Source organism: Primulina tabacum, chromosome 17 (genome assembly GCF_025594145.1).
Source record: "Primulina tabacum isolate GXHZ01 chromosome 17, ASM2559414v2, whole genome shotgun sequence".
NCBI classification, from domain to species: Eukaryota; Viridiplantae; Streptophyta; class Magnoliopsida; order Lamiales; family Gesneriaceae; genus Primulina; species Primulina tabacum.
The window spans coordinates 5,568,189-5,712,367 of NC_134566.1; the positions used below are offsets into that span (position 1 = coordinate 5,568,189).

The window sequence follows — 144,179 nt, forward strand, 5'->3', positions numbered from 1 at the left end:
GAAGAGAATTTTGAGGAAAAAAATATTCCTACCAAGGCTCGTCCTTGTTTTTATGAATTCTGAATATTTAGAATTATGTAAAAATGAAATTCATTCTTTATTAGAAAAAGTTTATAACACCTTCTCCATCTCCTTGGTCGTGTACTACTTTCTATGTTAATAAACATTATGAGCAGGAAAGAGGAGTTCCTCGTTTATTAATAAATTATAAACCTCTTAATAAGGTTTTAAAATAGATTAGGCATCAAATTCCTGATAAAAAAAAATTATTAGATAGACTTGTCAGTGCTATTATATTTTCAAAATTTGATTTAAAATCAGAATTTTGGCAGATTAAAATAAAAGAATTTCATAGATATAAAACTGCTTTTAATATTCCAATATGATATTATGGATGGACAGTAATGTCATTTGCATTAAAAAATGTCCCTTCGGAATTTCAACAAATTATAAATGATATTTTTTTAGTCCTATAGTAATTTTATAATTGTTTATATTTATGATATTCTAGTATTTTCAAATGATATTAAAATACATTTTAAACATTTAGATATGTTTAAAAATATTGTTATTCAAAATGACGTTGTTATATCAAAATCCAAAATGATTTTGTTTCAAACTAATATTAGATTTATTGGTCATATGATTAAAAAAAGAAATATTATTCCTATTCAAAGAAGCATTGAATTTGGTTCAAAATTTCTTGATATTATAAATGATAAAACTCAATTACAAAGATTTTTAGGAAGTTTTAATATATTTTTCTTTATATTAAAAATCTTACTGAGGATTTTGTTATCTTATATGATAGATTAAAGAAAAATCTGCTATCTTAGTCTAATAAAAATACAGAAGCTGTTAAAAATATTAAATAATAAGTTAAAAATCTCCCTTGTCTTATGCTAGCAAATCCCCAATAGGATAAAATTGTTGAAACTGATGCTTCTGATATAGGTTTTAAATGAATTTTAAAACAAATAGATTCCACAACAAAGCAAAAACATCCCATTATATTTTATTCTGGGAAATGGAATAATACCCAAAAAAATTACTCTATAGTAGCAAAAGAAATATTAGCTATTGTTAGATGTATTTTAAAACTTCAAGATGATTTATATAATCAAATGTTTATTATAAAAACTGATTGCAAATCTGTAAAATCTATGTTTCGGAAAGATTTTAAAAATAATGTTTCTAAGCAAATGTTTGCAAGATGACATCTCATTTAGCTCCTTTTGATTTTGATATTATTTATAAGAAATGTGAAGATAATCACTTACCATATTTCTTAATCCGAGAATATTTATTTTAATGATCTTATTTACTGATATGAGTTCTCGAGGAAGAGAAGATTCATCTTATAGAGGAAAAGGTGGTAGGGAAAAACCCCATAATATTATTGCTCAACAAGGAAATAGAGGTTTATAGCCCAAAATATTTCTAGTTCATCAGCCAGTAATACTGAGCAAAATGATTCGTTATACAATGAACTTCAAGAATTCTTGAAACAGAGACATAATACAAATTCTCGGTCTCAAGCATCATATGCTAATATCATTAAAAACGATGAAGGTGATTCGGGTCTATATATAGAGACTAAATATCGAGATTTAATTTTTCTTATAGAAGAAAAATATATCCAATGGAAAAAAACTCAATGGACTATCATGGAAAGATATTTAACCAATACATCATATGTATATAGTTCATATAAACAAAGAGGATTTTATGAAAATCTTCTATTATCAACTAAAAGTGCTGAAATAACACACTTTTACAGTAACACTCAACCGAAAGAAAGTTATAACTTCTCAAAATTTATTACAAAAATATTATATATATTTAAGAATGTATTATATCTCCACTAGTTGAAAAAGTGTTTTATTCCCAAAGTCATCAAATGAATTTTAAATTTAATTTTTGGGACTTGAGAGTTTTAATAAAACTCTATTCTATGAAAACGAAAAAAAAACATACATGATTTTAAAAAATCTGTGAAAATGTTTTTTGTTACCTAGTTCCTAATTGATTTTTAACATGGTGGAAAATATTTGCTCTATCAGCAAAAATTTTGCAAAAAGATTTCATAAAACCAATGATTACTTGGTTAAATATTTATCCAAGTATTAAAAAATCATTTTCAGAATATTGGATTGATGGAAAGACTTTATGTCTATTCTTTATGGAATTTGGTATTCCATGGATATGAAGATGGCAACATGAATTTGGTTATACTAATGAAAACATTCCATGCTTATGGAGGTTTAGTTCCACAAAATTTTGGGACAAATGATTAAGGCGTGACCCTGACACAGGAAAACCCTATGGTTTCGAAACCCTTCAACATATGAAAGAAAATATTTCTTTATATCAGAAAGATTTTAATAAACAACAAGAATAAGAACAAGATTCGATGAGTTCGTTCAAGATTCTTACTCAAAAATATTCTGATATTTATTCCAAATAAAAACTGATTGAAGTCTATATTAAAGAGATGAAGAAAGATCTTTATAAGAATATTGGAGGTTCAGACTCCAAATCAGATAAATCTATGGCTTCTAAATCAAGAGAAAATCAATTCATCCCTCTAAAATTGCATTAAATGGATGAATTGATTTTCGCTTGATTCAGAAGCCATAGATTTATCCGATTTAGAGTCTGACCCTCCAATTTTCTTATAAAGATCTTTCTTCATCTCTTCAATGTAGACTTCAATCATTTTTTCTTCATAATAGATATCAGAATATTTCTGAGTAAGAATTTTCAACGGACTCATCGAATCTTATTCTTTTTCTTATTATTTATTTAAATCTTTCTGATATAAAGAAATATTTTCTTTCATATGTTGAAGGGTTTCAAAACCATAGGGCTTTCCTATGTCAGGGTCATCACTTAATAATTTGTCCCAAAATTTTGTGGAACTAACCTTCCATAAGCAGGGAATACCTTCATCAGTATAACGAAATTCAGGTTGTCCTCTCCATATCCATGGAATACCAAATTCCATTAAGTCTTTCCATCGATCCAATGTTCTGAAAATGATTTTTTAATACTTTGATAAACATTTAACCAAGTAATCATTGGTTTTATGAAAACTTTGGCAAAATTTTTGTTCATGGACCGAATATTTTCCAACACGTTAAAAACAAATTACGAACTGGGTAATGGAAAACATTTTCACATATTTTAAAAAACCATGTATGTTTTCGTTTTCATAAAATAGAGTTTTATTAAAACTCTCAATATAATCCAAAAATTAAATTAACATTAATTTGATGATTTTGGGAATAAAATTATTTTTCTACTAATTGAGATATACCCCATTCTTCAATAGATATAATCTTTTTTATAATATATTTTGAGAAGTTATAACTTCCTTTTCCGTTGAGTATTAATATAAAAGTTAGTTATTTCAACACTTATGGTTTAAGGTCTAGAAAATTCGAATGCAATCTAAGATTTTACTAAAATACGTATTTGATTATATTTAATGCATGTTTATTGAATGATTTGTGAGTTTGTTCATGTTTCATTTAAAATTTCATACATTAGGGCTTTAAGTTACATTTCGCACTCGAAGAGGAACGGAGACAGGGGATATCCAGGTAAAATGTTTTCATTAAATAATTATTTTTAATTATTTAATATATAGTGTATTTAAGTGTAAATAATTATTTAATATATGGTGTATTTAAGTGTGATTTTTGAAAATAGGCCTTGGTTGGGTATTTTTACTCGTCGAGTCATATTTTTAACCGATATGAAAATTTCAGTGAGTTGGAAGACTTTTTGAGGGTTCGAGCAATATTTTCAAAAACAAATTAAAACGAAATATTTTTCGAGAGTGTTTATGAGCTTGACGGGTTTATTTTATTGTTTCATGGGCCTAAAACCATTTTTTACTCCTTTAATTATTATAAAGGTCCCATTAGTGTATTATATTTTAACCTAATTTCTACATAAAAACCCTAAACCTAATCTAAACACTCGGCTGTCCCCTCCCTCACTTCAACAGCCTCCAATTCGAAATTTCTCCAGCAGCAGCCATCAAATTCTTCAAGGTTTTCAAGAAAAATCCTTTTCCGTCTCTCCGGTGTTCGTCCTACGCGTAGACCTTCAAGTTTTCTAGCGTTTAAATGAAAAGGCGCGCCATCAATATTGTTTTGCTCATCATTCACGCTACTTATTGCTGATGTGTGTGTTTTTGCATGAGAAATTATTTAATCAAGCATGTGGTATCATTTTTGTAATGGTTGACACAAAATATGCACATTTTTGGGTTGTAACTCATAGTTTTGTTGCTACTTTTGCAAGGGGCTGCCGAATGGTGGTGTTAGGGGACTTCTTAGGACGAGTGTGAAGGGGACAAGGTGGTGGAGTCGAGTCGTGGTTGGTTTGGATGAGGGACGATCGGTTTGGTTTGAGATGGCTAGGGTTTCCTTGGCAAGGCCGAGCCTTGTGCGTGCTTGGGGTTGTCGACGTGGTTAGGGTTGGTCCAGTGGAGGTCCTAAGTGGTCGGTATGGTCCTAGGGTGAATATCTAGACTCGAGTCTTGATGGTTTGGGGCTTGGGCCGAGGGGTTAACACCTAATAGCCAAATAGGGTTTGAAGTGGTGTACATGCATAAACTCTAGCAGCTCTCTAGGTGTTACCGAGGGCTTCATATGGTCTGAAATTTGGTGTTCAAGATTTATTTAGGTGTCTTTTAGTCATGGTTTAAGTTTTGAAAAGTTTGGCTGAGTTTCGGGCCCCGGTCTTAGTTTTAAAATGAATTGTATAATTTATGAAATATGCTCGAGTTTTCGTCTAATAAACGATTATAAATATATTTTGAGGTGTTTTAAGGAGTTTCGTTGGCTTCGGGTCGAAATTTTGAGTTCCAGGGGTAAAATGGTCAATCAGGGTTTCTAGGGGAAAAATGGTCATTTTGCACACAAGTCGAGTTAGCAGTCATGGCAGCGACCTAATTACAAAACTTCACATTTTTAATGTATATGTTATCATGATCATGATTTTTTATGTAAATATTAAAAAAAACGTTGCATGCTTAATTTTAAGGAAATTTATGTACATGCATGATTTTTATAAGTGGTAAATATGATGACATGTTTTGAAGGATGATAGTTGGTTGTGACTAATACGAATACGAATACGATGAAATGTAAGGCCAAGGCTCAGTGGATGGGTAATACTGTCGCTGATGTCCCCGCCACCGGATACCATGGTTATTCGTAGATGGATCCATCGAATAAGGTTGATACGATAGAGCTGATACGAAAGTCACAACTAATTAACTGAATTCAAATAAAGAAAACGAACACGTATATGATGATATGTTGAGGCATGTTTTGACACATTATGCTTTATTACGATATGTTTAAGCTCAAGCTTTTAAGATCATGAAACGTATGTTGATTACAGTACTTTTCATTGTTGCATGTTATGTATATGTACTAGTTATAACATTTATGATGTGTTGAGTCTTCAAACTCACTAGGTGTGAATGATGCAGATGAGCATATCGATGAGGAGACTGGAGGCGCCGAAGACTGAGTAGGCAGGGCTGGATGTGCGCACTCTAACCCTCAGAACTTATTTTTCCACGCATCATGTTTATGAGTTAGGAGAGATCAAGGATATTTTCAAACTCTGTCAATTTTATATGTTGATGGTTGTCATGATTTTGTATGTTTGACTTCTGAAGCACGATGCTCGACCGTCTAGGGTTTTATGTTTTGGAATGTTTTTAACTGCAATACTTTTACCAGTATTGGAATCCTCCTAATTTAAAAATGTGGGGTTTACAGCAGTTATTGCATGCATGCTTGTAAATTTATATCTCGAGATTTGGTTTTCTTTAAAAAAAATTAGTAGACGTTTCAGTTGGTATCAGAGCAAGGGTCTTCTATAGGGTTGTGCCACCACCAGCTTCTACAGCTCAGTCTTCAAGCCTCAAGTATGTAAGTTTAAATTTTTTAAATGTATTAATGCTATCACATGCGTGCTTACATGATACATGTTTTTCAGCGATTTACAGTATGTGTTTAGCTGTTTACACAATTTAATGATTATATATAACGCCCTGAAAATTTAAGGTCCACGCAAACCACATGCGCAAGTTATTAATTCCTTTGTGTTTCAATTAATTGTTTCAATTGCATAAATTAATTATGTTGTGCATATTTGCATGTTTAAAATATACTTTTCTGCATGGTTGCATTAAAATGTATTTTTAAAAGTTATTCGAGTTGCGATCGAAGAACGGAGACCGAGGGCTGAAAATGGAAAATGTTATTATTAAATAATTAATTATTTAAATTAAGGGTGATGATTTTTCTTATTTTTGAAAATATGGGGTTTAGAGGTGATTTTATACGCCTGGACGTAAATTTTATCGGTGTTGGATTTTTCAACAAAAATACGAACGTTTTGGCAACCCGACTAATAAATTCACAAACTTTTTTAAACAGAATTATTTTTAATATTTTAATTGAACTCTAATTAAACATTAATGGGCCTAATTAACCTACTTAATGGGCCTAAGCTTAATTAATAGCTTAATTAACTATAAAATACCCAAAAACTCTCCCCATTAACACCATAACCTACGCCACTTTTCAGAATTCAGCCTACAATTCACTCCCAAATACACGACACACACATCACAATTTGATAGAAAATATTCGAAAGTTTCAAGGAAGAATTCAAGCCAAGGTTGTCGTCGCCGTTCTTCGCAATCGTCAACGAGAATTCGTACGTTAAATACGCAAAGGCACGCCATAAATCCTTTTTTTCTCATCTTTCACACCATATTATGTTTTTGGTACATGATTGCATGAAAAACATGATACACTTTTCATATTTTTGTTTTTATGACTATACATGCACAGAACAAGAGTTTTTCTTTTTTAAAACTCCTCCTATTGATGCATAAAGGGGCTATCATGGTAGGGAAACTTGAAAGGATGTTTTTCCACATGTTTAAGAGTCCATAGATGCATGTTGGAGGGGCTGGACAGTAGGGGTGCAAGGTTGAACAAAAATTGCATGTTTTTGGGCACTAGGGTTTCGGTTAGGGAACTTAGGGGCTTGCGGCTCTTTGATGTTGATGGGGCACGACCTGGGGACACTAGAGGGTTGCGTTAGTATCCTAGAGAGACTGCACGATGCTGGTTAAAAGGGCTAGGCAATCGGGTGATGAGGGAGGGCCGTGCATGGCTTGAAGGGTCGCGACGGTATGGTTTCGGCTTCTAGGATTGGGAGGCTCGGTCCAGCATGTTCCATAGGGGTTATTCAGGGTCCTAGGAGGGTAAAATAAGGTCTGGACATGTGGCTAAGGGGCGGGAGTCGAGGTTAGTTTAGGATCAAACCAAATATGGGCTAAGGTTTGTGCAGAAATTTTCAGTAGGTATCATAGGCTGTCCAGGGGATTTAATTGGCTTGTATTGGATTGAAAATAGTTTATTTAGGTGTTATTAAGCTTTGGTTCAAATTGGGTAAAGTTCGATTAAGTTTCGGGTTCATACGAGTCAAAATGAGATGTACGTCTAAGTTTTAAAAACGATTTGGTAAATTAGTCGAGGGCATAAGTTTACGTCTAAGAAATATTTATAGGTGTATTTTAAGGTCATATGTTAAGTTTGAAATGATTTGGGATGTCGTTTCGATGTCTAAAAATAAATACGAAAAATTATGCTTCTAGGAGTAAAACAGTCATTTTACACCTAAAAATTTGTAAACGTCATGGCAGTGCCCTAAATGCTGTTTCACATGCTATTATGATTATTTTGAATGTTTAAGGAATTTTTTTTGTTAAAGGTTCATGGAATTTTACGATTCATTTATGGAATTTACGACGAAACGATAAAGTTAAAAAGAATATGTTGCATTCTTGTTTTTAAATGGAAAAAGATATTAAATGCATGATTTTTATGAAGTGATGAAGAGGTAAAAACGTTGAAGGAAGTGAAGTAATTGTGACTATTGAGGATATGAGGATTTGAGGTAAGAATGAGAATATCGTGAGGGAAAAGACCCCATAGGGAGCCCATTTATGGGAAAAGGCCCAGTGGGAGCCCGACGATCGTATTTCCATTCGATGAGGATAGACCAAGGCTCAGTGGACGAGAAATCGTCGCTGGTGTCCCCGCCGCCCAGTACTGTGGTTACATGTAGATGGATCAATCGACTTTTTGAGGATGAGGAAAATCACAATTAACGATCTGAATTCAATAAAAAAGAAATGTTTATGATCATGATAAAAGGATACATGTTATGAATGAGGAAAAGGAAAATGTTGAGGTTTAAAGTATGCATGTTCATATGAATATGTTGAGGGCGATGTGGAAATGTTTACGAAAATGTTATGCATGTTCATATGAATATGTTGAGGGCGATGTGAAAATGTTTACGAAAATGTTATTGTTTAAGTTTATGCATCTTCATGAAAACGATATTATAAGTACAATTATTTTTACGATCCATGTGATCTGTATATGTATTACTTGTTATCAAGATTATGGTGTGTTGAGTCTTTTGAGTCACTAGGTGTGATTGATGCAGGTTATAATTGTAGAGGCCCGAAATTCGTATTTGAAAAATTGCGGAAAAATTTAAAATTTTCTTTTAAAATAAGTAATATGCCTCATTCATAAATTAAACTGATAAAAGGTTTAATGTTCAACATAGCAGCGGAAGTAAATGTCTGTTTTGAAACAACAAATTTAAAATAAGCAATCGCGATAAAAATGTTTGATCAAAAAAATGGTAAATAAACTGATAAATGAGGTCCTCGGGTTCCTACTACTGCGGACCCAAGCTAGCTCATTGGTCCCCGCTCTCGGTCCCGACCTCATCAGTACCTACAACAATCAAGTCTATTGAGTCTAAAGACTCAGCATGCATATATCGTAGATAACAAATAAATATATCATAAAATTTCATACCGTGTAAAGATATCATGTCGTAAAGCATAACGTGAAAATATCTTGTCATGAGTAATTATAAATACGTGCATAACTGAACTGAAAATCGTAAGTGAAATGTTTGCTCGATAGAGCCCTGTCATGAAATAGCATATAATAATTTTCTGTTGAGAATATGTTCTACGCAAGTGGCCCATAACGTGAAATGAACCGTCTGATCCGACTAAACCACAGTATACTGGGCGGTAGAGATCTACCAATACATGAACATGAACCGGTCAGTGACCACCGGATGAAGTGATAATCCCATGATAAGCTGCAATCCCATGAACGTGAAGTGGCCACAAGCAATATCGCATATATATCAAAAATGAACATTTATATTTTTATGCACGTAATATAATTAAATGTCCTGTATTATTTTACCGAAAGGGTTAGATCGTTCCCAGGCTTGTTGCGACCTAATTCTAGCATGAAAAATATGCGAATGATTTAACTTGACCAAAACTTCGTAATTGAATCCAAAAACGAGACAATTACGCCCAATGACTTAGTATTTAATCATGACTCCGTGCCAACCCGAACCAACACCGAACCATCATTTAGTCATGATTAAAATACACCTAAAATGATGACATAATGCTCTTATAATTACAGTACTCGAAATTTGTGGAATGGAGGCCAAAAACATGAAACGCTCTTTCGAGAGTCATTTTGGCACATTGCACCGTAAATTCTCGTACGACCTCTAAACTTAACCGAATCACAAACGGCCAAAAATATGACCTTTCTAACTCGATGAGACACTGTCCAGTCCAAGGACATAGGATAAAAGCCAACCAAGAACTCAAACGAGCCTCTGAACCGGAGCACCAACTTGCTGTCAAAAATACAGCAGCAGCGTTTACGCTTGCATGCTTCGTTTTCGAGACTATCGGCCATTGGGGCTTGAACCACCGACTAGAGCCTCTTACCAACATCCTAAGATATGGTTTGAACCATGGCTAAGGGCCCTAGGCTAGCCACAATCCAAACAACACCAGAACAACCCGAGAACGCATATGCACGCGTGGGGTGTTGCAATTGTTCTTGCTGTCATGGACCATTCCAGTGGCCATTTGATTGACCATGGCATGATCTAGATATCAAGAGGTATGGTTTGAACCATGGCTAAGGGCCAGAAGCCAAACAAGATCCACACCAGACCACAAAACCGAACACACACTTACACAGAAAATTCAGAAAACAGAACCGTGGATCACATGCATTGTTTTGTTTTAAAAACGGGGGGGGGGGGGGACCTTGAACCAAGCCATGAAAGGGCATCTTGGTAACGTTCTATACATGCCAAGGAGAGGTTCAGACCATGGATATAGCCCCTAGGGCAGCCGAGATCAGAACACACGCCATAGCCACGCAAGATTCAAAGTTTGAGACTCGAAATGGCAGCCGGGACAGTTGCTGTCGAAACGTGCTGCTGGGGGCGAAAGGGTTCAAACCAATGGACCAAACTCTTCCTAACACGCCCTAGGACATGACCATAAGCAACCTTGGGAGCCTAGGATCGAGCCAACCTGTATATCAACCAAAATGAATACCAACGTGAAGCATGAAGTGAAACCAAAAATCTGTACAGAAATTTGAAAGTGTTGCTGCCTTGTATAGGTTTTTTTTGGTGATTAAAATCATGCACATGTGATGTAAAAATTTCAGTATATGACTTTATTGAGGAGTAAATAGAAACATATACATGCCTGGATTTGTTTTGAAAGAAAAACAAATGAAAACAACAACGCGGCGCGGCGGAGACGGAGTATTCTTCACTTTCTTGTTTCTACTCGATTTTCTCTCTTGTTTTCTCAAGGCTCTCTCACGATTTCTCTACTGAAAAAGGCTCTGAAATTTCAAAAATGGAGAGAAGAAAGTGTATAGGAAATGAACGAAAGGTTGCAAGATAAAAGGGAGAAATGAATCTTTCTATCTTGTGAGATAAGGAAAGATTTGATACCAAAAGATTTTTGAAGGAAAATAAAGGGTGCACTTGGTCGAATTTTTGGTCTAGGAACAAGGGAGAAAATTGCTTAATTATTTATTTGTTGGTGATTTAAAAGTGGGGGAAATTATCTACCTAGAAAAGATTAAGGAAAGATATCAAGGAAATGAGTTGTCAAACAAATTTTAAGTCTAGAAGGGAGGGGCCGATTTTATTAGATAATTGGGGTGAGAATATTAAATTCTAGGAATGTTTTCTTAAAATAAATTATGCATGGCTTATACGTAGTCTGATTTACGGGTTCTACAACTCTCCCCCCCTTAAAAGAAATTTCTTCCTCGAAATTAAAACTTACCGAATAACTTGGGATAACGACTCCTCATCTCTGGCTCAGACTCCCACGTAGCTTCCTTCTCTAAATGATTAAGCCATTTGACTTTCACTCGCTTAACCAGCTTGTTCCGAAGCTTCTTCTCCTGTCTGTCTAAGATTTGCACCGGTCTCTCTTCATAAGACAGGTTCAGAGTAAGCTGCAATGGTTCAAAATCTAGGACATGCGAAGGATTCGCCATATACTTCCTCAGCATAGAGACGTGGAACACATTGTGTACACAGGTCAGATTCGGTGAAAGAGCAACACGATAAGCTAATGTCCCAACCCTGTCGAGGATCTCAAATGGTACAATGAATCTCGGACTGAGCTTTCCTTTTTTTCCGAACCGCATGACACCTTTCATAGTTGCTACCTTCACGAAAACATGGTCGCCCACGGAAAACTCTAAATCTCTCCTCCTCTGATCCGCATAACTCTTTTGTCGACTCCGAGCAGTCCTCATCCTATCACGGATCTTGACTACCACATCGGCAGCTTGCTGAATAATCTCCGGACCCAATTCTGCTCTTTCCCCTATTTCATCCCAATGAATAGGAGATCTACACTTACGACCATACAGTGCTACGTACGGAGCCATAACTATAGACGACTGAAAGCTGTTGTTATAGATGAAACCAATGACAAATTCGACTCCCAACTTCCAGAGAAATCCATAACACAAGCACAGAGAAGATCCTCCAAAATCTGAATAACGCGCTCTGACTGCCCATCTGTCTAAGGGTGGAAAGATGTGCTAAACAACAACTTCATACCCATAGTCGAATGCAAACTCTTCCAAAATGAGGAAGTGAATATGGGGTCTCTGTCAGATACGATAGAAACTGGAATACCATGAAGTCGGACTATCTGTCGGATATACAACTCTGCATACTGAATCATGGTGAAAGTCGTCTTAATAGGCAAGAAGTGCGCTGATTTGGTAAGACGATCAACGATCACCCAGATAGCATTTGATCCTCTGACTGATTTCGGAAAACCGGTCACGAAGTCCATGGTAACATTCTCCCACTTCCACTCGAGAATAGGAAGAGGCTTGAGCATACCTGCTGGTCTCTGGTGCTCCACTTTCACAAGCTGACATGTCAGACACTCGGATACAAAACGTCTGATATCCTTCTTCATTCCCGGCCACCAATACAACAATTGCAGATCTTTGTACATCTTTGTACTCCCACGATGAATAGAGTACGGCGACATGTGGTCCTCTAATAAAATATCTGCTCGAATAGAATCACTGCTAGGAACCCACATTCTGTCTCGGTATCTCACAATACCGTCGCTGACTGTATACAAAACACTGCCCTTGGCCTCATCTCTCTGCTTCCACTTTGCCAACTGCTGACTGCCCACTGAGAATACGGTCTAGAAGAGAAGACTAAATCGTCAAAGTAGATAGACGGGGAACTCTACCTCGAGGATAAGTCTCTAGATCAAACCTCTGTATCACAGACTGAAGAGGTCTCGAAATCGCTAAATGAGCCATCACTGCGACTTTCCTGCTCAATGCGTCTGCAACTACATTAGCTTTACCCGGGTGGTAGCTAATGTCACAGTCATATTCCTTCACTAGCTCCAACCAACGCCTCTGACGCATATTCAGCTCTTTCTGCGTAAAGAAGTACTTGAGGCTCTTATGGTCGGTAAAGATCTGGCACTTCTCCCCATACAAATAATGCCTCCAAATCTTCAAGCCAAATACTACGGCTGCCAACTCTAGATCATGGGTAAGGTAATTCTTCTCATGGATTTTCAACTGTCGAGAAACATATGCGATCACCTTCCCATGCTGCATCAACACTGCGCCTAAACCGAGCTTCGAAGTATCGGTATACAAAACAAAGTCTCCGGGCCCTGGTGGCATGGACAAAACTGACGCTGATATAAGAGCTTGCTTCAAAGTATCGAAGCTCTTCTGACACTCATCGCTCCACACAAATTTCGCATTTTTCTTCGTCAACGACGTGAGTGGAACTGCGATAGAGGAGAATCCCTGAATAAACTTCCGATAATATCCTGCTAGGCCAAGGAAACTACGGATCTCTGATGATTTCTGCGGCACAACCCAATCTCTGACTGCTGCAACTTTCGCTGGGTCTACCTCAATACCGCTGCTAGAAATGATGTGGCCTAAGAACGCCACCTTCTCTAACCAGAAATCGCACTTACTGAACGTGGCGAATAACTTATGCTTTTGCAGGGTCTGCAAAACTGTGGTCAGATGTCTGCGGTGCTCCTCGTGATCCTTTGAGTAGACGAGGATGTCGTCTATTAATACTATCACGAACTAATCAAGATACGGCTGAAATACGCGATTCATGAGATCCATGAAGATCGCTGGCGCATTCGTCAGACCGAACGGCATCACAAGGAACTCGAAGTGGCCATAACGAGTCCTAAAAGCAGTCTTGGAAACATCGGCATCTTTCACCCTCAACTGGTGATAACCGGAACGCAGATAAATCTTTGAGAAAACTGAAGCTCCCTGCAACTGATCAAATAAATCTTCAATCCTCAGAAGTGGGTATTTGTTCTTCACTGTAACCCTCTTCAACTCCCAGTAGTCAATGCAAAGCCTCATCGTACCATCCTTCTTCTTCACAAATAAGACTGGCGCGCCCCATGGTGAAAAACTCGGGCGAATGAACTCCTTGTCAAGAAGTTCCTGAATCTGCTTCTTGAGTTCTGCCATCTCTGTCGGTGCTAGTCGGTACGGTGCTTTTGAGATCAGTACCGTGCCTGGCATAAGCTCAATCGAAAACTCCACCTCTCTCTTGGGTGGCATACCGGAGATGTCCTCAGGAAAAACTTCTAGAAAATCTCTAACAATGGGAACATCGGAGGCTGACTGATTGGGTGCCTTGGGAACGGATACAAAAGTCTCTAAAAACGCCCGACACCCTCGACGCATGAGCTTCCTAGCCTGGACACAAGGTATAATGCGCGGTAAAGTAAAGTACCTGTCTGGTTCGAATAAGAACTGCGCCATCCCATGCGGTCGGACTAGAACAGATCTCCGCTGGAAGTCAATCAAAACTCTATTCCGCAATAGCCAGTCCATCCCTAGAATGATGTCAAACTCTGGCATCAGCAGTACGATAAGATCTGCATAAACAAGATTGCCATGAAGCTCGAGGTCTATGTCTCGGATCACATTGGTAGCTGTCATCTCCTCTCCAGAAGGCAAAACTACTGAATACGCCACATCTAACCCAACGGTCTTGACATTGAGGAAGTTAGCAAAGACCTCCGAAATAAACGAGTGAGTAGCCCCTGAATCTATCAAGGCTTTCGTAGCGGAACCAGATATAAAAATTCTCCCTGAAAGATTGGAACGTCAAGCTGAACCCAATAATCACTAGAACTAATTTAATAGACATGCAAAGGCCAGAGTTCATCTAAAATAAATTCTCGAAAATAACACTGATTAGAGCATGCAATCCTATCATCAATTCTATGTTCAAAATCTTAATCCAGATTCCCAAAACAATGAAGTTCAAATATTAACTTAAAGCTTTAAGATAGCTGTCATGAGCATGGTGTCTGGGTTTGTCTCCGCTGCATGGAGAGCAAAAACTCTGCCTTGGGTAGGCAGACTCCCCTGTGGGCACTGCTACAGCAAGTGATCTGGACTACCACACTTGTAACACTTCCCGGAACCATACATACACCCTCCAGCATGGCGGCGTGTGCACTTAGGACAGACTGGGTGATCAAAAGTCCTCATGACTGCGCGTCCCCGCTGCTGCTGCTGTCCTCTATTTCTGGGTGGGCCATGGAATGGCCTCTTATTCTGTGGCTGCTGCTGAGGAGGAGGGTGGTGTGGCACTTGGACTGGTCGCTTGCCCTGTCGATCACTCTCAATGTCAATCTGATCTTGCTCTGCAGCAAGAGCTCTGAAAACAGAGACTTCAAAGGTAGTAGGGCTAGCCACCCTAACATCGCGGCGCAAGATCGGCCGTAAACCGTCTAGAAAGTGCCTCAGCTTGGCACCCGCATCATTCGCAATCAGGGGCACAAAATGGCAGCCCCTCTCAAACTTACGGATGAACTCCGTAACAGTCAGCTCTCCCTGCCTCAGGGTCATGAACTCCCTGGTCAATCTAGAATGCACTTCGTTATTAAAATATTTGGAGTAAAATACCTCTGTGAAGCGCGTCCATCTCAGCGTAGCCAAGTTCAAAGCTACTGATGCTCCTTCCCACCATAAGCGGGCATCTCCTCCAAATAGATATGTCGCACAACGAACTCTGTCCGCATCCCCAAGCTCCATAAACTCAAAGATAACTTCGAGGGACTTGATCCAGCCCTCGACAATCATAGGATCGGAAGTCCCGGAGAACTCCTTCGGCCTCATCTTCATGAAACGCTCATAGGTAGCCTCGGGCCCTGTCGGCCTGGCTGTCACAGCGTTGTTCCCCGCAAACTGTGCGAAGAACTGAGTCATCTCAGCTAACATATGGGCATTCATGTCCGGTGGAGGTGGAGGTGGTAAATCTCTCTCCTGCCTCTGATTCTCACCGTCCTCCTGGCGAGGCTCATCCTCTCTCGTGCGCTCAAGAATGCATCTAGGAGGCATAATGTTCCATACATAACACATACGTAACTAACATACATAATCTCTATTATTTCTTTAAATTTAAATAAATACCGCAAAATCATAATCTTGACATAAATCATTTCATGGAAACATGCTGTAAAAATATTTCATGCTTTAAAAGAAATGCGTAAACGTAAAACTTACAGACCGAAGACGTGACTTTGTGAGCTTCTCGGGTCAGTAGTAGTACAACCCTTTACAAGAACATAGGCTCTGATACCAGCTGTAGAGGCCCGAAATTCATATTTGAAAAATTGCGGAAAAATTTAAAATTTTCTTTTAAAATAAGTAATATGCCTCATTCATAAATTAAACTAATAAAAGGTTTAATGTTCAACATAGCAGCGGAAGTAAATGTCTGTTTTGAAACAACAAATTTAAAATAAGCAATCGCGATAAAAATGTTTGATCATAAAATTGGTAAATAAACTGATAAATGAGGTCCTCGGGTTCCTACTACTGCCGACCCAAGCTAGCTCATTGGTCCCCGCTCTCGGTCCCGACCTCATCAGTACCTACAACAATCAAGTCTAGTGAGTCTAAAGACTCAGCATGCATATATCGTAGATAACAAGTAAATATATCATAAAATTTCATGCCGTGTAAAGATATCATGTCGTAAAGCATAACGTGAAAATATCTTGTCATGAGTAATTATAAATACATGCATAACTGAACTAAAAATCGTAAGTGAAATGTTTGCTCGATAGAGCCCTGTCATGAAATAGCATATAATAATTTTCTGTTGAGAATATGTTCTACGCAAGTGGCCCATAACATGAAATGAACCGTCTGATCCGACTAAACCACAGTATACTGGGCGGTAGAGATCTACCAATACATGAACATGAACCGGTCAGTGACCACCGGATGAAGTGATAATCCCATGATAAGCTGCAATCCCATGAACGTGAAGTGGCCACAAACAATATCGCATATATATAAAAAATGAACATTTTATATTTTTATGCACGTAATATAATTAAATGTCCTGTATTATTTTACCGAAAGGGTTAGATCGTTCCCAGGCTTGTTGCGACCTAATTCTAGCATGAAAAATATGTGAATGATTTAACTTGACCAAAACTTCGTAATTGAATCCAAAAACGAGACAATTACGCCCAATGACTTAGTATTTAATCATGACTCCGTGCCAACCCGAACCAACACCGAACCAACACCGAACCATCATTTAGTCATGATTAAAATACACCTAAAATGATGACATAATGCTCTTATAATTACAGTACTCGAAATTTGTGGAATGGAGGCCAAAAACATGAAACGCACTTTCGAGAGTCATTTTGGCACATTGCACCGTAAATTCTCGTACGACCTCTAAACTTAACCGAATCACAAACGGCCAAAAACATGACCTTTATAACTTGATGATACACTGTCCAGTTCAAGGACATAGGATAAAAGCAAACCAAGAACTCAAACAAGCCTCTGAACCGGAGCACCAACTTGCTGTAAAAAATACAGCAGCAGCGTTTACGCTCGCATGCTTCATTTTCTAGACTATCGGCCATTGGGGCTTGAACCACCAACCAGAGCCTCTTACCAACATCCTAAGGTATGGTTTGAACCGTGGCAAAGGGCCCTAGGCCAGCCACAATCCAAACAACACCAGAACAACCGAGCCATGAAAGGGCATCTTGGTCACGTCCTAGACATGCCAAGGAGAGGTTCAGACCATGGCTAGAGCCCCTAGGGCAGCCGAGATCAGACCACACGCCTTAGCCACGCTAGATTCAAAGTTTGAGACTCGAAATGGCCGTCGGGACAGTTGCTGTCGAAATGTGCTGCTGGGGGCGAAAGGGTTCAAACCAACGGACCAAACTCTTCCTAACATGCCCTAGGACATGACCATAAGCAGCCTTGGGAGCCTAGGATCGAGCCAACCAGTAAATCAACCAAAACGAATACCAACGTGAAGCATGAAGTGAAATCGAAAATCTGTACAGAAATTCGAAAGTGTTGCTGCCTTGTATCGGTTTTTTTTGGTGATTAAAATCATGCACATGTGATGTAAAAATTTCAGTATATGACTTGATTGAGAAGTAAATAGAAACATATACATGCCTGAATTTGTTTTGAAAGAAAACAAATGAATACAACAACGCGGCGCGGCGGAGACAGAGTGTTCTTCACTTTCTTATTTCTACTCGATTTTCTCTCTTGTTTTCTCAAGGCTCTCTCACGATTTCTCTACTTAAAAAGGCTCTGAAATTTCAAAAATGGAGAGAAGAAAGTGTCTAGGAAATGAAGGAAAGGTTGCAAGATAAAAGGGAGAAATGAATCTTTCTATCTTTCTAATTTGTGAGATAAGGAAAGATTTGATATCAAAAGATTTTTGAAGGAAAATAAAGGGTGCACTTGGTCGAAATTTTGGTATAGGAACAAGGGAGAAAATTGCTTAATTATTTATTTGTTGGTGATTTAAAAGTGGGGGAAATTATCTACCTAGAAAAGATTAAGAAAAGATATCAAGGAAATGAGTTGTCAAACAAATTTTAAGTCTAGAAGGGAGGGGCCGATTTTATTAGATAATTGGGGTGAGAATATTGCTTAATTATTAATTATTGAAGATTTAAAGTTGAAGGAATTATCTATGCGAAGAAGGGATAAAGAAAGATATCCAAAATTGTGAGTTGACAAATTTAAATCCTACAAAGTGAAATGGACGAAAATTGTAGGGTAATGGGAAGGAAAATATTGCTTACATAATGTATTTTAAATTTTTAGTGTTTTATCTACCCTTTAAATATTTTAGTGAATTAATAAATTAATTATGGAATAACATTATCTTGCATGCATGGCTAAATCTTTAAATTACTTAAATAATTCCTTAAACCTTCTTTTACATTAAATTAACTTATTATTTATCTTAAATAAATTCTAGGAATGTTTTTTTAATATTAAATTTTATCTCAAAACTCCAACTCCAGTCTGGCCTCACTTATTTAACTGAAACGATAAAACCATACTTATGCGATTAAAAATAAATAATCATGACTAACTTTAAAGTGCTTTAAATAATAAAGAAATCATTTTTAATTTAAATACTAGAAATTATGCATGGCTTATACGTAGTCTGATTTACGGGTTCTACAACTCTCCCCCCTTAAAAGAAATTTCGTCCTTGAAATTAAAACTTACCGAATAACTCGGGATAACGACTCCTCATCTCTGGCTCAGACTCCCACGTAGCTTCCTCCTCTGAATGATTAAGCCATTTGACTTTCACTCGCTTAATCATCTTGTTCCGAAACTTCTTCTCCTGTCTGTCTAAGATCTGCACTGGTCTCTCTTCATAAAACAGGTTCAGAGTAAGCTGCAATGGTTCAAAATCCAGGACATGCGAATGATTCGCTATATACTTCCTCAGCATAGAGATGTGGAACACATTGTGTACACCGGCCAAATTCGGCGGAAGAGCAACACGATAAGCTAACGTCCCAACCCTGTCGAGGATCTCAAATGATCCAATGAATCTTGGACTGAGCTTTCCTTTTTTCCGAACCGCATGACACCTTTCATAGTTGCTACCTTCACGAAAACATGGTCGCCCACGGCAAACTCTAAATCTCTCCTCCTCTGATCCGCATAACTCTTCTGTCGACTATGAGCAGTCCTCATCCTATCACGGATCTTGGCTACTACATCGGCAGCCTGCTGAATAATCTCCGGACCCAATTCTGCTCTTCCCCCTATTTCATCCCAATGAATAGGAGATCTACACTTACGACCATACAGTGCTTCGTACGGAGCCATACCTATAGATGATTGAAAGCTGTTGTCATAGGTGAACTCTACCAATGACAAATTCGACTCCCAACTTCCAGAGAAATCCATAACACAAGCACGGAGAAGATCCTCAAAAATCTGAATAACTCGCTCTGACTGCCCATCTGTCTGAGGGTGGAAAGCTGTGCTAAACAACAACTTCGTACCCATAGTCGAATGCAAACTCTTCCAAAATGTGGAAGTGAATCTGGGGTCTCTGTCAGATACGATAGAAACAGGAATACCATGAAGTCGGACTATCTCCAGGATATACAACTCTGCATACTGAATCATGGTAAAAGTCGTCTTAATAGGCAAGAAGTGCGCTGATTTGGTAAGACGATCAACGATCACCCAGATAGCATTTGATCCTCTGACTGACTTCGGAAAACCGGTCACGAAGTCCATGGTAACATTCTCCCACTTTCACTCGGGAATAGGAAGAGGCTTGAGCATACCTGCTGGTTTCTGGTGCTCCGCTTTCACAAGCTGACTTGTCAGACACTCGGATACAAAACGTCTGATATCCTTCTTCATTCCTGGCCACCAATACAACAACTGCAGATCTTTGTACATCTTCGTACTCCCAGGGTGAATAGAGTACGGCGACATGTGGGCCTCTGATAAAATATCTGCTCGAATAGAACCACTGCTAGGAACCCACATTCAGTCTCGGTATCTCACAATACCGTCGCTGACTGTATACAAGACACTGCCCTTGGTCTCATCTCTCTGCTTCCACTTTGCCAACTTCTCATCTGGAGACTGTCCACTGCGAATACGGTCTAGAAGAGAAGACTGAATCGTCAAAGTAGATAGATGGGGAACTCAACCTCGAGGATAAGTCTCTAGATCAAACCTCTGTATCACAGAATGAAAAGGTCTTGAAATCTCTAAATGAGCCATCACTGCGACTTCCCTGCTCAATGCGTCTTCAACTACATTAGCTTTACCCAGGTGGTAGCTAATGTCACAGTCATAGTCCTTCACTAGCTCCAACCAACGCCTCTGACGCATATTCAGCTCTTTCTGTGTAAAGAATTACTTGAGGCTCTTATGATCGGTAAAGATCTGGCACTTCTCCCCATACAAATAATGCCTCCAAATCTTCAAGGCAAATACTACGGCTGCCAACTCTAGATCATGGGTAGGCTAATTCTTCTCATGGATTTTCAACTGTCGAGAAGCATATGCGATCACCTTCCCATGCTGCATCAACACTGCGCCTAAACCGAGCTTCTAAGCATCGGTATATAAAACAAAGTCTCCGGGCCCTGATGGCATGGCCAAAACTGGCGCTGATATAAGAGTTTGCTTCAAAGTATCGAATCTCTTCTGACACTCATTGCTCCAAACAAATTTCGCATTCTTCTTCGTCAACGACGTGAGTGGAACTACGATAGAGGAGAATCCCTGAATAAACTTCTGATAATATCCTTCTAGGCCAAGGAAACTACGGATCTCTGATGATTTCTGCGGCACAACCCAATCTCTGACTGCTGCAACTTTCGCTGGGTCTACATCAATACCGCTGCTAGAAACGATGTGGCCTAAGAACGCCACCTTCTCTAACCAGAACTCGCACTTACTGAACTTGCCGATTAACTTATGCTTTTGCAGGGTCTGCAAAACTGTGGTCAGATGTCTGCGGTGCTCCTCGTAATCCTTTGAGTAGACGAGGATGTCGTCTATGAATACTATCACGAACTGATCAAGATACGGCTGAAATACGCGATTCATGAGATCCATGAAAATCGTTGGCGCATTCGTCAGACCGAACAGCATCACAAGGAACTCGAAGAGGCCATAACGAGTCCTAAAAGCAGTCTAGGAAACATCGGCATCTTTCACCCTCAACTGGTGATAACCGAAACACAGATCAATCTTTGAGAAAACTAAAGCTCCCTGCAACTGATCAAATAAATCTTCAATCCTCGGAAGTGGGTATTTGTTCTTCACTGTAACCCTGTTCAACTCCCGGTAGTCAATGCAAAGCCTCATCGTACCATCCTTCTTCTTCACAAATAAGACCGGCGCGCCCCATGGTGAAAAACTCGGGCGAATGAACTCCTTGTCAAGAAGTTCCTGAATTTGCTTCTTGAGTTCTGCCATCTCTGTCGGTGCTAGTCGGTACGGTGCTTTTGAGATCGGTACCGTACCTGGCATAAGCTCAATCGAAAACTCCACCTCTCTCTCGGGTGGCATACCAGAGACGTCCTCAGGAAAAACGTCTAGAAAATCTCTAACAATGGGAACATCGGAGGCTGACTGATTGGGTGCCTTGGGAACGGATACAAAAGTCGCTAAAAACGCCCGACACCCTCTACGCATGAGCTTCCTAGCCTGGACACAAGGTATAATGCGCGGTAAAGTAAAGTACCTGTCTGGTTCGAATAAGAACTGTGCCATCCCAGGCGGTCGGACTAGAACAGATCTCTGCTGGAAGTCAATCAAAACTCTTTTCCGCAATAGCCAGTCTATCCCTAGAATGATGTCAAACTCTGGCATCGGCAGTACGATAAGATCCGCATAAACAAGATTGCCATGAAGCTCGAGGTCTATGTCTCGGATCACATTGGTAGTTGTCATCTCCTCTCCAGAAGGCAAAACTACTGAATACGCCACATCTAACCCAACGGTCTTGACCTTGAGGAAGTTAGCAAAGACCTCCGAAATAAACGAGTCAGTAGCCCCTGAATCTATCAAGGCTTTCGTAGCGGAACCAGATATAAAAATTCTCCCGGAAAGATTGGAACGTCAAGCTGAACCCAGTAATCACTAGAACTAACTTAATAGACATGCAAAGGCCAGAGTTCATCTAAACTAAATTCTCGAAAATAACACTGATTAGAACATGCAATCCTATCATCAATTCTATGTTCAAAATCTTAATCCAGATTCCCAAAACAATGAAGTTCAAATATTAACTTAAAGCTTTAAGATACCTGTCATGAGCATGCTGTCTAGGTTTGTCTCCACTGCATGGAGAGCAAAAACTCTGCCTTGGGTAGGCAGACTCCCCTGTGGGCACTGCTGCAGCAAGTGATCTGGATTACTACACTTGTAACACTTCCCGGAACCATACATACACGCTCCAGCATGGCGGCGTGTGCACTTATGACAGACTGGGTGATCAAAAGTCCTCAGGACTGCGCGTCCCCGATGCTGCTGCTGTCCTCTGTTTCTGGGTGGGCCATGGAAAGGCCTCTTATTCTGTGGCTGCTGCTGAGGAGGAGGGCGGTGTGGCACTTGGACTGGTTGCTTGCCCTGTCGATCCCTCTCAATGTCAATCTGATCTTGCTCTGCAGCAAGAGCTCTGGAAACAACGACTTCAAAGGTAGTAGGGCCAGCCACCCTAACATCGCGGCGGAAGATCGGCCGTAAACCGTCTAGAAAGTGCCTCAGCTTGGCACCCGCATCATTCGCAATCAGGGGCACAAAATGGCAGCCCCTCTCAAACTTACGGATGAACTCCGTAACAGTCAGCTCTCCCTGCCTCAGGGTCATGAACTCCCTGGTCAATCTAGAATGCACTTCGTTATTAAAATATTTGGAGTAAAATACCTCTGTGAAGCGCGTCCATCTCAGCGTAGCCAAGTTCAAAGCTACTGATGCTCCTTCCCACCATAAGCGGGCATCTCCTCCAAATAGATATGTCGCACAACGAACTCTGTCCGCATCCCCAAGCTCCATAAACTCAAAGATAACTTCGAGGGACTTGATCCAGCCCTCGACAATCATAGGATGGGAAGTCCCGGAGAACTCCTTCGGCCTCATCTTCATGAAGCGCTCATAGGTAGCCTCGGACCCTATCGGCCTAGCTTTCACAGCGTTGTTCTCTGCAAACTGTGCGAAGAACTGAGTCATCTCAGCTAACATATGGGCATTCATGTCCGGTGGAGGTGGAGGTGGTAAATCTCTCTCCTGCCTCTGATTCTCACCGTTCTCCTGGCGAGGCTCATCCTCTCTCGTGCGCTCAAGAATGCGTCTAGGAGGCATACTGTTCCATACATAACCCATACGTAACTAACATGCATAATCTCTATTATTTCTTTAAATTTAAATAAATACTGCAAAATCATAATCTTGACATAAATCATTTCATGGAAACATGCTCAAAAAATATTTCATGCTTTAAAAGAAATGCGTAAACGTAAAACTTACAGACCGAAGACGTGACTTTGTGAGCTTCTCGAGGTCAGTAGTAGTACAACCCTTTTCAAGAACATAGGCTCTGATACCAGCTGTAGAGGCCCGAAATTCGTATTTGAAAAATTGCGAAAAAATTTAAAATTTTCTTTTAAAATAAGTAATATGCCTCATTCATAATTAAACTGATAAAAGGTTTAATGTTCAACATAGCAGCGGAAGTAAATGTCTGTTTTGAAACAACAAATTTAAAATAAGCAATCGCGATAAAAATGTTTGATCATAAAATGGTAAATAAACTGATAAATGAGGTCCTCGGGTTCCTACTACTGCCGACCCAAGCTAGCTCACTGATCCCTGCCCTCGGTCCCGACCTCATCAGTACCTACAACAATCAAGTCTAGTGAGTCTAAAGACTCAGCATGCATATTGATCGAGCAAAACATGCACTGTGGAATCCTCAACAAAAATATGGTTTTATTTGCTCAAAATTTAATCACAAGTGCACGATGTCAAGTAATAGTATAATGTACGTGAGTACGAGTATCGTTCCACTAGAGACTGTATTTGACAATTATTATTTTCAGTTATTAAATATTTAGCAATGAAAATTTGAATGATTGTTTTATTGCTACTATAATCAAATAAACATGCAAATAAAATGATTCAAGTATTGATTAATGAAATATAATGTCTAAAATGGTTGAGTAAAATTCAATAAGAAATGAATTTGTTGGGAATTTCGGTTCACCTACCCCTCGTTAATAAATTAATTCGTTCGATATTGATTATATGCTTCCGACAGGATTTCCTATTCAATTGAACACAATCTCTCGAGCTATGCCAAACTAATTCTGCTCAATGAAGTAATTAAATGTCTTTAATTATTTATTAAGAGTGAATTTCATGTCGATTTATGAAATCCCCTAGTTTTCGACCCTCAGGACTATGACTATTGGCGCGTATCCAATTTCATATATCTATGCAAATTTTAGATCCACGGATTATACTACTCGTTCCTATCACAAGTTATTCTCTCGAACTCACTCGCAATATAAATACGTTGTTAAAGTTAGCTACGCTCTAACAACACGATAAACACAATAGTATAATCAAGAATAAATCAGAAATCGAGGTGTAAATTAATTATATCAAAGTTTTGGGGTAGGATCCCCTTAAATCCCAACAAATAATAAAATTAGCTACTAGAATTCATAGTAAAACTAAACAAAACAAAGTTTAAAGAAGAGAAACTCGATCAGAAATACTAGGCGTGACGAAAATATCAAAGACGACGCCCGAAAATCTTCAAATCTTCAACGTCTGGCGCGAAAAAATCTCCAAAGCTTTTTTGGCGGCTCTTAAATTATGTCTCAGTCCTCAAAAACGTCCTCCTCTTATCCTCTCCTTCTCCCAACTAAGGTAAGGAATCGGCAAATATATTTTTCCAAAAATAGGTGGCGCTCGGGCGGTAGAATATTACCGCTCGAGCGCCAAATCTTCTTTAATCTTGCTTGGGATGTGCAGCAGTCGCGCTCGGGCGGTAGAATATTACAGCCCGAGCGCCGAGTCTTCGGTAAGTTGGCTCTTCGGAAGATAGATCCCGCGCCCGGGCGGTAGAAAATTACCGCCCGAGCGCCACATGTTCTGGACATCACCTTTGGCATTCAACTCTCGCGCCCGGGCGGTAGTTTTCTACCGCTCGGGCGCCATCTTTTCTGCTCATTTTCTTCTTCGATTACATACTTCGCTCCAATTTCGGTTCTCCGATCGTTTTACCTGCAAATTTGTCACGCACAAGTAAGAAACGATCAAATGCATATGCTTACTCTAAAACGAACAAAAAATGTAAATGAAATGGACGCATGCACAATGCAAACACACGCAAACTAATGCATTAAAACACGTAAAAACTACGTCTATCAACCCCCTCATACTAACCTTTTGCTTGCCCTCAAGCAAAATAGGTTACAGACTACAACTCAACATGCAACAAACACAAAGTGAAGAGTATTAAAATAACTAAACTGATGGTGAAGTAGCAAACTGACATCTCCTGCCTCAGTGGGTTTATGAACCACATCCACTTAGTCAAAACACACATCCATTAATATCCCCTTCAAAACATCGCACAACATTTGTATTTTTCCAAAAGGTGTGGCCGTGTGTGCTGTGGATTTTCTAGCTTGTGTTTCAGACAGTTTTATTCGCAAATCATGTGGGTCGCCGAATCAACAAGTCAACGCAAATTTCTCTCTCCTGAGTTCTGTTTCTACTCGGGACCAACCAGTAAACACATAAAGCGGTAGAGTTTCATGGTAGAACAACAAAATTTAGGGAGTCAATAGCCATAAGTGTTAAGTGGTTCAGAAAGATGGGGAGTACGTAGATCATTTTCATTATGCATTTGTCAGAAATTTTCTCTGACATTTTTCAACGCCTTACATCTCCATCTTTTTAGCCTTGGGATAGGATTTCATCCCTTTTTGGCTCCCCCTCACCTTACATCCCCTTTTTTTATTCCATTTTTTTTTTGCGCATAGTTTTCTAATGCGTACTCCCTAGGCTTTGGATATAGGGTATGTTTATTTATCTGTCATAGTGATGAATTTTTAGGTCTTATGCACGATTGGGATTAAGGATGTTTGAGGGATATTTTTGATTTTCTACTTGAGTTCATGCTACTGGTTAGTCATTCATTTCAACAGGTAATCATTCAAGTTCTACTCGCATCTTATGTTTCTCCAATTCCTCTCACAGATTATTTTGAATTTAACTGTCATTGACACCACTACAAAATCCACTATATGTGCATATATATAAAAAATTTCAATTCACCGAGGGATTCATAACGAGTGATAAGACTAAGCAACATGCAGTTCATGTAGCCCAAAATCATCATTGGCTACCAATTTACTTGTTTCACCATCAACTGACTCACATGCAAGACACATACTAACCGACCCCTGCATACTAAGTGTGTGCAATGTCCCCATTGCACCAAAGACGAAAACACATAAATGCAAACATTAATGCAGACGCAGAAACAAATGCAAAATAAATGCCCAAATGAAACAACAATTAGAAATAAAACATAAAGCAGTATAAAATGGAAATGCAAAGAAGGGGAAACAGTGAACTCCCCTGATCAAGGTTCCTCCTTGTCGTGCTCCGGTGGTGGCACTCCGGCTGCATCCCCCTGCTGAAGATAGTCAAACTGAAATTGTAAAACTCAACAAAAGTACAAGAAAGAAAATTAAAACGAGTAGAGAGGGAAAGAAATTAGTTCTCAATTTATAGTCGAGAGCTAGATTGCAGGTTCCCCTCAGTTCTGATTGTTTTGGAATCGAGTGACTCCAATTTGTCGTTCCCTATGCCACCTAAATATTTCTTCAGTCGTTGAGCATTGACTGTGAATGGCTCATTTTTTCCATCTCTCACAGTTATGTCTCCCGAGGGGAACACCTTGGTGATCATGTAAGGCCCCGTCCACCTTGACTTGAGCTCGCCAGGAAACAGGCGCAGCTTGGAGTTGTATAGCAGCACCGCTTCACCTTCTTTGAATTCTCTCGACGTGATGCGCTTGTCAGGTGCTAGCTTTGTACGCTCTAAGTACACGTACTTCAGGTGTGGAGGCCGTGGTTTTAGTTCACGTGTTGGCGGTTCCTCAATGCTTGACTTCTGAGGGGTCAAATCTCTTCGATCCCCCGTGTCCTCCAATTTCATCCTTTCTGGCTTCTTCCATTGATGGTTGGCATTACAGTACGCCACTCTTGCAGATTTTTCTTCATCAAGTTCATCCTCCTTCAATTCAGTGGTGAGCGTGGCTTCCATTGGGTCCTTCATAGCATCCTGCACAAATTGACATACAAGTGAATCCGATGAATCAACTATAAAACAATCATTAGTGTGCAGTGTGTGCTTAAGAGCGTTAAAAACATTAAAAGTGATTTCTTCCTTTCCCACTTTCAATCTCAACTTCCCTTCTTGCACTTCAATCACGGCCTTGCCAGTTGCAAGAAACGGTCTCCCTAAAATCAAAGGCATCTCCCTATCCTCTTCCATGTCAAGCACCACAAAATCTGTAGAAAATAAACTTTCCCACTTTTACTAACACATCTTTTTTGACTCCTCGTGGATGTTTGACGGATCCATCAGCTAGTTGCAAGGACATCTGTGTCGGTTTAGGTTCCCTCAATCCAAGTTTCCTGAATACAGATAAATGCATAAGATTAATGCTCGCACCAAGATCACATAAAGCTTTAGGAAAAACAACATCACCAATCATGCAAGGGATAGAAAAACTCCCTGGATCCTTTAGCTTTGGTGGGATCTGGTTTTGTACCAATGCAGAGCAATTCTCAGTCAATTTCACCGTCCTGTGATCCTCCAACTTCCTCTTATTAGCTAAGATGTATTTAAGAAATTTAGCATAACTCGGCATTTGCATCAGAGCATCAGGAAAAGGAATATTAATGTGAAATTTTTTGAATATCTCTAAAAACTTACCGAATCGCGCATCCAATTTCCCCTTTTTTAATGCTGCAGGGAAAGGTGGGGGAATTGCAATTGTAGATTGTTGGTGTATTAATGTGCATTCCCCTCGAATTGGACAGTGTTCTGGATCATTTGAATTATGGCTGGCTTGATCTCAAATTGATTTGCCCTGACAGTTGGTCGCACTATGCTTGGACGTGCTCCATCAAGTGACGGTTGCGCATACTCAAGCATGGGTATGCGCCTTGGCTCTTCGACCCTTAGATCTTCATGATGCTCCTACTCACGCTCGTTCCTGTTCATTATGTCGTTCAGCCTCTGCTGTTGTCGTCTCCAGCGTAATGTTATTTCAATCTCGGGATCGAATATCTCTAGTTCAGACTCTAGAGACCTTGGCATGCACAAGAGAGATACCTGCGAAGAAATCGAAGGTGCCAAACAAAGTAAAATAGAGAATGCTAAAGTAAATAATTAAAAATAAAATTGTAGATTAATAGTCCCCGGCAACGGCGCCAAAAACTTGATCGAGCAAAACTTGCACTGTGGAATCCTCAACAAAAATATGGTTTTATTTGCTCAAAAATTAATCGCAAGTGCACGATGTCAAGTAATAGTATAATGTACGTGAGTACGAGTATCGTTCTATTAGAGACTGTATTTGACAATTATTATTTTAAGTTATTAAATCTTTAGCAACGAAAATTTGAATGATTGTTTTATTGCTACTATAATCAAAAAAACATGCAAATAAAATGATTCAAGTATTGATTAATGAAATATAATGTCTAAAATGGTTGAGTAAAATTCAATAAGAAATGAATTTGTTGGGAATTTCGGTTCACCTACCCCTCGTTAATAAATTAATTCGTTCGATATTGATTATATGCTTCCGACAGGATTTCCTATTCAATTGAACACAATCTCTCGAGCTATGCCAAACTAATTCTGCTCAATGAAGTAATTAAATGTCTTTAATTATTTATTAAGAGTGAATTTCATGTCGATTTATGAAATCCCCTAGTTTTCGACCCTCAGGACTATGACTATCGGCGCGTATCCAATTTCATATATCTATGCAAATTTTAGATCCACGGATTATACTACTCGTTCCTATCACAAGTTATTCTCTCGAACTCACTCGCAATATAAATACGTTGTTAAAGTTAGCTACGCTCTAACAACACGATAAACACAATAGTATAATCAAGAATAAATCAAAAATCGAGGTGTAAATTAATTATATCAAAATTTTGGGGTAGGATCCCCTTAAATCCCAAAAAATAATAAAATTAGCTACTAGAATTCATAGTAAAACTAAACAAAACAAAGTTTAAAGAATAGAAACTCGATCAGAAATACTAGGCGTGACGAAAATCGCAAAGACGACGCTCGAAAATATTCAAATCTTCAACGTCTGGCGCGACAAAATCTCCAAAGCTTTTTTGGCGGCTCTTAAATTATGTCTCAATCCTCAAAAACGTCAACCTCATATCCTCTCCTTCTCCCAACTAAGGTAAGGAATCGGCAAATAAATTTTTCCAAAAATAGGTGGCGCTCGGGCGGTAGAATATTACCGCTCGAGCGCCACATCTTCTGTAATCTTTCTTGGGATGTGCGGCAGTCGCGGTCGGGCGGTAGAATATTACCGCCCGAGCGCCGAGTCTTCGGTAAGTTGGCTCTTCGGAAGATAGATCCCGCACCTGGGCGGTAGAAAATTACCGCCCGAGCGCCACATGTTCTGGACATCACCTTTGGTATTCAACTCTCGCGCCCGGGCGGTAGTTTTCTACCGCTCGGGCGCCATCTTTTCTGCTCATTTTCTTCTTCGATTGCATACTTCGCTCCAATTTCGTTTCTCCGGTCGTTTTACCTGCAAATTTGTCACGCACAAGTAAGAAACGATCAAATGCATATGCTTACTCTAAAACGAACAAAAAATGTAAATGAAACGGACGCATGCACAATGCAAACACACGCAAACTAATGCATTAAAACACGTAAAAACTACGTCTATCACATATATCGTAGATAACAAGTAAATATATCATAAAATTTCATGTCGTGTAAAGATATCATGTCGTAAAGCATAACGTGAAAATATCTTGTCATGAGTAATTATAAATACGTGCATAACTGAACTGAAAATCGTAAGTGAAATGTTTGCACGATAGAGCCCTGTCATGAAATAATATATAATAAATTTCTGTTGAGAATATGTTCTACGCAAGTGGCCCATAACGTGAAATGAATGGTCTGATCAGACTAAACCACAGTATACTGGGTGGTAGAGTTCTACCAATACATGAACATGAACCGGTCAGTGACCACCGGATGAAGTTATAATCCCATGATAAGCTGCAATCCCATGAACGTGAAGTGGCCACAAGCAATATCGTATATATCTCAAAAATGAACATTTTAAAATTTTATGCACGTAATATAATTAAATGTCCTGTATTATTTTACCAAAAGGGTTAGATCGTTCCTAGGCTCGCTGCGACCTAATTCTAGCATGAAAAATATGCGAATGATTTAACCTGACCAAAACTTCGTAATTGAATCCAAAAACGAGACAATTACGCCCAATAACTTAGTATTTAATCATGACTCCGTGCCAACCCGAACCAACACCAAACCATCATTTAGTCATGATTAAAATACACCTAAAATGATGACATAATTCTCTTGAAATTACAGTACTCGAAATTTGTGGAATGGAGGCCAAAAACATGAAACGCTCTTTCGAGAGTCATTTTGGCACATTGTACCGTAAATTCTCGTACGACCTCAAAACTTAACCGAATCACAAACGGCCAAAAACATGACCTTTCTAACTCGATGAGACACTGTCCAATCCAAGGCCATAGGCTAAAAGCCAACCAAGAACTCAAACGAGCCTCTGAACCGGAGCACCAACTTACTGTCAAAAATACAACAGCAGCGTTTCACTCGCATGCTTCATTTTCGAGACTATCGGCCATTGGGGCTTGAACCACTGATTAGAGCCTCTTACCAACATCCTAAGGTATGTTTTGAACCATGGCTAAGGGCCCTAGGCCAGCCACAATCCAAACAACACCAGAACAACTCGAAACTCTTCACCCGAGAACGCATATGCACGCATGGGGTGTTTCAATTGTTCTTGCTGTCATGGACCATTCCAGTGGCCATTTGATTGACCATGGCATGATCTAGACATCAAGAGGTATGGTATGAACCATGGCTAAGGGCCAGAAGCCAACCAAGATCCACACCAAACCACAAAACCGAACACACACTTACACAGAAAATTCAGAAAACAGAACCGTGGATCACATGCATTGTTTTGTTTTAAAACCGGGGGGTGGGACCGTGAAACAAGCCATGAAAGGGCATCTTGGTCACATCCTAGACATGCCAAGGAGAGGTTCGGACCATGGCTATAGCCCCTAGGGCAGCCGAGATCAGAACATACACCTTAGCCACGCAAGATTCAAAGTTTGAGACTCGAAATGGCAGCCGGGACAGTTGCTGTCGAAATGTGCTGCTGAAGGCGAAAGGGTTCAAACCAACGGACCAAACTCTTCCTAACTGTAATGCCCAAGATTTTAGTGTAATACGGTTGAGTTACTATGTATTATGAATAAGTGATTGGAAGAACAGACACGGAGAAGTGACGTTGCAATTTGAGTTTAGTTGCAAAGTATAGTGTTGGAATAGAAAGACCAGCGCACCCGCGGTGGTTCTTCTGAAATTTTGGAGGTGGTACAGTATTGTCAGTGTACCCGCGCCATAAAAGTGACCGCACCCGCGGTGTTGGTACAGTAGAGTCACCGCACCCGCGGTCAAAAATGCACCGCACCCGCGGTCGTGCCTTCTGAAATTATGGAAGTGATCCAGTACGCTAAGCGCACCCGCGGTGCAGAGTGACCGCACCCGCGGTGTGACGTGCAGAATAAAGAATGAAACCATGTGTCCCTTGCCATGCAATATAGGTGTTGAGTCTTCATTCTTCACCCTTGCAAATACAGAAACGAGACAGAACTTCCATGAAGTGTTCAAGTTCCTTCTATCTTAAAATTTAGCTTGTGCAAAATCCGACCACACGATTTTTAATCCGAGTTCATATTCTTATTCCTCTTGTTACAAGCTACAAAAGGATGTAAGTATTACTGCCTTTCAGCAGGTTTTGAAGTTGAAATGTCGGAGAAATCATATTTTGATTTCTATTATATGTTCTTATGATTATTGTGAACCTATATTCGTAACCGGATCGAAGAACGGATATGATATGCGAATTTTGTTCAAATTCCAGCATGTCTTGAGTTGAGTTATATGGATTTTGAGATTATGGAAAATATTTGTGATGATTATGAGTTATGACATTATCCCTGTGACATTGAGATTAACGGGGCTATCAAGACTGTATTGTTATGCCGTCGAAACATCAGTAGATTGATTGTGATCAGATTCAGTATTGATTGAGATTGTATCATGATATCGTTGATATGGATCAGATTTTGTTTGATTTGAGTATTGATCAGAACATGTTTTGAATTGAGTTGCATATTGATATTGTGCCTATGCAATATTGTCATTTCAGATTGATATGGACAGATTTGACTTCGAGACTTCGACTTCGTCAGACCGAGAAGAGAAAGGTATAAATTGATGTTGATGCGGGATTGCACAACTTGAGTTAGATTTGACTGGAGTTTCCCAAAATCACATACTTTACTTTATTGCACTGATATTTGCAATTGATGTGATTGATATCTTTGATCTATTGAATTATGTCTTGAGTCATAGGCGGATCGCCTAGTCGTAGAGTATTGATCTCATGACAGAGGTACCAAATAGTGATAGAATCGTCACTGGGCCATTGCACATTGTCACAGAGGTTCGGCAAGATATGTCAGGGCGGATGTGCCTAGTCTTGGACATAACCGCCAAGACACTGGACCTTTGGTTATATCGAAGTTGATAGAATTGGAGTTTCTTCTATTACTGGTGTTCGATATAGAAAGAGCCAGTCTGTGAATAAGAACGTGCCACCACCCCGATCGAGAGTGTAGGTGGGTGTATGTTTTTATTCAGATCGGGATCCCTAGATTAGAATGAGTCGAGTTAGAGTCTAGAAATCACAGAGTGTGATTCGGAGTTTATATTGATTCATGTTCTGATTTTGATACATGTTATGAATATCTGTTTCATGCTGTTATATCTGTTTATATGAAATGCATGTATGCATGATTTATACTGGGAATGTAATTCTCACCGGAGTTATCCGACTGTTGTCTTGTTTGTATGTGTGCAAGACAACAGGTGGGACAGGATCAGGATCAGGAAGAGGATGAGAGATGTTAGTTAGCATGGAGATCCGGGCCCAGAAGCAGAATAGGATTCAGCACTTGATGTATAGATGTTGAACCTAGTCGAGATAGAAACTTGTAGTACATGATTTGTACTTTTATACCGACATGTATATTAAATAAATTACATTATGTTTCCGCATTAATATTTTAAAAAGAAAAAAAAAATTTAGTCCCACTTTTCTTAATTGTTATATTTGATATTAATAATGACTAAGACATGAATTAGCGTCTGGGTCCCCACACTAACACGCCCTAGGACATGACCATAAGCAGCCTTGGGAGCCTAGGATCGAGCCAACCAGTAAATCAACCAAAACGAATACCAACGTGAAGCATGAAGTGAAATCGAAAATCTGTACAGAAATTCGAAAGTGTTGCTGCCTTGTATCGGTTTTTTTGGTGATTAAAATCATGCACATGTGATGTAAAAATTTCAGTATATGACTTGATTGAGGAGTAAATAGAAACATATACATGCCTGGATTTGTTTTGAAAGAAAAACAAATGAAAACAACAACGCGGCGCGGCAGAGACGGAGTGTTCTTCACTTTCTTGTTTCTACTCGATTTTCTCTCTTGTTTTCTCAAGGCTCTCTCACGATTTCTCTACTGAAAAAGGCTCTGAAATTTCGAAAATGGAGAGAAGAAAGTGTCAAGGAAATGAAGGAAAGGTTGCAAGATAAAAGGGAGAACTGAATCTTTCTATCTTTCTAATTTGTGAGATAAGGAAAGATTTGATATCAAAAGATTTTTGAAGGAAAATAAAGGGTGCACTTGGTCGAATTTTTGGTCTAGGAACAAGGGAAAAAATTGCTTAATTATTTATTTGTTGGTGATTTAAAAGTGGGGGAAATTATCTACCTAGAAAAGATTAAGGAAAGATATCAAGGAAATGAGTTGTCAAACAAATTTTAAGTTTAGAAGGGAGGGGCCGATTTTATTAGATAATTGGGGTGAGAATATTGATTAATTATTAATTATTGAAGATTTAAAGTTGAAGGAATTATCTATGCCAAGAAGGGATAAAGAAAGATGACCAAAATTGTGAGTTGACAAATTTAAATCCTACAAAGTGAAATGGCCGAAAATTGTAGGGTAATGGGAGGGAAAATATTGCTTACATAATGTATTTTAAATCTTTAGTGTTTTATCTACCCTTTAAATATTATAGTGAATTAATAAATTAATTATGAAATAACATTATCTTGCATGCATGGCTAAATCTTTAAATTACTTAAATAATTTCTTTAACCTTCTTTTACATTAAATTAACTTATTATTTATCTTAAATAAATTCTAGGAATGTTTTCTTAATATTAAATTTTATCTCAAAACTCCAACTCCAGTCCGGCCTCACTTATTTAACTGAAACAATAAAACCATACTTATGCGATTAAAAATAAATAATCATGACTAACAACTTTAAAATGCTTTAAATAATAAAGAAATCATTTTTAATTTAAATACTAGAAATTATGCATGGCTTATACGTAGTCTGATTTACGGGTTCTACAATAATGATAATAATGTTAATGGAGGTCTTGATGGTTGACTTTGCTGGACTGAAGGTGCACATAACCCGAGGACCGACGCTAGTTTTCCGCACTAGTTATGATTCATGATTTTAAGTTATGTTAAAGATATTCTTACGACTTTTATTTATGTATTTTTGAGAGGTTATAGTATGTGCTATACTTTTCAAATAATGTGTTTAGGTTGGTAAAACGTTTGACGATTTTATGCTTTAAAATATTTTCCTTTGGATTTTTAAATGTTAGTTGGATGTTTATTTTTAAAATGATGTCAAAAAAATTTTGTGCAAATATTTATGGTTCGGCCGATGGTATGTAAGTTTTTTATTAAAAAAAATTCTAGTTCAAGTTATGAAAACGAATAGCAGAAGTTTCATTATAAGTTTTGAAAACTAGATTAAATTGCATGATGGGAGTTGGAAACTTAATTTCGGAGTTTGACAAATTGAGCGTGTGACAAGAAGACTGAAAGTAACTGGACTAAAAATTCTTAAACTGTTAGTTACCCGAACTGAGGATAAGTGCGTATATAATCAAATGCAATGCAACTAAGCTAACTGAATTATGTAGTCAATTGGATGATCAATTGAAACTGATCAGTTACACTACAGTCAGTAGAGAGCAATCAGTTAATCCTATCGGCTATGTCAATTGATTAATCAATTTTGACACGTCATCAGTTAAGGAACGTAGCTTTCAACCGACAATTGTACAAGAGCAGACAGCAACGTATAGTGCGAACTCTGCATTTCAGAAAAACTACAGTATACGATTGTCAAAAGAATGTTGATGTGGCTATACAAAGAATATAAAGATTCAAAATGCATTCACCGTTACTGTTGGAAGCAAAGCCTATAAATAGCCGAGAAGATTAGCTGAAGAAAATCAATCAAGCTACGAAAGTGTTCAAGTCATCAAGCAGAACTCTGTGCATATTCTTTGAAGTTTAAAAGCTCTCAAAAGCTCGCGCTTAGTATACACACTCATAGCTTTCAGGCTATACTTTGGGCTTAAAAGCACAAACACTCGCTGTTGTATTTTTCGATCTTGTAGAGATCAGTTGTGCTAAGAAAGTACACACCAGTTGAGTACTGATAAATTGTATTGAAACTAAGAGTTTCAGTTTTGGTATTGTTAAGTCCAAACTGAAATGGGTTTGTAAAATTCTTTGTATAGATCAAAGTCTTTTAGTAAATATCCTATATTCGAGATAGAAAGGGGGATGTAAGAGTGTTTGAAATCTCCGAACATCCACAAATCTTGATTCCCTTAATTTTAGTTTTATTCTATCTGTCATTCGGTTTATTTCCTCATTTCATTAGTTAACTGATTGACATCGACAAAAAGATTCCTGAATTCAGTTTATCACTAAACTGACTCATTATTCGAAAAGATTGTGAAAAAATGTCAGGTGTTTATTCAACCCCCTTTCTAAACACTATTTCACTCTCAACTGATCCTAACAAGTGGTATTAGAGCAATTGAATTTGATTTCCAGAGAAGAATTTGACGATTGGAAGATTAGAATGCAGGCTCATCTAGCTGCACAAGATGATGATATGTGGTACATTATCACTGACGGACCCATGAAAATACTGAAAGCAAACACTGCTGTTGTCATAACTGATGGTGCACCACACCGCATTGAAAAACCGAGAGAAGAATGGACAGCATAAGACAAAAGAAAAGCCAATTTGGACAATGTGGCTAAAGACATCTTGTATAAAACACTGGATAAAATTACTTTCAGAAAGATAAAGATGTACAAAACTGCAAAAAAAATCTGGGATAAGTTAATTCAGCTCTGCGAAGGCAATGATCAAACCAAAGAAAATAAACTCTCAGTTGCTGTTCAGAAGTTTGAAAATGTTAAAATGAAGATTGGAGAATCTGTGAAAGAATATGATGAGAGAGTCAGCAGCATCATAAATGAATTGAATGCACTTGAAAAGGTGTATTCAAACAAAGAAGTCGCGCTGAAGGTGGTCCGAGGCCTTCCCAAGGAGTGTAATGTTAAGACCATGGCCATGAGAGAATAAAAAGACCTGAATAAGGTCGAACTACACGATTTATTTGTTGATTTAAAGGCCTATGAGTTTGAGTTGCAAACAAGAGAAGAAGAACCTTCTAAACCAGCAGCTACAACTGCTCTTAGTGTTGTCAAACTGGAATCACTAGTTCAGTTGAGAAAAATGCAGATCAGTTAAGTAAAGACACGATGTCATTATTTGTGAAGAAATTTGGGAAATTTATGAGAAGAAACCAAGGTTCATTCCAGAGGCAATATCAGAGAAACAACTCCAAGTAAGAACCAAATTCCTGTTATAATTGTGGCAAGCCAGGACACTTTAGTGCTGACTGTCCTAAACCAAAAGGGACAGTAAAAATTCAATTGAAAAAGAGAATAAATCAGTTGAATACAAAAGAAGAGACAAAAATGATAAGAGATCATTCAAGAAGAAACACGAAGTCCTGCTAGCCGAAGAGAGCAAATCAAAATGGACAGAGACTGATAGTGAAAAGTCTGAATCAGAGAGCTCAAGCAGCTCCAGTGATGATGAAGAAGAGGTTAAGTGCTTAATGGCAAACGATGTAGAACTGGAGTCAACAAGTGAACAGGTATTTGACTTTAGCTCTACTGATTTTAAACGAGAAGAACTCATTACCACTCTGCATGAAATGGTGAATGAGTATCACAAACTTGCTCGCGAATTTGAAAAAGCCAAAGCTGAGCAAACTGATCCCAAGGACAATAAAACAGAAATTGACGAGTCAGTTAACTGTTGAGTCTAAAAAGAGATATTGCAAAGAAAAAAGCTGAAATGATCGAGAACCAATCCTTGATTCATCAGTTGAGAAATGAGATTTCATAACAAACTAACTTGATTCAAGCTTGGAATAATTCATCGGTCACTCTGACTAAAATGCAGAGTTTGCAAAAATCAGTTACTGATAAAACTGGTTCAGGCTTCAATAGCATTGAAGAAACCTCTAAAAGTGATACAATGCCCAAGTTGAATGAGCACAAAAAAAGAGAGTACATTACCTTTATGAAATCAACTGTGGCACATAAAATCTTTGAACCAAGTAAACCCATTGTTCAACCGATTGAAAATAAGAACAAGGCTAAGCGGTTTGGAATTGGATATAGCCCTGAGAGTCCAGCTGATTCACAAAGCCGGTTATCTAAACAGTCTAGCTACAAAAGTCAGCACTCTAGGATTGGCTATTACAATTACTACAACTATAAGCCAGTTCAACAGAGATATCGGGTGAACAAGAAGTTGAAGAAGGTTAACAATCATACTGTTTCATCCACTCATCCCACACCTAACACAAACAAGCCAGGAAAAATTTGGAACACAACAACAAGTAATTCAGTTAGACTGATCCAAGTCTGGATTCCTAAAAGACTAATCAGTTTAGGACCAAAATAAATATGGTACCAAGATGATATATTGTGTGTGATTGCAGGTGACGGGTACAACAAAAGAATCAATTTTGTACTTGGACAGTGGTTGCTTTTTACATATAACAGGGAATTCAAATTTGCTATGCCAACTTATCAAATACACTAGTCCAAACATTAGTTTTGGAGACAACTCTAAAGGTAGAACTATGGGTAAGGGTAAGCTTATCCATGTTAACTTTATTATTAAAGATATTTTACTGATAATTTGAAGTATAACTTGATTAGCATTAGTTAGTTATGCGACAATAATTTCTCAGTTCAGTTCAACAGACACACTTGCACAGTTAATGTAATGCCCGAGATTTTATACCGTGTTAAATTACGATTATTGATTTTTAATCGAGATAATTATGAAAGGGCTAACCGAGACACGAAATGAGATCGCGTGTGAAAATTGATGTGCAAGGACAGTAGCATCGGCGCACATGCGCGACCGGATGCGCGCACATGCGCCAAACATGCAGAAGACCTCGCGCATATGCGCGGAAGATGTCGCGCATATGCGCGAAGCCTATGTGAGGAACTTCAGAGAGTCTCGTGCATATGCGCGGAGATGAGTCGCGCATATGCGCGAGGCGATGTGCATGATACGCGCGGAGACCGAGTGTCTCGCGCATATGCGCCGATTGGGGTCGCGCATATGCGCGAGACGTGTGCTGCAAAGGTTGAGCCACTCGTCCTCCTGCATGTACGAGATATATATATATATATATATATATATATATATATATATATATATGTCATTGAATTCATTCAGAATTCAGAAAATAAGAAAAGGGACGAGAGAATTGTTGAAAATCCTTACGCCTTTATATTGCGATCCGTCCGTCAGATTTTGAATCCGACTTCGGTACTGTGTTCCTAGCAACGACAGCTACAACAGGACATAAGTTTTGTTACGTTTTGTTAAGATTTGAAATTATGCTATGTCCAGAATCAGATACGATTCATATATAGTGTTCTTGACATAGTAGACATCATAGAATCGAAGTCAGATTAAAAAACAGATTGATTATGGAATTGTTATGAATTTCGGAGTTAAATTGACTGAGATGTGATGTCAGATTCGTACGGTGGTTGATTATAAGTTATTGGAATTAGTATATACTGGTGTGGCATCACCGGTATCGCAAGATTGTACTGTTGTACCGTCAGAATGTGATAAGACAAAGATGTCTTGATTTGAATAGAATATTAATGCAGTATATTGATATTGTCATTGCCAGATTGAACGTTGACAGGCTTTGAGTCGAGACTTCAATTGTATCAGAGCGACAGAATAAAAGGTATAAATAAATGTTGATTCGGGATTGCACAACTCGAGTTAGGTTTGACTTGAGTTTCCTAAAATCACATACTTTATTTTATTGCATGGATATTTGCAGATTATCAGATTGATATGTTCAGTCTATTCAATTATAGCAGAGTCAGAGTTTGAGTCTAGGGCAGATCAGCCTAGCTAGGGCAGAACCGCCGAGTCTTTGTCAGAACCGCGTAGACTCTAGACTTACGGTGTATCGATGAGCTTAGATGTAGATCGACGTCTATTGTAGACATTCGATACAGCACACCAAAGTCTAAATTAGATCGGGATCCATAGGTTAGAAATAAGTTGAGATAAGATAATAAGTCATTGACTTAAATACAGATTCGTATTGATTCATGTAGTCAGATTGGATACATGTTTTAATGATTGTTTATGCTTTTATATATGTTTTATATGATTGCATTGATACATTGTTTATACTGGGATATTTATATCTCACCGGAGTTATCCTGCTGTTGTCTTGTTTGTATGTGTGCATGGCAACAGGTGGGACAGGTTCAGGGTCATAGAGGTGAAGAAAGATCGAGTTAGAGTGGAGACTACGGACTTGGACTAGAGTTAGGGTTTAAACACTTGTTATATAGTTGTTAAACCTTAGTTGAGACTGATTGTGTATAGTGCAAGATTTGTACTTTTAGTACTGACGTGTATGTTAAGATGTATGCCATTACGTTCCGCATTTTAAAAAAAAATTAGACCCTGTTTATTATAATTAATTAAATTAGTCCCAATGACGATTAATAAGATGATTAGCGTCCGGGTCCCCACAACAGGTGGTATCAGAGCGATAGATCCTTTAGATTGAGATAGAAGAGGCTAGTGAGCGGGGTAGATTGAGGATTTCTTTCCTGCTTTTGAATGCTAGCATGTCTTATTACTTTAATACATGTTACTTGCTTATCTGATTTGATATAGTAATATGTTTTATTGAGATTGGATCAGCACCGATTCTAGATCAGCAGTAAGATGATCAGAGGATGACTGAAATTGGTTGTTGTATTTGAGTTACTAATTCTGTTGATAACCAGATATGCCTCCCAGACAAATTCCAGAACAGGGTAGTACATCAAATCCTCTAATGGATGTAACACCGACTCCAATGGAAACGTTACTGAAAAGATTTCAGTCATTTCACCCGCCAACTTTGAAAGGAACAGAGAACGCTGTGGAGTGCGAGAGTTGGCTTGACGATATTGAAATGCTGTTTGATTCATTGGAATATACAGATGAGCGGCGAGTTCGATTGATTGGACACCAGTTACACGATGTTGCAAAGAACTGGTGGATTACGATAAAGAGAGCTTTGGAGCATAGAGGTACGCCTATCACCTGGAATATTTTTAGAACTGAATTTTATCAACGATTCTTTCCAGTGTCGTACCGGAAGGACAAAGGGGCAGAGTTTGCCAATCTAAGGCAGGGACAGATGAACATAGAAGAATACGTGTCCAAGTTCTCCACCTTGTTGAAATTTGCTCCACATGTGGCTGATAGTGAGGAAGCTACTGCTGATCAGTTCATCAATGGCTTGAACCCAGAGATTTTTACATTGGTGAACACAGGGCGACCGAATAACTTTACTGACGCCCTGAACAGAGCTAAAGGAGCAGAAGCCGGTCTGATGAGACAGAAAAGGGCTTCATTTGTGCCTCCAGCACCGAGACCACAGCAACCACCTCCCAGATTCGAGGGTGGCAGCAGCAGTGGAGGGAAGAAAGAATTTTTGAAAGCCAGAGGAAAGCAATTTAAGAAATCTGGCAGCAGTTCTTCTAGCTCCGGTGGTTCCCGACAGAGCCAGAGTTATACTGGAGTTTATTGTAAGACTTGCGGAGGAAGACATGCAACTGAGCAATGCCAGGGAGTAACTGGTAGTTGCAACATCTGTAAACAGCCGGGACACTTTGCTAAAGTGTGTCCACAGAGAGGGTCCCAAAGATCTCAGGGAGCCGAGTCATCGGGATCAGCAGCACAAACTGAGAGACGATCAACTGCTGTTCATACATTTCAGCCAACGCCAGCTCAGTCACAGCCGAGGCCAGGAGGTAGCCAGATTGTTAGCCAGCCTCCTAGACAGCAGGCCAGAGTATTCGCTTTGACAGAGGAGCAGGCCCAGGAAGCACCAGATGACGTTGTGGCAGGTAACTGTTCTTTATGTGGTTACCCTGCTTATGTATTAATTGATACCGGTGCTTCACATACTTTTATTTCTGAACGATTTGCATTAAGTCATGCATTGCCTGTAGAGTCTTTAGCTACTGTAGTGTCTGTCTCTTCTCCTTTATGGACAGGTTTGATATCCGTAAATTCTGTAAAATATTGTGTACTACAGTATGACGGGCATGAGATTGAATTAGATTGCATCGTACTTGGGTTGTCAGATTTTGATTGTATTATCGGTATTGATATGCTGACCAAGTACAGAGCTACAGTTGATTGTTTCCACAAGATAGTGAGATTCAGACCAGATATGACGGAAGAGTGGAAATTCTACGGTAAGGGTTCTAGATCGAGAATTCCTTTAGTATCTGTATTATCTATGACTCGATTGTTACAGAAAGGAGCAGAGGGGTTCCTTGTATATTCAGTAGATTTACTGAAGTCGAGTCCATCCTTGACTGATTTGCCAGTGGTACGTGAGTTTGCTGACGTCTTTCCAGATGAGATCCCGGGATTACCTCCAGTTAGAGAGATAGACTTCAGCATTAAATTAATGCCAGGTACAGTGCCAATTTCTAGAGCCCCGTACAGAATGGCACCAATTGAATTGAAAGAATTAAAAGATCAGCTGGAAGATTTACTGGCCAAGGGGTACATCAAACCGAGTGTTTCTCCTTGGGGTGCTCCAGTATTGTTTGTAAGAAAGAAAGACGGTTCGATGAGACTCTACATCGACTATCGGCAACTGAACAAGGCAACGATAAAGAATAAATATCCTTTGCCTCGTATTGATTATTTGTTTGATCAGTTGCAGGGTTCTTCTATATATTCCAAGATCGATTTGAGATCTGGATATCATCAACTGAGAGTCAGAGATTCTGATATCTCAAAGACAGCATTCAGAACCAGGTATGGACACTATGAATTTATTGTCATGCCGTTTGGTCTGACGAATGCTCCAGCTGTATTTATGGGATTGATGAACCGTAAATTCCAGAAATATCTCGATGATTTTGTGATTATTTTCATCGATGATATTTTGATTTATTCAAAAAATATGAGTGAGCATGCTGAGCATCTAAGAACTGTGTTGCGAATTTTAAGGACTGAGAAATTATATGCTAAACTATCGAAATGCGAGTTTTGGTTGAGACAGGTAGTATTTCTGGGGCATATTATATCCGTAGATGGGATATCAGTGGATCCCAGCAAAGTTGAGGCAGTGATTTCTTGGCCAAGACCGACGTCAGTGCCCGAAATTCGTAGTTTCATGGGTTTAGCGGGATATTACCGTCGCTTTATTAAAGATTTCTCAAGTATTGCTAAACAAATTATTCAGCTGACTCAGAAAAATGCTCCATTTGTTTGGTCTGAGGAATGTGAGACCAGTTTTCTGGAGTTGAAAAAGAGATTGACCAGTGCTCCGGTGTTGACTATCCCATCCGGTACTGGTGATTTTGTGGTTTATTGCGACGCCTCTCACAGAGGCTTGGGATGTGTTCTGATGCAGCGATGGCATGTTATTGCTTATGCCTCAAGACAGCTTAAACCACATGAGACCCGTTATCCAATTCATGATCTTGAATTGGCAGCCATTGTCTTTGCATTAAAGATATGGCGACACTATCTTTATGGTGAGAAGTTTGAGATATATTCTGATCATAAGAGTTTGAAATATCTGTTTTCACAATCTGAATTGAATATGAGGCAACGAAGATGGCTTGATTTGCTTAAGGATTTTGATTGTGAAATCAAATACTATCCAGGAAAGTCTAATGCAGCAGCTGATGCACTAAGTCGAAAGGTATGTTCTTTATCCTTATCGACGATCGGTGTTTCAAATTTGATAGAAGACTGCTGTTTGTCTGGATTAGCATTTGAAACAGATTATAGACCGTTGAGACTTTATACGGTGCAAGTGGAACCCGAGCTGATCTTAAGAATTAGGCAGCTCAGAAAGGTGATCAGAATGTACAGAAATCAGTATCGATGATCAGAACAGGACATCGATCGGAATATTAGGTACGTGATAACGTCTTGTATGTAAATAATCGTTTGGTTGTGCCGAATTTTTCAGATTTGAGATGACAGATATTGTCAGAAGCGCACAACAGTCGATTCAGTATTCATCCTGGTGGCAGAAAGATGTATAATGATTTGAAAAGACAGTTCTTGTGGAAACAAATGAAGACTGACATTGCCGAATTTGTTTCCAAATGTCTGAATTGCCAGCAGGTGAAAGCAGAAAGAAAGAAACCAGGAGGTTTATTACAGAGTTTGTCCATTCCTGAATGGAAATGGGATCACATTTCCATGGATTTTGTGACGCAGCTACCGCGTTCCTCCCGAGGTTGTGATGCGATTTGGGTCGTGATTGACAGATTGACCAAATCCGCATGTTTAATTTCGTACAAGATGACGTACAGATTTGACCAGATGGCAGAGATCTATGTCAGAGAAGTGGTCAGATTGCACGGAGTGCCGAAGTCAATTGTATCAGACCGTGATCCTCGATTTACTTCGCACTTCTGGCAGAGCTTGCAACAGGCTCTCGGTACGAAGTTACATCTGAGTACCGCATATCATCCACAGACTGACGGACAGTCAGAGCGAACTATCCAGACACTGGAGGATAAGCTGAGAGCAGTAGTACTTGATTTTAGCACTAATTGGCAAGATGCATTGCCACTTTGTGAGTTTTCGTACAACAACAGCTATCAGACGAGTATTGAGATGGCACCATTTGAAGCGTTGTACGGAAAGAAGTGTCGATCCCCTCTATATTGGGATGATATCTCTGAAGTGCCGGAGATTGGACCTGATATGATCAGAGATATGACAGAAAAAGTGAAGCTAATTCAAAAGAAAATGAAGGCAGCACAAGACAGACAGGCCAAATATGCCAATGTTCGACGTAGACCGTTGGTATTTGAGACAGGAGACCGAGTATTTTTAAAGATTTCACCTTTCAGAGGAGTTGCCAGATTTGGCAAGAAAGGAAAACTGTCTCCACGATATATTGGGCCTTATGAGATTCTCGAAAAGATAGGAGATCGTGCCTATCGACTAGCGTTACCGCCTTCATTATCCGGGATACATGATGTCTTTCATGTATCGTTATTAAGGAAATACCTTCCTGATGCTTCACATGCTATTCAGCCAGACGAGGCCGAAATGGATGAGACGTTGAGCTATGTTGAAAAACCGATTCAGATTATTGATCGTAAAGAAAAACAGTTCAGAACGAAGACCATTCCACTTGTGAATGTTCAATGGACTCGTCATGGCACTGAAGAAGCAACCTGGGAAACTGAATCAGATATGAGACAAGAATTCCCTGAGTTGTTTCGATAATGTAAACTTTTTAGACCGTTTCTGTATATACTCCCTATTGATATAATTGAATGCCTGTGATTTCGAGGACGAAATCGTATCTTAGGGGGGGAGAAATGTAATGCCCGAGATTTTATACCGTGTTAAATTACGATTATTGATTTTTAATCGAGATAATTATGAAATGGCTAACCGAGATACGAATGAGATCGCGTGTGAAAATTGATGTGCGAGGACAGTAGCATCGGCGCACATGCGCGACCGGATGCGCGCACATGCGCCAAACAGGCAGAAGACCTCGCGCATATACGCGGAAGATGTCGCGCATATGCCCGAAGCCTATGTGAGGAACTCCAGAGAGTCTCGCGCATATGCGCGGAGATGAGTCGCGCATATGCGCGAGGCGATGTGCATGATACGCGCGGAGACCGAGTGTCTCGCGCATATGCGCCGATTGGGGTCGCGCATATGCGCGAGACGTGTGCTGCAAAGGTTGAGCCACTCGTCCTCCTGCATGTACGAGATATATATATATATATATATATATAAGTCATTGAATTCATTCAGAATTCAGAAAATAAGAAAAGGGACGAGAGAATTGTTGAAAATCCTTACGCCTTTATATTGCGATCCGTCCGTCAGATTTTGAATCCGACTTCGGTACTGTGTTCCTAGCAACGACAGCTACAACAGGACGTAAGTTTTGTTACGTTTTGTTAAGATTTGAAATTATGCTATGTCCAGAATCAGATACGATTCATATATAGTGTTCTTGACATAGTAGACATCATAGAATCGAAGTCAGATTAAGAAACAGATTGATTATGGAATTGTTATGAATTTCAGAGTTAAATTGACTGAGATGTGATGTCAGATTCGTATGGTGGTTGATTATAAGTTATTGGAATTAGTATATACTGGTGTGGCATCACCGGTATCGCAAGATTGTACTGTTGTACCGTCAGAATGTGATAAGACAAAGATGTCTTGATTTGAATAGAATATTAATGCAGTATATTGATATTGTCATTGCCAGATTGAACGTTGACAGGCTTTGAGTCGAGACTTCAATTGTATCAGAGCGACAGAATAAAAGGTATAAATAAATGTTAATTCGGGATTGCACAACTCGAGTTAGGTTTGACTTGAATTTTCCAAAATCACATACTTTATTTTATTGCATTGATATTTGCAGATTATCAGATTGATATGTTCAGTCTATTCAATTATAGCAGAGCCAGAGTTTGAGTCTAGGGCAGATCAGCCTAGCTAGGGCAGAACCGCCGAGTCTTTGTCAGAACCGCGTAGACTCTAGACTTACGGTGTATCGATGAGCTTAGATGTAGATCGACGTCTATTGTAGACATTCGATACAGCATACCAAAGTCTAAATTAGATCGGGATCCATAGGTTAGAAATAAGTTGAGATAAGATAATAAGTCATTGACTTAAATACATATTCGTATTGATTCATGTAGTCAGATTGGATACATGTTTTAATGATTGTTTATGCTTTTATATATGTTTTATATGATTGCATTGATACATTGTTTATACTGGGATATTTATATCTCACCGGAGTTTTCCGGCTGTTGTCTTGTCTGTATGTGTGCATGGCAACAGGTGGGACAGGTTCAGGGTCACAGAGGTGAAGAAAGATCGAGTTAGAGTGGAGACTACGGACTTGGACTAGAGTTAGGGTTTAAACACTTGTTATATAGTTGTTAAAGCTTAGTTGAGACTGATTGTATATAGTGCAAAATTTGTAGTTTTAGTACTGACGTGTATGTTAAGATGTATGCCAATACGTTCCGCATTTTTAAAAAAAAAATTAGACCCTGTTTATTATAATTAATTAAATTAGTCCCAATGACGATTAATAAGATGATTAGCGTCCGGGTCCCCACAACAAGACTCAACTGATGAGATCATTTTAACTTGCAACCGTTGTGAGAATACTTACAAAGTCAGTTGGACTGATCAACCTAATGCACCAGTTTGTTTTATAGCTTCAAAATCTTCTAAAAACTGGTTGTGGCATAAAAGGTTGAACCACTTAAATTTTAATTCTATTTCTTATCTGAGTAACCATGATCTTGTAACTGGTCTGCCTAAAATAGATTTTTCAAAAGATAAAATTTGTTCAGCATGTCAGTTTGGTAAGCAAGTAAGATCTTCATTTAAAAACAAGGGCAGTAAATCTTCCTCCAAATGCTTAGAATTGTTGCATATGGATATTTTTGGTCCAATACCAGTCATAAGTTTAGGGGGAATGAAATACACCTTGGTAATTGTTGATGATTTTTCAAGATTTACTTGGGTTATAATTTTTAAATCAAAAGACCAAACTGCTGCAAAACTGATTAAACTTTTCAAAATATTATTAAATGAAAAATCAGTTGGTATTAACAGAATAAGGTCTGATTGAGGGACTGAATTCATCAATCAAAATCTTTCACAATTTTTAGAAAATACTGGGATCAAGCATGAGCTCTCAGCAGCAGAAACACCTCAGCAAAATAGTGTAGTTGAGAGAAGAAATCGAACTCTTAAAGATGCTGCTAGAACAATGCTTGCTTATTCTGGTATTTCTCAAAGGTTTCGGGCAGAAGCAGTAAACACTGCATGTTACACTCAGAACAGATCAATTATTAACAAAAATAGTTTAAAAATGCTATATGAGATCTGGCATGGACACAAAAGTGTCGTATCTTACTTTTCGGCTGATGATATTTTATTCACGATAATGGCAAAAATCATTTGAAAGAATTTGATGCAAAATCTGCAGAAGGAATATATTTGGGTTATTCATCAGTTAGTAAAACTTATAAAGTATTTAACAACTGCACTTTGAATGTAAAATAGTCAATTCATGTTGTATTTGACGAATCTGCACTAACTTATCAGCCAACTGATCCAGTTGAGCTAGTTGATCGCTTTACAGATATAAGTTTGGAGAATAATAGTGAAGAAGAAGTTCATATCAATCGAGATCTCCTTCAAACACCTGACAAGAGGTACTATATCAATCATTTGAACAAGAAATTGTTCCTGATCATCAGTTGGTGGAGTAAAATGATGAAATTCAAATACCAACTGAATCAGCAACAACTGAAACTGAAGAAAATGACAAGTTACCAACTGAACCAGTTTCTGAAATCGATCCAACCTATGCTGAATACAGATGGAAGAAATCACACCTGCCAGAATTGGTGATAGATAATCCATCTGATCTGGTAAGAACTCGGAATCAAATGATTAATCTATTTATTCATTCAGCTTTTGTTTCCCAACTGGAACCAAAGAAAATTGATGAAGCTCTTGCTGATCCTAACTGGATAAATGCTATGCAAGAAGAGCTAAATCACTTTACCCATAACAATGTCCGGAACTTAGTTCCAAGACTAATCTCTAAAACAATTATAGGTAAAAAGTGGGTCTACAGGAATAAACTGAACGAAGAAGGTTCAGTTGTGCGCAACAAGTTGAGACTTGTAGCATAAGGATATAGGCAAGAAGAAGGGACATATTACGACGAGACATATGCACCAGTTGCACGACTGGAAGCAATCAGAATATTCCTTGCTTATATCTCATTTAAAAACTTTAAAGTCTACCAAATAGATGTCAAGAGTGCATTTCTAAATGTTCAGTTGCAGGAAGAAGTATATGTTGAACAACCACCAGGTTTTGTTAATAACTCTCTTTCTGATCATGTTTATCATTTGAACAAAGCTCTATATGGTCTTAAACAAGCTCCAAGAGCTTGGTATGAAACACTTTCAAAATTTCTAATTGATCATGATTTTACTATTGGATCAGTTGATAAGACGCTGTTCAAATTTTCAAAGAATGATCATATTTTACTTGTGGAAATATATGTTCATGATATTATTTTTGGGTCGACTAACCCCAAATTATGTGAGAAATTTACCAATTTAATGCAGGAAAAATTTGAAATGAGTATGATGGGTGAACTGACGTTCTTTCTCAGTCTGCAAGTGAAGCAACTTGAAATTGGTACTTTTATCAGTCAGACCAAATACACGAATGAACTGCTTAAGAAATTTGACATGGAGACATGTTCAGCTGCAAGTACTCCCATGAGCTCATCGATTAAATTAGATAAAGATGAAGGGGGAATATCAGTTGAGACGGCACTCTACAGAGGTTTAATATGTTTTTTGTTATACCTAACTGCTAGTCGTCCTGATACTATATTTGTTGTTTACATGTGTGCTAAATTTCAAGTAAATCCTAAGCAATCGTATTATTCAGCTGCCAAACGCATATTGAAATATCTCGAAGTCACACAAAATGTGGGCTTATGGTATGCTAATGACTCATCTTTCAATTTAGTTGGCTATTTAGGTGCAGATTATGCAGGATCTAAGCATGATCGTAAAAGCACTAGTGGATTATGTCAGTTTCTAGGAGACAGACTGATTTCATGATTCAGTAAGAAGTAAACATCCATAGCAACTTTCACAACTGAAACAAAATATCTAGCTGCTGGAAGTTGTTGCGCTTAACTGCTCTGGATTCAGCAACAACTGAAGGATTATGGAGTCATTGTAGAAGAATCACCAATCTTCTGTGACAATACAAGCACAATTGTGATCACCTATAAACCAGTTCATTACTCCAGAACCAAACATATTGACGTCATACATCATTTCATCAGAGATCATGCTCTAAATAAGGAAATCAGGCTGGAGTACGTTTCAACTGAACAAAAAGCAGCTGACATCTTCACCAAGCCATTACCCGAGAGTAAGTTTTCTTACTTTCGTAATATTCTTGGTTTAATTGATTTTTCTTAATATTAATTGCATTGTTATGTCAGCTTGAGGTGTCAGTTAGTATTTGTTTAACTGTCACTAATTATCTTTTAAGTTAGTATCAGTTAGTATGCTGAAAGAAAATAACAATGAATTTGAATAGCAATTTTATTGATAATATCTTTATATTATTACACGATTCAATTCTATTTCAACGGCGTCTAGCCAAAGGGACATCCAACTAGACATTTCATTGCAGGCAATTCTGGTGTAGCCTTCTGATGAAGCAATTCTTTCCAGCACCATCTGCTCCATCATAAGCATCAAGTAGTAAAGACCTTCATTAGTTACAAGGTCTGAAGTCTGAATGACATCGAGACGCTTCTTATATTTGATCGAAATGTCCTTCTGCTTTTCAGTAGCAACTAATATATCTTGCTGGATGGTCTGGAAGTCATGTACCTTAGTCCATGTGGACATGACTCTTTCAAAGACATAATCTTCTATATCTCTTTTCCAACTCTCCACGCGTGGAAGTCTTGCTGCAGGATTGGGATGGTTGGAACTGCTTGGTCTATCCATCTGTGCTTAATTGTTATTATCTGTATCTAATAAAGTTGATCTTATTTATAGACATATTCTAACTGAAGAAACAAAAGAAGACGAAGAGACATCAGTAATAGAATGCAATTAATTTATCCAGACTGAGATTCTCTTACTCTCTCGCACTTAAACGCATTTATTTAGGGGAACATTGATTAGTTAACTGATAAGACATTCGTCAGTTGGTATTCAACTGAACTGATTCAGTTCCTAACTGATCAATCAGTTATTGACCTAATTGATCTTATCGTATAAGTTAACTGATTAATCGATAAGTATTCCTTATTAAATGATGGAACTGTTAAAATTATGCATTTAATTATGTTTTTCATTGAATAGTAACCAATCACGTGGCCCCATGTAATCTAAACATTTTTCCTTCACGATTACACACGACGCAAACATGTTTTTTTAAATCAATTCATTTTGGACTGACACGTGTCCAAAAATTCGAACAGTCATCAAAATAAGAAATGACCCGGTTTCATTTCATTTTCTTTACAATAATTTCACTCTCATAGCAAATCAAATACACATAGCATTTCTTCCTCTCAGACATTCAAACTTTCAGCAATGGAAAACCAAGTTCCTGCGTACATTCTTAATGCAATGGCTATTGACTTTGACTCAGTCCTATCTGTCAAGGATGAAGCTGTCAAAGATGTCTTTCTCAAGCTTGAAGCAGCTAAACTGAAGAAATTTATGGGATTATCAACTCAATAAATTTATCCCAAAGAGATTAAGGATCTTTATGCAAATAGCTTCATCTCTGCTGACGGAAAAATCACAAAACCATCAACAGTCAGTTGATGATCATTGAAGAAGACTCCTTTAGCAATCTCTTCCAACTGCCTTCTGATGGCTTGAATCACTTCTCTAAAGTGAAGACTTCTGATGTTGAGGAGATGCAGGCGCTTTTATCTACTGACGGGCGGAAAATCAAAGTTTCTGATCCAAAGAAAGAATTGAAGCCAGAGATTCAGTTACTGGCTGATATTATTGTTGGATCTCGGTTTTCTCGTGCCCAAAACGCAGCGGAAGTTTTAAATTTTTTATTTTGACGTTCAAAATATTCTTTGGACACTTGTATGATTTTAATAAATAAACATACATAGGATGTTTAGTTTTTACCTTTAATGAAATTTCACTTGGCTCCAACTACGCCGATATAAGCGAACGTAGCTCTTGTTGTAAATCCCACGTACGCTCTTCAAATATTCTTTCTTCAATCTCCTAATCCGATCCACGACTGGATTGATTGTTCCTCTTTTAAATTGTACTAGAAATTTAGAAGATATTTTTCGTTGAGATGGATGAACACAAGGAGAGAGGGAGGTGGTGTTTTTCAAAAAATCCCTTGGCTTGGAGGCTAGGGTTTTTCAAAAATTATGAATGAATTAATTCTAACCATAAACCTAATACACATATATATATATAAGCTTAGGGTCCATTAAATAAATGAAATACTTAATGGGCTTAATCAATTAATTATTCTAGTCCAACTAGTTTAATTAATTAATTAATACTTTTAAAGTCCAATTAAGAACCTTAATAATTTGTATGTTAGTATTGTACTCCTACAAGCCCATAGTAAATACACCTATTGCATTTAATTTAAATCCTTTATAAATTCAACATTTAAATTTAAATATTTAAATTATAAATTCAACTCCTTGAATTTATTACCTCCAAAATTTAATATTTAATAAACTCAACTTTTGAGTTTAATAATTTAAATTTTCAAATTTTATAAATTCAACTCCTTGAATTTATTCTCTCCAAATTTTATAAATTCATACATTCAACTTCTTGAATTTACTATCTCATAAATTCAACTCCTTGAATTTATTTTCTCAAAATTTAATTATCATAAATTCAACTCCTTGAATTTACTATATCATAATTTTATATAAATTCAACTACTTGAATTTATTCTCTCAACGGGAACAAAATAATTCAGTACTTGTATGACCCTCAATGATTCAAGGATACACCTAGTCGTGGGTTCACAACTCTTTATAATTCAGGACATAATCTTTTATTCGGGCCTATCCTAATTTGCCTCATTCTATGTATCAACAATTGATCATGAGAATGTCAAAAATCATATTTCTGATTAAACCCATCGAATCATGGTAAGAGCGTCTAGTAGCATCGTCCCATGATTCCCTAGGTATCACTGATAGTGCCTGCAAGAACCAATCGGTTATGATTAACATACAGTACGGTCCCTTCATCTCATATATCCCGATCGAATCTGCAACCATTGGTTCATCGAGGGTTGCATAAAAACTCGATAACTATGTGATACATATAAATAGTGGCATCGCATGTACTATTGGAAAACTCCTTCTCTAACGTACATTTCATAATCTGGCCAGAGATTCCATGCAATATTATTTCATCAGATCACATAGGATATCCACACCCGTAGGTGAGTGGTGAATTCTCGACTACAATGCACTGGCTCCTACATGTGTCACAACTGTACCCAATCTCGCCACCTGATGACTCTCCTGGAGCCGGTAAGCGAGTCAAAGCACAACCCTAGCATATAGAGCCTCAGTGTTGTCTCGGGTCGTAAGGACTAATGTTGTACAATCATAACCACTAACTTATCCTCTCGATGAATGATAACCACTTGGAAAGTCCGAGGGAGGGTTGTTCGGTATAATCATCATATGACTACCCATCTGCATGTTTGGACATCTCTATGCCCTTACCAAGAAACGTGGTACACAACATCACAGATGCTAGTCTCGAGCTCAAGCAACCTTTATGCATGTTTTAGGCGGCTGAATCGATTAGGAACGAATTTAGATCATACATTTTTTACAAATGAGTTTCAACATCGAATTAAGATTCATTTGTATTAAAGTATAATCAAGGTCTTTATCTATGTTAGATAACATGGGTATACAGATAAAGAAATAACAAGCTATGAAATAATGAATTATATTAAGATAAAGATTGTTTATTACAACTGAGTCAATAAAATCCCTAGCCAACAGTTGGCTTGCAGAGCATCTACTCTAACAATCTCTCTTGCGATAGAGCCAATCCCATATAATTTAATCCCATTGCTTCGCGATGCTTCTCAAACAATGGCATTGCAAGGGCTTTGTAAGTGGATCAGCAACGTTATCTGCAGAGGGGACTCTTTCGACTGATATATCTCCTCTTCCCACAATCTCTCGGATGATGCGGAACTTCCTCAGTATATGTTTGGATCGCTAATGAGACCTTGGTTCCTTTGCTTGCGCAACGGCACCAGTTTTGTTGCAGTACACCGAAACTGGATCAACTCTATTAGGAATAACGCCCAACTCTTGGAAAAAATTTCTTATCCAAATTGCCTCTTTGGCTGCAGCAGATGCAGCAATGTACTCAGCTTCAGTGGTGGAATCCGCAACGGTGTCTTGCTTGGAACTCTTCCAAGAGACAGCCGCACCATTAATCATGAATACAAAGCTAGAGGTCGATTTTGAATCATCTACATCACATTGGAAGCTAGAATCAGTGTAGCCTTCCAATTTTAATTCTCCACCCCCATAGACCATGAACAAGTTCTTAGTCCTTCTCAAGTACTTAAGAATATCTTTCACGGCCTTCCATTGCATTGGACAAGGGTTCGCCTGATATCTGCTAGTAACACTCAAAGCGTAAGCAACATCAGGACGTGTCGATATCATACCATACATGATACTACCAATGGCTGACGCATATGGAATACGTGTCATCATCTCTATCTCTTCATCAGTTTTAGGGACACATAGCTTTAGATAGAGTAACACCATGACACATTGGTAAGTATCTTCTCTTGGACTCTTCCATAGAGAATCGCTTTAGAATGGTATCTATATAAGTGGTTTGGGTGAGTCCTAGCATCCTTTTTTATCTATCTCTATAGATTTGTATTCTAAATACATAGAATGCTTCACCCATGTCTTTCATGGAGAATTTACTTGCTAACCATACTTTAGTTTATTGTAGTTATCCTACATCATTCTCAATGAGTAGGATGTCATCAACATAAAGTACTAGGAATGTCATTGCACTCCCACTAACTTTTTTGTACACGCATGGCTCCTCAGAATTCTTAGCAAAACCAAATTCTTTGATAGTTCTATCAAATATGAGGTTCCAACCCTTGACTCCTGCTTGAGTCCATATATTGATCTCTGATGTTTGCATATCTTATGCTCACTTCCTACTGATGTATGTCCCTCAGGTTGAGACATATAAATTTCTTCTTTTTGTTGTCTCCATAGAAGAATGCAGTTTTTACATTCATTTGCCATATCTCATAGTCATACCATGCTGTTATGGCTAGTAGTATTCTGATAGACTTAAACATAGAAACTGGTGAAAAGTTTTCCTCATAGTCAATTCCTTGCCTTTGAGTATACCCTTTTGCAATCAGTCTTGCTTTCAAGGTCAATACCTTCCCATCCGCCCCAAGCTTTCTTTTGTAGATTCATTTCCATCCTAAGGGAACAATTCTCTCAGGTGGATCCACCAATGTCATGACTTGGTTTGAATACATAGAGTCCATTTCTGACTACATGGCTTCAAACCATTTGGTTGAATCAGTATCAGATATTGCTTATTTGAAATTCATTTGATCACATCCAACACAATGCTCATCATGGCTTTGTTCATGAAGAAGCGTATATCTTGCAGGTGGTCTAATAACCCTATCAGACCTTCTAGGAGCTTGTACTTCAACTACTAGTTGTTGGGGATTAGGTTCAACTTCTACAGTTGAGGGAGTATCTTGAATTTCTTAAAGTTCTATAAACTTGCCTTTTCTATCTAATAGAAATTCTTTTTCCAAAAAGGTGGCATTTCTTGAAACAAGCACTTTTGCTTCATTGGGATGATAGAAATAATATCCAACAGAATTCTTAGGATATCATACAAAGTAGCACAAAATAGATCTACTATCCAATTTGTCTCTCACTGTCTACTTCACGTAAGCAGGAAATTCCCATATTCTCATGTAAGAATACTTGGGAGTTTTTCCCATCTATATCTCATATGGTGTTTTATCCACTGCTTTAATATGGACATTATTCAAAAAAATTGCCGCAGTTTCAAGCGCAAAGCCGCAAAATGATGTAGGCAATTCAGTGAATCCCATCATAGATCGAACCATGTCCATCAAGGTTCGATTAGAACGTTCAGAAACACCATTCAATTGTGGTGTTGCTGGTGGAGTCTATTGTGAGAGAATCTCATTCTCTTTTAGATAACCCAAAAATTCAGCACTCAAGTATTCTCTACCTCGATCATATCGAAGTGCCTTAATACTTCTTTCTAGGATTTTCTACTTCAAATCTGAATTTTTGAACTTTTCAAATGCTTCAGATTTGTGTTTTATCAAATAAACATACTCATACCTCGAATGGTCATTAGTGAATGTAATGAAGTAGGATTGCCCATATTTTGTACTAACACTTAGCGGGCCACAAACGTCTATGTGGATCAAATCCAGTAGACCATGCGCACGTTCGACGTTTCCATTGAACGGAGTCTTTGTCATTTTTCCTTTTAGACATGACTTACAAGTAGGTAGAGATTTTATTTCTGACAAGTCAAACATGTATTTTCCCACTAGTTTGTGCATCCTTCTTTGGGAAATGTTACATAGTCTAGCATACCATATTTGTGCGGATTTGGATCATCTGACTTTATTTTGTTTGTTGTTGAAATCATGTTTACTTGGACATTCACTCATCATTTCCAGAACATTTCTGGCGCATATAATTTCCTATGTCCGGACTTCTTGCAGTGAAATAAATAAGTTCTGACTTATCAAGCTTTGTAGGCCCTTTAAGTGTCCTTCAGAGTTTGCCTCTTATTGGGATTGTTTTTCTTGTGAGGGACAGAACATTTCTTTCCCTTACCTTGTGGGCCATTTTTCGTCTGACGAGAGGCCTATTAGAAAAACAACAATTCCCTGTTTTATGGTTATCTCATAAGTTATAAGCGTATTTACTAGGTCTTCAAGACTATCATCTATCTTATTAAAATTGAAGTTCACCATAACCCCGACACCAGTACAAGTGAGCAAGGACCACAAGCATGCTTTCCTCGGGGACACAGAAAGTCAAAGATTCCCTGACAAAGCTAAAGTGGACATGTGACTATCCCACTAAAAAAAGAAGGACCACCATGTGTGTGGAAGAGAAAGACCACCAATAATCGGTGGTAAAGAACAAAAAACATTGGATTCTCTATCTTTAAAGATAAAAAAATTCCAATAAAAAGACAAAATTTAGTGGGCAGGTGACTAAAAAGCAAGAGAATCTGGACCTAATTACATCTATAAATAAAGAGTAAATGGGAACCAGAAAAATAAACAAAGCTGGAAAAAATGAATATGTATAAAACAATTTTCAAAGTTTTCAAACGAAGAATCAAAGCTACAAGAAAATCACTGAAGGTTTTCAAAGAGCTAAATCAAGTGCTGAAAGAAGCAGGGAACGAGATATCAGCTGATATGATCCAGACGCATATATACTATTTATGTCAGGAGATCCAATCAGAAGATTAAGTTATTTCCAGCTTTATGATCTAGGAAAAATACAAGAAAAGTGGAGGGACCAATCAACCACTACAGAAAGTGGTCCAGATGCAAGCTGTAAAGGTTTACCAAGATTTGAAATCTGAGTTTCAAATCCGAAGAAGCTCTATCAATAAGACAGGAAGAAGGAAGTTGAGATCATCGAACATTTCCTCAATTTCTTTCAAGAAAAAAATTGTAATATTTCTCTTTCTAGTTTATGAGTTTTGCAAGTTCAGCTACTATCAGCAGCTAAACAAGTTTCTCCTCCTCTACATGAGGTTACTATGTAATAATTAATGTTTGTGTTTGAATAAAAGAATCCTTTGCTCTAAGCGCCTCTCATGTATTATTTTCAAAATTTTATCTTTTATTGTACATCCTAAGGTAGGAAACGAATTAGGGTTGTACCAAGTGCTGCTGAAGGAATATGCGTCGGTAACCATCTGTTGCGACTGCGTGGTTAGACTGTGAGGGGCAGTCTGTAAAATACGATGAATACAACCCGGTGGTACTCCGGTCGAAAAGGTAAAAGATTTAATTTATTGTACGGAAACATGATGGGCCTTTTAAAAAAAATCGATTATTTGAAAATGGTATATAGGCTGAAAATCTTACTTAGTTGTATGTCTTAAAGCTATATGTTTTTAAGAACATGTTTGATAGGTGTAACAATGTCATGTACCAAAATTGTAAAGAAAAATGATGTTTTTGAAAATTTTAGAAAAATGGGAATTAAAACAAATAAATAAAGGGGTGGGGAGTAAGAAGAAAGTTGAGAATGAGAATGGGAGCAAAAGCAAATTTCCCCAAAAAAACAATGAGACCCACAAAATCTTTTATTTTGTAGAGCAGAAGAAGATATGTCCATTCCCCACTAATGAGTGGCTCTCAACACCCTAAAAATAGAACGTGCTCTTGAAACAATTGTATGAGCTTTTTAGTTAATGAGATGTTATTTTTAGGACATTATCTACATCCAATGATCAATATTATTTTTTAAGGGTTCATATAAAAAAACGTCATGTAAAAATAAATATAAGTTGTTGGATACACATTTAGGATAATGCTTTAAGGTTATGTTTACTTGTTATGACAAGCATAGAATTATACTTAATATTATCAAGATTAGTTCTCTTGTTAGACGATCTCACGAATCTTTATCTGTGAGACGGGTCAACCCTATCAATAGTCACAATAAAAAGTAATACTTTTAGCATAAAAAATAATATTTTTTCATGGATGACCCAAATAAGATATATGTCTCACAAAAGACGACCCGTGAGACCCTCTCACACAAGTTTTTGCCAACTATCAATATCATATTTACTATTTTTTTACGGTCCGTACCAGCTTTTAAAATCACATTCATACTTGTCTAATTTAGACTTTAACACTTGTTGATTTATCACAAATAAAAGTTGTGATAAATAATCATTTTTAACTAATACTATTTTTCACTTAAGAAAATTAATTAATAACCTTTATTTCGAAAAAAATAATATATAAAAGCTCATTAAAAACTTAACATGAAAAGAAATTCAAATAATTTAATATACTTTTTTAATACATTTCATTTCCTTTTATTCTTATTCATGGAAATTTTTTAACTTCAATTTATTTATTATATTTTTTAAATTAAATAATACATATACCCAATATTTTCGATGAATTAAAATAAATTTGTATGTTAATTAATAATAATTTACATTTCTCAATAAAAATCACAATATCATGTTACAAATACGAATTTAAAATAAAATTATTTATTATAAGTAGAGGGGAAATTCGTAACTCGTCACATAATCATAATTTTCCATTCCTACAGACCAGTAAAGAGCATATGACTCCTCTGGCTTTTTGAAATCCGGTATGTATGTTCCTGCATCTCCGTTGTATATGTCTTGATAAGTACCTTTATGATATGTTGCATATATGTTTTGAAATGCTTTTAAAAATGGCTGCATTGTAAGAAAATGCCTCTTGAGCGAAAGGTTAACGAAGGGGAGGATAGTTCGTCCCGTATAGTGGGCGAGTTTTGTAACCTCTTGCAACAACAAGCCACAGTCCACAGCGGACAAAGTCCACAGCTCATGCACATGCAAACTCAAGCACAAGGACGGGGACAACCTCAAGGTAGAGAGCAAGCTAGACAAGAACAACACAATGAAGGGACCAACGACCAATTTGGAAGAATGAACCCACCTGAATATGTCAGTTGAATGTCATAAAATCGATCAATCAAAGTAAACATGTTATTGTTTATCTATCATTATTCCACATCCTCTAAAAGTAGTTCAATAGTCTCAGTATGATTTATCCACATATGATCACATCTCACTAAGTAAACGCAATCTAATAGTAAGTTGGACTCAACCTGATCTTTATTCGTGTTTTCACATTAATTTTTAGTATTCCGAAAAGAATTCCATCTGAATGAAGCGAGGGTCTTGGGATTACATTTACAGGAACTAAGAAGAAAATGCTTTCGAAACATGGTGCTCTGATTACCACAAATATTGGAAGAAACTGCCTCTGTACGACAAACATCCCATAGACACAATGCAAGGATGATACCCAAAAGCCACTACCACAGATTGATGATAATTACACACTTCTAAGTTACAATGCTGATCAACTGTACAAACTACACAAAATGCTACAAGTGCACTGAATCGGAGCCAACTGTAAACAATCCACACCTCGTCCTACTCCACCGAAGAACTTGTTTCTGCATTTCCCTCATCTTCACTGAAACTAGATGGCATCTCTGCTCTGGACCTAAAGCATATGATAAGTGCATCGTCATCAGGCAAATTTAAAAAAAAAACTTATAGAAGTACCAAATGTGTTGCCATTTTAAATTCTAATAATTATCTACAACTTCTTGATTTAGCTGGTACATATAAATCGAGCTCGAGTATGAGTAATGATTCCTTGTCAATCTGAAGGCATACTTCATTCACTTTATAAATTTTTTTAAAATTATTATGAGATTTGAGTTGTTCAACCATAACTTGTCTTGCCGACAGATATTTTGAAGATATGAATTGTAGCTTAGTCAGTTTCAAAATTCTAAAATTTTCAACCGTTTTGAACAACTGAAACACATAACAGTCTGAGCTCGAGTATGTTACTGCTCAAGCTTAATACGGCTCGTGTGCACCCAACTACCAAGACTCGTAGATTGTGAGATGTAAGGAAGATAGAGCCAAGATCACTGGAATTCCGTAAATAATTTCAGGGAAATGTATAAGGTCAAACCTCATCACATGAGAGGTCCATGACCGGTTATCAACTGGTAAGGATCTTTGCTGATATTGCTGGTGCAATGTTTCACCCCTCATTCTTTTGGGAGCCTGTGTTAAGAAAAGATGTTGGGAAAAAATGCTCATGGCTCGATTGGGAAAAAGTTGAAGATTGGTGTTGGCATACAAAACGAACTTACAGGCATCTTATTCTTAAAAGGAATCTTGACTTCAGCTGGCTCATAGTTTTCATTCATTATTCTCCTTTCTCCATAAAATTTGCCGTCCTACATGATTGGAGTATAGAATTTCAGCACCAAAGTATATAAATGCAGTACTTGATCGAAACTTCAAAGTTAACATCGCACCTTAATAATATGTCGGGAACCCCTTCCGTCCGATATATGGCGATAATCGTTGCCTTTAATGGCCATATAAGAAGGCTCCTTTTTGACATCTCCCAGAGATATCTTAGCGATGTGATCATTGGATTTACAAGTCCAAGTCTCTGCAGGTTCTCTTTCCACCCTCACACCACTGGATCTAGGAGTCCAAGTCTCCGCAGGTTCCCCTTCCAACTTCACACTACAAGGAAGTACATGACCATTATTCAGCAATGAACGCTTTCTCACTACTTCAATACCTTGTCTTGACCTTATTTGGCAGTCATCTCCATCATCACAACCAGTTGCATACTTGGATAAATTTTCGGGCAATTCTACCGAGAAGTTCCTCCTCGGACAATAAGCACCACTATGGGGAAGCAAAGTCTGTAGCCCAAATTTTTGCTGGAAGTTATTGTCTGGAGTATGAGACACGTTGGTCATTTTAGCTCTATCCATGTTTGACTTATAAGAGGTTATGCCCGAGCTGTATCCAACGTCCCGATAGGACTGAGATAAAATGAAACTATGATAAGAATAGCTGTAATATCAGGTTATAACATTAATCAATGATCTTAAAATAGATTCATCTGCTCTTCACAACTTGTTAAGAAAGCAATTACCAAATTTCTGAAGTGTGATTGCGAAGATATATCATATTTTTCAGATAAAGACTCAAGGTATTTCTCACAGAAACCCCAAAAAAAAGTTGTTAGAGACATCGACAAAGATTTCACTATAATCAAAAAGAAAAAATTCCTTCAAGACCTCATCAAAAGCCTAATTCCTGCGGGACATTATAGTTCTTCAATAACTTGTCCATTAGCAAAACATGAACAAAGTCAAACAATCAGTTCTTATCAATTTTAGGCAGTGTTCTAAAAATCCCCGCCTAGGACCGCCTAGGCGGCGCTGGGCGGTCCAAAACCGCCCCGATTTTAGGCTACCCGAAACTTCTAGACGCTACCATATTAATCGGCCGCTTAGGCGGTCCAGGCGCCGCCTAGCGCGAAAGCCGCCTAGGCGATTTTACAATTAAAAATCCGCTACAGAAGAAGTATTGAAAAAATATGGAGATGAAATAGAAGAGTTACATGTTTAGGTTTAATATCAATATATTATGTTGGAAAAAATGTTGAACAAATTTAATTTTCATTGTACAACGGTTGTAGTAAAGTAGTAAACTGATGTGGATGATTCATATATAAAAATTTATTAATATATATTTATTATTACAATTTTAAATTTTATAATAATATATATTTCATATACAAACATAATACTCATGAACCACTTAATGAATTTAAGCTTTAAAAAAAACCGCCTAGGCCCCGCCTAGTCACCTAGGCCCTAGGCGGTAGGTAACCGCCCACCTACCGCCTACCGCTTTTTAGAACATTGATTTTAGGTGTATCTCACAAGAATCCAAATAGAAATATGTTTTAGTTACTCAAGAATATAAAATGAAACTATGATAAGAATAGCTGTAATATCAGGTTATAACATTAATCAATGATCTTAAAATAGATTCATCTGCTCTTCACAACTTGTTAAGAAAGCAATTACCAAATTTCTGAAGTGTGATTGCGAAGATATATCATATTTTTCAGATAAAGACTCAAGGGATATAAAATGAAACTATGATAAGAACAGCTGTAATATCAGGTTATAACATTAATCAATGATCTTAAAATAGATTCATCTGCTCTTCACAACTTGTTAAGAAAGCAATTACCAAATTTCTGAAGTGTGATTGCGAAGATATATCATATTTTTCAGATAAAGACTCAAGGGATTTCTCACAGAAACCCCAAAAAAAAGTAGTTTGAGATATAAAATGAAACTATGATAAGAATAGCTGTAATATCAGGTTATAACATTTATAACTTGTCCATTAGCAAAACATGAACAAAGTCAAACAATCAGTTCTTATCAATTTTAGGTGTATCTCACAAGAATCCAAATAGAAATATGTTTTAGTTACTCAAGAATATGGTCATCCATGACATCGACCCTTGCACCATGTTTTTTGCCTTTCCTATCATAAGCAACAGAACAATAATGCATCCATAAAGTTTAAGCTTGCAGTGGTCATAGCATATGTTAAAGATTAGATAATCTTAGGAAAAACTGAAGCAATAATTTTTAAACTCCAACACTTGCTGTATTTTAACAACTTAATCAGCCTGGAAATACTCCAAGTAATTGTTAGTTCTTTAAGAAAAAGTCACAAAATTGACTCGGTATTTTAACAAATTAATAAGCCTGAAAGTACTCCAACAAGCAATAGTTAGTTCTTTAAGAAAAAGTCACAAAATTAACTCACCTTGTCAAATGTGGGGTACTGGCAGATCTTTGAAACATTGGGAGAAGCAGGAACAATAGGTTCTCCAGAGTCGTAAGGTTCTGAAAAATATTCACATTAGGAAAGAGAAGTCAGAAAAAACTGCTGAGTGGCATCCTAACAGCTCAGATAAAGTGAAGAATCGCCATGTATTGTAAAAGGAATCAGGTAAATACCACAAATTGAGAACATATCATATTGCCAAGTGAGAAGTAACACGAGATGAAATTATATTCACCATAGTTCCCTAACTGCTGACAGTTGCAGTTCAGGATCAACATGTCAATAGAGTAAACTAAGACCATTATTGCTAACATCTTCCAGGCATGGGTATGGCTGATAATTGTGACAATCAAATTTCAGGAAAATGGCTAGACCGATGTCTGACAGTAGTATCTCGAAAATGAAATCAAGATTTACACAGTGAAATATAATCTCACAAGTGGCGTATAAGGAAGTTAGCGTCTGTGAGCTCCATCCCAATATTACAAACACTGATCAGATAACAGCATTTTAGAATTCCACAGTAGATAAACAATATCTATTTCTTTTAGGAAATAGAACACTCCTGCAAATATTTTATCTGCTACGCATCATATGAAATCTTTAACATTAATAGTTACCAAAGTCAAGAAAAAATTGAAGTTTATCATGAATCCTAAATCAGCTCTTTATATGAAATGGTTTCAGACGATTCTAAACACACTAAATTAAAGCAAATAACATATTTCAGGGGGTTCACAGAATAAAACACTGACATGGTTTAAAATTGCAGAGCTAAAGAAAACGATGCACATATTGACAATTTATAATTATCAACTGTTCTAACTTACCATCAATTGGATTCTGCATTGGGGGCTCAAATGCACCAGGCGGAAGTGGATCAAATTCAACACCAAGTGGTGGGCCATCCTCCCGATAATGCCTCCCTAGTTGCATTTTAACAGCTGTTATGGCAGAATTCTCAACTTGACCCTTCACTTTTAAGTAACCTGATGGACCAGACCTAGCTTTTACACCCTTCACTTCCACTGGAAACTTTGGTATTAGATATCTTGAAATTGCCAAATCCAAAGGCTTCTCATTGCAATGGGAAGACATGTTAGGTAATGAAGAACTACTTCCTGAAGTTGAATCATTCACCGGAATGTTGTTTCCCATATACTGACTACCACATTCACGTGTGAAGTCTGCTGTGGAAATTTCTTGGAGATTTAATCTTCCACTTTCAACTTCTCTGGTATCAAAATTCCTATCATCGCCCTGTTTTGTGCTGCCACAGGAATCCTGCCGAAGTCCACTACCTCGATCCTGTATAACTCCACTTGAACGGTCTTGTCTTCCAATTACACAAGTTTCCGCATTCAGCAATCTCTTGTCCTTCAACCTCCGGTGGCAAAACCACCCAGACACTTGTTTTTCTGTCAAACCTATAGACTCTGCAAGTTGTATTTTCATGGGTTCTGGAGGATATTTATGTTCTGTGGGAAAAAAATACTTTCTTCACAATCACGTCAGAGATGCACACAGAAACAGGAAGATTTAAATGAGCAAGTTTACCATTATAAAATTTCTCCAATGCTTCAACCTGAGCACGTGTCTTGACTATCCTCTTCTTGTTCTTGTCCGGAAGGGTTTTATCATCTTCAGAATTTACCTCACATGATTCTAAGACATTGAAAAGTAAATGATAGCTATAACCCCAAAGTGATCGATCACAAGAAGCCCAAAAAATGAATGACTTACCATCTTATAATTTATCTGGTCTTACTCATCATATGGAAAAAATTTTTTAACACATATCATCATCTTATAATTTATCTTTCTTATTCATCATTTGTTTTCCACAACAATAAAACGCACAAATAATACACCATTCTTCTGTTTAATTAAAACAAACTGATCCTCTAAGTATACATGATTCCCGATGTTACCACCTGAATGATATCAGTCACATGAACCAAAGAAAACCAAAGATCAGAGTATAAAACCTTGCAACACTAACGCAAATAATTATGTCTACAGAACATTAAAGTAAAAACCAGTTGAAGCCAAAAAGAGATAATTTTGACACCAAAACAGAAACTCCAGGAACCAGAATCCAAACCAAGGTAAAAAATTAGTTCTCACAACAATGCAGCAGAAAACATAAACACGAAAAACAAAACCTAAAATCACGATTACCCGAAAACATTCAGGCGTCTAATCCACCAAGTAAATCTAACATCAAAAGCCAATCACGATCTAATATAAAAAAAAAACTACAAATAAAAAAGCTACCTTCTTCCATATTGAGGTTCTTATGGCGCAGAAATTTCCCAATGTTTTTGTGTTTATACGTTGTACTCCTGCTTCGCTACTGACCCATCAACGTTTCGGACCAACCCCACTTGGCGGAGAATTCAAGAAATTCTGGACAGATAAAAAGAAAGGAATCTTTGTGGGTTTTATTATTTCTTTTGGAGTACAGATTCGTATTTCTTCTGGGTATCATTTTGTAATATTATATATGTATTTATAATTTGATGATTGTGTGTTTCAAATCGTCCACTACAAGCAACTGTATATATAGATTTTCACGATCGTTTTTGTTGAATTCTCATCATATAAACCTCTTACACATGGAGATTTTCACATTCCTGGAAAATCACTCGAAATTTGAATCGGGTTCAAAAATTTAATTTTTAAATCAAATATATTCATTAAATAAAAACTTTGAAAACTAAATATATTTATTAAAGGAATCGTGACAAGAGCATCAACCCAACGTTGCTCTACATATTTTTCTACTTCTATATATTATATATATATATATATGTATATATTTATATATATAATATTTTAAAAAACTTTGTCTTAAGCAACTAGGCACTGAACGGTTTCACCCTCCAAATTTTGCTGAGACAACTCAAAATCCGTCTAGGCGACAGTCAAATTTAATATATAAAATTGTAGATTTTTAAAATTTTAAAAAAAATTTGTTTGACATATTTTCAATCAATTTATATCGAATAAATATCAAGATTATGTCATTAATTTTGATTTTGAATCCGACATAGAAGAATTATTGATGTATATATTTATGTAAAAAAAATACCGCCTACGCAATGGGTGGGCGGGTGGGTGGCTGTTTATGTACATATAAATAGTGATGTATGTACATAAAACTTATTTACAAGAATCAGACTGCATGTTTTGTTCCCTTCTCGGCAGATTTAAACAGCTTCCGCCACTTTTGTGGATCACTTCCTGGGCCTTCCCCCTGCAAATAGTATATTGATTTTGCCATTTATGATCAGATTAAACCACAGAAAGGCTCCAAGAATTGAACTTTTTGTAACTAACTTAAATCTCATATCCTCTAATGGTGCACCTTCAAATGCATTTCTTGCATCTATTTTCGGATCGTGTGGAGCCAAACAGCACAGCGTGATAGAAACTGGTTGAATATTAAATCTTAAATGCATACCTGGACAGAGTTAATTTCGTAGATCTGGCCTGCTGTGAAATCTATGTCGAGCGCCTGCACGCAAGCTTCTGCAATTACTAGTCTACTAACCTCTCCAACAAGTTTATCACCTGAGATACGATGAAAAAATTGTCAAGTTAACACCAAGCAAACTCAAGCTGTCAAATTTTCTTGGATTCATTTCATTACGCTCCAGCTCTACCTTGATCTATGACTACTGCACGCCGTTCCCCAACTGTAGCCTGTAGTAGAGTATTGAGATCGTAAGATGTGTAAGGTCCATCTGTTAACCGGCCCGCCCTGGTACAAGGAAAACAGATATTTAAACCAACAGAGATGCACCAAGATGTACAAGACTAAGAATAGAAGTGTGTCCAGAACTCCGGATACCTGATTATTGTGAATGGGAGGCCAGAATTTCGAACAAAATCCTCCCCCATTTTCTTGTACTTTAGGACACCAAAAAGGTTCATGATGCTATGGCATAAGACAAATACAATATTACTGAGGCATGGGCCAATATTGTAAGTTACCAATCACAGAAGGGTGTGTGCTAGAACAGATGGAAGCATGCCACACCTCCAGGGAAGTTCGTTATACTTGGTGACTCCAATCGAAGAAACAAGAACAATTCTTTCCAATGACGAAGGCAAAGACAGCACTAGGTTTCTCACACCTTCCCAGTCTACAGAGGCAAAACATAAGTGCTTCAAATAAGGCATTATCATGAAAAGTATATGGACACGGAATAAAAAATAATGAAGGCCGATTTTAAGGAGAAATACCAAGTTCGAGGACATATTCATCTGTAACAGTGATACTAATGATACAAGTTTTGCCAAAATTGAAGTGTTTAACTATTTCCGAACCAACCAATTTTCCGCTTAGTGCCTTCTCTTACCTAGGAGTATTATCTAAGAGTACCTCCAATGTTTAAGGACTAAAGTAAAAGTTATTGTAAATCCTAATTCTACAGTTTAGTTTGGCCTATTCACATTCTAAGGAACACTGCAATTTAAATTTTATATGGTGGAAAATAGCACAATGAGCAAGAAATTGCAATCCATTAACGGAATTCTGACCGACTCTTTCAGGTGTATTATCTCCATCCCACCTCCTAGTTGGAAAGGCTGTCGTTCCAGTGCAACATATAACATGTGTGACGCCCTGTAACACAACATTTTCCAAGATTTATTACTTACGCTGAGTGCTAGAAAACAGGTCCATTTAACATTTATTCGCAAACAAAGCAAGAACGGAGATCTAAAGCAGACAGTGATCCACGAACCTCAAACATAGAGGGAACTAAATCCTCTGGATTCCTAGTATCACCTTTCCATACCTGAAAAGTTAAGAAATTTTCGTTTAGAACAAGGACACCATGAAGTTGGAAAACGATATAATTAATTTTTTGGTATGCCAAATTTGATTGAAAACAAAACAATGAACAGCTAATATTGTTATTAGTATTCATACACATTCAGCTCCACAATTAGAGCAAGATGATGATCTCTCTTATGAAAATAAAAATGATACCATGATCAAAAGCAATGAAGAAGGAAAGAATAATCATATCAATGGGATAGATGATTGATTGGAGTACATCTGCTTCATTATCAAAAGAGATGATCTGTCATAGTTTTAAAATTAAGGGATTGTAATCTTAGTTTCTACATTTATCTCACATTAAATCCTCTCAATATATGTATATAATAGAAGTTGTAAACCTCAATCAGTAGCTCGTGTTGAATATTGAAAAGCAGTACATCGTGTATTTCTTAAAATTCTTCTACTGTCAATTAGTCCATATTTCAGATAAGAAAATAAAAAACCTGTAATATTTCCTCGTCCTGTTTGCCAAATAGTGTGGTGGCCTTCTCTGGATTTCGGAGTAAAAGGCGTAACTTGATTTTCCGATTGAGAAATGATGCTACAACCAATTGTCCTATACAGGAGATATATAATCAACTTAGTGCAGAATAAAAAACGAGTTTCTAAAAATAGGCTCACAAGAATGAAATTCAAAGGACTTGTTCTGAGTCTTTTATCCCATAAATTGATAGGAGGAGCATTGTTTAAAGAGTTGTCTTCAAACTACACCTCTCCATGAAAAGTCGACTCAAAGAGACTAGTATCGATGCATAAAGGCCTCAAATAGTAATTGGTTCCAAAAGATTCTTGATGAAATGTTGCCCATCCCCCATTAAAAAGTGATTTTGGGATTTCCTCTACTCTACAAGATAGCATGGATATGTTCCTCGGAAGTACACGAGTCAAAGTCAAATTCTTTATTTTAACAAGCTAAATAGACACGCTGTTACTGTTCGTCTACGAAAAATTACATGTATACAAGGCCACCAGTAGGTTGCAGATTCACATGAGAACAAATTTTTTTCATTAATAACTTTTTTTCCCAAATATCAAAGCGTCGCCAGCCTAAAATAAATTAATGCTACTTATTACATGAGGATATGAAGCTTGCATCAATGTGCATTATTTGATCGTAAAGAATCAGCTGAAGAAGAATTGTTGTTTACAAGCATCCCTATTTATCTAATGTGTTTACAATCAATTAACTGTCATCTAACTATCTAACTAACTATTAACTTAATATATTTGATATACCCCCCTCAAGATGTACTATAAATGTTTTTAATAGACATCTTGGAAAGTAAAGTCGATAGGGTAGTAGATGGTAGTGGTTTTGTGAACATGTCTGCAAGTTGGGAGTTAGAACGAACAGGTAGTAGCTTGATAGAGCCATCTAGGACTCGTCCACGAACGAAGTGGCAATCTATTTCGATGTGCTTGGTCCTTTCATGGAAAACGGGATTAGTGGCAATATGAATTGCTGATTGATTATCGCAAAACAAGGTTGCTAGAGAAGTTGGCGATATATGGAAGTCACGCAGTAGGTGAATGAGCCATAAAATTTCACTGGTGGTGCTGGCCAAAGCTCGATACTCGGCTTCAGTAGATGATCTGGATATGGTGGCTTGCTTCTTTGCCTTCCAAGATATCAAGGAATCACCCAGGAAAACACAATAGCCTGTCGCAGACTTTCTTGTATCAGAACAAGAGGCCCAATCAGCGTCGGAGAATGCTCGCAATTGGGTGGACGATGATGCAGAGAAGAATATCCCTTGGCCAGGAGCTGATTTGAGATAACGCAAAATGTGTTGCACAGCCTGTAGATGTGTTGTACGGGGATGAGATACATACTGACTAAGTTTGTGGACGGCAAACGTAATGTCCGGACGCGATATTGTGAGGTAAAGAAGTCGTCCAATTAGACGACGATATTGTGAGATGTCCTCCAGCAGCTCACCATCAGTATTGTTTAGGCAGATGCGTGTTCCATTGGTGTTGAAACCGGTTTACTGGCGAGAAATCCGGTATCCTCCAATAGCTTCAGAGTATAGTGTTGCTGGGAGAGACAAATACCTTGTTGTGACCTTGCTATTTCTAGACCAAGAAAGTATTTAACGGAACCTAAATCTTTGAGTTTGAACTGTCCTTGAAGGAATGTTTTTAAGGATTGTATAAGATGCGGAGATGGCCCTGCAATAATAATATCGTCCACATATACAAGCAAGGCAATGAAAGAGGGTCCTGCTCCTTTTGTGAACAGCGTATGATCAGATTGGGATTGGGCAAATCCGGATTTAAGTAATGTTGGGAAAACTTGGTATACCACTGCCTAGAAGCTTGACGAAGGCCATAGATCGATTTATGAAGTTTGCACACAAGTTTCTGGGATGAATTGCTATGTGGAACTTGTGTGGTGGTATCCAAGAGGTAAATCCATAAAGACTTCCTCCGGTAGATCGCCATTGAGAAAGGCATTGTTCACGTCCAATTGACCAAGGTTCCAATTTTGACTTGCTGCTAATGCTAATAAAACTTTGACAGTGGCTAACTTGGCCACGGGTGAAAATGTTTCAAAGAAATCCACACCCTCCTGTTGAGTGAACCCCTTGGCTACAAGGCGGGCTTTGTATCTTTCCACCGAGCCATTTGATGCATATTTAATCTTGTAAACCCATCGACATCCGATGGAATGTTTCCCCGGAGGTAGTGGAACAACTGACCATGTTTTGTTAGCTTCCATAGCGTCTAGCTCATCCTGCATCGCTTCTTGCCACTGGGGAAGATTGACAGCTTGATGAAAATATTGTGGTTCAAACTGTGAAGAGACATTGAGTATCATGTGGCGATATGGATGAGACAGTGAATCATAAGAAATATAAGAGCTCAAAGGATATGATGATTTAGAGTGCAAAGGATTATTCAACTTCATTAAGTTGCAATGATAATCACGAAGATACGAGGGAGGTTGTGTATGTCTGCATGATGTTCGATGAGGTACCATTACTGGTTGATCAGGAGCACGAAGATGTGAAGAAGAATCGGTGCTTGAATCAGTTAATTGTGGAGCCTCAACTGATGTTGGGTTGGTGGTGTCTATGTTTGGTGAGTCCAATGACAATGGCAGAACCATACTTGGAAATGGATCAATGTTGACAGGCGAATTAATTGACATAAATGGGAATGTGCCTTCATGAAATATGACGTCCCGAGACACAAAAACTTCTTGGCTCTGGATGTCAAGCATTCTATAACCTTTAATACCTGGAGGATAACCCAGGAAAACGCAAGCACGAGCACGGGGTGACAGCTTGTCACGATTGGCAGCAAGAGTAGAAGCAAATGCGAGGCAGCCGAATGTGCGCAATGAAGAGTAGTCAAATGGTTTCTGGTGTAAGAGTTCATAAGGTGCCTTCTTTTGAGTTGTGGGAGATGGTATTCGATTAATCAAGAAAGTGGCTGTCAATATACATTCTCCCCAAAACTTAGCAGGCACATGCGATTGAAAGAACAGAGCTCTAGCAACATTAAGAAGATGCTGATGCTTCCTTTCTACTACTGAGTTTTGTTGTGGTGTTTGCACACACGAGAGCTGATGCATTATTCCCCTTTCAAGGAATAATTCTGTGAATGCAAGCTCTTTTGCGTTGTCAGTTCGAAAAGCTTTGATTTTCTTGAGGAATTGAGTTTCAATCATAATGCAAAACTTTGACACAAACTTATGTGCATCTGACTTGTGTTGAAGTAGAAACACCCACGTAAATCGTGTACAATCATCTACCAACGTTAAGAAATAACGTTGGTTATTTTGTGTTGAAACATGGTATGGCCCCCATATATCACAATGCACAAGATCGAAAGGAGAAGCAGACATATTATTGTGAGATACAAAAGGTAGTCTTTTTTGTTTAGCTAATGGACAAATGAAGCAAGTTTTACACTTATCAGAATTGTGTGTACTGCAGTGTAAGCGATCCTTTAGAGCATCCAAGACTATAGCAGATGGGTGTCCGAGGCGACTATGCCATGTTTCCATCGATATCTGATTGACAGAAGCCTTGTGAATGCCTGAACTTGTGTCAAGAACATAGAGCCCGTTTATTTTCTTACCCTTGCCAATCGTCTTCCTCGTCATTTCCTCCTGAATGACGAACGAGTTATGATAAAAACTGATCATTGACTTGGCAGTAGTAAGAAGAGAACTGACAGATAATAGATTAAACTTGAAGCTCGGTATAAACAAAACATCCTCAAGAATTAAGGAATCACCAATTCTAATGTCGCCATAGAACTTAACTTCGATCGTTGTGTGATTAGGCAAAGTAACTGTGGACCCAATAACTGGTTGAAGCGATGTAAACAAACGTGCATTGGAACAAATGTGTCTTGATGCACCAGAATCAACAACCCAATACGAAGGAGAAGACAAATCAGTCGAAGTATATGTAGATAAACACATACTTGTGGTGTGAGCATTATTTGATCCAGTCTCATGCCCAGTGTGTTTGTCAATAGAAGAAAGATGTTTATCAAACATTATCTTTAACTAGTTCAATTGATCGGTATTAAAATTGTGGAATAGATTCTGAGATGACTCAACATTGACATTATTATTACCCGATGAATCATGTGATCCAGAAATCTGATTTGCAATGACCATATTTGGTCTAGTGATGTTGTTTCCACGAGACTTAAACTCTGGGGGATACCCATGAATCTTATAACATGTCTCTACTGTATGCCCATGGACATTGCATTTAGTGCAAAAAGGTCGTTCTCGGGGAAATCTTGTTGGCCCTCGCACATGAGCTTGTTTTTGTGACTGATCAGTCCTCAATGCACATGCCATGTTGCCTGGTGTAAATGCCATGTTTCCTGGAGAGTTATGTGCTGGAAGTTGGGACCCAATTGCTCTTTGACGTTCTTCTTGAACTACCAACGAGAAAACACGATTGATAGGGGGCAGTGGGTCAAGTAACAGAACTTGACTTCGAATTTGGGCAAAAGAATCATTGAGACCCATAAGAAAGGTCATGACATAATCCATCTGAAAGTGTGCGTCCATCTTCTTAACCCCCTCACAAGTGCATCGACCACAGCCACACATTGAACGGAAATTATTCAATTCTTCCCAAAGAGCTTTAAGTTTCGTAAAATATACGCTCACAGATTGCTGTTCTTGACGCAAGTTGATTAGATCACGTCGCAATTGGAATATTCTGGGCCCGTTGCTTTGTTGAAATCATTATTTGAGATCTTCCCAGATGTTAGCCGCAGACTCAGAGAACAAAACGCTTGCGGAAATGTCTTTGGATACAAAATTCAAGATCCAAGAAATTACTATGTTATTGTTTCGAGTCCAAAAATTCAGAAGATTTGAATCTGCCTCCGACGGTTTGATGATCGTTCCGTCAACAAAACCGAACTTGTTCTTGACAGAAAGCGCAATTTTCATGGCTCTGCTCCAGGATGAATAGTTGTCTCCCGTAAGTGACTGTGATACCAAGGTGAGACCTGGATTATCTGAGTGATGCAAGAAATATGGGCTCAGGGGATCGTCAATGGCAGACTGACCAATTGAGCGAGAAGCCTCGGATGAATTTCCAGGAGCCATGGATCCTTCAATTCAAAATTACCAGGCGAAAAAGAAGAAAGAAAATCGAGACAAAAGTACCAGAAATCAATGCGCCAATCTCAATCGATGAATTTGTGCGGAAGTTCATGCTCTGATACCATATTACATGAGGATATGAAGCTTGCATCAATGTGCATTATTTGATTGTAAAGAATCAGCTGAAGAAGAATTGTTGTTTACAAGCATCCCTATTTATCTAATGTGTTTACAATCAATTAACTGTAATCTAACTATCTAACTAACTATTAACTTAATATATTTGATACTACTCATCAAAAGTATCGAGTCGGTTTCTGCATATAAACATATGTATGCACATATGCGGCTGGGTGTGTGCGTGTACATGTGAAAAATACAGAGTGGAAATAAGGAAAATACCAACGCCACCGGTGCCACCAATCACAAGAACCAGCTTAGACCTCGAGGGCTGTAAAGGGGCATCTTCAAAATCCTGAATCGAGTCTATCGTCAAAGTTTCCCCAACTTTTTCACTTGCAGCATTTGAGCACCACAGATACGATGATTCCACTTTTCTTGTTCTGTAATAACAATGGAAAGAATGAGAATTCAGGGGCAGAAAAGGGAATAAAGGGACTGGATGGGGGTATTTGGGTAGTGGCACTCTAGATATCGGAAGATCAGTGGCGGGAGCTAGTGAAAATTTGGACGCCATGTGCGAGAGAGAGTAAGCTCAATGAACACCAGACGTGGTGCGTGCAGTGTGTTGAAGGCGGTGGGAGAAATGTGTGTGGTGGTGATTTATTTTTCAAAATAATAATAATAACAATACCAAATTGATCAACAAATTTTTTTTTAAAAAAAATAATCTTCTTAATACAACTTGTATTACATGCTATTTTATTTATTTATTGACCTTTTGGAAATAAATTTAAGGGTAAAATTCTTAAAAATTCTCAATATCAAACATCAATCTCTAAACAAAATTCTTTGTTTGAGCTTTCTAGTTTATTATTATATTCATTTGTATTGTTCTTATAGCCTCTTTCATTATCATATAATTCATTTCTCTTTGTTTGCAGTGCATTCATTTTTTTTTTTGTATTCCCATTAATAACCGTAAACCATTTTTTTCCATTCAAGTAATTAAGGAGTAGACGATCAAACAATATCATGACTCTTTCAGTGACGAAGTGTAAATTTTGAAAAGTCGGCCAAAACCATAAAGAAGAGGAGCAACCAGCTATATATATAAAAACAAAAGTTGAGGTTTTCGTGTTGTCCATGTTCTTCATTTCTTTTTTTCAAAATTTTGGCTCGTTGCTTTCGAACAATTTCGCGCATTTTAGGATCACCTATCGTGCTTAAAACCATGTACAAAACTTTATTCTCCTCTTGAAGGGTTGCTAATGCTATTTGTTGTTGTCTAATTTCAATTTTTTTTTTGTTTATTTGCTAATTTGAGCTGCTCATTTTGCAATGCTAGGAGTTTCATCTCATAACTTTGTTGAAGTTCAGTGGATCCTTTTTGTAATACATTTATAAGATCGCGATGCCTTTCATTCATTGTAGATATCAATTCCAACACATTGTCGTCCCTTTTTTTCTTTAGTTTAGATTTTTTAACACCAAAAGGTCGCTAGGATGAAGTGTCGCCTGCATTTTAATCACTACTTAAATTAATTGAAAATGGAGGTAATCCAGGAGAACCTGATATTAGAGTATTTGGTGTCTGGCTACCTGACTGTGACGAGTCAAAACTTGTGACATGCATTCTTGCTGGTGCGCTCATTGGATTGATGTAACTCGAGAATTTCTCCATATCTTTCATAATATACCACACATGATCATATTTGAAGCCTTTACTAAAATCAGCATCTTGCATGAACAAATCTTTTGCTCGATTTAACTGTACGAAAATATCCAACTATTATCTTATAAGAAATTAAACTTGTAATTTAATAAATAGTTGAATAAGAAATACTTACAATATCCTCTTCTGATGCGCCACTTGGGCGGAGAGTTTCAATTTGACGAATGCATCCCCTTAGTTTTCCAACTTCACGGAGTATATTTCTCATGCGACACTGCAATGATCTTTTGTTACGTACTTGTAGATTGTTTGGTTTGCTGATGTTGTAAGCTTCTTCGATACGAGTCCAAAACTGATCTTTGGATTAATTGATACCTATTATAGGATTTTGGGATATATCAAGATACACATGACATAAAACTTTGTCTTGTTCGACATTGTAAGAAGCAGTTCTAGAATTTGAAGCCATTGAATTGCTTGGAATAAAGATTTGATTGGAATGAAAATTAAAGCTGTGATGATCTCATGAATCAGATATATTTTACTTATAGGAGAAAGAAGATAAGATTGTAATCTCATCCAACGGGCAAGATCAGATGCAATCTCATCCAACGGTCATAATACTGATAAGGTTGTAGATAGCACAATCCAATCCAACGGCCAGATAAGGCAATCTCATCCAACGGTCAAGATGATGATAAGATTGTAATCTCATCCAACAGGCAAGATTAGATGTAATCTCATCCAACGGTCATAATACTGATGAGGTTGTAGATAACACAATCTAATTCAACGGACAGATTGTAGATAAGGCAATCTCATCCAACGGTCATATTTTTTGATAAATTATTATATAATGCGACGAAATATCCTAGATTCTCACACCACATTCTACGCTCTCACAAACTTGAAAATGAATTCTCATTTCCAATTTCACGCATCATCCTCTAGTTCATCTTCATTGTCTGATAATGAAGATGAAACACCTATTAATTGGATGGATGATTTTGAGAATTTGGATAATACACGAAAGGCAATATTGAATATTGTAGCACAAGATCAACAGTTGGTTGCTACCTACATTATCCACCAAGAGCAAGAAGTCACACACGGAGGTTCAATACCAGGTCATATAGTAATTCACCGTGATCGGGAAATTGCCGACCGTAATCTGTTCAATGATTACTTTGCCGATAACCCAAGATATAACGAAGCATTGTTCCGATGGAGATTTCGAATGTCTCGAAATCTTTTTCTTCGTATAGTTGATGAAGTAAAGAATCATGATATTTACTTCACACAAAGAAGTGATAGTGTGGGGCGTCTCGGGCTATCGACTATTCAAAAAACAACTGCTGTTTTGCGAATTTTAGCTTATGCATTACCCGCGGATGCTATGGATGAATATATCAAAATTGGAGAGTCCACTGCAATTCAATAAATGCAACGCTTTTGTCGAGCCGTGGTGGAAGTTTTTGCTGAGCGATACTTGAGATCTCTTACTGCCAATGATGTTGCCAGGTTACTTTATATTGGTAAACAACACGGATTCCCTGGAATGTTGGGAAGTCTTGATTGCTTGCATTGGAAGTGAAAAAATTGTCCAACGGCTTGGGCGGGTCAATATGCAGGTCGTAGTGGTTCTCCAACAATAATTTTAGAAGCAGTAGCTGACTACGACATTTGGATATGGCATGCATATTTTGGTATGCCCGGATCCAATAATGACATAAATGTTTTGGGATCGTCCAATCTATTTTCCAACATCGCACAAGGTATTGCCCCTCGAGCTCATTATACAATTGGAGGAAAAGAATATGATAGAGGATATTACTTGGCTGATGATATTTCTCCAAAATGGTCAACTATTGTACAATCTATCCACGATCCACACGGTCCAAAAAAGAAATATTTTGCAATGAAACAAGAGTCCTGTAGAAAAGACGTGGAGCGTGCATTTGGTGTTCTCCAATCTCGATTTGCGATTGTGGCATCTCCAGCACGTGCTTGGAAGAAACATCATTTACATGATATAATGACAACATATATTATAATGCACAATATGATTATCAAAGATGAACGTGACCTTAGCGCACCCATTGAAGATATGAGAGAAGCACCAACTCCGGATGTAGAAATGGTTGTCGATGAGAATATCAGATTTCAAGAACTTTTCGCTCGATATAAAAAGATAAAAGACAAAGATGCTCATTATGCACTACGAAATGCTTTAATTGATCATTTGTGGGAGTAATATAGTTATTCAGATGTTTGAATTTGGATTCATATTAAGTTCTAAAAATAAATTATCTGTTTTAAAATTATGTCAATTTTAATAATGAAGCATTTGTATTAATTCGTATTATAAATATTAGAGTTAATATATATAAGAATCAAATAAATAAATTTAACTATTAATAATAGTAAAATTATAATTATAATACTAATATTAACATTAATTATAATTATATTGTTAAATTTATAAATAAATAGTAAACAAAAAGAATATTCTAGGAATATACTTTTTAGTGTAAGATTTGAAGTAAATGGGTTGGAGATGAATAGATTTATGGGTTGGAGATGACCTAAAGAAAACATATATATGGTATGAATAAGTAATCACCATATATCCTGCAGGTACAATCCGGATAAATTACATCACCTCACATGAAGATAATTGAGTAATAAGATGGATACCAAGTACTACTCAGTGTCCAGAAATTTGGATTTATAATAAGAAAATTTATGGTTCGAATATCTGAATACAATTTGGATGAAATCTGACACTTTCAATGAGTAAATTGACTAGTAAAATTTGAGAATATTAACCACACCATCACTACTTGGAGAAATTATGATATTTGGCCACAAGTATATATCTGCATACCATTTGAGTTAAATCGAGCACTTTTAACGAGTAAGTTTGTAAGCATTATGATATGTGTATATCAACCACATAACATTCAGAATTTTGGCAACAATGAAAGCAATTTATGGTATGAATTGGCACATACACTTGCTTACAATTTGGTTAAAATTGAGCACCTTCAATGAATAAATTGAGTATTAAGATATAGGGATACTAATTTATACCATAGTAGATATTTAGCATCCAGATATTGGTAATCAAAATACTAAGTTGTTCTCTCAAACATTTATCATATATCCACATCAAGGTACGTAGAGTACTATATATGGGAGCTTTTTCGTACCAACTGAGTACGATATGACCCGAACTGAGTACTAATGAGTGGGATGAGTATTCATTTGTGTGAACCTAGATTGATACCTCTTTTATCGATGTACAAATTTTTACAACCCGAATATAATTTTTGAGCTATTTCTATTATCGATCTGCAAGAATTACGAACAATCTCAATTAAAAGTAGATATATGCAGAAGTATGAAAAGTCACGAATTGATGGTATCGACATTGTAAAATAGTCTATAATGAAATTTTAAAAATGATTTGGAAATTGAGATTTAAATACAATAACATCTTATCTAACTTAATATGTGCGTTTAACATATATACTGGTTTCCATTAATACATATTGCTATAAGTTTGAAACTTCCTAAGTTTTACTCTTAAACATGTCCCATCTATCTACATCAAACTACGTACGTACATATATAACTGTAACTAGGTATATTTTTCTATCAGTTGAGGACAATGTGGCTCGAATTGTTACTAGTGACATGCATTCATTGTGTGAACTAGATTGAATCTCTCTAAATTGAGGAACAAAATGTTATAATTCAAGTGCATGTTAAACTATTATGGTATTGATATGCTTAAATTATGTTATATCCCAATTAAAGTACATATATGGGGAAGTTAGGAAACCCATGAACAATTTGCATCGACATTTTAAATATTTTATAATGTCATTTAGGTTGGTCATTTCAAAATAATTTGAAAATTGAGATTCAAATACAATAATATAGATGTTGGTGATCCAAACTCAATTGCCTACCACACCTACGGTAAAAGTTAACTAGCATGCAATAACTTACTTAATTAAACATAATCAAAACCTTTAAAAATGAAAAACGATAATATAATCCATCATAATCATAATATCTCCGCTATGCTAGGAATATCAGTATGATACCAAAAAATCGAATAGTTTTCTGAAACAAAACCCAACAACTGTAAACCTCCTATGGGACGCTGATCTCCACTCCAAGCTAGCCACTGCCTTGGTCTTCTGACCCATCCAAGTCTAAACCTGCCCCCTGGATTAGGTTATCCAAGATGAGATCAAGGACGTGAAAGAAAAATCGCCCACTGCATACATTATGAGTATACAAACTGATATGTGTATGCATGAACCATGAACTGGGTATCAAGGATCAAGCTGATATCTCTTGCTTAGACTAAGTCACCTAGTGTGTAGCACGATGGTCCGTCGAGACAGTTGGTGGCTCGTAAACTCTAACTAGACATTGACCTGCAATGTCCTGGATAATCGTAGCACACTGGTCCGTCAAAAACAGTGGACGGCTCATGGTACCCGACGTATAAGAAACAGGGTTGAACAACCCCACTAGATCACGACTATCTCAAAAGATACAGGCTCAACATGATATGCACATGCCTCCATATTAACATCATGACAGATAAAATATGCGTCATAATTATATGACAAGTAAAATGCAATATATAAAAATCTTAGACTAGATGTCTAGCATGCCGACTGTAGACTTGAGCTTTTTTTTTTATTCTAATATTATTTTATATTTTATTAATTATGTCATTTCTTTTATATGTATACTAATGCAAGCTGCATAGATAAAAAAATTTAATATGCTATAGTACAATGAGGTCGTACATATTATGGATATCATGAGACATATATCAAAGTTAACTACGTATTCTAAACATGTTCCTAGTCTGCCGCCTAAAAAAAGGATAAAGTTTGCTCGAGCTAGATACTAACATCTATGATGTTGTGTACCGCATGCCATTGGTAGGTACAAAAAGATATTCGATCATACAAAATGAGTGGTCACATAACGGGTTCACTGAACAACCCTCCCTCAGATTTTCTAACTGGTTATCATTTATCGAGTGGATAAATTCGTAGGCATGGTTGTATACCATTAGACCATAAGATCCGAGACATACTGAGGCTCTACGTGCTAGTGCTATACTTTGACTCGTTTATGTAATATGATAATTTAATATTGCAATAAGTTTCTGGCCAGAGTATGAGATATGGTTTACGGTAAAGTGGTTCTCTAGCTGCATAGGCCTTGCCACTTGATCACTCAAAGACATGACACATCATTATCGAATTCATATACAACCCTCGATTTACAAATTGTTGCAAATTCGATCAAAAGATATGAGATGAATGTAATTTATTGTACGCTAACAATAATCTACTGGTTTTTGCCTATTATTGATCCCTAGGAAATCATGATGTGATGCTACTAGACATTCTTAATATGATTCAATGAGTGTAAACAGAAACGAGTTATGACATTCTTATGATCAATGGTTTGATACATAAAATGAGGCTAATTAGGTTAATCTTGTATATATAAGGGAGACATGTTGTCTCGAATCACATGAGTTGTGAATCTACGACTGTTGTATCCATAAATCATTGAGGGTCATACAAGTATTGGTTTCTATATTCCTGTTGAGATAGTCAAATTCAAGGAATTGAATTTGATAATAAAAGTTTGATGGGATCAAAAGTTTGTATTATAAAATAATTTATAAATATATTCCATATTTTGAAGTTTTGATATTTAACACGATTGGTGAAATAATGAGGATAGTACAACTGCCTGAATTTTGTAAAGGTATTCCGAAATTGGCAACTGTCATAATTTGAATCGTGTATAGTTGACTTTGTTTGACTAGTTGAATTTGATCAAGTTGACATTAACTAGTTAATTTGATTAATTTGACTTTGACTGGATCGACTTTTATCAGTTGGTTTTGACTCAGTGGTTTTCAAAAATATTGACTTTTCATTATCATAACGAGTTGTTTACACTCGTCACATCGATAATATCTAATCATCGATCGGAAACATGATTAAACTAAGATCTTGAATTGTTTGATTAATAGACTTAGAGTATTCTAATAAAACACTAACTAGTAGGAGTCCAAGTTAGGAAAATCACCTAGTAAGAGTTTTGATCGATTGATTGGAAGTATCATAATGAAACACTAACAAGTAGGAATTTTGACTTGGATTATCCTAATCAAACACTAACTAGTTGAAATTCTAATTGGGCAAATAACCTAATAAGAATCATAGTAGGATTCTAAGATCCATCTAGCTTTAAGTCTAGAATCTATAGTTAAAAACACAAGTTGCTAGATAATGAAGAACTCTCTCTCTTTCTCTATATCAAAACTGTAAGGTCTAGGAAATTCGAATTACGTAACCTGACTGTAATTATTTTATTGAATGATTATTTCATGGATATGTGGTTTGGTTCATCGTTTATTTAAAGTTTCATGCATTAGGGCTTTAAGTTGTATTTCGCGCTCGAACGAGGAACGGAGACCGGGGATATTTAAGAAAAATAATTAAAAATTAATTATTTAATATATGGTGTAATTAAGTGTGATTTTCGAAAATGGGCCTTGGTTGGGTATTTTTACCCGTCGGCTCATATTTTTTACCGATACGCAAAATTTAGCAAGTCGATGGACTTTTTGAGGGATCGGGCGATATTTTCAAAAACGTACCTAAACGAAATATTTTTCGGGAGTGTTATTAGGTTTGGTGGGTTTATTTTATTGCTTAATGGGCCTAAAACCCTTTTTAATTCCTATAATTATTATTATTGGCCTATTAATGTATAATTATATTAACTTAAACACTCCATTATCTAAACCTAAACCTACCACTGCCTCACGGCTGCCCCTCTCCATAGCAGCAGCAGCTTTTTGAAATATTCATCAGCTTCTCCTTCGATTTTCTCCTTGGTTTTTCAAAGAAGCTCCTTCCCCACCTCTCCGGTGCAAGTTCTACGCGCATATCTCTAGGTTTTCGAGCGTATAAACGCATAGGCACGCCCTAAAACATTTTTTTCCTCATCATGCATCATATTTTATGATGATCTGCGTGCTTTTTCATGAGGAATGCCTAGTTACATTATGTTGTTTCGTTTTTTTGCAAAGGTGTTGTCATGAAAATGCATATTTTCTTCATGCAACTCACATTTTTTGTTATTCTTATGAAAGGGATGCCGATTTGTGTTGCTAGGGGGCTGATTATGTCAAGGTTTAAGGTGTCAATGTGTTGGAGACGTGAGGTAGCCACCGTTGTGGTGAGGGCCGATCGTATCCTTCGGTGGAATGGCTCGGTTGTGGTTAGAATAGAGGAAAGGAGTGAGCCGGCGGTGCAAGGGCCGTTCCAAGCCTAGGACCAGACCCTGGTGGGCCTGAGTTGTGGCCTAGGATGGCTCAAACGTTGCTGGTCGTGGTCATGGCGCCGATCGAGGGAGTTAAGTTGAGGGGTGTCTCGGTTGGGCTTGTTTCGATGGCTCTCGGGTGGTCATGCTTAACAGCATACATGGGGATGAGGGCTAGGGTTAGGTCCATCTAGGTGGGTCCAGAGGTGGGCTAGGAAGGGTTGGCTCGGGTATGGTCCTCGTCGGTTTGGGATAGGGTCAAGATTTGCGAGGATAGGTGCTCTAGGGTTTTCGGCGCTTGGGTGCAGAAAATCCATCAACTTTCAAGGGCTGTTAGAAGGTCTTAAGCGGTCTTGTCCAGGTGGTTTAGGGGCTGGCAGGGTATGGTTAAGGCATGGTTTAAGTTTGGAAAGAATTGGACGAGTTTCAGGTTGATTCGGATTAAAACCGAGACTCCAGTCTAAGGTTTAAAACGGATCAAAAAAGTTTTGAAACGGGCTCGAGGCCACGTCTAGAAAATGATCATAAATTTATTGTGATATGTTTTAAGGAGTTTGGTTGGCTTCATGTAAAAATTTTGAGGTCCAGGGGTAAAATGGTCAATTAGGGTTTCAAGGGACAAAATGGTCATTTTGCACGCGGGCCGAGTAAGCAATCCTGGCAGCGCCCTGATCACGAAGTTACACATTTTTTTATGCATATTATATCATGAACATGAACTTTTATGGAAAAATGAAAAATACGTGCATGCTTCATTTTAAGAAAAATTTACGTATATGCATGATTTTCATAAATGATAAATATGATGACATGTTTTGAAGGAAGGGAGTTGGTTGTGACTAATACAAATACGATAATACGATGACATGTAAGGACAAGGCTCAGTGGATGGGTAATACTGTCGCTGATGTCGACCGTAATTATACGTAGATGGATCCATCGAATAATACAATGATACGAAAGTCACAACTAATAAACGGAATTCAAATAAAGAAAATGAATACGTATATGCTGATATGTTGATACATGTTTTCGGAACGTTATGCTTTGATACGATATGTTTAAGTTCATGATTTTAAGATCATGAAATGTGTGTTGATTACAATGTTTTTCACTATTTCATGTTATGTATATGTACTTGTTATAACGCTACAGGTGTGTTGATTCTTTCGACTCACTAGGTGTGAATGATGCAGATGAGCATATTGATGAGTAGACTGGAGGCACAGAAGACTGAGTAGGCGGGGCTGGATGTGCGTACGCTAACCCGAGGACCATATTTTCCGCACATTATGTTTATGAGTTAGGAGAAATCATTGATATTTTCACACTCTTTCATTTTTATATGTTGATGGTTGTCAGGGTTTTTGCATGTTTTACTTTTGAATCACTTTGCTCGACAATCTAGGGTTTGACATTTTGTCACATTTTTAACTGTAGTGTTTTTACTGATAGTTGAATACTTTTATTTTAAAATGTGTAAATTTCAGCTGTTATCGCATACATGCATGCATAAAAAAATGTGTATTTCGAGATTTAGCTTACAAAAAAAAATTCCTAGTAGTTTTTTTAACAGTAGATGTTTCAGTTGATATCAAAGCAATGATATTGTATAGGGTTGTGCCACCGCCAGCTTCAGCAGCTCAGTCTTCAAGCCTCAAGTCTGTAAGTTTAAATATTTTCAATGCTATCACCTGCATGTTTACGTTTACAGTAATTTACTAAATATGTTTAACTGTTTACATGATTTAAGGATTAAACATTAGGTGTGAATGATGCAGGTGAGCATATTGATGAGGAGACTGGAGGCGTCGAAGACTGAGTATGTAGGGCTGGTTGTGCGCACACTAACCCAAGGACCATATTTTTCGCACATTTTGATTATGAGTTAGGAGAGATCATTGATATTTTCATACTCTTTCATTTTTATGTGTTAATGGTTGTCATGATTTTTACATGTTTTACTTTTAAATCACTTTGCTCGACAGTCTAGGGTTTGACGTTTTGTCACACTTTTAACTGCGGTGTTTTTACTGATAGTTGAATATTTGTATATTAAAATGTTCTAAATTTCAGCTCTTATCGCATGCATGCATAAAAAAATGTATATTTCGAGATTTAGGTTAAAAAAAAATCCTAATAGTTTTTTTTAGCAGTAGATGTTTCAGTTGGTATTAGAGCAAGGGTCATGTATAGGGTTGTGCCACCGCCAGCTTCAGCAGCTCAGTCTTCAAGCCTCAAGTCTGTAAGTTTAAATGTTTTCAATGCTATCACCTGCATGTTTACGTTTAAAGCAATTTACTGAATACGTTTAGTTGTTTACATGATTTAAGGATTAAATGTTTTGAAAACTAGATTAAATTTCTTAAGTTTCAACACGAACATATTTGATGGTATGTTTTGTCGCATGGAGGATATATATTTCAGGTGTAGCCACGTATGCATTGCTAGATTCCGAAGCTACACATTCATTATATCCGAGTCATTTGTCAAGCGACTAGGAATCATACAAGAGGCTACGGATTTGGGTTTCAGAGTTTCGATTCCGTCCACAGATCAGATGTTTACCTCGCAGTTAGTGAAGATATTGGAGTTTCGGTTACAGAAAAATATGGAAGAGGCAGATTTGATTGTGCTACCGTTGCCGGAGTTCGATATTATTTTGGGTATGGACTGGCTTTCTTCGAACGGAGCCGCTATAGATTTTCAATGGAGGTCAGTATCTATCCGATCGCCCAGCGGTCAGCCATTTATTTTTGAGACAGCCAGACACCAGCAGATGCCGCACATCATTTCTTGTATATGTGCGAGGAAGCTCATGAGGAGAGGCTTCCAGGCATTTTTGGCGAGTTTTGTGACAGTGATCGAGCCAGTCAGTCAGAGGCTAGAGGATGTCGAGGTAGTCAGGAATTTCCCAGCGTTTCTCGAACGATGTTTCAGGCATTCCACCAGATAGAGAGGTGGACTTTTCTGAGCTGATGACAGGTACAGTGCCGATCTCTAAGCACCCTATCGTCTAGCACCTGCAGAGATGAAATATTTGAAGGATCAGATACATGATTTGCTAGATAAGTTTCATTCGCTTGAGCTTTTCTCCATGGGATGCATCGTTACTGTTTGTTAAAAAGAAGGACTGCAGCATGCGGCTTTGCATTGATTACCGGGAGCTGAACTGGGTCACAGTTAAGAATAAATATCCACTGCCCATAATCGAGGATCTATTTGATTAACTTCAGGGAGCATCAGTATTTAGGATACCACCAGCTGAAGGTGAGAGAGTCCGACGTTCATAGACGACTTTCAGAACGTCTTACATCGATGACAAAAAATGAAAACCTGCAATTTACATGATAAATTGTTATAAACCTGCAATTTTAAAAAAATGAAAAACCTGCAATTTACATGATACCTCTTACATCGAAGTACAAATTTTTACAACCCGAATATATTATTTGAGCTATTTCTATTATCGATCTGTATGAATTACGAACAATCTCAGTTAAAAGTATATATAAGCAGAAGTATGAAAAGTCACGAATTGATGGTATCGACATTGTGAAATAGTCTATAATGAAAATTTAAAAATGATTTGGAAATTGAGATTTAAATACAATAATATCTTATCTAAATTAATATGTGCGTTTAACATATATACTGGTTTCCATTAATACATATTGTTATAAGTTTGAAACTTCCTAGGTTTTACTCTTAAACATGTCCCATCTATCTACATCAAACTACGTACATATATAACTGTAACTAGGTATATTTTTCTATCAGTTGAGGACAATGTGGCTCGAATTGTTACAAGTGACATGCATTCATTGTGTGAACTAGATTGAATCTCTCTAAATTGAGGAACAAAATGTTATAATTCAAGTGCATGTTAAACTATTATGGTATTAATATGCTTAAATTATGTTATATCCCAATTAAAGTACATATATGGGGAAGTTAGGAAACCCATGAACAATTTGCATCGACATTGTAAGTATTTTATAATGTCATTTAGGTTGGTCATTTCAAAATAATTTGAAAATTGAGATTCAAATACAATAATATAGATGTTGGTGATCCAAACTCAATTGCCTACCACACCTACAATAAAAGTTAACTAGCATGCAATAACTTACTTAATTAAACATAATCAAAACCTTTAAAAATGAAAAACGATAATATAATCCATCATAACCATAATATCTCCGCTATGCCAGGAATATCAGTATGATATCAAAAAATCGAATAGTTTTCTGAAACAAAACCCAACAACAGTAAACCTCCTAAGGGATGCTGATCTCCACTCCAAGCTAGCCACTGCCTTGGTCTTATGACTCATCCAAGTCTAAACCTGTCCCGTGGATTAGATTATCCAAGATGAGATCAAAGACGTGATCGAAAAATCGCCCACTGCATACAATATGAGTATACAAACTGATATGTGTATGCATGAACCATGAACTGGGTATAGGATCAAGCTGATATCTCTTAATTAGACAAAGACACCTAGTGTGTAGCACGTTGGTCCATCGAGACAGTTCGTGGCTCGCAAACTCTAACTAGACGTTGACCTGCAATGTGTTGGATAATTGTAGCACACTAGTCTGTCAAAAACAGTGGATGGCTCATGGTACCCGACGTATAAGAAACAGGGTTGAACAACCCAACTAGATCACGACTATCTCAAAAGATACAGGCTCAACATGATATGCACATGCCTCCACATAAACATCATGACAGATAAAACATGCATCATAATTATAGGACAAGTAAAATGCAATACATAGAAATGTTAGACTAGATGTCTAGCATGCCAACTGTAGACTTAAGCTTTACTGACTCTTATGTCACAAACAGCCTTTATTCTAATATTATTTTATGTTTTATTAATTATGTCATTTTTTTTTATATGTATACTCATGCAAGCTGCATAGATAAATTTTTTAATATACTATAGTACAATGAGGTCGTACATATGATGGATATCATGAAACATATATCAAAGTTAACTACATATTCTAAATATGTTCCTAGTCGAGTCTACCGCCTAAAAGAAGGATAAAGTTTGCTCGAGCTAGATACTAGCATTTGTGATGTTGTGTACCACATTTCATTGGTAGGTAAAAAGAGATGTTCGATCATAGAAAATGAGTGGTCAAATAACGGGTTCACTGAACAACCCTCCCTAGGATTTTCTAACTGGTTATCATTTATCGAGTGGATAAATTCGTAGATATGGTTGTACACCATTAGTCCATAAGATCCGAGACATATAGCTCTACGTGCTAGTGTTATACTTTGACCCGTTTATTGGCTTTGTGAAGGTCATCAGGTGGCGAGATTGGGTGTAGTGGTGACACACATATAAGTCAGTGCATTGTAATCGAAGATTCACCACTCGCCTACGAGTGTGGACATCTTATGGGATATGATAATTTAATATTACAAGAATTTTCTGGCCAGAGTATGAGATATGGTTTAGGATAAAGTGGTTCTCTAGCTGCATAGGGGTTGCCACTTAATCTCTCAAAGACATATCGCATCATTATGTCTTTGAGATTGTATGTTTAATTGGCGTTGCCGAAAGGTACAAGGAACTGGCCAAGTACAATGTGAGGCAGCTCAGGTCAGCGACAACATAGCGGCAGCCAAGAATAGTCGAGCCTCAGTACTTGAACTAAATTTGGTTGTAATGTTATGGCAGCTTGCATTGTTACATGACTGGTGAAGTTGATAAAAACCGAGAAATACATGTCTAGTTGATGGTACTTGTTATAATCTTGCAACAGATTTTCACGGACAGCTTCCGTTCAACATTGTGTTTTAAAGAAATCAGATATAAATCTCATGTTGATTCTTAATGTATTTATTATATATATATTGTACATGCCATCTAATATAGATGTATGAAACCAATCATAAACTAGTTTCAATACCCGATAAAAATGGACCCGAATAAAATGGTTTTTTGAAGCAGATCAATCTGATTCACTGACCATGGTTGGTGTTGAATTTGATTCAACTTAGAACAAATTATATCAGTTCCTGATTAAACCAGGTTAAACCGGATCAAATTCAAATCGGTTTTGCATTGAATTTCCGGATCAATTCAAACTGTTAATCATGCTCAATTTTGATCCATATTATTCAATCTTTAATCCGCGAGTCATCTATTTTTCAATTTCAATTTGAAACTGGATAAAATCTTTGATTGTTTTTGGCTTTTGAATCGATTGTTGGATTTTAGATGTATCACGAAGACCATTGCTCTGCTTGATTGTACAACACTCACAGGACCAATCGACACAATCCAATGGCGATCAAAGCAAGTACAGGGAAATATTATGATTGCTTGGTATTTATATGTCGACTAATCAACCTGAAATGTCCGTGGTAAGTTGTCACAGCATACAAAATAACAAAATTAAAATTACAATCTGTGTGAAAAAAAAATTAATATAAATGGATAAATAGAATTGAATTCAATATTTCAGACTCGGTTACACCATCTATCTAGTGTTGCAGCCTATGAGATCAACCTAGTATATATCATGACACATACACTGCAAACTATACACCATAAGTTTATGATTCCCAGAAGTATTAAGGGGCTATACATATTTCGAATCGCTCCTAATACTTGGTGTTATATCTTCAATGACACGGCTGGATTGTCACCACATATCTCGCAAATCAAAATCTTGATTGAAACATGAAAATGTATCACAAAATATGCGGTGAGCTTTCCAAAGTGTAAGGGGAGATACAACACACTAAATATACCAGGAGATGAGGTCCTGAGCTGTACATGTATGCATATATATCTATACATATATATAGCAACTACAGTACGGTATCCATAACAGAGGACGCTGAATGAGATGCAGCTAAAAGGGCAGCACCAATACCTGATCCATCTTCGGTCACTTTAATTATGACATAAGGAGCAACATCCTCACCTAGTATTTGTGCCATTGCCTCGTTTAAATACTCTCTGAACAATGTATAGTTCGTATATAAACCCCCCTCAATCGCCACCACCGTTCTTTTTATCTTGATTTGGCTTCCCACTTTGGGTCTGCCTTTCCCACTGGTGACTCCACCACTCCCATCGCGGCCGATCTTTTTCAATATTCCCACAATTCCTGCAGCCGCCAATCTGGCTGCTCTGCAAGTCACTATATCGCATACCTTTACAATAAGCTTGCGAATATTAAGGGGAACATCAGGGATCTGAAAGGCAAAGCGATTGGGATCTTTTCAGTAAGATGCAAATAAAATGAGAATAAAGAGTGGGTAGGTGTTCAACCTCCAAGACATCTTTTAAGACTCTGGCTACCTCCCTTAAGTCAGGGGATTCATCCTCGTGCATGGCAGCCATTAATGGAGTCCTGAAATAGTTTTAAGGAGTGGATAAAAGAATAAATATGAAACACAGAAACTATAGTACCAGGTTAAGAATGAGATTATTACCTCAAGATGAAGGGCACATGTAATTTGGAAGAATGGGGTCCAAAAACATCCAACTCCTGAGACATCCGTAGAATCACTCTGCGTACGATATCTCCTAGGTACATTCCTGATATCATTTTCTCAAAACCCTATACCATAGCATATTTTTCATTCATCAGTCGCCAGCTTGAATTATTGAGCAAAAAGTTACTTCTTAACTCTTGAATTAACATCACCTGATCATTTGGGTTAGGACTCTCAACGTCCAAGTCAATGTCGTATGATGTTCTAGGCAAATGTGACGACCAAAAATTACCCCATTCCACATTGACCACCTAATAACATTTCAGAAATGTTAAAAATTAGTGACATTAGAAAATGAAAGCAAATATGTATATCAAACATGCAAAATACTTAATTGACATTTGGAAAGTCTACCATGTCTCTTGAAGTCGTAAGGAGGCCTTGACACTTAATTATGGCATCTGCTCTTTCCAAATAACAGGCATTGGTACCTGTCCCAATAATTACAGCGACCAACGTGTCCTGATCGTGATAATGACCCACAGCCAAGGTCCCTACAGTATCATTTATCTGCTTACATGATAAGAAACATTGATTAATATATCTTAGATGAACACGAACTGATATGAACATGATCATTCATCTAATTACGTGGGAATCAACAATGAGTCGATATATAAACCCGCATAAATACATGATGTCGATGTTGAAGACTAAAGCAAAAAAGAAAAAGAAAAAAGCAATTCATTTACCTTAGCTAAAAACCAATACCAACTAGAGAAAATAATTAGATTATCTCCTTTACACCACACGTGAAATGCAAAACTAACTGGAATAAAACTTCAGCAGTCCATCATATAAATGAGAATAAACACTGTATGAGGCTATCAAGTCTGTTAGGATAGAATAAAGTACTTACAAGTGCAGTCACTTGAATATCCAGGCCTTTCCGAGACAATGCTTGTTGTAGGCACTGAGAAACATCTCTTCCAACCTAAAAGTAAGCGTGGAATCCCACACAAAGTTATAATTCAACAGATCTCCACTCATATTGATGAATTTAAGGCAAAAATATAGTTACTTTAATTTAATATAAGAAAAATGGCCTTCGTAACGAACTAGCTTGACTGAAAGATTTAAACCAAAAATGACATCAGTTTGTAGGAGTAATGTAAATTTGAAGCAGATGTATAATTGAGACCAATTGTTAGGCCCAGGGCCGAAGAGGGCGGGGGTGATTGCCGTTGCCATGAGGTTGCACAGACAATGAGCGGTTCCTGGCAGGCTTCTAGGCGAAAAGAACGTGAATGAACCGATCTTACACCGGAAAGAGAGGGATTCCAAAACTGTTCAGGAATGGAACTCTGCAGTTTAGGAGGGCTTAAAAAATTTGATAGGTATCACTTATATTATGATGGTTCATCTTCCTTTCAGCAGCTTATCACATAAGAACTCCAAAGTTAAGCGTGCTTGACTTAAGACAATTTTGGAGTGGGTGGCCCTCTGTGAAGTTTTCTAGGGTGCGTATGAGTGAGGACATAAGCACGTTGGAAAGACCCGTCTTGGTACAGTGATTACAGTCATTGAATCTGGGGCGTTACACCAATTATATGGCAAGAAGTCATTTGCTTTCAGAAATCCCTTGATTTCTTGAAATCTATTGTCATGATGTACTAAGGCGTGTTGGACGAGGAAAAAAAGGAAAAAAAGGAAAAGCAAAGTCAACATTTAAGTGGACAACTGGAGTACTGAAATAAATGACATTTTTAGCATATATTTGATAATAACTGGTAACTTCAGAAAATCCACCCCCCACACCCCACCCCGGGGAAGGAAAAACCTAAGCTACTTGTTATCCTTCCACTCATTAAGGAAGAAAACTAGAACCAACGCAAAGCAAACATCTTCAACTAACCGTGTCTTCTATAGCGAATCCTTTCGTCCATTTGATTAGAAGTCCTGATGAAAAAGAAATTTGTTTCACCGGAAACGAAAATGTGAAGCCCAGTTCCCTCTTTCCCATTCTTGAAAGCTCGGAAACATTATCTCCCTTTTCAACAAAAACCTTCAATGATGCAGCTATGAAATCAAAAAGCTCCTGGTAGAGGAAATCACAATGAAGAAAGAACGAATGTGTCTCAATTCTTACAAATTATCATGAACATCAAAACAAATGCCTAAACTTTCCTACCTCACTTGTGCCAGTCATCAAAGGCTCGGGAATGGGTTGTCGATCTACGTCATGTCCAATAATAGCAGACCGTTGGCCTCCTAGCTGAACCCGCAAGACTCGAAAGTTGGTACCACCAAGATGCAGAGCGTAAAAGGTTCCTTTCTCATTCCTGGAGAAATAATGTAAAGTCGAACTTAACAAGCAACGGTAAACTTAAGAAAACAAAAGGAGTTTAAATTCCAAAAGGCTTTCTAATTTTATCCATAATGACAAAGATTGAAAGCACAATTGGGACACTAAAAGAGAATAGTTTATATTGCTGAAAATTTTAGCTGTTAACTTGTGACATGCGTGTTTAAGCACTGTGAGACTTAGCATTAACAAATAGTCTTTTGACACATTGCAAAAAATAAAATGAAAATTATTTTTGTTATTTCATCAGAATTAGGGGGAATAAGAACATACAAGCAACAAAGACATACACAAAAAAAGGGTAAAAAAATTTACCTTATAAATACAAAAATAATGATCAACTGCAATAGAATTGAAGAAATCTGAAAACAGAAACTATTTAACCATAGTGCCCACTGGTTTCAACTGACATAAACAATAGTTTAGTCAGGCAACAAAAAGAATTTCAAAGCAACTCCACAAAGCATTTAAAAATTAAAAAATTACCCCTAAAGAAGGCCTTCTTAAAGCAAGCCGAAACAAATTAGATTAATATCAATGATGTAACAACAATAATATATAATTATAAGTTATAACCAACCATATCAATTCTTTCAGCACTTTATTATCAATGCTTTCCCTTTGGAAGTAATAAAGAACACAATAGATTTGAAACAAGATTATTCCAAAGTTACAAAAAAGGAAATACTGCATTTGTTAACTAGGAAATCTTAAATTAGATTAATTAATGGGTGTTGCTAATTGTTGTCCCAAAATAACACAGCAGAACCTAATACACAATCCTATCGAACAACATCGAAATAATAAGCTTGTCTGCGAACAAAAATGGGGAGTAAATACAGCAATCAAAATATTCAACATGACAAAATTATCGTCAAACATCTAAAAACGTTAAAAATGACGATAAATGATAAATAAAACACTATTAAAACAAAAGAAATTATAAACCAAAAACAGAGAGAGAGAGAACAACAAAGAACAGTGCACAGGCAAAACCAGCGCAATCAAGCATATTCCTAATGAGGAAAGAAAAAATGACTTGGTGAAAGCAACAATTCATATCCCGTTCTTGAAAAAAAAAAGCAAATTGATACCAACCTCGGAACAGACAGAAAGAAGAATACATAATCAAGCATTAGTCCACACACATAAAAATTCGATAACATCACAAACAATTACTCAAAATTACAGCAACAAGGAAACAAGAAAATTCGAAAATTTTCACACCATTTAAACGAATAAAATCAGTGCCACACACAAAAAATAAAATAAAATAAACACAAGCAACATCATATTCGAGCAGCAAAACATGATGAAACTAATGAACCAATGAAGAAAGATGTGTTGAAGGGTTTACCCGGTGGGAAGTTCATGAACGTAAGTGAGAAGCATCTTGAGCTTCGAACCTCCCTCGGAAGCAAGCCCTGCGTGCATCTCAACCGCCATTGCATCCACAACCTGGCGCAGCCTCAACACCGGGGTAGCGCAGCCCTCCTCCAGCTCCTCCACCACCTTCATAACCCTCCTCCATCCCATCTTCCTTCTCACCCTCCTCCCCACCATCACCGCCGCCACTAAACACGCGGCCACTGCACAACCCGCCGCCAACCCCAACCCCACTTTCCCCATTAAAAAACGAAAAAAAAAACTCCCCCTTTCCGCTTCTCAGTCACTCCAAAGAAAATCAATCAATCCACCATCGTTACAACAAACCTCAATCAACCAATATCAGTGATCAATACACGACATCATCGCGCAAGAATCGGGTCCAATTAAAGGGCTCGCGGAACGGGCGTCGCCTGAATATCTTTTTCGATATACAACGATTCTTGCCCACTTCTTTTTCCCCTTCAATGGCGAGACGGAGAAGAGTTGTTCGCTCACTGCTCTCCGAGGGAAAAAGTTTATTGGAATTAAAAGATTGCTAGGAGTGTGCTGCGGAAAGCGAACTTCGCAATTTATACTGCAATCCGAAATGACGGATTTACCCTTGCACATACGGAAATGCCTGATTTGTTAGCTTTCTCGTTGTAGCGAGGGGATCATGGGTTTGACTGCTTGGAACGCCTTCGGGTGTGAAATTATAGTTTTGCCCCTGTGGGGTTTACAAAACAAAACAATGACAAAAATGTAGACATTGTGTGTGTTGATTTTAAGTTGGACAATAAATAGAAAAATTAATTTATACGGAAAAAAAAACCTAAATATATATAGACATATATTTTTTTAACTCTAGCCAACTATTATTTTTATATAAAAAATAATATCTTTTCAAGTGTTTATTACTATTTTTTAAGAAAATGATCTCGTGTATTTAAGTTCGCCAGGTTCATTTTATAAATTTAGATAATTATTTTCTAATTATTTTCCCACTCAAAATCAACACACAAACTTAGTCTACATATATGTTATTATTATTTGTCTAATTATTATATATATATATATATAAGGTTTCCCCCCCTAAAAAATTATTATTTTCTAATTATTGTCCCACTTAAAATCAACACATACAACTTAGTCTATATATATTTTATTATTATTAGTAATCAACACATACAACTTAGTCTACATATATTTTATTATTATTAGAGTCCGGACAATAATTAGAAAATAATAATTTTTTAGGAGAAAATAATAATTTTTTAGTGGAAAAAACCTAAATTTATAAAATGATCCTGTTATATTTAGGGGTTTTCTCCCTAAAAAATTTCATATTTTCTAATTATTGTCCCACTCAAAATCAATACGTACAACTTAGTCTACATATATGTTGTTATTATTAGTCTACATATATATAATTTTTTTTATATATCTAGTGGGTGTGGGGAGCTTTGATTTGAAAAGGTGGTAGTTTAATTGAACGTTTTAACGATGATGATAGGGACATTTTCTTAATGATGGGAAAAAATGAAAGGCATGAGACAAGCTTTTGTCTTATGATTTGGATTCTTTATGTTCGCTGATACAATCCAAACTTGTTAAATAACTCGTTAGTATTTTAAAAATATTTGACACCTTTATGTTGAAAAAATAGGTGTAATTTGATTATTTTAAAATCAAAAACCAAGAATTGCACTTTTTCCTTGATGTTGTGTTTGGACAAAGAACTGGATATCCATGATTTTTTTTATTTTTTGAATTTGATGTTACTAATAATTTCACAATCTCCTAGTTGCTGGAACATACCATAGAGCTAAGGAGCTACCGACCCGAGCATTCCAGAATCATACGATGGAATGCAATAAGGGTCTTCCTTCCTATGCTATGAGCTAGAGCTATGAGTTATGTGTTAACTATTAGATCTCAGTTTTTTACGCGTCCAAACGTAGTGGAAGTTTTAAAAATTTTAATTTATTTTGACAATCAAAATATGTTTATGTTTGGACAATTGTATGGTTTTAAGATAAACATTCATAGGGCGTTATAATCGTTATACCTTTGGTGAATAATTCACGTGGCTCCAACTAATCCGGTATAAACGGATTAGCTCTTGATGAATCCCTACGAACTTTCTTCGATGAACTCCTTGTTTGATCCTCCTATCAAGTCCACAACTAGATCACTTGATCCTCTTTCAAATTGCACTAGAGAATATGAAAGAGATTTTACGTAAGAGATCAAAGTTTGAGAGACGACCCAAACTTCTTCCTCAAGAGAGGTGGCCGAATTTTTTTTCTTTTGGAAGAGGGATTCTCGAAATTATGGTGGGTGGTGGCTAGGGTTTTGACTTCTCAACACTTATTTATAATTAACCCATGATCTAATACATATAATTAACATTAATGAGCTTGATTAATTAATTGGGCTAGTCCAACTAGTTTAATTAATTTAATCAAAGTCCATTAAAATTTAATTATTAAGTATGTTGAACTTGTACTCCTACAAGTCCATTAAATTTACTTCCCACCAATTTTAATTTAATATTTAATCAACTCAACTTTTGAGCTTAATTAATTAAATTCATTATAAATTCAACATTTGAATTTATTATTTAACTTATAAATTCAACTCCTTGAATTTATATCACCTCCAAAATTTAATATCTAATAAACCCAACATTTGAGTTTAATAAATTAAATTTTCAAATTTTATAAATTCAATTCCTTGAATTTATTCTCTCAAAATTTAATTATCATAAATTCAACTCCTTGAATTTACTATATAATATAAATTCAACTTCTTGAATTTATTATCTCAACGGGAACAAACGATCCTGTTCTTGTGTGACCCTCAATGGTTCAGGAATACAGCTAGCCGTGGGTTCACAACTCTTTGTGATTCAGGACATAATCCTTTATTCAGGCTTACCCTAGTTAGTCTCATTCTTTTCATGAACACCTTGATCAAGAATGTCAGAACTCATTTCTGATTGCACCCATCGGATCATGGTAAGAGCGTCTAGTAGCATCGTCCCATGATCCCCTAGGTATCACTAATAGTGCCTGCAATAACCAGTCGATTATGATTAACGTACAGTACGGTCCCTTCATCTCATATATCTCGATCGAATCTGCAACCATTGGTTCATCGAGGGTTGCATATTAATTCGATCACTATGCGATAACTATAATAGTGGCATCGCGTGTACTATTGGAGAACTCCTTCTCCAACGTACATCTCATACTCTATCCAGAGATTCCATGCACTATTATTACATCAGATCATATAGGATATCCACACCCGTAGGTGAGCGGTGAATCCCCGACTACAATGCACTGGCTCCTATATGTGTCGCAACTATACCCGACCTCGCCACTTGATGACTCTCCTGGAGCCGGTAAATGAGTCAAAGCACAGCCCTAGCATATAGAGCCTCTGTGTTGTCCCGGATCGTAAGGACTAATGGTGTACAATCATAACCACGGACTTATCCTCTCGATGAATGATAACCACTTGGAAAAGTCCGAGGGAGGGTTGTTCGGTATAATCATCATATGACTACCCATCTGCATGTTTGAACATCTCTATGCCCTTACAAAGAAACGCAGTACACAGCATTACAGATGCTAGTCTCGAGCTCAAGCGACCTTTATCCATGTTTTAGGCGGCTGAATCGACTAGGAACGAATTTAGATCATACAGTGTTTACAAACGAGTTTCAACATCGAATTACGATTCATTTGTCTTAAAGTATAATAAAGGTCTTTATATATGTCTGATAACATGTGTATAGAGATAAAGAATTAACAAACCATGAAAATAATGAATTATATTAAAATAAAAATTGTTTATTACAACTGATTCAATAAAATCCCCAACCAACAGTTGACTTGCAGGGCATCTACTCTAACAATCTCCCACTTGCCATAGAGCCAACTACCCATAAACTTTAGTCACATTGCTTCGCGATGCTTTTCAAACAATGGTCCTGGCAAGGGCTTTGTAAGTGGATCAGCAACGTTATCTGCAGAGGGGACTCTTTCGACTGATATATCTCCTCTTCCCATAATCTCCCGGATGATGTGGAACTTCCTCAGTACATGTTTGGATCGCTGATGAGACCTTGGTTCCTTTGCTTGCGCAACGGCACCAGTGTTGTCGCAGTACACCGGGACTGGATCAACTCCATTAGGAATAACGCCCAACTCTTGGACAAAATTCCTAATCCAAACTGCCTCTTTGGCTGCAGCAGATGCAACGATGTATTCAGCTTCTGTGGTGGAATCCGCAACGGTTTCTTGCTTGGAACTTTTCCAAGAGACAGCCGCATCATTAAGCATGAATACAAAACCAGAGCTCGATTTCGAATCATCTACATCACATTGGAAGCTAGAATCAGTGTAGCCTTTCAATTTTAATTCTCCACCCCCATAGAACATGAACAAGTTCTTAGTCCTTCTCAAGTACTTAAGAATATCTTTCACGGCCTTCCAATGCATTTGACCAGGGTTCGCCTGATATCTACTTGTAACACTCAAAACGTAAGCAACATCAGGACGTGTCGATATCATACCATACATGATACTACCAATGGCTGACGCATATAGAATACGTGTCATAATCTCTATCTCTTCATCAGTTTTGGGACACATAGCTTTAGATAGAGTAATACCATGACACATTGGTAAATATCCTCTCTTGGATTCTTCCATAGAGAATCGCTTTATAATGGTATCGATATAGGTGGCTTGGGTGAGTCCCAACATCCTTTTTGATCTATCTCTATATATTTGTATTCCCAATACATTGGATGCTTCACCCATGTCTTTCATGGAGAATTTACTTGCTAACCATACTTTAGTTTATTGCAGTAATCCTACATCATTCTCAATGAGTAGTATATCATCAATATAAAGTATTAGGAATGTCACTGCACTCCCACTAACTTTCTTGTACACGCATGGTTCCTCAGGATTTTTAGCAAAATCAAACTCTTTGATAATGCTATCAAATCTGAGGTTTCAACTCCTTGAAGCCTGCTTGAGACCATATATTGATCTCTGAAGTTTGCATATCTTATGCTCACTTCCTACTGATGTATATCCCTCAGGTTGAGACATATAGATTTCTTCTTTGATGTCTCCATTGAGGAATGCAGTCTTTACATCCATTTGTCATATATCATAGTTATACCATGCTGCTATGGCAAGTAGTATTCTAATGGACCTAAACATATCAACTGGTGAAAAAGTTTCATCATAGTCAACTCCTTGCCTTTGAGTATAACTTTTTGCAACCAGCCTTGCTTTGAAGGTCACTACCTTCTCATCCGCCCCAAGCTTTCTTTTGTAGATCCATTTGCATCTCCTATGGGAACGATTCTCTCAGGTGGATCCACTAATGTCCATGCTTGGTATGAATACATAGAGTCCATTTCTGACTGCATGGCTTCAAGCCATTTGGTTGAATCAGTATCAGATATTGCTTCTTTGAAATTCATTGGATCACATCCAACACAAGACTCATCATGGCCTTGTTCATGAAGAATAGTATATCTTGCAGGTGGTCTTATAACCCTATCAGACCTTCTAGGAGCTTGTACTTCAACTACTGGTTCTTGGGGATTAGGTTCAACTTCTAAAATTGGGGGAGTATCTTGAATTTCTTCAAGTTCTATCATCTTGTATTTTATATCTAATAGAAATTTCTTTTCCAAAAAGTGGCATTTCTTGAAACAAACAATTTTGCTTCATTGGGATGATAGAAATAATATCCAATAGAATTATTTGGATATCCTACAAAGTAGCACAAATTGGATCTACTATCCAATTTGTCTCCCACTGTCGGCTTCACATAAGCAGGATATCCCTATATTCTCATGTAAGAATAATTGGGAGTTTTCCCCATCCATATCTCATATGGTGTTTTATCCACTGCTTTAGTGTGGACATTATTCAACAACATTGCCACAGTTTTAAGCACAAAGCCCCAAAACGATGTAGGCAATTCAGTGAATCCCATCAGGGATCGAACCATGTCCATCAAGGTTCGATTACGACGTTCAGAAACACCATTCAATTGTGGTGTTGCTGGTGAAGTCCACTATGAGAGAATCTCATTCTCCTTTAGATAACCCAAAAATTCAGCACTCAAGTATTCTCCACCTCGATCAGATCGAAGTGTTTTAATACTCCTTTCTAGCTGTTTTTCTACTTCAGATCTGAATTCTTTGAACCTTTCAAATGCTTCAGATTTGTGTTACATAAACATACCCATACCTCGAATGGTCATCAGTAAAGGTAATGAAGTAGTATCATCCATATTTTGTGCTAACACTTAGCGGGCCACAAACGTCTGTGTGGATCAAATCCAGTAGACCATGCGCACGTTCTACGTTTCCATAGAATGGAGTCTTTGTCATTTTTATTTTTAGACAGGACTTACAAGCATGTAGAGAATTTATGTCTGACAAGTCAAACATGCCTTCTCCCACTAGCTTGTACATCCTTCTTTGAGAAATATGACCTAGTCTAGCGTGCCAAATTTGTGCGGTATTTGGGTCTTCTATTTTTCTTTTGTTTGTTGTTGTTTTCGTATGCGCTTGGATATTGTTTAACAAAATATCTTTTAATATTAAGTTATAGAGATCGTTCGTTAATTCTCCAGTTCCAATCAAACATTCATTATTGTATAAATTGCAAACACCTTTAGCAAAAACACAAGAATAACCATCCTATCAAGCATAGAAATAGAAATAATGCTTTTAACCAATTCAGGAACAAATAAAACGTCTCTCAAAAACAACTTAAAATTATTGTCCAAAATTAAAGTAACGTCTCCAATGGCAGTGGCAGCAACTCTTGCTCCATTTCCTAGTCTTCTTCCCATCACCTGCAAATCATTGCATAGATGAGAACCACATCCGGTATCCAATACCCAAGAAGAGGAATTAATAGAAACATTAACTTCAATATAAAACATACCATGGCTAGAACGCTTCTAGGCAAGATACTCCTCGCAATTACGCCTCCAATGTCCTGGCTTGTTGCAGTGGAAACAGACTTGTTCTGACTTGTCAGTCTTTGTGGGCCTTGGATTTGGTTTCTCGTATGGCTTCTTGTTGGGTTTGTTCTTCTTTGGAGGGGCAGAACGCTTCTTGCCTTTATTTGGGGCTCTCTTTTTCGTACCGTACGAGGAACCCACCAGAAGAACAGGCTTTTCCTTTTTAATTGTGGCCTCATAATTACTAAGCATATTGACCAACTCTTCAAGGGTGGCCTCAAGCTTGTTCATATTAAAATTAACCACAAATCCATCGAACGAGGCATGCAAAGACAACAAGAGAATATCAGTCGAGAGCTTACTAGGAATAACCACGTCAAGCCCCACCAACTTCTCGATGAGCCAAATCATCCTAACACCATGCTCATGGACCGAAGTACCATCTCGCAAGCGTGTAGTCATGAGTTTTTTCACAGTAGCATGTCTCTCTGAACGAGTTTGTATAACATAAAATTCTTTCAGATGAAGGTGAATGTCAGCATCATTCACCGCCTCCTCGAACCTCCTCTGAAGTTCATTCGACATAGAAGCCAACATGTAGCTCTTAGCTTAAAGATCATGATCCCACCATTTCTCAAGCTTATCTAATTCAGTTCTACTGATATCAGGAGCCGCCTCCTTTGGTGGCTTCTTATCAAGCACATACGCAATCCTTTCGGAGTTCAGAAAAATCTTTAAATTTCGAAACCAGTCATGATAGTTAGGGCCAGTCAATTTGTTTTGATCGAGAATGATTGAAAGCGGGTTACGAATAGACATCGTAAATATACTGAAAACAAAAACAGATAATGGTTACTGATAATTTTAAAATAATTCTAAGATATAAAATATGGATTTCATTTTATAAATTTCCCTCCCACTATTTTGACATTTCCATCACCCTCTGATGAAAAAGGAAAATCGTATTTCCTTAGTAGGCACGTAGAGTCCAATTAGCCAATTATAATCCCGAATAATATCAACCAATTATAATTTCTAAAAGGTAGAATCTAATTGCATCCCTATGCAACCTCCGCGTGTTTTGCCTCACGTTTAATAAGGACCCAATAATATGACGCAGTTTATTTTCACGTATCAAACCAACCCATCAATCTTGAATTGTAGTAGACGGTCGCCATGAGTTACCCCAATAATATGAGCCGAAGTCATGGGAGTTCCACTCAATTCACATCATATGTCCGGTGGAAGTCACATCTTTCCGACGTCCAGGCCTCCCCAATAATATGAGCCAGACACTGTCCGCGGGTAGCGATCAACATGCAATCACGGTTGATGGAAGACAAGGAAAAATTAAACTCTTTTAATTTTACTTTTTCGATTTGATATATATTTTGAATCTTATTCAAAATGATGGATTTTAATTTTAAAATTGTCTCATCATTTTAATTTAAAAATCGCGTGCCATGAGTTTTTATGTTTGCCGGATTCATGCAACTATATTATTTAATAATATACATACATGCATATTACTATATATCGCATATATCATAATATGACATTCAACAACAAATAAGGATGATCGATTGCCAACACTATTAGATCCATGTGAGTCATACATGGATCCAGGTCCAAAACCTAGGTGAATGCAGGGATGCAAATGCAACTATTACAAGAGCTTCCAATATTTTACATGTCTTCATCTCGTTCATCGGGCCCACCATCTTCCAGTCTTGATCTCCCACTATTTCTAATAAGTACATTTAAATATCCATGGCAGATAAGGGATACATCTCATGGGGTGGGAACAAGCCATAAACCAGGCCCACTTTAATAATATCAACTATTAAAAAACGAATAAAAAAGTAAAATATCCTAACATACACCGACACATTGGTCAAGGCTCTCGATCATCCTTCATGTATTTAATATCAAATATTAACATCAATTTAATTAAACAATTTAATTAATTGATAAATCATATATCTAATAATTTTATCACTAACCACCACAATTATTGACTAATTTAATAAATTAAATAAATACCTTTATTTAATTTCCAATTAAATCAATAATAATTGATTTCTTGTAAAACTCAATTTTACCATAAATAATTAAAATCATATTCTAATTATTTATTTTACAAGAAAATTTTAAATTTTCCAAAATAAAAATTGAACCAATTTTTAAAAATATCAATTTTGCACAAAAATTTGAAAAATCAGAAAATTGCACCCTGGGCCCAAACAATCCAAGCCCTCCATTCAGCACGCTTCCCGAGACAATCTCGGGCAGTCGCCCTCGCTGCCCGCCCGCTGCCCGCCCGCTGCCCGAACTTTTCGGTCAGTGGCGGCACTCCTGTGCGCGCAGGGAGCGCACAGGCGTGCGCAGCGTGCGGACGCTCCGCACGCCGTGCCGTGCCGTGTACGCAGCAGCGCGCGCTACCCTGCGCGCGGGTCTGCCCGGAAAAGTTCCAGGCAGATACGAATTTTTTTTTTTTGGTTTTCCTGAAAAAAAATAATTTTGATGGTGCGTCAATTTTTCTGAAAATTTTCTTGTGCGGTTAGAAACAAATTATTCAATATCAAAACCATACGTTTTAGAAAAAAAAACTTTGGCTCTGATACCACTGTTGGATCTCGATTTTCTACGCGCCCAAACGCAGCGGAAGTTTTAAAATTATTAATTTATTTTGAAAATCAAAATATGTTTATGTTTGGGCACTTGTATGGTTTTAAGATAAACATTCATAGGGCGTTTTAATCGTTATACCTTTGGTGAATAAATCACGTGGCTCCAACTTATCCGCTATAAACGGATTAGCTCTTGATTAATCCCTATGAACTTTCTTCGATGAACTCCTTGTTTGATCCTCTTATCAAGTCCACGACTAGATCGCTTGATCCTCTTCCAAATTGCAATAGAGAATATGAAAGGGATTTTACGTAGGAGATCAAAGTTTGAGAGACGACCCAAACTTCTTCCTCAAGAGAGGTGGCCGAATTTTTTTTCTTTTGGAGGAGGGATTCTCGAAATTATGGTGGGTGGTGGCTAGGGTTTTGACTTCTCAACACTTATTTATAATTAACTCAAGACCTAATACATATAATTAACATTAATGGACTTGATTAATTAATTGGTCTAGTCCAACTAGTTTAATTAATTTAATCAAAGTCCATTAAAATTTAATTATTAAATATGTTGAACTTGTACTCCTACAAGCCAATTAAATATACTTCCCACCAATTTTAGTTTAATATTTAATCAACTCAAATTTTGAGCTTAATTAATTAAATTCATTATAAATTCAACATTTGAATTTATTATTTACCTTATAAATTCAACTTCTTGAATTTATATAACTTTCAAAATTTAATATCTAATAAACAGAACATTTGAGTTTAATAAATTAAATTCTCAAATTTTATAAATTCAACTCCTTGAATTTATTCTCTCAAAATTTAATTATCATAAATTCAACTCCTTGAATTTACTATATAATATAAATTCTACTTCTTGAATTTATTCTCTCAATGGGAACAAACGATCATGTTCTTGTTTGACCCTCAATGGTTCAAAGATACAGCTAGCCGTGGGTTCACAACTCTTTGTGATTCAGGACATAATCCTTTATTCGGGCTTACCCTAGTTAGCCCCATTCTTTTCATCAACACCTTGATCAAGAATGTCAGAACTCATTTCTGATTGCACCCATCGGATCATGGTATGAGCGTCTCGTAGCATCGTCCCATGATCCCATAGGTATCACTGATAATGCCTGCAAGAACCAGTCGATTATGATTAACGTACAGTACGGTCCCTTCATCTCATATATCTGGATCGAATCTGCAACCATTGGTTCATCGAGGGTTGCATATTAATTCGATCACTATGTGATGATTATAATAGTGGCATCGCGTGTACTATTGGAGAACTCCTTCTCCAACGTACATCTCATACTCTGGCCAGAGATTCCATGCTGTAAGGCCCGAGAATTTTATCCTATTAATCTGAAATGATTTGGGGATAATTGATATGATTATAGACGGAAAGGATTGGACCGGGAAAGACGAGATAATGCATGAAAATGTGCGAGGAACAGTAGCCCTCGCGCATATGCGCGGCACAGATGCGCGCATATGCGCGACATGGACAGAGGACCTCGCGCATATGCGCGAGCCTGTACAAGCGAAGTCCAGAGGACCTCGCGCATATGCGGGGAGATGAGTCGCGCATATGCACGAGCTGCCGAGAAGCCGAGCACCGAGACAAGTAGGTCTCGCGCATCAGAGAAAGATCGGAACAGATTTGTAGTATTTGAGTACTAATGTTTTGATAAGCAGATATACCTCCACGGAGAATTCCAGAAAGGGGTAGTACTTCGACTGAACAGATAGATGTATCAGAAACTCAGATAGAAATACAGGTGAAAGAATTTCAGTTATTTCAGCCGCCGATTCTGAGTGGTACCGAGACGTCTGAAGATTGTGAGAACTGGTTTGATGACATAGAAATATTGTTTGATTTACTTGATTATTCAGATGAGCAGAAAATTAAACTGATATTCCACCAGTTACGAGAGACTGCCAGGAGTTGGTGGATTACAAGTAAAAGAATGTTACAACAGAGAGGTACAGTGATTTCGTGGGAAATATTCAGAACTGAATTTTATCGAAGATTTTTCTCAGTTTCGTACCGGGAGGACAAGAAAGCAGAATTTGAGAATTTAAGACAAGGCCAACTGAATATTGAAGAATATGTTGCGAAATTCTCTACTCTACTGCGTTTTGTTCCTCATGTAATTGGGAATGATGAAGCTGTAGCGGATCAGTTCATCAGAGGATTGAACTCGGAGGTAGTTGCATTGATGAATATGCAGCGACCTTACCATTTTGCTGATGCCTTGAGTAAAGCGAAAAGAGCAGAGGCGAGTCTGATTAGACAACTAAAAAGGGTGTGTGCGATGCAACCCCAGACACAGCAATCCCCTCTCCGATTTGATCACGGCAGCACGAGTGGAAAGCAAGATTTGCTGAAAGCTCGAAAGAAACCATTCAAGAAGTTAGGGAGCGGACTGAGCGGTTCAACTAGCTCCAGTGGTTCCAGCCCAAGTTATGCTGGAGTGTATTGCAGGATTTGCGGAGGGAGACATTCCATAGAGCAATGCCAGGGAGTGACTGGTAGTTGTCGTATCTGCCGACAGCCGGGACACTTTGCTAGAGTTTGTCCCCAGAGAGATTCCCGAAGATTTCAGGGATCAGGACCATCTGGTGGTAGTGACCGAGGGACAGACCCAAGAGACACTTGATGATATAGTGGCAGGTACTGTTACTTTATGATTATATTGCATATGTATTGATATATACTAATGCATTTCCTATGATTATCTTTGACTGAGTTGCATTGATACATATGATATCTGTAGGGTCTATATTGCTGTAGTATTAATTTTGTACCTTCTGAGAAAGAAAAATTGATATCAGAGATTTCTGTGAAATATTGTATACTACAGTCAGATGAAAATGAGACCGAGATAGATTATGATGTACTTGTGTTTTCTGATTTGATTGCATTATTGATATTAATATGCTGAATAAGTACAGAACTATTATAGATTCCTTTCAGGAGAGTATAAGATTCAGACCAGATATGGCTGATGAGTAAAGATTTCACGGTAAAGATTCTAGATTCAGAATTCCTTTGATATCCGTGTGTTGTCTATAACTCGATTGATACAGAAAGGAACAGATGGTATCCTTATGTATTCAGTAGACATACTGAAATCGAGTCTAGCGTTGGCAGATTTGCCAATGATGTACGAGTTGGCCGATGTGTGCCCAGATAAGATTTCAGATTTGCTTTATATCAGAAAGATAGATTTCAAAATTGAATTGAGACCAGGTACTGTGTATTGTTTTAGAATTCAGTACAGAATGATATTAAATGTCCAGAATGACACTGAATGAATTGAAAGAATTGAAAGATCAGTAGAAGAGTACCGACCAAGAGTTACATCTGATTTAGTGTTTCTCTTTGGCATATTTCAGTATGTTCAGAGATATTCTGATGATTTCATGCTCGTTGTATCTATGATATTTTGATATATTCGCAGCATCTGATTGATTGAATCGAATAACTGAAGATTGAATGAGATATTATGAGAAATGTGATTATTGTATACAGAAATTTTCAGATATGAATCATGTTTGAAACAGATTGTATTCAGAGTATATGATATCTGAAGTTAGTATACCGATTGATTTTGACACAATTGAGATCAGAATCAGTGACTGAGAATGATACCGATATCAGAAAGATCAGAAATTTCAGAAATGTCAGAATTGTCAGAAATTTATTTTGGTCTGAATTGACAAATTATCGTATACGATTGTTATTTTGTGTTTGCCTGAGTATTGTTATATTTCTACAGCAGTATTTGATATAGAGCATTGTGAACCGTTGAGATTATATACAGTTTAATTCGAATCAGAGTTGAATTCGAGAATTTCAGTGAGTCAGAAATATGATCAGAAGGTTCAGAATTAGATTTCGATAATCAGAGCAGAGCATCGATCAGAGTGACAGATATGTGATTTTTACTGTATGAAAATGATTATCTTGTAATGTCAAATGTTTCAGAATTGTACAACAGAATTTGATATCGATAGTCAGAACCGAATACCAGGTAGGTATTTTTCTTTCATTTATATTATTAACTGATTGTTTATACCCAATAGTTCGAGTCTGAAATGACAGATGGTGTCAGAAACACACTGTAGTAGATTCAGTTTTCAGTTGGTGACTGTGAATGTATGATATTCGAACATATAGTTTTGATATAGACAGATTAAATCAGTTATGATAGAATTATACTGAAATGTTGGCAGAATTTGTACTGAAATGTCTGAATTGCCCATAAATGAAGACAGAAAGATAGAAATCAAAAGATTTATTACAGAATTTGTATATTTCTGACTAGACATGGGAAGTATACTTCGATGAATTTCGTAATGAGATCACTGCAATACTTTCCAGATTGTGATATGATATGATTGTGATTGACAGATTGTTCAATCTATATCTATTAGTTTGTACCAGATAACGTACAAACATGACCAAATGACACAGATCGATGTCAGAAAAGTGGTCAGAGTAACCAGAATGCCACAGTAGATTATATCAGATTGTGATTTTGATGGATTTTGTAAATTTGTGGCAGTACATACCATGAACTCATTCAAATATTATCCATCGACTGACAGATAGCCAGAGGTTACTATCCAGATATTGGAAGATATCCAGGGAGCTGCAGTGCTGGATGCTAGCACTAGTTGATATGATATATTGTCATTTTATGAATTATGGTACAATGATAGTCATCAGATGAGTAATGTGATAGTTACAAACGAGACATTGTACAGTGAGTACTACAGATTTCTTTGGTACAAGAATAATATCCCGGAGATACCTGAGATAGGATCTGATACGGTCAGAGATATGACCAAGAAAAGGTAGCTACTTCAGAAAAGAATGAAGATAGCTCAGACCAGACAGACTTAATATACCAACGTCGGATGGTGAAGATTGGTATTCGAGGATGAAGATTTAATATATCCTTGAATGGGATAAACAGATTTGATAACAGCTGATGGTAATGATTTGTTATGAGCTGTGGTTTGGTATATACGGATGTTGTATAGCCAGTAGTGCGAGATTGATTTTGTCAGAGCTATTTTGAGAGATAGAATCTAATATGAGATTGAGATTTCAGAATAGATTCATTGAGATGAGTTTCTGATTTAAACTCTATATACATTTCTTCTGATATGTCTGAATTGATTGCTTGTGATTTCGAGGACGAAATCATATCTTAGAGGGGGAGAAATGTAAGGCCCGAGAATTTTATCCTATTAATCTGAAATGATTTGGGGATAATTGATATGATTATAGACGGAAAGGATCGGACCGGAAAAGACGAGATAATGCATGAAAATGTGCGAGGAACAGTAGCCCTCGCGCATATGCGCGGCACAGATGCGCGCATATGCGCGACATGGACAGAGGACCTCACGCATATGCGCGAAGTGAGTCGCGCATATGCGCGAGCCTGTACAAGCGAAGTCCAGAGGACCTCGCGCATATGCGCGGAGATGAGTCGCGTATATGCGCGAGCTGCCGAGAAGCCGAGCACCGAGAACAGTAGGTCTCGCGCATATGCGCCGATGATGTCGCGCATATGCGCGAGACGTGTAATAGGCGGAATGAGCCACTCGTCCTCTTGCATGTACGTGTATGTGTATATATATATATATATATATGCACAAATTCTTCAGAAAGTTAGGAATGAAGAATCCAGAAAGGGCCGAGGAAAGAATTGAAATATTCTTACGCCTTTTGTGAGAAATCCGTCCGTCTGTTTTTGAATCCGACTTCAGTACTGTGTTCCTATCAACGCTGGCTACAACTGGACGTAAGTTTTGTTACGTTTAGACATGTTCTGAAATTATGATGTTGTCAGAATTAAATGGAATTCATATATGATGTTCTTGACATGTTAGACATCATAGAATCGAAGTCAGATTAAAGAATAGACTGTTTATGAAATTATTATGAATTTCAGAGTTGTGTTATTATTCAGATTATGAGTTGTATTGATACTGATTATGAATTCTGATATTATATCTGTGATGTTGAGATTGACGGGGTTATCAAGACTGTATTATTATGCCGTCGAAATATCAGTTGATTTAAATTGATCAGATTCAGTAATGATTTCGATTGTATCGTGATATCGTCGATATGAGTTAGATGGTGCCGTGTTCAGATATGGATCAGATTATGTATTCGATTTGAATATTGATCAGAACATGTATTGAAAGGAATGGTATACTGATATTGTATTTATGCGATTGTCATTATTAGATTGGATATGGACAGAGTTGACTTCAATACTTCGTCTTCATCAGATCGTGAAGAGAAATGTATAAATAAATGTTGATTCGGGATTGCACAACTCGAGATAGGTTTGACTTGAGTTTCCCAAAATTACATACTTTACTTTAATGCATTGATATTTGCAGATTATCAGATTGATATGTTTAGTCTATTGAATTATAGCAGAGCCAGAGTTTGAGTCTAGGGCAGATAAGCCTAGCTAGGGCAGAATCGCCGAGTCTTTGTCAGAACCGCGTAGACTCTAGACTTACGGTGCATCGATGAGCTTGGATGTAGATCGACGTCTATTGTAGACATTCGATACAGCATACCAAAGTCTAAATTAGATCGGGATCCCTAAATTAGAATGAGAGATGAGTTGAGTCTTAGATATCGAGACTAGAACTTGATTTACAAATCCGTATTGATTTATGGTTCGTAGATTACGATTCATGTTTTATTTACAGACTGGTATTGATACATGTTGCTTGATTATGCTACATGTGATAAGATATAATTTATGCTTTTATGTTACTTCAGTTAACTGCATGTATACATTATTTATACTAGGATTTATTCTCACCGGAGTTATCCGGCTGTTGTCTTGTTTTGTATGTGTGCATGACAACAGGTGAGACAGGATCAGGGTCAAGAGGATGATGAGAGATCGAGATTAGAGTGGTGATTCCGGACTTGGATGTAGACTTGGTTTAATACTAGAAATTAGTAGTTGAACCTTAGACTAGTTGGAATAATTGCTGTACATTATTGTACTTTTATACTGAGATGTATAATAGTTAAATTTCATTACGTTCCGCACTTATGTTTAAAAAGAATTTTTTTTTGAGACCCTGTTTATCTTAATTGATAATTAAATCCCAAAGATGATTAAGAAGATGATTAGCGTCCGGGTCTCCACACATGCACTATTATTACATCATATCATATAGGATATCCACACCCGTAGGTGAGCGATGAATCCCAGACTACAATGCACTGGCTCCTATATGTGTCGCAACTATACCCAACCTCGCCACCTGATGACTCTCCTGGAGCCGGTTAACGAATCAAAGCACAGCCCTAGCATATAGAGCCTCAGTGTTGTCCCGGGTCGTAAGGACTAATGGTGTACAATCATAACCATGAACTTATTCTCTCGATGAATGATAACCACTTGGAAAGTCTGAGGGAGGGTTGTTCGGTATAATCATCATATGACTACCCATCTGCATGTTTGGACATCTCTATGCTTTTACCAAGAAACGCAGTACACAACATCACAGATACTAGTCTCGAGCTCAAGCGACCTTTATCCATGTTTTAGGCGGCTGAATCGACTAGGAACGAGTTTAGATCATATAGTGTTTACAAACGAGTTTCAACATCGAATTACGATTCATTTGTATTAAAGTATAACCAAGGTCTTTATCTATGTCTGATAACATGGGTATACAGATAAAGAATTAACAAACCATGAAAATAATGAATTATATTAAAATAAAGATTGTTTATTACAACTGAGTCAATAAAATCCAGAGCCAACAGTTGGCTTGCAGCGCATCTACTCTAACATTAACGAGCCTACTATTCACACCTAGAGTACAGTCTGGTGAGAAAAAATTATCAAACCCTGATAGCTGGTGTGGAGGGAGCCAAGCAGAGTGTAATGCCCGAGATTTTGATTCTGTTAATATGAGATTATTGATTATGAATTGATATAATTATAGACGGGCTATTACGAGACCAGATTGGCCAAAACATATGAAGGGTGCAATTTTTAGACAGAACTATTGGCGCCCGAGCGGTAGAAAATAACCGCCCGAGCGCCAATGTTCAACAGGAGCATGTTTTGGGCAGAGGATGCGGCGCCCGAGCGGTAGTTTGTGACCGCCCGAGCGCCAATGCATCGCAAGATTGGAGTTTGGGCAGAAAGTCTGGCGCCCGAGCGGCAATCTTTAACCGCCCGAGCGCCAGTGTTTAACAAAGATATGTATCGGGCAGAAGGCTCCGCGCCCGAGCGGTAACTTGTGACCGCCCGAGCGCCAATGTGCAATCCGAAGGAGCTCGGACAGAGAATGCCGCGCCCGAGCGGTAGTTTAGCACTGCCCGAGCGCCGACCGAGATTCAAGAAAAAGAGACACGTTGCCTTAACATGCAATTGGGATATATATATAACATTTATCCCTTCGAAATCATTCAGCGAAAAATCGAGAAAGGGTCTGAGGAATTGTGTTGAAAATCCTTACGCCTTTTGCGAGAAATCCGTCCGTCTGATTTTGAATCCGACTTCGGTATTGAGTTCCTAGCAACATAGGCTACAACTGGACGTAATTTTTACTACGTTTTGACATGTTTTAGAATTATGATATTGTCAGAATTGAATGGAACTCATATATGTTATTCTTGACATGTTAGACATCATAGAATCGAAGTCAGATTAAGAAACGGACTGATTATGGAATTGTTGTGATTTTCTGAAGTTAATTGATTGAGATATGATATCAGATTGTGTTAGTATCGATTATGAATTGAGAGAATTGTTATCTGGTGACGTGGTATTGACGGAGATACTGATTTTGTACCGTTGTACCGTTGATTTTGAATTAAATCAAGATTGATCAGATTGTTATTGATTTGAAAGGTATATTGATATGAAATTATTGGTATTGTCATTGCCAGACAGGCTGTGAGTTCAGAACTTCGACTGAGCCAGAAACCGACGAACGAAAGGTATAAGTCAATGTGGTATTGGGACATCGACTCAAGTAGGATGTACTTGAGTTTCCCTAAATCACATACTTTACTTTATTGCATTGATATTGCATTGATTTGATTGATATACTTGTTCTCTTGATTTATAGATAGCAGGTATCAGACGGGAAATCTTGTGACAGAAGTGCCTGATAGTGGTGGGATCGCCACGGGCACATTGCACGATGTTACAGGATAGTGTAGACATCTTGGGACGGAAGTGCCTGACAGTGGCGGGATCGCCACGGGCACATTGCACGATGTCTCAAGATGGGATATTAGCGATAGAGCTACAGTCCATGACGGTTAGGTCAGGACACCGGATGTTGGTTATATCGAGTAATAGGATTGGAATTCTTCTATTACGGAATTCGATATAGGAACACCATATTTGGTTATATCGAGTAATAGGAACAGAGTTCCTTCTATTACGGAATTCGATATAGGAATACCACATTTGGAAACCGGGATCACTAGACTAGGATGGAGTCTAGTCTGAAACGTGGAGTCACGTATATGTTTGACAGTCTACGATTGTTTATGTTTCAGATTTTGATACATATATCTGTTACCTGAGTACATGCTTTATATTTGTTTATATGATTGCATGTTTCGTTGATTTATACTGGGATTTATTCTCACCGGAGTTATCCGGCTGTTGTCTTGTTTGTATGTGTGCATGGCAACAGGTGGGATAGGATCAGGGTCAAGAAGAGAACGAGGCTGGACTAGATAGCGTGGAGATCCGGGCTTCGAAGCAACTTAGGATTCAGCACTGATATATAGTTGAACCTAGTTGAATTCTTGTAGATAGTACAAGATTTATATTTTTATGTTTAATATGTAATTTGAATTGAATTACATTACGTTTCCGCTTTGTATTTTAAAAAAAATTTAGACCCTGTTTATTATAAATGTTTGAATTATTCCTAAAGACGATTAAGGAATGAATTAGCGTCCGGGTCCCCACACAGAGCCTCACCGATTAGGTGCAAGCCGAGCTGAATCTACAAGAACTAACAAATATTAGAAGGCACTAGAAGTATTTTTGGCTTAGCTTCTTCAATATTTGAGTCAGTCGTGAAAGCAAATTTAAGTGTACGAGAAAAGTAGTTCTTGTTTAAGTAATGTGTGAATGTGTAAAATCATGAAGGATGCCTGATATTTATAGAATTATCAAGAGCATAATACCTTGTATTGGAAGAGCTCTAGTAAGACAAATTTCTTAAATATCAGATTTGTGTTGATCTTATCTTATCTTAGGTAATTTAAAAATTTGAATGGTAAATCCCGACTTAATCAGGATTCTTTCTTTATCACGGAAGATTTATTTCAAGAGTTTAATATGGATAGGAATTTATTCACCGATTTATTTGTTTGAGTACAGGTAAGTGTATTTCAAGTTTGGTCGTTCAGGCAATATCATTTGAAGGGATTCTTACCGAGTTGGGATTAGTTCGGATTCCGAGTAGAGCATCGGGCTCTTTCCTAGGTTTGATTGCATTTGTCTTAGGTCCATCACCTTTGTAGATGGGCTCATACGTGGCTCGGATTGGGTCAATGTGATTCGTGTCATGTCGAATTTTTTGGGGTATCAATAGCACTTCCTTCTTTTTGGTCTAAATAAGTTTGAAATTTAGACCAAATATTTATGTTTAACACAAACTCAGAGTAAGTTCTTGAACCCGTGATTATTAATACAAATCATCATGGCATTCAAACCATTGAAATATATGCATGGGATTGATATCCGAGTGTTTTGTGTTTAATTTGTTCGGATCTTTCTTTAGATTTGAATGGAAAGGACATTGACTATTAAGATCTTGATCTGCGTGGATCAAAACCCCAATCGACGTGACATTTAAATTCAATTGTCATGTATATATGTGGACAGTCACAATCTAGTTCCATTACTGAGGTAGCTCAGTTTGCGGATGCCCCTCCTTCTCCTTGACACACCCCTAGCCCCGTGCCGAAAACTGCCCACGAGCGGCATCTTAAGGAAGTCAAGGCCTTAGAAGCCAAACTGTAGGGGTTGGGCTAAAATGATACGAGGTGGAGGGGTCCTTCCTCGACCACGACCTGGCTGACTCACTTAGGGAGACTCCGTGGATGCTAGAGGGTTTCAAATTGGCAATGCCCGGAGTGGGTGTTCGAGCCTATAACCCACCTTAGGCTACCAAGTCTTCTACAAATACCTAATAGATATGGGTCTAAGGTTCCATATCCCCAAATTAATCTAGGGGATGTGTAAATATTATGGCCTATTCTCCCAACTCATATTCCACCCTTTTGTCCTTGGGGTTATATTTAAATATTTCAATATTACGATTATCGTAGGTCTTTTACTTCGATTTGTTCATATAAAGAGAGTAGCTCGGGTCGATTTTATATTAATTTGCAAACCGAGCACCAATTTATGGGGGGCAACCCCACTTCTCATAAGGTGTGGTTGAACCGATTCTTTTAGTTTCCTCCCCCGAGCCTTATGTCTGCCTCATGACTTGGGAGAATAAAATAATTTTTCGGTCTCCTTATCACTTTGATCTTGAGCATAAGCTCAAAAATTTTTTGGCCACCATGTTGGCTCGATGTTTTTTGACACTAAGTGTAAGGCCCGAGATGTAATTACTGTAATCAGACGTTGATTAATTGACATGATTGAGGTTATACGAACTTGAATGGAGAAGCCGGGCGTCGTTGCATTATGAGCCAAGATTTTGGACAGAATCTCTGGCGCCCGAGCGGTAGCAAATAACCGCCCGAGCGCCAGTGTCGCACAAGAGTAGGATTTGGACAGAACCTGTTGCGCCCGAGCGGTAAAGAGTTACCGCCCGAGCGCCAATGGACAATAGCTAAGTATTCGGGCAGAGTGTTCCGCGCCCGAGCGGTACATTTTAACCGCTCGAGCGCCGCTGAAGTTTTGTGGAAAATCAACCACGTTTCAATTTCATGCAAAGTGATATATATATAGGAAGTGCACGTCATTCCTCTTCAGAATTCTGAGAAAAGGGTTGAGGAGGATTATGAAATAATCCTTACGCCTTTTACCTTATAGATTTGTGATTTGCGAAAGATCCGCCCGTCTGATTTTCAATCCGACTTTAGTATTGTGTTCCTATCAACGCAGGCTACAACTGGACGTAAGTTTCGTTACTTTTAGAAATCATTTGAAATTATGATATTGTCAGAATTGAATATGAATCAGATATGATGTTTCTGCTACAGTAGGCATTGTAAAATTGAAGTTAGATTAAAGAATAGACTGGTTATACAATTGTTATGATTTTCAGAGTTGAATTGATTGAGATTTGATATCAGAATTGAGTTATTAATGATCTTAAGTGTACCGATATTGAGATTAGGAATTGTATTGGTACTGATTATGAATTCTGGTAGTATCTCTGTGATGTTGAGATTGACGGGGTTATCGAGACTGTATCGTTATGCCGTCGAAACATCCGTTGATTTAGATTGGTCAGATTCAGTAATGATTTCGATTGTATCGTGATATCGTTGATATGAATTAGATTGTGCCTTGTTCAGATATGGATCAGAGTATGTATTGATTTGAGTATTGATCAGAACAAGTCTTGAATTGATTTATATATCGATATTGTATTTATGCGATTGTTATTGCCAGACTGGGTATGGATAGATTGGAATACGAGACTTCGTCTTCATCAGACCGAGAAGAGAAAGGTATAAATTGATGTTAATTGGGAGATCGACTTGAGTTAGATTTAACTCGAGTTTCCCTAAACCACATACTTGTATGGTATTGTTTTTATACCTTTGTATTTTAATGCTTATGTTTGTTCTATTGAATTAGAAGTAGAAAGCAGAGAGCTATTGAGTGAGAGTCCCTGACAGAGGGGTTAGAATTTGACAGTATAGTCACTGACCCATTGCACATTGTCAGACTAGGCTTAGTCTTGGTAGATACGCCAAGGCACTGGACGTTTGGTGTATCGATATGCTTAAGATACAGACATTGTTCTTATTGTAGATTATTCGATACAGCTAGACCAAAGTCCAGAAATAGGAACGTACCGCCACCGCGACTGGTAGTAGTAGGTGGGAGACTTGTTACGTTCTTATTCACCGGGATCCATAGATTAGAATGAGAGATGAGTCGAGTCTTAGATATTGAGACTAGAATTTGATTTACAGATCCGTATTGATTTATGTTTCGTAGATTACGATTCATGTTTTATTTACAGACTGGTATTGATACATGTTGTTTGATTATGCTACATGTGATAAGATATAATTCATGCTTTTATGTTAATTCAGTTAATTGCATGTATACATTATTTATACTGGGATTTATTCTCACCGGAGTATCCGGCTGTTGTCTTGTTTGTATGTGTGCATGACAACAGGTGGGACAAGATCGGGGTCAAGAAGATGATGAGAGAAGACGAGTTTAGAGTGGAGATTCCGGACTTATTGTAGACTTGGTTTAATAATTGAAATTTAGTAGTTGAACCTTAGACTAGTTTGAATAATTGTTGTACATTATTGTACTTCTATACTGAGATGTATATTAGTAAATTCCATTACGTTCCGCACTTGTGTGTTAAAAGAAAAATTTTTAGACCCTGTTTATCTTAATTGATAATTAAATCCCAAAGATAATTAAGAAGATGATTAGCGTCGGGGTCCCCACACTAAGTGTAATTAAATATGATGTATTGTGCCACTTGAGCTTTTGTAGGAAATGGGTCGAGATATAAGGGTATTTAGGTAGGACTCGGTCCCTTTCGCATCTTTTTATTTTATTTTATTTCTTTCACTTAATTTTCTCCTTTTCCATGCAGACAACATGATGGTGAGTGCCGAGATGATAAAGAAATTGAAGAAGAAAAGGTCCGAGTAGTATGAGTAGAAACTTGTCAGAGAGAGAAAAATAATACCTCTGAGCCTGTTAATAAGGTTTCGTCTGGCTGTTGGAACTTTTCAAGTTTGCAATCTTAATTTTGATGTTAAACTTGTTATTTTGTGTTACTAATGTTTTACCTTAGTGTGCAGATGCTAGGATCAATTACGAGTTGTTAACATCGAAAACTGAAGACCCAACTGATCTCACAAATCAAATTAGGTGAACTGATACGTCAAAAGAGTAGTTCAGCTAATTGTCCAGTTGATAGGTGGGTCAGCAGGAGAACCTCAGAAGCCTGGCCAGCCAAAGGAGTGTTCAAATGATGAAGAAGCCCAGTTGATCAGTTCAACTGAACAAGAGTGAAATCAGTTCAACTGACGAGTCAACTGATTTCACCAGTCCAACTGAAGATCAGTTCAGCTGACTAGTTCGGAGCATCAGTTAAGAATCTTTCAGTTGTAGATGAAGACAAACTGAATGGCTTAGGCTCTCCCAATCCAAGTTTCCTGAATACAGATAAAGACATAAGGTTAGTACTCGTACCAAGATCACATAGAGCTTTATGAAAAACAACGTCACCAATCATGCAAGGAATAGAAAAACTCTCTGGATCCTTTAGTCTTGGTGGGATCTTGTTTTGTACCAATGCAGAGCAATTTTTAGTTAAGTTTACAACATGTGATCTTCTAACTTCCTCTTATTCGCTAAGATGTCTTTAAAAAATTTAGCATAGATAGGATTTGCATCAAAACATCAGCAAAATGAATATTAATGTGCAATTTCTTAAATACTTCGAGAAACTTACCGATTGCGCATCCATTTTCGCTTTTTTCAATGCTGCAGGAAAATGTGGAGGGATAACAATTCTAAATTGTGTAGTTGCTGCTGGTGTAGAGTTAGAAGACTTAGCTGTGGATGTGTCAGCCGCTTCCTCTCTTTGCTCCTTTTTTTCCTTCCCCTCTTGTTTAAGTACATTTCCATTCCTCAATGCCATGGCCTTCACTTGCTCTTTCGGACTAGTCTCAGTGCTGCTTGGCAAGCTGCCCGGATCCCTGCTAGCAATCATCTTAGCCAACTGCCCTATATGATTTTCTAACCCCCTGCCCTATATGATTTTCTAACCCCTTTATCGATGCATCCTGGTTCTGTAGTCTAGTTTCGGTGAATGAAATAAATTTTGACATCATTTGCTCCAAACTAGAATTTTCCTCTCTAGGCTCAGGTATATACATCAGTTGCTTGCCATACTGTTGTCCTTCCCGTGGCCGATTCTGACGTTTTGACCACCCCATGAAAAGTTGGGATGTTGCCTCCTTCCAGGATTGTATGTGTTCGAATATGGATAATTCCTAGGACGGTTTTGAATCCCCACTTGATTTACTGATGCCTCCTCTTGCACATAGAAAGGGTTACTATCTTGACAATCCTTAGCAAAATGATCCCCTCCGCATTTATCACAGAATACCTCTTGCAGGCGCATCGCCGTCCCATTCACATTCAAGCTCTCTAGTTTTCTATTCAGTGCTTCTAATTGTGCAGTGACAACAGAAAAATCAGTTACCTAGTGAACCCCTGCACTCCTCCTCTCATTGTTCTTCTCAGACTGAGAGTGATAACTGCTAGTAGCCATATCCTTCAATAACTCATATTCTTCTTCGGCAGTTTTCCTCAACAGATTCCCACATGCCGCAACATCTATGATGGATCAGTTCTGACACCTGTGAGAGTGCTTCAAACACAATATTCTCAATGAGCTGCAATAGCTCGTGTTCTAAGAATATAAACACCGATAAATTAGATCTAGTTTTGTTTTAAACCAAGTGAAAAATACTCGAAATAATCATTCGTTAACAAAGGTGATTACTTTGAAAGTCTATTACCTAATGAGGGGAATCAGTTCTTGCTTGTATCAATTCAGTTATGGTGAGAACACTTCAACGTGTTATCAATTTAAGGGGGAGTTTTTAATTTAGTTTAAATGAAAACCCCCCCTCAAGAACTGAATTAAAAAGGAGTTTAACACATTTTTCAGTAAGACGGATACGAAATCTCCCCCTCAAGAACTAATTAAAAAATTCCCCTTAAAAATATAATCATTTACGCAATTTAATGAATTTTTAGCATATTTTAATATTCAAGCAGTTTAGGCAATAAATCTTAGGATAACAGTTCAATTACATAGAAACTAGCTGGATAAACATGATGTTTATTTAATCAAATACGTGTCCTTTGTATCATACATTTAATTACACCAACATATATAAAGGAAATTGCTACTACAGCAGCAGATTTTAAACAACATCAAATATCAGTCAGTTTAATATACCTGAATATACCAAAATTGGTTCTTGAATGCTTTGAATATTGCATCGATCTTGAGTTTCTTTGCCAGAAAAGAAGCTAATTTGCTTTGGACTTGATCTTTGTGCTGGTTAACTAGTCTAGCTGACTCAAAATGGACTCAACTGATGTTGAACCGCATTGATCATCTACTTTGATCTAATATGGCAATGAAGCAGCAATATACTGCTGATGATTAAGCTCCTAATCATCCAACATTTCAGCGTAGTTGGGTTTCGTCTGTTGATCAGCTGAACTGATATGCTGGCAACTGAAATCTTGTCCACTGATCAGTTTAGCTATTATGCTGTCAGTTTGGACTCAAAATCCTGCAAGTTGCTTAAAACAACAAAATACGGAGTCGAGAGAAGTGGCTACAATGTTAGTTACATATCCAATAATCTTCTCTCTTCCCACGGTAAACTCATATAAAATTTTAAAGAGGATTTTGAAAACCATTTTAAATAACATTTTGAGACAAATTTATAATATCAATTTTCATATTTTCTTCTTAGAACAGCTAGCTCTGATACCAATTGATGGATCAGTTCTGACACCTGTGAGGGTGCTTCAAACACAATATTCTAAGTGAGCTGCAATAGCTCGTGTTCTAAGAATGTAAACACCGATGAATTAAATCGAGTTTGGTTTTAAACCAAACGAAAAATACTCGAAATAATCATTTTTTAATAAAGTTGATTAATTTGAAAGTCTATTACTTTGTGTGAACTGAATAACTAAAATGAGGGGAATCCGTTCTTGCTTGTATCAGTTCAGTTATGGTGAGAACTGAACTGATATCAACTCGAACTGATCAAATTAATTTAGAAATAATAGTTAAACAGTTAAGTACACAATATATGTTTATGGATGTTAGGAGACTTCAACTGCTCCTACGTCACCCCTTCTACCATCTCGGTTAGGATCCACTAGAAGACTTTGATTTATACAACACCTTGTACAAATCTACTCAACTTAGGACTTAAACTACTGCGTAACTGAACTCATAGCCTAGACTGAGGTAGCACCTTCCAGCAATACTTGTTTAACGTCTATGTGTTAAAGATTACATACACAAGTTTAACATCTTTGTGCAAGACTCACTCGGCTATTTATAAAGCTTAACTCTCTATATATGTGAGTGATTGTGTGAGAAATGATCTATGAATACAACACGAAAGTGTTCTCACACACTGAGGGAATTGTGCTTCTAATTTAAGCTGATAACACGTTGAAGTGTTCTCTCAAATCTGGACTGATTGCTTCTTGTAAGCTGATATACGTTGAGCGTGCCCTTCTTATTTTCTCATAATTTTTACACACTTGTTTGTTGATGGTCTTGATCTTGTATTTATAGAGACTTCGTGATCGTTCTTCAAGACTCATCAAATATGTTCGTTGCAGTTTGAATATGTTCCTCAATATTTGTGTCTTGTCCTTTCTGACAGCCATTCTGGAACGTCTTGACTTTAAGCTCTGCTGCAACGTTCATTATTGTCGTTTTGACTAGACAATTGCTTTCCTTAATGCGCACAGCTGGATTCCATTTAAATAAGCTTGTCGTGTTCTGCAAAATACTCGGTTCCAAACTGGTGCTCTAAACTGATCAGTTGAACTGGTCTTGAAATGGTGTGGTGAAATCAGTTGACTCGTCAGCTGAATTGATTTCACTGCTTCAGTTGAACTGGTTAGCTGGGCTCTTAATCAGTTGAGCTCTTCATCAGCTGGCCGGGCTTCTGAAGGTCTTCTGCTGAACTAGCTATCAGTTGGACAATGAGTTGAACTTGTATTTGATATATCAGTTGAACTGGTTCAATTTGGGCAATCAGTTGGCGTTTTCAGTTTGCGTCTCGATAGCTTCAGTTTAGACTCAGTAGCTTTCTGAGTACTTAGGTAAATTCATTAGAAACAAAATATCAAGTTTTGTTAACATCAAAATCAAGATTGCAAACATGTAATGTTCCATCAATCTATCACGGTAGGGTTTGACGATATTAAACAATAGTAAAAAGTTTGGACGACTAACCCAAGAGGCAACTCATGATGTGGACATGTCCGCAGTAAATATTTGTAGCGCTCCCAGGCCTCGTAGAGTGACTCCTGCTTAAATTGAGAGAAGGTGGTTATGTCCGCCCTCAATTTCATGGTCTTCGAAGGAGGAAAATACTTCATGAGGAATGCTTTAGCCATGTCTTCCCAAGTCGTGATTGAACCTACTAGCAAACAATTCAATCAGACTTTAGATTTGTCACGCAAAGAGAAAGGAAATAAACGCAATCTAACAACATCATCAGAAACTCCTTTAAATTTTAAAGTATTGCAAATTTCTAGGAAGTCAGCGATGTGAGTGTTTGGGTCATCCAGCACAGTTCCACCAAACTGGACAGTGTTCTGAATCATTTTAATAATGGTTGGTTTGATCTCAAACTGGTTCGCCCTGATGGTTGGCCTTAGTATACTTGGACGCGCTCCATCAAGCGAAGGTTGTGCATACTCCAGCATGGGTATACGCCTTGGTTCCTCGACTCTTAAATCTTCATGATGCACTTCCTCATGCTCGTTCATGTTCATCATGTCTCTAAGACTCTGTTGTTGTCTTCGGGACATGGTGTATCAATATTCCTGTCGGTGCATGTCAAGATCTCTAGAATCCGAACTAGAGATATTCGATCTCCGATACCCCGATATGCATCAATATTCCTGAAGAATATTGATCTTACAATTGGTAATCAAAAAATATTTATCTATATTCTTGAAGAATATAAGATCTATTATTTAAAATGAGAAAATATTTTTTATTCTGAAGAATATTAGATCTTTATTTTAAGATATAAGGTTTTCAATATTTATGAAGAATATTAATCTAGTACATAAGTCCTATCAATATTTTTAGAAAATATAGATCTTGGATATTTTTGAAAAATATTGATCTTAAATATTCTCGAAGAATATCGATTTAGTCTGAATTAGAAATATATATGTCTACTCGTTTTAAAATGCGGAAATAATTTTTTTTTGAAAATAAACATTTAAATGAATCGCATGCATGCAATCCTACTTAAAATCATCATTTAAAAATTTTCATAAGCAATTACCAATAAAATATAGTAGAGTAAAAATAAGAGAAAATCATAAATCCAACAGTAAAATAAACCAGCGTATAAAATACTCGTATCCTCTCAAAACTTAAATCGTAATAATGCGGAAAAGTCATAGGCCCTCGGGTCGTGTTGCCCACCAGGTCCGCCGACTCAGAGTCTAGCACCTCCAGCCTCCTCGACATCGAACTCACCTACATCACACACTCCTAGTGAGTCTAAAGACTCAACACACATTTACCAGGAATAACAAGTATATATACAGGCACACAACAGTGAAAAATAGCATATTCAACATAACTTTCATGAACTTTAAAAGCTTAACATAAACGTGTCAAAATAGCTTATCGTTAATCATCATTCATCATTTATCATTTAATATTCAGTTCATTAGAGGTGACTATCTTACATCATCATTTACGATGGATCCATCATACATAGAACTGCGGTACCCGGCGGTTGTCAGACATCAGTGACAGGATTACCCATCCACTGTTCCTAGGCCTCATCATCATCATTTACATATACATCTTAAACATTTACATATACTTCGATAGTCGCAACTAATTCTTATCATTCAAAACATCATCATTTACATCACTTATAAAAATTATGCACATATGCAATTTTCTTTAAATTCAAGCATACAACGTATATCCTTATAAAATCTAAAATAATCATGAATCATGATGCATGAACATTAAAATATAATAGGTTTGTGCTAAAGGCGCTGCCAGGACCAAAATCTCACCCGAGTTGCAAAATGACTATTTTACTCCTGGAAACCCGAAAATTATCATTTCACCCCCGGACCTCTAAAATTGACCCGAAGCTTACCAAACTCCTTAATTGTCGCAAAAACTTAAAAAAAGTATCCCTAAACGTAAACTCGCCCCAATCACAGCTAAACTGATTCGTTTTAAAACTTGGACCGAGGTCCCGATTGTAATCCGAATCGACTCAAAACTTAACCGAAATTTTCCCAACTTTTTACCATGTCTTAAAAACACTTAAAAGACTATAAAAACCCCAAAACCCAGCTTTTAAACATTTGAATTTCCCTGGACAGCTGCTAAAAAATTTCCAGCAGCTCAACCCTCACCCCCAACCGAACCCCTAGCCTATGATCACCACCCCTGCGCCCAATCCGATGGCTCCCCCCACTAACCAGCCTACTGTGGACCTAGACCAGACCCCAATGAGCCTACCAGCACCAAGGACCCAGCCCCATGTAGCCTACACTACCAGCCCAGTCACTAGACACCAAAAGTGCCTCAACCGCACTCCCTTGCGTTCGGTTCCAATGTGCTGCTCAAGGGTTCAGTCCAGCAGTGCTAGGGCCCTCCCAGGACATGGTTCGGACCCATCACGAGTAGATCCATCGCCTAAACACATCCTCGATCTACCAAGAACGAGCCTCCGCATGGCACGCTACTCTCGGCCCTTCCCTTGTAGCGATCTGCAGCCAACATAAGCCTAAAGACAGTACCTATACACCACGAGCAACCCCTAAACAACCAAGAACAGCGGCCCCTTGCATGAAAACTTAGAAAATCGTGAGCAACAAAATAAAGGATGTAAGGAAACCCATCTAAAATCGCTAACACTCCATGTTCATGTAAGAATCGAGAGATTTCATGCATAGGCACATAAACATCAGTAATATATATGTAAGTGATGCAAAAACGATGCTACAACGCGTGTCTTATGATGATGATGGTCAAAAACGAGAAGAGGAAGGCTTCCTTTGAAGAATAAGAGACCACCGAAGTTTTCTTGAAGAACGGCACTGAACCCGAGAGAGAAAACAGCTGGGGAGGAGAGGGTGCCGGCTGAGATGAGTTTAGGTTTAGGTTAAGTTGTGCTTAAGTGATAATTATATAGTTAATAATATGTAAAGGGGCCACAATTTCATTTTAAAAGTTTTTAAAAGAGTATTAAGCCCGATAAGCTTAAAAATAGGCCCACTAAATCCAAACTCACTCCCGAAAAATATTTTATGCTGGAAAGATTTTGAAAATGTCAGCCGAACCAATAAAAAATCTCCCGATTTGATAAAATTAACGTACCATTAAAAATTAAAATCCTGCGAGTAAAAATACCCAAAATTCCATTTTAAAAAAATCCACTTCAAAACACCTTATATTAATTTATAAAAATAAATCGTGTAATAAAATAATTTTCCTGAAAATTCTCCGGTCTCCGATCCTCGTTCGAGCGTGAAATGCATCTAAAAACCCTAATGGATGAACTTTTAAAATTTCAAGAATTAAATCCTATCATGCATGAATTAAGCATAAAATGCATAAAAATAATTAAACACATAATTTAAAATAATATCCTAGATTGCATGCATTCAGGTTACGTGCATTAAATTCCTGGACCTTACAACTCTCCCCCCCTTAAACATAATTTCGTCCTCGAAATTTAGAACGTACCTAATAACTCTGGGTAGCGACTCCTCATCTCGGTCTCGGTCTCCCAAGTAGCCTCCTCCTCAGAATGATTCAGCCACTTGACCTTGACCATCTAGATCACCTTGTTCCGGAGTCTCTTTTCCTGTTTGTCCAGAATCTGCGTAGGTCTCTCCTCAAAGGTTAGGTGCGGTGTCAGCTGTACTGGCTCATAATTAAGCACTTGTGAAGGATTCGATATGTATTTCCACAGCATGGAGACGTGGAACATGTTATGAACTCCTGCCAGATTCGGCGGTAAAGCAAATCTGTATGCGAGTGTCCCAACTCTCTCTAGGATCTCAAATGGTCCGATGAATCTAGGGCTGAGCTTGCCCTTCTTCCCGAACCTCATCACACCCTTCATCGGTGCGACCTTCACGAACATATGATCCCCTACTGCGAACTCAAAATCTCGCCGCCTCTGATCAGCATAACTCTTCTGGTGGCTCTGCGCAGTCCTCATCCTGTCTCTAATCATGGCCACTAGATCTACTGTCTGTCTGACAATATCCGGACCCAACTCCGCTCGCTCACCTACCTCATCCCAATAAACTGGCGACCTACACTTCCTCCCGTAAAGAGCCTGGTATGGAGCCATACCTATCGATGCCTGATAACTGTTGTTGTACGTGAACTCCACAAGAGGTAACTTTGGCTCCCAGCTCCCTTGGAAGTCCATCATGCATGCTCGGAGTAGGTCCTCCAGAATCTGAATCACCCTCTCTGACTGACCGTCTGTCTGAGGATGGAAGGCGGTACTGAACAGTAACTTCGTACCCAAAGACTGGTGAAGACTCTTCCAGAATGCAGACGTGAACCTCGGATCCCTTTTTGACATGATGGACACTGGAATCCCAAGCAGTCTGACTATCTCTCTGATGTACAGCTCTGCATACTGAGTCATGGTGAATGTCTTCCTGATCGGTAAGAAATGAGCTGACTTGGTGAGCCAATCAACAATCACCCAAATGGCATTGAATCCTTCAGTAGTCCTCGGAAGCCTTGTCACAAAATCCATAGTAATGTTCTTCCATTTCCACTCGGGAATAGCGAGTGGCCTCAGCTTCCCTGCACGTCTCTGATGCTCTGTTTTAACCTGCTGGCAAGTCAAACATTTGGAGACGAATGGCAGAATATCCCGCTTCATGCCCGGCCATCAATACAGAGTCTGCAGATCCTTATACATCTTCGTACTCCCTGGATGGATGGAGTACGGGGTGCTGTGGGCCTCGCTCAAGATATCTGCTCGAAGGTAATCACTGTCTGGAACCCATAGGCGGTCCCCTATATCGGACTATGCCATCCACAACTGTATACAGTCTCTGGCCCTTAGCCTCGTTCCTCTGTCTCCACTTCTATAACTGCTCGTCAGAAGTCTGCCACGTCCGGATTCTGTCTCTCAGAGTCGGCTGTACTGTCAGAGTATCAAGATTCGGGGCCCTTCCCATGGCATAAACTGCAAGCTCAAATCTCTGAATCTCAGCCTGTAGCGCTCTCTGCACCTTATAGATGGGCAATCATTGCATGCTTCCTACTCAGAGCGTCTGCCTCTACATTAACCTTACCCGGATGGTAGCTAATGTGGCAATCATAATCCTTAACCAGCTCAAGCCATCTCCTCTGGCGCATGTTCAGTTCCTTCTGAGTGAAGAAATACTTCAGGCTCTTATGGTCGGTGAAAATCCTCTACTTCTCCCCATACAAATAGTGTCTCCATATTTTCAGGGCAAATATCACTGCTGCTAACTCTAGGTCATGAGTCGGGTAATTTTTCTCATGGACCTTCAGTTGTCTGGATGCATAGGCTATCACTCTGTCCTGCTGCATCAGAACTGCGCCCAACCCAAGCTTTGATGCATCTGTATATACCACAAACTCTCCCTGCCCTGATCGCATAGCTAGCACTGGTGCGGTGGTCAAGGCCTGCTTCAGTCGGTCAAAACTCTCCTGACACTCAGATCCCCAGATAAACTTGGCGTTCTTCTTCGTTAAAGCGGTCATGGGTACCGCTATAGAAGATAAGCCCTGGATGAACTTTCTGTAATAACCTCCTAATTCCAAGAAATTGCGGATCTCTATCACGCTCTTCGGAACTAGCCAATCCTGACTGCCTCTACTTTGCTGGGGTCGACCTCTATGCCATCCTGACATACAATGTGGCCCAAGAATGCCACCCTGTCGAGCCAGAACTCACACTTGCTGAACTTGACATACAGTCGTCTATCCTGTAGAGACTGCAATACTGTCCTCAGATGGCGACAGTGCTTCTCCCTGCTCTTCGAATAGATCAGGATATCGTCAATGAAGACTATGACGAACTTATCCAAGTACGGCTGGAATACGGCATTCATGAGAGCAATGAAAATCGCTGGCGCGTTCGTCAACCGAAGGGCATCACCAAGGACTCATAGTGCCCGTAACGCGTCCGGAAGGCTGTCTTATGAACATATGACTCTCTCACCTTCAGCTGATGGTATCTGGATCGAAGGTCTATCTTGAAGAACACTGAGGCTCCCTGAAGCTGATCAAATAAGTCTTCGATCCCAGGCATCGGATACTTATTCTTCACTGTGACTCTGTTCAGCTCTCTGTAATCAATGCACAGACGCATCCTGCCATCCTTTTTCTTAAAAAATAGCACTGGCGCGCCCCATGGAGAAAAGCTAGGGCGAATGAAACCCTTATCCAGTAGATCCTGGATCTAATCCTTAAGCTCCTTCATCTCTGCAGGCGCTAATCGGTAGGGTGCCTTAGATATCGGCACTGTCCCTGGCATGAGCTCAATAGAGAATTCCACCTCTCTGTCTGGTGGAATGCCTGAAACATCGTCGGGGAACACGCTGGAGAACTCGCTGACCACATCTACATCCTCCAGCCTCTGACTGACTGGCTCCGTCACTGATACGATGCTGGCTAGGAATGCCTAGAAGCCTTTCTTAATAAGCTTCCTCGCACACATTTAGGAAATGACGTGCGGGAACTGCTGATGTCTGGCTGCCTCAAAAACAAACGGCTTCCCACTGGGAGGTCTGACAGACACTGACCTCTGGAGAAAATCTATTATTGCTCCATGAGAAAAGAGCCGGTCCATGCCCAGTATTGTATCAAAATCTAGCTGCGGTAGTACTATCAGATTTGCCTGTACTGCCTTCAGCTGCAATTTGAGCTCCAATCCTCTCACTATCCCGGATGTGAACATCTAATCCCCGGATGGAATCGATAGTCGGAATCCTGAATTCATCGATACTGGTATGATTCCTAGTCGCTTCACAAAAGTTTCGGATATAAACGAATGCATAGCCCCTGAATCTAGCAAAGCATGCGTGGCTACTCCTGCAATATATATCCTCCCTGCGACAAAACATACAATCAAATCTAATACTGTTGAATTTGAGGAATTCCTTATTGGAAGTTAACCCAAAATCCTCAAAAAAATCACTGACTCAACCCAATTATCGTTTCCCAAAATTCGAAATTCAACCTCAGTAAATCAAAAAGTACAAATTAATTCCCATAAAGTTTGAAAATAACCCAAACTAGGTAGAACATGCCTCCTAATTCTTTCTATGTTATTGATTCCAATAGTCAATTCACCTACTGATCAAACAATTACATGCAATCAAAGCGATAAACACATAGACTTAAGCGTAAAAGTTACCAGTAATCAATGTCGAGTCGGGTGCTGCCTCAGCCTCCTCGGCATGCATCACATATGCCCTGCCGGTAGTGGGGCCCTTGCTCTTAGAGCAGTCTGCTGCTTTGTGGCCCTCCTTGTGACAAACGAAACACCTGTAGGTCCCCCATAAGCACTTACCGATATGAAATTTGTTGCACTGCGGACAATGCTGCCTGTCATCTGGCTCAGGCGCCCCTGGCGCCTGAGGGGGTCTCTGCTGCTGCTGTTGTGGCATCCTAAACTGCCCTTGGGGCTTCTGCTGCCCCTGCTGTCTCGGCGGTCCAGTAAACTGTTTCTTCTGAGGCTGGGAATTGGACTGAGCCTGATGCCAGTTCCGCTGCATCTCAAAATCTATATCCCGCAGAGCCTGCTCCGCCTGAAAAGCACAGGCGGTGGCCTCATCGTAACCTGCCGACCTCATCAACATGACATTCGGTGGAGGGTAGGTCTGAATCCATCCAAAAAGTGCCGCAGCTTCTGATCGGCATCTCTCGCTATCAGGGGACAAAGTGATAGCCCCTATCAAACTTGTGAATGAACTCCGCCACAGATGAATCCCCCTGGCGGAGACTCACGAACTCCCTCGTCAGGCGGTCCGTGACATCAGCTGGGAAATACTTCCCGAAGAACAACTCCCTGAACCTGACCCACGTGAGAGTAGCCACATCCACTGCATGTGCGGCTCCCTTCCACCACAGGGACGCATCATCGCTCAGCATATAGATGGCCCCCCTGGCCCGGTCGCCATCCCTCATCTACAGATAATCAAAGTGAACCTCCAGCGACCTAATCCATCCCTCTGCTATGAATGGATCGGTAGTACCCTCGAACTCCTTCGGGTTGAGCCTACGGAACTGCTCAAATACGTCTGTCTGCTGGCGAGGCGCCTGCTGGGCCTGCTCCATGAGCCTCGCTAACCCCTCAAGTACTCTGGTAGTGGGGTCTCCGGTGGTGGTGGTGGAGGAGGGCCCCTGTCACCCTCAGGAATATCATCCACTCTGGCCATCCTGAGCTCGCTTCTGGGGGGCATATCTGAGTACAATCCAATTAAAACGTAACCCATCACGCAATTAATCTAGTCTTGAAAATAATGGATCTTAAATCGTAAAAATAGTTAAATATAAGCAGAAAATCATCATAATGCGTAAAATATGAAACCATGCAGGTGACAACCATAAATAATTTAAAACATTTAAATGGTAAAAGCTTAACAACTTGAGGCTTTGAAGACTGAGCTGCAGAAGCTGGCGGCGGCACAACCCTATACAGGACCCTTGCTCTGATACCAACTGAAATGTCTACTCGTTTTAAAATGCGGAACTATTTTTTTTTTGAAAATAAACATTTAAATGAATCGCATGCATGCAATCCTACTTAAAATCATCATATAAAAATTTTCATAAGCAATTACCAATAAAATGTAGTGGAGTAAAATTATGAGAAAATCATACATCCAACAGTAAAATAAACCAGCGTATAAAATACTTGTATCCTCTCGAAACTTAAAATCGTAATAATGCGGAAAAGTCATAGGCCCTCGGGTCGTGTCGCCCACCAGGTCCGCCGACTTAGAGTCCAGCACCTCCAATCTCCTAGACATCGAACTCACCTGCATCACACACGCCTAGTGAGTCTAAAGACTCAACACACCTGTACCAGGAATAACAAGTACATATACAGGCACACAACAGTGAAAAATATCATTTTCAACATAACTTTCATGAACTTTAAAAGCTTAACATAAACGTGTCAAAATAGCTTATCGTTAATCATCATTCATCATTTATCATTTATCATTTATCATTCATTTCATTAGAGGTGACTATCGTACATCATCATTTACGATGGATCCATCATACATAGAACCGCGGTACTCGGCGACTGTCGGACATCAGTGACAGGATTACACATCCACTGTGCCCACGCCTCATCATCATCATTTACATATACATCTTAAACATTTACATATACTTCGATAGTCACAAATAATTCCCATCATATAAAAATTATGCACGGATGCAATTTTCTTTAAATTCAAGCATACAACGTATATCCTTATGAAATCTAAAATAATCGTGAATCATGATGCATGAACATTAAAATATCACAGGTTTGTGCTAAGGGCGCTGCCAGGACAAAAATCTCACCCCAATTGCAAAATGACCATTTTGCCCCTGGAAACCCGAAAATTATCATTTCACCCCTGGACCTCTAAAATTGACCCGAAACTTACCAAACTCCTTAAAATGTCCCAAAACATTAAAAAACGTATCCATAGACATAAACTCGAGCCCCAATCACTGCTAAACCGATTCGTTTTAAAACTTGGACCGAGGTCCCGGTTTTAATCCGAATCGACTCAAAACTTAACCGAAATTTTCCCAACTTTTTACCATGTCTTAAAAACACTTAAAAGACTCTAAAAACTCCAAAACCCAGCTTTTAAACATTCGAATTTCCTTGGACAGCTGCTAGAAAATTTCCAGCAGCTCAACCCTCACCCCCAACCGAACCCCTAGCCCACGATCACCACCCCTGCGCCCAAGCTGATGGCTCCCGCCACTAATTAGCATACTGTGGACCTAGACCAGACCCCAATGAACCTACCAGAACCAAGGACCCAGCCCCATGCAGCCTACACTACCAGCCCGCTCACTAGACACCAAAAGTGCCTCAACCGCACTCCCTTGCGTTCGGTTACAATGTGCTGCTCAAGGGTTCAGTCCAGCAGTGCTAGGGCCCTCCTAGGACATGGTTCGGACCCATCACGAGTAGATCCATCGCCTGGACTCACCCTGGCACCGGCGGCTTACCTCTTGCCCTCGATCTACCAAGAACGAGCCTCCCCATGGCACGCTACTCTCGGCCCTTCCCTTGTAGCGATCTGCAACCAACCTAAGCCCCAAGACAACACCTATACACCACGAGCAACCCCTATACAACCAAGAACAGCGGCCCCTTGCATGAAAACTCAGAAAATCATGAGCAACAAAATAAAGGATGTAAGGAAACCCATGTAAAATCGCTAACACTACATGTTCATGTAAGAATCGAGAGATTTCATGCATAGGCACATAAACATAAGCAATATATATGTAAGTGATGCAAAAACGATGCTACAACGCGTGCCTTATGATGATGATGGTCAAAAACGAGAATAGGAATGCTTCCTTTGAAGAATAAGAGACCACCGAAATTTTCTTGAAGAACGGCACTGAACCCGAGAGAGAAAACAGCTGGGGAGGAGAGGGTGTCGGCCGAGATGAGTTTAGGTTTAGGTTAAGTTGTGCTTAAGTGATAATTATATAGTTAATACTATGTAAAGGGGCCACAATTTCATTTTAAAAGTTTTAAAAGATTTTTAAGCCCGATAAGCATAAAAGTAGGTCCATTAAATCCAAACTCACTCCCGAAAAATATTTCGTGTTGGAAAGATTTTGAAAATGTTAGCCGAACCCTTAAGAAATCCTCCGATTTGATAAAATTAGCGTACCGTTAAAAACTAAAATCCTGCGGATAAAAATACCCAAAAATTTCCATTTTTGAAAAATCCACTTCAAAACACCTTATATTAATTTATAAAAATAAATCGTGTAATAAAATAATTTTCCTGAAAATTCTCCGATCTCTGATCCTCGTTCGAGCGTGAAATGCATCAAGAAACCCTAATGCATGAACTTTTAAAATTTCAAGAATTAAATTCTATCATGCATGAATTAAGCATAAAATGCATAAAAATAATTAAACCCATAATTTAAAATAAAATCCTAGATTGCATGCATTCAAGTTACGTGAATTAAATTCCTGGACCTTACATATATAATACTGATATAAAATAAAATACATGTAAATATTTTTAAAAATATTGCACAAAATTTAAAATTTGTCGATATTTATACAAAATATTGAGATATATTAACTGAATATTGTTCCAGATATTCATTGTTCTCTCGGATCATTATATTTTACATGAAGTATGTTAAATGATTTCTATCAAGCATGATACATGATTTACAGAAGAAATTGATTATCACCCAAATTATTTTTTCATTGTAACTTAACATATATGTATTAAGGACCCAGAATATCATTGATTGCCGATGAAAAATGATGTGTGTGATAATATTTGGATTTTTGAATTGAATGACAATATTCATTCAATATAGTATGTGTTGGAAACTTAATTTCGGTTGTTGAACAAACTAAGTGTTTAATTTATTGGACTAACTGATCAAGAAGCTTGAAGAAACTGAACTACTTAAATCAACTGACAAGTTGCCTAACTGAAGATTAATGCGCAGTTTTTTAAAGGCAACTGAAACCAGCTGAACTGAACATACGAAGACAACTAACTGGTCAGTTGGAAACTGATCAGTTGAAATATTCAGTTAAGAGCTTACCAGCGATTACTTATCAGCTGATCATTCAGCTATACACGTCATCAGTTGAAAAGGACATTTAACCGACAACAGTACAAAGTAGACTGCAACTCGTAGTGAACGCCGAATTTCAGAGCTTACAGTGTACGAATGTCAGAGGAATATTGACGGGGAAATCAACGGATATAAAGATTCAAATTATATTTAATGTTACCGTTGAAGAGAAGCCTATAAATAGGTGAGAAGAGCAGTTGAGAAAACAATCTTATCTAATCGATCTATCTATTCTCACAAGCTTGCTGTTACACTGCTAAATTCATCGCTCTTACTGAAAAATCAAAAAGCTCACACTTATCAGATTTATTTGTAGCATTTGAGGCTACCTTTCGAGCTCACAAGCACAAACTGTTTTATTGTTTATTTGATCTTAACTAGATCAGTTGTGCTAAGTTCAGTTGAAGAATTGTGAGATATTTAGTATTCGGTTTTGGCAGTGTTAAGTCCAAACTGAAGTGGGTCTATACAAGTTTTATATCGATCAAAGTCTTTTAGTGCATATCCTATCCTTGTGATAGAAGGGGTGACGTAGAAGTTATTTCAATCTCCGAACATCCATAAATCTTCGTGTGTTATTACTTCAGTTATTTATTCTATCTTTCAGTCAGTTTATTTCTGCAACTGTTATCAGTTAAACTGGTTGTCATTGACTGACAAGATTCCTAGTTTCAGTTTGTCACAGAAGTGACACTTCATTCGAAAAGATTATAAAATCGTGAGTGTTTATTCAACCCCCCTTCTAAACACTTCTCAACCGATCCTAACAAGTGGTATCAGAGCAGTTGAATCTTGTCTCAGAATATTCTTATTCACATAACTGATCAACATGTCTTCATTCAATAAAATATCGATCTTTTCTAGAGAAGATTTTGACGACTGAAAAATCAGAATGCAGGCTCATTTAGCTGCACAAGATGACGACATGTGGTATGTCATCACTGATGGTCCCATGAAGATCCGAAAAGCAAATACAGCAGTTGCCATTACTGATGGGGCACCTCATCGCATAGAAAAGTCCAGAGAGAAATAGACAACTGAGGATAAAAGAAAAGCCAACCTAGATAATGTGGCTAAGGATATCTTATATAAAATGCTGGATAAACTCACTTTCAGCAAAATCACGATGTGCAAAACTGGCAAAGAGATATGGGAGAAACTGATCCAGCTGTGTGAAGGAAACGAGCAAACAAAAGAGAACAAGCTATCAGTTGCTGTTCAAAAATTTGACAACATCAAGATGAAGACTGGAGAATCCATGCACGAATATGATGAGAGGATCAGTGGTATTATCAATGAGCTGAATGCACTTGGAAAGGTGTATTCGAACAAAGAAGTGGCACTGAAGGTGGTCAGAGGTCTTCCCAAAGAATGAGATGTCAAGACCATGGCAATGAGAGATTTAAAGGACCTTAACAAGGTCAAACTTCATGACTTGTTTGCTGATCTAAAGGCTCACGAGTTTGAACTACAAACCAGAGAAGGAGAACCTTCTACACCTGCTGCCACAACTGCTTTAACTGCTGTCAGACTGGAACCAACTGGTTCAGTTTACAAATCTGCTGATCAACTGAGAAATGATGCTATGTCATTGTTTGTCAAGAAATTTGGAAGGTTAATGAGGAGGAATCAAGGAAACTTCCAGAAGCAATATCAGAAAAATCAATCCAAAGAAGAATCCTGTGGCTGCTACAACTGTGACAAATCTGGTCATTTCATAGCAGATTGTCCTAAGTCAAATAAGGACAGTCGAGGATCAACTGAAAAGGGAAAGAAGCCCTATGAACACAGAAGAAGGACCAAAGATGACAAGAAAACATTCAAATAGAAAGTGGAAGTGCTTTTGGCTGAAGAGAGCAAATCTAAATGGGCAGAAACTGACAGTGATGAGTCAGAACCAGAAAGCCCAATCACTTCAAGTGACGATGAAGAGGAAGTCAAGTGCTTAATGGCAGATGATGTTGAACTGGAGTCAGCAAGTGAACATGTATTTGACTTCAGCTCTATTGATTTCACTCCTGAGGAACTCATTAACACATTGCATAACATGGTAAATGAGTATCACAAACTTGCTCGATCATTTGAGAAGGTTAGAACTGAGCAAACTGATCCAAATGACAACAAAATAGAAACTGATAAGTCAATTAAACTGTTGAGTCTAAAAAGGGAGATTGCACAGCAAAAAGCTGAAATGATCGAAAATCATGCTTTGATATGTCAGTTAAAAAAAGAAATTTCAAAACATACTGAACTGATTCAAGCTTGGAACAAGTCTTCAGTTGTATTGACTGAAATGCAGAATTCACAAAAAACAGTTGATGATAAAACTGGTTTATGCTTTAACAGTCATGATGAAAAATTTGCAAGTGATACACAACCAAGGTTGAAAGAAAGCAAACGAAAGTACATTACCTTTGTGAAATCCACTATGGTAATCGAATTCTCAGAACCTAGTAAACCAGTTGTTCAATTGACTTAAAGTAAGAACAAAGGCAAACAGTATAGAATTGGATATAGCTCCGAGAGTTCAACTGATACAAGAAACAGGTCACCTAAACGTTTCAGTTACAAAAATCAGTACTCAAGGAATGACTATTACAATTACTACAACTGTAAGCCAGTTCAGAAACGATATCAAAAGAATAGTCGGTTGAAAAAGGATACAAATCATACTGTTTCATCCTCACATCACACACATATTGCCAAGAATTCAAGAAAAACCATTTGGAACACAACAACTGGTAAGTCAGTTAGATTGGTCCAATTCTGGGTTCCTAAAGGACTAATCAGTTTAGGACCCAAATGAATACGGGTACCAAAATTATATACTATGTGTGATTGCAGGTAACAGGTACAAACAAAGAATCAACTTGGTATCTAGACAGTGGCTGTTCGCGTATATGACAGGAGATGCAAATTTGCTATCTCAACTGATCAAATATACTGGACCAAACATCAGTTTTGGAGACAACTCCAAAGGTAAAACTTTGGGTAAGGGTAAGCTTATCCATGGTAGCTTTACAATTAAAGATGTCTTGCTAGTGGAGAATTCAATGTATAGCTTGATAAGCATCATTCAGTTATGCGACAATAATTTCTCAGTTCAGTTTGACAGACACACGTGTTCAGTTAGAGACTCAACTGATGAGGTCATACTAACTGGAAATCGTTGTGGAAATACTTACAAAGTCAGTTGAATTGAACAATCTTATGCACTAGTTTGTTTCATTGCTTCCAAATCTTCTAAAAACTGGTTGTGTCATAAGAGGTTGAACCACTTAAACTTTAAATCTATTGCCTATCTGAGTAACCATGATCTTGTAACCGGTTTGCCCAAAATAGATTTTTCAAAAGATAAAGTTTGTTCAGCATGTCAGTTTGGTAAACAAGCAAGATCTTCATTCAAAAATAGAGGTTGTAAATCATCTTTCCGATGCTTAGAATTGTTAAATATGGATTTTTTTGGTCCAATACTAGTCATGAGTTTAGGGGTAATGAAATACACCTTAGTTGTTGTGGATGACTTTTCAAGATTTACTTGGGTTATTTTTCTCAAATCCAAAGACCAAACTGCTGCACAACTGATTAAGCTCTTCAAAAGACTTTTAAATGAAAAATCAGTTGGGATTGATCGAATAAGGTCTGACAGAGGGACTGAATTCATCAATCAAAATCTTTCAACGTTTTTAGAAAATACTGGAATCAAGCATGAGCTCTCAGCAGCTAGAACTCCTCAGCAAAATGGTGTAGCTGAGAGAAGAAATCGGATCCTTAAAGAAGCTGCTAGAACAATGCTTGCTGATTCTGGTATTTCTCAAAGGTTTTGGGCTGAAGCAGTAAACACTGCATATTATACTCAGAACAGATCAATGATTAATAAGAATCATGTGAAAACACTTCTCAACCAATCAACCGATCCTAACAGAGAGAATATTTCTTGGATATTCTTCAGTTAGCAAAGCATATAGAGTTTTTAATAAAATCTCTTTAAATGTTGAAGAATCTATACATGTTGTTTTTGATGAAACTGTAATAACTGATAAGTCAACTGATCTAGTTGAGCTAGTTGATCGATTTACAGAGATCAGTTTGGAGGATGAAAATGAAGAAGAAAGTCATGACAATAGAAATATCCTTCAAACACCTGAACCAGAAATACTAGATCAATCAGTTGAACAGGAACCTGCTCCTGATAATCAGTTGGTGGAGCAAATAGATGATATTCAGTTACCAACTGATACAGCTTCAACTGAAATTGAAAACATTCAGTTGCTGATATGGAAGCAACAAATACTGAGATCAGATGGAAGAAATCACATCCTCCAGAATTGTAGATAGGTAATCCATCTGACCCGGTAAGAACAAGAAATCAAATGCTTAATATGTTCATTCATTCTGCTTTTGTCTCACAACTGGAACCAAAGAAAACTGACGAAGCTCTTGCTAATCCTAACTGGATAAATGCTATGCAAGAGGAGCTAAATCAGTTTTCCCATAACAATGTCTAGAACTTAGTTCCAAGACCAGTTTGCAAAACAATTATAGGTACAAAATGGGTATTCAGAGATAAATTGAACGAAGATGGTTCAGTTGCACGCAATAAAGCAAGACTTGTCGCACAAGGATATAGGCAGGAAGAAGGAATTGACTATGATGAAAAGTATGCACCAGTGGAAAGACTGGAATCAATCAGAATGTTCCTTGCCTGTGCATCATTCAAGAACTTCAAAGTCTATCAAATGGATGTAAAAAGTGCATTTCTGAATGGTCAGTTGTAAGAATAAGTTTATGTTGAACAACCACCAAGTTTTATCAATCACTACTTTCCTGATCATGTATATCATTTGAACAAAGCTTTATATGGTCTTAAACAAGCTCCAAGAGCTTGGTATGAGACACTTTCAAAATTCTTAACTGATCATGATTTTACTGTTGGATCAGTTGACAAGACCTTGTTCAAATTTTCTAAGAATGATCACATTTTACTTGTGCAAATATATGTTGATGATATTATATTTGGGTCAACAAACCCCAAATTATGTGAGAAATTTGCTAAGTTAATGCAGGACAAATTTGAGATGAGTATGATGGGTGAACTGACATTCTTTCTCGGACTACAAGTGAAGCAACTGGACACTGGTATTTTTATCAGTCAGACCAAATACACGAAGGAATTTCTCAAGAAATTTGGCATGGAAACATGTTCAGCTGCAAGTACTCCCATTAGTTCATCAGTCAAACTGGACAATGATAAAGGGAGAATATCAGTTGAGACGACACTCTACAGAGGTTTAATAGTTTCATTATTGTAACTAATAGCTAGTCGTCCTGATATTGTATTTACTGTTTGCATGTGTGCTAGATTTCAAGCAAATCCTAAGCAATCGCATTTTACAGTTGCCAAAAGAATTTTAAAATATCTAAAAGGCACTCAAAATGTGAGATTATGGTACGCTAAAGACTCTTTTTTCAATTTAATTGGATTTTCAGATGCAGGATGTAAGCTAGATCGTAAAAGCACCAGTGGATTATGTCAGTTTCTAGAGGACAAACTGATCTCATGGTTCAGCAAGAAGAAAACATCCATAGCTACTTCCACAACTGAAGCAGAATACCTTGCTGCTGGAAGCTGTTGTGCCCAACTGCTCTGGATTGAACAACAACTGAAAGATTATGGAGTTGATGCTAAAGAATCTCTCATATTTTGTGATAATACTAGCACGATTGTAATAACTTACAATCCAATTCTGCACTCAAGGACCAAGCACATTGATGACAGACATCACTTCATCAGAGATCATGCTCTGAAGAAAGTTATCAGACTGGAATATGTGTCAACTAAAAAAAAAAGCTGCTGACATCTTCACCAAACCATTGCCAGAGACAAAATTTTCTCACTTTCGCAATATACTTGGTTTAATTGATTTATTATAATCAGTTTTATTGTTGCTTTGTTAGTTGCTGTTCATTCAGTTTGTCATTTATTATTTAAATGCTTATCAACTGATATCAGTTAGTCATTTATTAGTTATTGTGTTCAGTTCGTTAAATGTTTGTCAACTGATGTTAGTTAGTCATTTATCAGTTATTGTATTCAGTTTGTTAACCATTTATCAACTAATGAAAGTTAAGTTTTGCAAGAAGATAATAAGTCAACAGCAATGATACAAATCAAGATTTTATTAAAAATAAAATCGAAACCATACAACATCATTCAATTCTCTTCCTACAGCTTCTTGCCAATCATTTAACCAATTAATAAGTTCTTGGCCATGCAGTTCTTTGAAGAACTCTGAAGTAGAGTTTTTCTCAAGCTGATGCCACACTTTCCACAGCAGCACATGCAACAGAACTACATCAGTGACAAGCTGTGAAACGTGAGATACGTTAAAACTCCTGAATTACTTTCTTGCTACAGCTCTCTGTGAGGTAGTGGGAACTGAACCGTGTCGTCGAATAGACTGGAGATCTTGAACTTTAACCCAAGAAGACATGACCTTCATCCAGATATATTCTTCGATATCTGTCTTCACAACTTCCAGTTGAGAAAGTGTCCTTTGTGTCACTAAGTGATGGGTACTGCTGCAGGGATCTGAAATACTAGAACGAGACAAACTAGACAAACAAGACATACCGAACTGTTGTTATCTAATATTTGTCTTATCTTATTTATAGACAGGTTACGCTTAATATTGAAGAAGATGAAGAGACTCAAGTCAACTGAAACGTCTTTGACTTATTAAGACTGATTTTTTCTTACCCTTACTTTTTAATTATGCGCATTTATTGAGGGGGAATATTAATTTGAAAATTTAACTAAGAAGACAATAGTCAGTTAGTCTTCAACTGAACTGACTGAGTTCTCAACTGGTCATTCAGTTGCTGATCTAACTGATCTTCTCCGATAAGTTAACTAATAAATCGAATAATATTCTATATTAAATGATGTGACTGTTTGTCGAAGCATTAATTGCTGTCTTTCAATGAATAGTATTTTTAAACGTGGACCCACATAATCCATTAATACTATACACACGCTTTTACCACACGTACACTCGTTTTTAATTCAAATTATCCTGGACTGACACGTGTCCAATAATTTGAACAGTCACTTATATCAGTACTATACCCGCTCCAATTCAGTTCTTCTCCTTACGCTTACTTTAAATTTACAGAGAAAAAGCAAATTCAATTTTTTTTTTTCTCGCAGAAATACATTCATTCAAATGGCAAATCAAATCCCAGCTCATGTCATGAACGCAATGGCAATCGACTTTGACTCCGTCATGACTGTACCAGACGAAGCTGTGAAGAACATCTTCATCAAACTGGAAGCTGCAGGTCTGAAACAATTTTTTAGATTATCTTCCCAAGTTATCTATCCTAAAGAGATTCAGGACCTCTATGCCAACGACCATGTCACTACAACTTGCTGTATCGAATCTACTGTAAATGGTCAGCCTCTGATCATTGACGAGGAGTTCTTTTGCAATCTTTTCCAACAGCCTACTGATGGGCTAGTTAACCTCTATGAAGTGAAGGCATCAGATGTTGAGGAGATGCCAACCCTTCTATCTGCTGATGGTCGGAAAATCAAAGTTTTCGATTACAATAAAGAACTGAAGCCAGAGGTTCAACTGCTGGTAGATGTAGTAGCCAAAGGGCTTTTTGCAAAGTCTGCATCATTTGCTTCACTCACTCTTGAGAGATTTCAGGCTATGACTGCTATCATGGCTGGTCGAAGAATGAACTGGAATAATATAATATTCAACATCCTGAGGAACATGTTTCCATCGTCCAAGCAATCAAAAGGATATGCGGTGCATCTCAGCTATTTGCTGAAAGTTAAAGGGCTGGTGACTGATGATTCTGAAAAGTCATCAAAACTGAAGATCTTCAAATCTAAGAATGTCCAGCCACCTAAGCAGAAAATGGACACGTCTCCTGAGCAGTTCTTGAAGATAAAGAAGGAGATTGGGACACAGGTGGCTCCCCGGTCAGTTCACAAAAAGAAGACTCTTCAAAAGAAGACAATCAAGCGCAAATTGATTGTCAGTGAAACTGACTCAGAAAAGACTCCAACTCCCAAGGTCGTCAAGAAGCCACGAACCTTGAAGACAAAGCCTGCTGTTGCAATTGGAATCATCCCAACTTAAAGATTGATGCAGTCGGGGGCTCAACAGCCTATCAAGGCTATTCCACTGAAAGCTGTTCCAACTGAATCCTCAACTGAGGATCAATTACCTTTTTCGGATGTTCTTCCAAAGAAAAAGAAGGTCACCGAATCTGGCTATAAGAAGAAGCTTGCTGGAGTTACGGCTCCATTGATCACTATTTCTAGATACACCCCTCTACCATTTGCCAGGCCAAAGGGGATAGTGATCAGAGAACAAATTGATGCAACTACTTCGGCGTTGAGCATTCCTCATGCCCTGACTGACTCAAAAGGCAAGGGCAAGATGCAAGAAGAGTCCAGGCCGACCAATGCAATTCAAATGCACATTGATCTCATTTGGCAAGAGATCAATGAATTTTCAGAAGAAAAGCTCAAAGCTTATAATGAATGGGTCAGATTCAGAACTGAAGTCTTTGCCAAGCAGCTTCAGAAGAAGTCTAAACTGAAGAGATTTGTTGACTTGGAGAATCTTGTTATGAAGGTAGTCAAGGCATCTACTGTTGTTCAAGCTCTGGAGAGAAAGAAATATTTCTTTAATCAACTGAGAGCAAAGAGGCTGCAGCAGATAGTCGCTCAACTGCGACTGAATTATGATCTTACCAGTCCAACTGCATACAATGAAAAAGCTGTGAATGACCAACTTGACACGGATCTTCTTTCATTGCAAATGGAGATCAAAAATTGGGAAATGGATCAAGAACTGATCATTCCAGCAGCCTCCCAAGGATTCTCATCAGAAGAGCCAGCTGAACAGTCAGTTCAAGAGCCTTCTTCTCAACAAGCAACTGCTCCTTCCACTTCAGTTGCTCAACATTCATCATCTTCAGCACCTCACTCTTCAACTGATGATCCAAAGCTTTATTCAGAAGATGAATTATCATTGGCCAATCTCGATGAGGTCATCAAATCAGTCACCTCTGATATTCAGCTGGAAACATCGAAATCAGTTGAATATGTTGTTCTATCTGAGGAACCAGCAGCTCAGCCGACAGTTACTGAAGAACAAGCTGATCCTATTATTGTTGATAAACCAGCTGAACAAGCTGTTATTACTGAAGAGCAAGTTCAGTCAGTTGTTGAGACTGAATTGAGAGTTTTGGAACAAACTGAAGTGGCTCAGCTGCACTCAGTTACAATTGAAGAAGTGCCTGCTGAAGAGCTAGTTTTTCAACCAACTGAAGAAACAGTTTTGGAATCAGCTATGCAAGCAACTGAAGAACAAACTGAGGAACCTTCTTCTACCTTTGTTCTTCCTACTGTCTCTTCTCCTTCCCAGCATCAATAGGAGCTTACAACTAAAAATGTTTCAGAAATGGTGACAAATGAAACTGAAGAAACTGACGGCACTTTGGTTGTCTTTACTCAACAGGAAAGAGTGCAGATTCCAGAAACTTCCGGAGCCATGTCTCCTGGTATTTCAGACACTGAAGCCCTATTTGAAGAAATTCAGACTGTTCAGTCCAACCTCGTCAATATGATGAATGCCATCTCTGAAATACAATCAACCCAACTTGCACACTCATTGAAGCTTAACTCTAACAAAGAGTTTACCACGAACAAACTGAATCAAATCAATCAGAGTGTGACTTCTCTCTTTCTCCAGATGGAAGAATTCAAGAAAGATAGACTATCAACTAAATCTCATTTCCAAACTGAAGCATTAGTCGGCAGATGCTTTGATTTTTCGGAGAGTACAGTCACCAAGAGGATTGATATGCTGCAGAACAATGTGATGAATGCTGTATCAGATATCGCTGCATATGTTCGTATTCTATCAAAGAAAGTTGACGTGCTTGACAAAAAGGGGGAAACGGAGAAATAGAAGAAATGAAGGAGAGATAGAAGAAATGAAGATCAAATGACTTCAGTTATTGGTTGAAGACTATAGAAGACATTCTTTATTCCTTTATTCTTTGTACGAATCTGTACATTCTCTTATTCTTTGTACGAATCTGTACATTAGAAGAATTATTTTTTCTACAATGAATTCGAAGAATATTTTTGAGTTGGAAACTTAATTTCGGTTGTTTGACAAACTAAGTGTTTAATTTATTGGACTAACTGATCAAGAAGCTTGAAGAAACTGTACTACTCAGATCAACTGATTGCCTAACTGAAGATTAATGCGCAGTTTTTTAAA

The 144,179-nt window shown here is 37.8% G+C and overlaps 3 protein-coding genes and 1 pseudogene across 3 annotated transcripts; 1 reads left to right on the forward strand and 3 right to left on the reverse strand.

Annotated features, from left to right (window-relative positions):
* Nucleotides 1-59,835: 59,835 nt before the first annotated feature.
* Nucleotides 59,836-65,919, reverse strand: LOC142531326 (uncharacterized). The gene is made up of 8 exons (XM_075637421.1): nucleotides 65,725-65,919; nucleotides 65,005-65,112; nucleotides 64,278-64,925; nucleotides 63,427-63,506; nucleotides 61,086-61,610; nucleotides 60,918-61,004; nucleotides 60,734-60,828; nucleotides 59,836-60,250 (listed from the first exon to the last, which is right to left on the reverse strand). Exons 1-8 carry the CDS (start codon nucleotides 65,732-65,734, stop codon nucleotides 60,178-60,180), a joined length of 1,626 nt encoding a protein of 541 aa, XP_075493536.1. The 5' UTR covers nucleotides 65,735-65,919; the 3' UTR covers nucleotides 59,836-60,177.
* A 592-nt stretch (nucleotides 65,920-66,511) lies between these two features.
* Nucleotides 66,512-74,660, reverse strand: LOC142531918 (uncharacterized protein At2g34460, chloroplastic). The gene is made up of 9 exons (XM_075638188.1): nucleotides 74,295-74,660; nucleotides 68,746-68,858; nucleotides 68,202-68,255; nucleotides 67,996-68,080; nucleotides 67,493-67,598; nucleotides 67,304-67,390; nucleotides 67,116-67,213; nucleotides 66,914-67,023; nucleotides 66,512-66,706 (listed from the first exon to the last, which is right to left on the reverse strand). Exons 1-9 carry the CDS (start codon nucleotides 74,587-74,589, stop codon nucleotides 66,626-66,628), a joined length of 1,029 nt encoding a protein of 342 aa, XP_075494303.1. The 5' UTR covers nucleotides 74,590-74,660; the 3' UTR covers nucleotides 66,512-66,625.
* A 1,729-nt stretch (nucleotides 74,661-76,389) lies between these two features.
* Nucleotides 76,390-77,941, forward strand: LOC142530441 (uncharacterized; annotated as a pseudogene).
* Nucleotides 77,942-89,528: 11,587 nt separating this feature from the next.
* On the reverse strand, nucleotides 89,529-94,929 carry LOC142531510 (hexokinase-3-like). Its single transcript, XM_075637664.1, has 9 exons — nucleotides 94,269-94,929; nucleotides 92,738-92,888; nucleotides 92,462-92,644; nucleotides 91,466-91,540; nucleotides 90,961-91,116; nucleotides 90,759-90,857; nucleotides 90,544-90,671; nucleotides 90,380-90,461; nucleotides 89,529-90,303 (listed from the first exon to the last, which is right to left on the reverse strand). The coding sequence occupies exons 1-9, from the start codon at nucleotides 94,538-94,540 to the stop codon at nucleotides 89,914-89,916; spliced, it is 1,536 nt and encodes a 511-aa protein (XP_075493779.1). The 5' UTR covers nucleotides 94,541-94,929; the 3' UTR covers nucleotides 89,529-89,913.
* Between the last annotated feature and the right edge of the window lie 49,250 nt (nucleotides 94,930-144,179).

What these genes read in the sequence shown, in the direction of transcription:
- LOC142531918 (XM_075638188.1), bottom strand. Translation starts at nt 74,589, where the DNA reads ATGGCGTCCAAATTTTCACTAGCTCCCGCCACTGATCTTCCGATATCT. An exon ending in TGGTGGCACCGGTGGCGTTG is followed by an intron (nt 68,859 to 74,294) that starts GTATTTTCCTTA and finishes TCTCCTGTATAG; the next exon opens with GACAATTGGTTGTAGCATCA. An exon ending in TATAACGAACTTCCCTGGAG is followed by an intron (nt 67,391 to 67,492) that starts GTGTGGCATGCT and finishes CTTATGCCATAG; the next exon opens with CATCATGAACCTTTTTGGTG.
- LOC142531510 (XM_075637664.1), bottom strand. Translation starts at nt 94,540, where the DNA reads ATGGGGAAAGTGGGGTTGGGGTTGGCGGCGGGTTGTGCAGTGGCCGCG. An exon ending in ATATTCAAGTGACTGCACTT is followed by an intron (nt 91,117 to 91,465) that starts GTAAGTACTTTA and finishes TCATGTAAGCAG; the next exon opens with ATAAATGATACTGTAGGGAC. An exon ending in GTCCTAACCCAAATGATCAG is followed by an intron (nt 90,672 to 90,758) that starts GTGATGTTAATT and finishes GCTATGGTATAG; the next exon opens with GGTTTTGAGAAAATGATATC.
- LOC142531326 (XM_075637421.1), bottom strand. An exon ending in AATGCAGAATCCAATTGATG is followed by an intron (nt 63,507 to 64,277) that starts GTAAGTTAGAAC and finishes AATATTTTTCAG; the next exon opens with AACCTTACGACTCTGGAGAA. An exon ending in CTTTTAAGAATAAGATGCCT is followed by an intron (nt 60,829 to 60,917) that starts GTAAGTTCGTTT and finishes TTCTTAACACAG; the next exon opens with GCTCCCAAAAGAATGAGGGG.